Raw genomic sequence first — 116,186 nt, forward strand, 5'->3', positions numbered from 1 at the left:
TGATCCTGGAGTCCCTGGATCGAGTCCCACATCAGGCTCCCTGTGAGGAGTCTGCTTCTCTCTCTGTCTATATCTTGCCTCCCTCTATGTGTCTCTCATGAATAAATAAATAAAATCTTAAGTAAATAAATAGTAAAAAAATAAAAGATTATTTTAAAAAAAAGAATCTATAATAAGTGGGCAGATGGAAGCTTCCATGCTTCAACCGCCCTGGAGTCTACACAGGCTACTCGTAATATAGTCAGAGGTTACTCAGGGAAGCAGAAATGCTACAAGTTATGGGATAAAGAATTTATTACAGGAAAGAGAGCATGCACAATGGTGAGAGTAGCTCAGGAAGTACAGAACCCATAGGAAAGTCAGGGATCAGAGAAGAGGTCACTGTTTGGTCAATCTGAGAAGTTAAACACATCCAGAACTGAAACGAGATGGCAAAGGCAAGTTCACAGGAGGTCAGTGGGAAGCTGTGCCCCTATGTAGTTACTTACTTTGAGGATCACTGTCAAGCATCTGGCATTGAGTCTTGGGCCACTATCAGTCAATAGGGTCAGCAGTTGGTTAAAAAAATGCAGATCAGGAGCAGAGGAGAATAAGAACAAGCTGGAACCCACAGGCACCTCTGTGTCTATCTGTAACTGCTTCCAACCTTGGCAATCTTCATAAGGTAATGACTGCTGCTTCACCTTCACCTTCCAAATCTTATGAAAATTTCTCTAATGGTCAACTGCCACCTGGAACCATACAGAGAGAAGGACTCTGGGAAATGTAGATCCCAAGTCCACTGCTTGGGTACACAACACAAAGTTAAGTTTGCTCAGAGACCACCTCTGACTTCTTGCCCCTGTCCTAGGTTCTGTTGGCTGACTTCTGCCTTGCTCTCAGAGCTGAAAAATGCCCTTTTGATTATCTGCTGAGAATTCTCTTTAGGCCCCCTAGGACGAGTCCTTGCTGTACCCCATCAACCGCACCCAAGTCCTCTGACCTCTGTCTGGGAGCACTGGGCACTACTTGCAAGCATGCCTTCCTGATATCAGCTCCTTCAAGTTTGATTTCTGATTGTAGCAAACCCATGATATGCTTGAGCAATACTCCTCCAAGCCGTTTTGAACCTCTACATTGTTTGAACAGGTGGTTCTTACCCTCCAGAAGCAGAGTCACTTGCTTGTTGTACATAGTCTCATCACATTTTCATCTCCTTTCCAACTTTCACTAAAGTGTAACTTTCCCTTGATCACCAGCTTTTGTGCCATACTCAAATAGCTTCTTAATTTTTTTTTTGTATAGAGTCCAATTGGAATGTTCTTCCCTTTAACCCAGCACAGCTGATTTCAACATTCAGTTTTATTTCATTCTATGACTGAATTCCTCTTTACTTTAATACTAGCATCAGCAGCTGGCTTTCTTTTCCAAAGAGAAAAAAATTGTGGTTATTGTTATTTTTTTAATCACTTAAGGAAAGTTTCTGCATGACTAATCATGAGCTAAGAACTAGAGTCATGGTGAGATGGGATACGGGTCATTCATTCAACTGGATTCCAAGGATCAGATATTTAAGATGCTTGTCCTGGCAAAATTACAAATGACTACAGGTCACAGATCTTTAGGGTCACTCAAAAGTATCTTAAGTGGTGAATGTGGCATTCCAGAGTGCCAAGGGTGTTAATTTATCTCTTGCTCTATTGCTACCCTCTATCAACCTCTTGTCATATCAGATGACCCTGATATCTCCTGCTTTACTAAATAAATTCTTATCATCAATTGTCCTGGTCCCCAGATTCCATGCTTTGCCCACAAATTAGACAGCCTCCCAGAACCCACACCTGTGGACCACCTTCCTTGGGTATATCCTGAGTGGGTGGTTTTTTTTTTTTTTTTTAAGTAAACTCTACACCCATTCTGGGACTCAAACTCATGACCCTGAGATCAAGAATCATATGGTCTACTGACTGAGCCAGCCAGGAACCACTGAGCAGGTGTGTGAAGTACTGGTCCCCACCCCTTCCCATGTGTCTTTCCTCAATGCTCTGAGCAAAGTTGGCTAGGATGACCCATTACCAATAATGCATTGAACACTTGAGCACTGGATGTACTGACTCATGGAAATAGTTTAAAATACCTGTGCTGGTTCCAGGGAAATATAACAAGAGAAAATAAAGGTATCTGTGAGATATTTTGGATCATTAAATCATCTCATATGAGCCATCCTAAACTCTAACAAGTTGAGCAAGATTTTCACTGACCATATTACAGCCACCCATTTAGGCTCTAGATAAAATATATGGCCCAATGGCACTTTTATATACTCCACAGCTCATTGTATTCCTTGTGTAATCATTGCAGAGAGTACATGCAATTCCATTTTATAGAAATTGTGGAGTCGCACACTTCTACAGTTCTAGGTGATTACAGATTTTATAATCTTTTCTCTTAGGATGTATTTTTGGCCATATCTCTGATTTATTCAGCGCCAAGTCCTTGGTCAGGAGCCCACTGTCCTATTGTAATAGTATTCCTATGAGAACATGAGGTGCATATTTATTTTTTTCATTCAATGAATGTTTTAATTTTTTTTAAAGTAGGCTCCAGGGATGCCTGGGTAGCTGGCTCAGTCTATTGAATCTCCTCTGACTCCTGGTTTCAGCTCAGATCATGATCTCAGGGTGTGAGATTGAGCCCTAAGTTGGGCTCCATACTAAAGGTGGAGCCTACTTGAGATTCTCTCTCTCCCTCTCCCTCTTTCTCTTCCCCCCACCTTGTGTTTTCTCTTTCTCTAAAAAAAATTTTTTTTTAAAGATTGATTTTATTTATTCATGAGAGACATACACAGAGAGAGGCACAGACATAGGCAGAGGGACAAGCAGGCTCCATGCAGGGAGCCCGACGCAGGACTTGATCCCAGGTCTCCAGGATCACACCCTGGGCTGAAGGTGGTGCTAAACCACTGAGCTACCTGAGCTGCTCCTAAACAAATTTTAAAATTTAAAAATTTGGGGCACTTGAGTGGCTCAGCCAGTTAAGCATCTGACTTTGGCTCAGGTCATCTCAGGGTGCTGGGATGGAGCCCTATATGAAGTCGGGCTCCGTGCTCAGTGAGGAGTCTGTTTGTCCCTCTCTCTCTTTGCCCCCTCCCCCAACTCATGCTTGCTCTCTCTCCCTCAAATAATAAACAAAATCCTTTAAAAAAAATTTTAAGGGATCCCTGGGTGGTGCAGTGGTTTGGCGCCTGCCTTTGGCCCAGGGCGCGATCCTGGAGACCCGGGATCGAATCCCACGTCAGGCTCCCGGTGCATGGAGCCTGCTTCTCCCTCTGCCTATGTCTCTGCCTCTCTCTCTCTCTCTGTATGACTACATAAATAAATAATTAAAAAAATAATTAAAAAATTTTTTTAAATCTTAAAAAAATTTTTAAATTAAAAAAGTAGGTTCCATGCCCAACATGGGGCTTGACTTCATGTCCCTGAGATCAAGAGTTGCATCCCCTACTGACTGAGCCAGTCAGGTGCCCCGAACATTTTAATTTTTGCTTTTTGTTTTAAGCTTTTTTAATTTATTTGTTCATGAGAGACAGAAAGAGAGAAACAGAGATATAGGCAGAGGGAGAAGCAGGCTCCCTGAAGGGAGCCCGATGTGGGACTTGATCCCAGGGCCTGTGATCATGACCTGAGCCATAGGCAGATGCTCAACCTCTGAGCCACCCAGGTGTCCCTCATTTTAATTTTTGAATGATCCACTCTACCACTGAACACATCATGAAGGTTCTGCCTGATTTGTGCACTGAGGATGTGTGTGTATAGCAGACTGGGAGGAAGGGGGTGGTGTGGAATGGATATGATCCTTGGAGGAGAAGCTCCATTCTCACACTGATAACTGTGACAAGTTCTCTAAATAGTAAGAAAGAGAGCAGAGAGAGACAGAGAAGAAAGAAAGAAAGAAAGAAAGAAAGAAAGAAAGAAAGAAAGAAAGAAAGAAAGAAAGAGAAAGAAAGAAAGAAAAAGAAAGGAAGAAAAAAAGAAGGGAGGAAAGGAGAAGAGAACGGAAGGGAAGGGAATGCAAGACAAGAACCTGTGAATTCACTACCTTATATCGTATAGGAGACTTGATGGATGTCATTAAGTTACAGGTCTTGAGATGGGGAGATTATCGTGGATTACCTGAGTGGGCCCAGCAAAATCTCAAAGGGTCCTTATGAGAGGAATGTGAGAGGGTTAGAGTTAGAGAAGGAGATGTGACTATGGAAGCAGAGGTTGGAGTGATGGGGCCATGAGCCAGGGAATGCAGAGAGCCTTATAAAAACTCAAAAAGGCAAGCCTATGATTTCTCCAGAAAGAAGGCAACCTAATCAGTATCTTAGCCCAGTAAGACCCATTTTGGACTTCTGACATCCAGAACTGTAAGAGAGTACATTTGTGTCATCTTATTACATGAAATTTGGGATGATCTGTTACAGCAGCAATAGGAAACTACTACAGTGTCCCAGCCAGCATTGAGTGAAAGGTAGGGATGGCAGGGTTATCGAGAGCTGTGCTGCTCTGATGGCAGCCACTAGTGACATGCTGCTATTGAGTAACCACCATGTGTCTAGTCTGAATTGAGATGGACTGCAACTGTAAAATACATATCATATCTTAAGGACTTCATTAATATTTTAGGTACATCAGGTTAAATAAAATATACTATTAGAAATACTTTCATTTAAATATCAGGAAGGGAGACAGAACATAAAGACTCCTAACTCGGGGAAACGAACTAGGGGTGGTGGAAGGGGAGGAGGGTGGGTGTTGGAGGGGAATGGGTGACGGGCACTGAGGTGGACACTTGACGGGATGAGCACTGGGTGTTTTTCTGTATGTTGGTAAATTGAACACCAATAAAAATTAATTAAAAAAAAAGAAATACTTTCATTTATTTTTACTTATTTAAACGTAGCCACAAGAAAATTAAGAATTCCATGTGTGACCTGCATCCTATTTTTATTGATCAGAGATTTGGATGAATCTCGCTACTGCAGTTCCTGACATTACTGTGAAACCTGGGTTGGCCCAAGCCTTGCACTTCTAGCTCATATGTCTCTGGTTCCTATCAAGTACTCCAGGATGCTGCCAGAAGGGAACATGCCCTGAACTACCCTAAACCTGCCTGGCTTGAGTCTTGGCAACCTGCTTTAAGTTTTTCAAATTTATGTTTTATGAGCTGAGGCCATCTTTAAAGAAAAGATCACAGGAATGCCTAGGTGGCTCAGTCGGTTAACTGTCTGCCTTCGGCTCAGGTCCTGATCCCTTGGTCCTAAGGGGCTCGCTGCTCCGCAGGGAGTCTGCTTCTCCCTCTCCCTCTGCTGCTCCCCCTGCTTGTGCACTCTCTTTGTCTCTGTCTCTCTCTCTCAAATAAATAAATCTTTTTTAAAAATCACAAAATTAGGTATGAGTCTTGGAGTAATCTGTACCAAGTGAAGGACCTCAAAACTTCTTTAGCCTCACCATGAATCTGCCTCTGTCTTCACTCTCAAATCTCACCTGGAATGGCTCCTTTCTTCTAGTTTCTTTCTTTCTTTCTTTCTTTCTTTCTTTCTTTCTTTCTTTCTTCTTTCTCTCTTCTTTCTTTCTTTCTTTCTTTCTTTCTTTCTTTCTTTCTTTCTTTTTAAGTTTATTTATTTTTTTTTAGTCATCTCTATGTCCAACGTGGGGCTGGAACTCACTACCCCAAGGTCAAGAGTCGCACACTCGGGCAGCCCAGGTGGCTCAGTGGTTTAGCGCTGCCTTCAGCCCAGGGCCTGATCCTGGAGAAGACCTGGGATCGACTTCCATGTCGGGCTCCCTGCATGGAGCCTGCTTCTCCCTCTGCCTGTGTCTCTGCTTCTCTCTCTCTCTCTCTTTCTCTCTCTCTCTCTCTCTCTGTCTGTCTTTCATGAATAAATAAATAAAATCTTAAAAAAAAAAAAAAGTCACATACTCCTCTGACTGAGCCAGCCATATGCCCTTCTCCCAGTTTCTACTCTGCCAGAGATCTCACTTTCCATAAATCTCTCACTCGTTCCTAAGATAATATACAAAATGGTCACCACTGCCCTTAACTCAGGCAAAAGAGGCCGGGCTCTCAAGCTTTGGAGGACACCATATATCAGGAACACAACAGATTATTAAAGAACGTAAGAGTGCCTGCCAGCTGAGATTTGGCACTCAGTGCTGCTACAGCACAATCCATAAGCCCTAAACATTCATTCTGGTGACTAACCCTGTTCAGGTCCCAAGAAATTGCTTCATTACATTTCCAGCCTCATGCCCTTGAAACAAAAAGGGACTGAGACCAAATGCCATGATTTGTAAGTTGTACTGCTGATAAGAGCTAGACACTGCTCTGGAGTACAAGGAGGAGGAAGCACTTAAAAAAAAAAAGAAAAGAAAAATCAATTAACTTGTCAACCCTTCCTCCCAGCTAGCATGAATGCAATGGGCTCTTACATAACAAGGTATCATTTCCAAGGGGTACCTGGTTCTGGTATTTGCAACAGTTGCAAGTGACAGCTAAGGAATATTTTGTAACATTAAATAATTCATTCATATTATGCTTGAATTTGTATATATTCAGGTCTAGATGCAACATTCATGAAACATTATATGACTTGGCAACTGGATAGACAAATACATTGGCAACTTGATGCATACTGAATGCTAGAATTATGAGTTTTTATAAAAATTTTAATAAGAATGTAAATTTTTCAGAAACGTGGTTATAAATTTCCACTTTACTGAAATAATTTTGAAAGTGAGTACAACTCAAGATTATCACAGAGGCAGAAAATGCAGAAGTGGAGTTCAGAGAAGGAAAAGCCTGAAGGAAGAGGAAATAGAAAGTCATCTGTTTAAATTTCTAAAAACTGGAAATACTGAAAGTGAGCTGAGTATGACCCACATAAAAACTGCACACAGGACTTTACAAATCTTTAGTCAATAAAGATTCATTACCAAATGAACAACGAAAATAAAAAAATCTCCAATCTCAAAAAAACAAAACAAAAAACCTCCCAATACACAATTTGAAAAGATCAGATGAAATTTCTGCAACTTCTCATTTTTCATTAAATGAAGATTTAATTATTGGTTAAAACAATGAGAAAAAAGAATTATTCATAACAAAGTCATAACTCAGCTGAATGCAATTCTGGCCAGTCCAGTAGCACATGAAAAAAACTGTATTTAAAAAAATCTGTAATTGAATGTAAAAAATCAAAAACCTCTGGACCTTTAATATGCTTATTGGATAGTGATCCTGAAAAATGCCTGTCACATCTTTTGGACAGTGTAAATACATCCCTAGTAAAGCGCAACCTAACTCAAATTAATGGCTATAATTTTCTATTGCATGAATGTGGCAGAAAATTTAGTATTTAACTTTACAGCAGAATTATTTTAGACAGAGAAATAAATTGTAGAAATCACTTTTATATGTTTGTACATCAGAGGTCCCAAAACAAATATTTTGTTACTACTGCTGTGACAGAGTTTTATAACTGATCCTAAAGATCAGCTTAGGCCAATTAAGTTATTTCTGTCTGGAAACATGCAGGTTCTTGACTAAAGTGAAACTTACTGTACCACCCAAAAAATACATACACAATCACTAGAATTAATTTTTTGAGACTGAATAAACAGCAAAACAAAAATAGTATTCAATATAGATAAATGGTGTTCTTCTGTGATATATGATGTTATTATAAAATTATGTGTATCTGGTATTTAATCGAGGATAATGATGCTTTTTGTGGCAGCTCAACATGCATGGAAAACAATAGAAATTTCCTAGGTTTCATAGAAATTCTTTTGAAATGTGATGCAAAAAGTTTCAACATGCAAGGGTGCCTGGGTGCCTCAGTCGGTTAAGCGTCTGTCTTCGGCTCTGGTCCTGATCCTGGGCTCTTGGGATAGAGCCCCACATAGAGCTCCCTGCTCCTGAGGAGTCTGCTTCTTCCTCTCCCTCTACCTGCTACTCCCCCTGCCCTGTTTATGCTCTCTCTCTTCCTCCCTCTCTGTCAAATAAATAAATAAAATCTTTTTTAAAATGTTCAACACATAATATAAGTTTTAAAATGCACCAAATGAGGGGAACCTGGGTGGCTCAGTCAATTAAGCATCTGACTCTTGATATCAGCTCAGGTCTTAATCTCAGGATTGTGAATTTAAGTCCGGAATTGGGCTCCATGCTTGGCATGGAGCCTTCTAAATACATACATACATAATACATACATACATACATACATACATAAAATGCACCAAATGATCACTATATGGATTGGAGTACTCAAAATGAGATTATTAATTTCAATGTAAGAGAAGAAATCATACACAACATACCTAGAAGTAAATCTTTTTTTTTTTAAAGATTTTATTTATTTATTCATGAAAAACACACACACAGAGAGAGGCAGAGACACAGGCAGAGGGAGAAGCAGGCCCCATGCAGGGAGCCCGATATGGGACTCAATCCTAAGACTTCAGGATCTCACCCTGGACTGAAGACAGGCACTAAACTCCTGAGCTACCCAGAGATCCTAGAAGTAAATCTTTGTTACTCAATTTACCTAGATTATATTATGATATATAATAATATTATTTATTTTTCTTTTATCATTTTAAGAGTAATAGATTTCAAAAGCCACGAAAAACAATTTATGCATATTATATACATAGATGAATCACCAAAAGAAAAAAAGGAAATTGAAATTAATTTTCATTAGTTTTACATCTGCAGTAATAATTATATTCAGTTATCTTTGCTATTTTGCTGGTTTTCAGTCATATAAAAACTATAGTTTTATGGATTTTTTTAGAAGATTTTATTTTTAAGTAATCTCTACATCCAACATGGGGCTGGAACTTAAAACCTGGAGATCAAGAGTTGAATGCTCTACCAACTGAGCCAGTCAGGCACCCCTTATGGATGTTTTTTGATTCTCTTGCCATGAAAGTATGTTTTGTTGTGATGAAGCTATATTTGTTAGAGAGTTAGAATATATTTTATTTAAGCATTTATTTGTTTGATTTTAAGCTTTTAGTTATTTAAGACCTGGTACGTTAGTATTTGTATTCTTATCTTATTCTTTGTTGAGAGTAGACCCAGTGTCCACTACCAGTGTTGCTACCCACTGACCTCACTTTCTCAGATACAGAGCCCCAGAGCCTACAGGAGCCAACCTGGCAGCTGGATCTGTTGCCAGTTTGTGGTCACTCCAATTCCCAGCTTCTGCCTCCACCTACCCAGCCTGTTGCTGACATACCAACAGGTGTCAGGATCAAGAGCATCATCCAGTTCAAATCTAATTTCTGTCATTTGCAACTGAAAGAGATTTGTAGTATTCATTCATAGGGCTCTTTACAAATTTTCCATTTCCTTCTTTTCAGACACATGATAGGAGCATACTTCCACATCCTCTTTGAAGTTAGGTATGGTTATGGCACCTGTTTTGACCAATATCATGTGAGCAGAGATTTTAAGATCCAATACAAGATCGGCCACTCCTTTCTCTCTGTCATAGCAAACGGCAACACTCCAGATGCTTTCTTAAGTTGCGTATCATTTAAAAATCATCATCATGTACAGCATGTACTTAATGCCACTGAACTATATACCCTTAAAAATTATTTCTCCCTTCATCCTGGCTCCCAAAGTGAGGATAATGTGGGACAGAGCCCCCAGCAACCTGCAATGGTCATGTAAGCATGAGCAAGAAACAAACTTTTACTTTTTTTTTTTAAGTAAGCTATATGCCCAACATATGGCTTGAACTTATGATCAGGAGTTGCATGCTCTACCAACTGAGTCAGCCAGGCACCCCCTAAACCTTTGCTTTTTTTAAGCTACTGAGATTTTGGAGTTTTTGTTACCACAGCATAACCTATGACATCCTGACCAATACAAATGTTGACTAATTTAGGGACAAAAAGCATTATTGCTCTCTTAATTTGCATATCATTTAAAAATTATCAGCTTGCACAACATGTACTTAATGCCACTGAACTATACCTTTAAAAAGTATTAAAATAGTCAATTTCATGCTGTCTGTATTTTACCACAATAATAATAATAAAAGAGATTATCAGCAGGCAATTGTATATTGTATATTAACCACAGCCCTAGGGGTAATTTCATGTAAATGGCTACAATGGCTCAAAAAAGGGTCTTTCCTGCATTCATTTGGCAAACTTTTATTGAGCACCTACTATGTGCTCACCACCATGCTAGGCACTGGTGGTACCAAGACTATACTTCTGACCTTGAAAAGCTTTCTTCCTGTAACAGAGCCCTCATCATAGCTGTCTGCCATCCATCCTAGCCCACCTTCCACGCCCCTGCCCCAGCCCCTCTTAGATTCTTGCTTTATCAGTAGACCCATCAGTAGCCCATATCAAGCAGTGATAACTATAGCTGAAAGCCACTGTAGCCAATTAAGGAACACTTGCTCTTCCTAATCTTTTTGCCCCTTTCCTTACTAGTGTGGTGTGTAAGAGGACCAGGTCTCCGGTCCAGCAAGCCAGACTCAATTCCCTGCTCTACTACATCATAGTTTGGTGACCTGGGCAAGTGACATAATTTCTCTATCCCCCATTTCTTTGCTGGTCAAGTAGAGATACAAGAATGCCTGCCTCTTGTGATCATTGCAAAGATTACATGACATTTCATATAATCATTTAGCCCAATGCCTGGTACAGATTAAGTGCTGAATAAATATTAGTTATTGATGAGTTGTTCTATGCTCCTGGTTTATCCTGTGATGCTGGTGTATCCAGCTCACTAATGGAAGTTACAGTCAAGGATTCTGCACCCTGGACTTCTCCAGGTCTCTATCCACTGATACTTCTATTCTTAGAGTTGGGCTCTCACATCTTGCCTTTCTCTGCAGGGGACTGTTGCTGGTCCACAGCCACTTGGGAGCACCCTCGAGTTAAGCGCGATCCGTTCTCTCTCCTGACAAAGTGGCTCAATTCCCAGCCAGTGAGTTCAGTGAGAACCTTTCACTTTCAAATCTAGCCAGAGCTGGGGAACTGGGTGTTTCCTCTCAGATACTTGGCGGGGAAACTGGCTCTCAACAGTGAAGTAGCAATAAACCAGGAGGTGCCTGGCTGGCTCAGTTGTTGGAACCTTCAACTCTTGATCTCAGGATCATGAGTTCAAGCCCCACACTGGGCATGGAGGAAGAAGGAGAAAGAGAAGGAGAAGGGAAAGGAGAAAAGGAGAAGGAGAAAAGGAGAAGGAGAAGGAGAAGAAAAAAAAAGAAAGCCATAAAACTGAGACCACTTCCACAAGCGAAGACTTCTAACAGCACAGTATCCCAACCTCTGGAGGCAATCTGAATGTAAAGTCCTAGATGATGATAATTTTCTTTCCATCATTCATGGTTATCTCAACCAAACCTAAGTTCAGTAGTTCAGTGACTTCTTTTTTTTTTTTTTTTTTTTAGCAACTGTCCCTTATTCAGAAATTCCAAAATATATAATTTGGGGTTTTTCTTCTATTTTCCTTATTTTGTTAAAAAAGAGCAGATGGGATGCCTGGGTGGCTCAGCAGTTTAGCACCTGCCTTAAGCACAGGGCATGATCCTGGAGTCCCGGGATCGAGTCCCACGTCAGGCTCCCCGTATAGAGCTGACTTCTCCCTCTGCCTATGTCTCTGCCTCTCTCTCTCTCTCTCTCTCCTTGTCTCTCATGAATAAATGAATTAAAAATATTTTTAAAAAGTTTTAAAAAAATTAGACTTGATTTTTTAAGATCAGTTTTATTTTCATTAATTGTTTAAAAAGATTTCATTTATTTATTTATGAGAAACACAGAGAGAGGCAGTGACATACACAGAGGGAGAAACAGGCTCCTAGCAGAGAGCCCTATGCAGGACTTGATCCCAGATCCCGGGATCATGCCCTGACCTGAAGACAGATGCTCAACCGTTAAGCTACTCAGGCTTCCCTTTAGAGCAGTTTTAGATTTATAGAAAAACTAAGCAGAAAGTAGAGAGAGTTCCTATATACGCTCTCTCCCCAGGACACACTTTCCCATTATTAACATCTTGTATTGGTACATTTATTATAATTAATAAATTAATATTGGTACATTATTGTTAAGTTAAACCCATAATTTACATTAAGCCTCATTTTCTGTGTTATATAGTTCTATAGGTTTTTTAAAAAAATATTTTATTTATGTGTTTGAGAGAGAGGCAGAGAGAGAGAGCATGAGTGGGGCAGGGAGGGGCACTGGGAGAGGGAGAAGCAGGCTCTTCATTGAGCTGGGAGCCCAATGTGAGGCTTGAACCCAGGACACTTAACCAACTGAGTTACCTAGGTGTTCCTATAGTTCTATAGGTTTGGACAAATGCATAATGTCATGTACAGTATCAGAATAGTTTCACTGATCTAAAATCCCCTATATTTCATTTAATCGTTCCTTCCTTCCATCCCTCTTCTCTAACCCCTGGCAACCACTGTCTATGTCAGTTGCCTTTTCCAGAATGTCATATAGTTAAAATTATACAGTGTGGCTGTAGCCTTTTCATACTGGCTTCCTTCACTTAGTAATAGGCATTTAAGTTTCCTCCATGTCTTTTCCTGGCTGATGGCTCATTTCTCCCTCCCCTCTCCATCTCCCCACATCCAAGCTTTATTAAGAAATATTTGACACATAACATTGTGTAAGTTTAAGGTATAAACATATTGACTGCATACATTTATAAATTTCAAAATGATTACATTATAGTATTAACTACCACCTCCATCCCATCACGTAATTACCACTTCTATTTTGTGTGAGAATTTAAGATCCCATCTCTTTGCAACATTCAAGTATATGTGTTGCAGGATCATTAAGTGTGGTCAAGGAAAAATTCTTTTTTTTTTTAAGATTTTATTTATTTATTCATGAGAGACAGACAGAGAGAGAGAGAGAGAGGCAGAGACACAGGCAGAGGGAGAAGCAGGCTCCATGCAGGGAGCCCGATGTGGGACTCAATCCTGGGACTCCAGGATCACACCCTGGGTGGAAGGCAGGCACTAAACCACTGAGCCACCCAGGGATCCCAAGGAAAAATTCTTGAGATGTTTTATGGTGCAACTCAGTAAGTTTAAGTAGCACAGGGACAGGACCAGTGGGCAGAAAGAGCCACACTTTTTGCTCTACGAAGCTGGTGACCAGATGCTTAATGCCCAAGGGGAAGGGGATGTGCAGTGAGTATGAGATCATAAATGTCTTTGAATTTCTACACATAAAACTACTTTCGCAAGGTTTCTCTGCTGCTTATTATTTAGTTTGATATTAACTATGGGTGAGATGTACAGGCAGTCATGGGACCCTTTAAGAATGCAGCAACCAGCACGTATTTGATCCTTATCAAAACTATGCAGGCTTTAGGCCAGCCTTCTGGGATAAAGGTGAACATTTTTCTGCTTCTGTCTCTCATCATTTCTCCCCTAACTAATTTTCAGATCTTAAATCTTTAAGGTTGTTGAAGGGCAAAGGGCTCATCTTCTGTAACTTCTGCAAGCTGACAAGGGACATAGAGCTGTCCCTACTTATGGACCAAAATTGGTCTCTATCTGTCCTTACAAGTAACTATAACGGAAGGCCATTGCTATAGAGTCTAGAATGACATCAGAGTGAATTTGTTTAGAGTAGTAAGAATCATCTGCTGGCTGGCGAAGGAGTCAGGAACTGCTTGCATGTATCTCAACAATAGGAAAGAACAAAGCAAAAGACACAACACATTAGGATTATTATGATGATGAAAATAAGAAGAGCAATGAGAAGACCCTTTGGAATAGTCCATAGTCCTCTTCCTGACCAGGAGTGTATCCAATCATTAAGTGGCAATATAGGGCCTTTAAGAGCACCAATTTGATTATTCATGTCAGTAAGTACTCCTGTTATATTTTTGTTATAATTTGGAATGTTCAAGCCACACAGAATTCTGCTTTAAAAATGGCACGTATTCCTCCTTGCACTGCTGTTAAGACATCTAACACCATTCTATTTTGTAACTGCTTTACCCACTTAGATCATTCTAGTGTTTTATAATATAATGCTATTTTGAGAGTCATTTAAGGCCTTAATTATGTAGTTATCAAGGACCTCTATGTGCTATTTAACATCTTATAATCCTAGTGATGGAAGAAAAACAGATGTCAGATGATCATACCAATGGAATGCAGGTCTTGTCCATTATTATTTTAGATATGGAAGATTAGCTCAACTTGTGATAATCTTATTGCTATGGCCATGTGTCCAGGCATAATCCATAGTACATTTTCCAATCCAGCCTGATGGAAGCCATGGCCATAAACTTGACCCACATAACCATTGTGTTCTATTAGGTGCTAGCCATCTGACGTCTTGTCAGTTTGTCCAGTCAGTAGCAAATCAATTGGTTGCCTTAAAATAATGGTATCACCACACACTTCCAGAGGGAGCCATCTCATTTGGCAAGTACTATCGGACCATGAATTGAGGGTAAAATCTTTAAAATATATTCCAAGCATAAAAGGGCCTTTTGGCTTAGTTGTCCTATTGTGGGAGTAAGCCACATATATCTATCCTATATTTGATATAATCCTTCCTGAGTGTATCAATAGGAAGAATTACATAATCAAGAAATCTGTTGTCATGAGCCTACCTATGGGTTGGCATAATTGGTTAAAATTTTGATAGTTTGAGGATAAGAGAAAGGCCTCATATGGCCTGGAGAGTCCCATGTAACATTTACCACGTAACATAGGCCAGCAAGAAACATTCTTTTTAGTAATAGAGATATCCCTATATGTACTAGTATTAGGGTGATGTATCATATCGACTACATATTGATATAAATAATGCCAATCTGTACTTTGTCACAGAGAAATCCACCAAGGAAGTCCTGAGGGGCTTGATATGGGCAGTAAGCCACAAATCCAGCATGTAGATTGGTTTTGGAGCTCAGAGTAATATGCCCATTGTTGAAAAAGGTAACCATTTAGGTATGGTTTGCAGATGGCAGGTAGAAGAAAAACAACCTACACTCTTTTTTCTTATCTCATTGTTTAAAGAGGAGTTTGATATCTTTCACCAGTTCACAGAATATGAGGACACGTTGTCCAGTTTGTTGTCAGCCTGTGTTAAAGAAGGTATAAGTTTAATTTTGGAAATACGAGTCCATGTTGAGTGGCTTTCTGGTTTTACCACAGTGGGAGTGCTTAATATACCCTGTAAATTCCTTTGCATTTAGAAATTAGTTGTCCAGAGTTATCTGCCTTACAATCTTTTATATATATATTTTAAAGATTTTATTTATTTATTCATGAGAGACACACAGAGAGAGGCATAGACATAGCCAGAGGGAGAAGCAGACTCTCTGCAAGGAGCCTGATGTGAGACTGGATCCCAGGACTCCAAGATCATAACCTGAGCCAAAGGCAGATGCTCAACCACTGAGTCACCCAAGTGTCCCTCAATCCTTTAAATAGACTAGTTCTCCAGGGTTTACTTGCAAGGAATTTTGAGTTTCCTTAGGTCTGGTTTTGGCAGTTCCTTATTAGCATATTCATTGAGAGTTTTATGGATTAATCTAGCTTCTAATAAAAACTGTAAAAGATTATTATAATCTTGGGTCTAAGGATAAGTCAATGGTAAGGAAAGGTCTGCCATGTATTAATTCAAAAAGGCTTAACCCCAATCTTTCCCATGGGGTGTTTTTTAAAATTTTACTTATTTGAGAGAGAGAGAGAGAGAGCAAGTGGGAGGAGGGGCAGAGGGACAAGCAGACTCCCTGCTGAGTATGGAGCCCAAAGCAGGGCTCTATCTCAGAATCCTGAGATCCTGACCTGAGCCAAAGTCAGATACTTACTGAGTGAGCCATCCAGGTGCCCCTCCCATGGGGTAGTTCTTATTCTCAAGAGACCTAGTGGTAAAGAGTTATCCATTTTTCTTGTGTTTCTACATTCATCTTAGTGAGGTGTCTTTTTTTCTTTTTTTTTACTTAATTATTTATTTATTTTAGAGAGAGAAGGTGAGCAGAGGGAGGGGCAGAAGGAGATGGAGAGAAAATCTGGAGCAGACTCTGAGCTGAATGTGGAGCGCAATGTAGGGCTTGATCCCACAATTCTGAGATCACAACCTGAGCCAAAATCAAGAATCAGACGCCTAACCTACTGAGCCACCCAGGTGCCCTGTGAGGTGTCTTTTTAAATTATGGCTAATCTTGGGGCACCTGGGTGGCTCAGTTGTTGAACATCTGTCTTTGGCTCAGGTCGTGATCCCAGGGTCCTGGAATCGAATCCTGCATTGGGCTCCCAGTGAGCCTGACTCTCCCTTTGCCTATGTCTCTGCTGCTCTCTCTGTATCTCTCATGAATAAATAAAATCTTAAAAAAAAAAACCAGAATCCCATAAATTATGTTAATCTTTTTAATTTAGTGTGATGAGTGAGGATGCCAGGTTCTATGCAAAAAATATTTAATTTTAAGGGTCTGGCCTACCTGTTGGGTTAGTTGGGCTGTAAAGGATGAGCTGTTGTCACTTTGAAGAGATCAAAGGAGCTCAAACCAGGGTTAATTTCCCTTATAAAGTCTTTGCTACCTCAGTAGCCTTTTCTATCCTACATGGGAAGGCTTCCACCCATCCCATAAGGTATCTATATAAGCTAATAAGTATTTATATCCCTTACAATGTGGCATTTGTGTGAAATCAATTTGCCAGTCTTCTCCAGTATATGTTCCACATCTTTGTTCAAGTGTTAAAAGAGGGGGTAGCCAGGTTACCTGGCTGGCTCAGTCGATAGAGCATGTGACTCTTGATCTTGAGGTTGTAAATTTGAGCCCCATATTGAGTGTGGAGGTTACTTTAAAAAGTTTTTAAATCTTAAGGGATGCCTGGGCTGGCTCAGCGGTGGAGTGTCTGCCTTCAGCCCAGGGCATGATCTGGGTCCCTGCATGGAGCCTGCTTCTCTCTCTGCCTGTGTGTCTCTGCCTCTCTCTCTGTGTCTCTCATGAATAAATAAACAAAATCTTTAAGAAAAAAAAAAGTTTTGAATCTTTAAAAAAAAGGGGGGGGGGATGGTTGTAATGCACCTTCTCAGTTAACCTGGGCACATATTGCCCAAGATTTACATGTCTTTTGTAAAAGCACTCTTAATCCTATTCTATCAAACAAGGATTTGGTGAAATCCCATAAAGCTTCGCTTCCCATAAGAGAGTAGCCTGGTGCAGGCCTGTTGCTAATTTCCATTATTTTTCCTTAGGGGCAAAGATTTTTCCTTCATCATTCTTATACTATCCCTTGGCAGTTTTAGTAGTTCTTTCGAGTGCTCTGTCGTTCCCTTCTATAGTATAAATGGGAACAAAAATGCTTAAGGGATTAGAGACAAGTATAAAACTCATAACTAGTTTAGTTTGAATTGCCAATTTGACTGTCCAATTGGCTAAATTATTTCCTTTAGATTCTAACCATTTTCCTTTTGGATGTCCTAAGATATATTACAGCAACTTCTTTAGGGAGATGAACTGCCTTTAATAGAGTTACAATTTCAGGTCCATATCTAATAGGGGAATTATGACTAGTAAATAATCCCCTTTTCTTTTCCATGTGCATGAGGTACAAGGAAAGCATATTTTGAATCTGTATATATATTAACTCTTAGGCCATTAGAAGAACTGGAGGGAGAACTATCAGTTCTGCCTTTTGAGCTGAAATATTGATCAGAGGGTTCCTGGCTGGCTCAGTCGGTGGAGCTTGTGACTCTTGATCTTGGGGTTGTGTGTTTGAGCCCTATGTTGAGTGTAGAGATTACTTAAAAATAAAATCTTGGGGTGTCTGGATGGCACATTTGGTTAAGTGTCCAACTCTTGATTTTTGGCTCAGGGCATGATCTCAGGGTCAGGGATAGAGAACCAGGTCTGGCTCTGCTCAGCAGGGAGTCTGACTAAGGATTCTCTCTCCCTCTCCCTCTGCTCCTCCCCCCACTTGCACACACACACACTCTCTCTCTAAAATAAATAAGTAAACCTTGAAAAATAAAATCTTAAAAAAAAATACTGATCGGTAATGTATTGGCCTCAGTAGTCTTCATTAAACTAACGATTGCATAGCCAACCTTTCTTTGTCCTCCTGTAAAACTACTACCATCCATAAACCAACTATCATCAGCATTATCTATGGCTTAATCTTGTAGATCTGGATGGCTGGAATAGACTAGTTCTATTACCTCTTTACAATCATGTACAGACACAATAGTGGCATGGTCTGATCCAGGCATGAGGGATGCTGGGTTTAGAATTTGACAGGTTTTGGGGGAATCTAAAGGTATAGCTTGATATTTAGTCAGTCATTCCCCTTTTATCCATTGACGCTCTTTAGTTTCTAAAACTCCTTGAACCTGATGAGGAGTCATCACTGTCAATGGCTGTCCCATTGAAAGTTTAGATGCTTCTTCTAGCAGTGCAGTAGCTGCTACTGCCTGGAGGCACATTGGCCATCCTTGGGCTACCTTATCAATGGCTTTGGAACATATCCTACAGGTCTCCATGCATACCCTCATTTTTGTATTTGTACTCCTAGGGCTTGGCCCTGTTTCTCAGGAACAAATAAGGTAAACGGCTTTTCTAGCTTTGGTAGAGCTGGAGTCAGGGCCAAGGATAGCTTTTATTTAGTTACTGAAAAGGCCTCCTGTTGTTCTTTATCCTATTTTAAAGGCTCTTCATCTGGCCCTCTAGTGGACTCAGAGAGTTTTGGCTAAGACTCCAAACTCTGGGATCGATAGGCAGCAAAATCAGCCATTCCTATAAAGGTTCAGAGTTGGGTTTTGTTTTTTGTTTTTTTTGTCGCAGGTAATTTCAACTCTGTATAGCTCTTTTTCCCTCAGTTGACAAGGAATTATGTCCAGGAGTTAATTCATACTCTAAGGATTTTACCTTCTGTTTAGAAATTTGAGGCTTTTTTGATGATATTTGATATCCTCTCTCCCCAAGAAAGCTTAGTACAACAATAGAATTATAGTCCAAGGCCTCTTTCATGAGGCTACATATTAAAATATCATTGACATATTATACTATTGTTCCTCAAGTCAATGTAAGATGTCTCAGTTCTCTCCTGGGTGCATTGCCAAACAAATGGGGACTGTCTCTAACTCCCTTGTAAGCTGGCATGCTTCTTCTACTATAGAAGATGAGGTGCTTCTTCTTCTAATGGAGTCCATTCAAAGGTGGATAGAAGCTGGGCCCCTTCCCTTAAGGGATTACAAAAATGAGAGAACAGCAAGTAGAGGGGGAGGGAGAGGCAGGCTCCCCACTGAGGAAGGAGCCTGGTGTGGGGAAGACCCCAGGACACTGGGATCATGACCCAAGCTGAAGGCAGATGCCCAACTGAGCCACGCAGGTGCCCCTAGGTTCTCCTTCTATATTCCAGTAATTTTCTGTTTAGAAAGTTCAGGCTAGAATGCTGAACAAGGACAGAGTAAGTGGCTCTTGTATCAATAAGAAAATTGATGAATTTACCTCCCGCATCCAGGGTAACTCCAGGGCTCAGCCATCTTCTTTTATTTTATTTTATTTTATTTTATTTTATTTTATTTATTTATTTATTTATTTATTTAATTTATTTATTTATTTATTTATTTTTAGCCATCTTCATGTTCAGGGGAGCTGGACCAGCCTCAGGACCCTTTAACACCATATCTTCTTTCTCTCTCTCTGGTGAGAAGGGTAGTCCTTTTTCCATGTCCCTCTGCCCTGCGGGTAGGACACAATCTTGGTGGAGGGCATTTAACAGGACATTCTTTACTCCACTGTCCATAAAACAACTATCTATAGCATGAGGTCTTACCTGGACTTCTGTCTGATACTGGCTTCTTCTGTTGCTCCTGGCCATCCTGGCATTGTGGGAGATCCACAGTTGTGCAGCCAATATTTAAGGCTACATTCTGCCCCGTATTTTAGCCCTGAAGTCCTTTTCCTGTCTTAGAGCCATATCTTTGTTATTAAAGCCATATCTTTGTTTGGAATTTAAGGGCCTACGGGCATTTTTGCTAATGTATGGCCAATGTCTGGTTCTGATTGGCTCATAACATGCATATTTAAGACAGCCATCCCTTCTGGTGTGGTTGGGTCTAAATTTGTATATTTATGAATTGCTTCTATTAAACATCCCTGAAATAAGGCTGGATTTTCATCATCTGCCTGGGTTACTTCCCTAACTTTATCAAAATTGACAGGTTTAGAAAATCCTCTTTTCATTCCCTCCGATAAACAGGTGACCATATGGTCTCATCTTTCCCTGCCAGATCTGTCCTCTTGGTAGTTCCAAGGAGGCACTGCATTAGGAACAGTGTCTCCTCCTACTGGATAATGATTTCCCAATTTCCAGCTTATCTGCAAATTCTTGTGCCCCAGCCCAAATTTGAGCCTTTTCTTCTGGGGTACAACAGTGTATTAGGATAATATAGATAACCTGCTAGGTTAAATCAAATGTTAGAGACACCTGGTGAAATCTACCTATAAACTTGGAGAGATTCTCTGAGTGTCATCTTAGCTGTTTTTATTTGAGCCAGATCTGACATGGAAAATGGGACATGGACCTTAATTGTGCCCATTTCCCCATTTGCTACTTTCCTAAGTAGATATAATCCTGCCTTAATGTGAGTGCTTGGTAGGTATGATGTTCCACTTCCAGTATGTCTGCTGGACTAGAAGTGGAAGGCTCCAAAGGTTTGTATGGAGGGGGAATTTCTCAGGGGTCTGGGATCACTTGCAGGCTTATTTCAACTTTTTCTTCTGCTGATTGATTTTCTTGTTTGTCTGACTCAGTTGGCTTCTTTGATTGGGGTAGTCTACTTAAACAATCATCTTCTAAAATACCTATGGTGGATGGGCCTGTAATCTTACCAGGCACATCCTACAAGTCTTTCTTGGATTAGGACCCTGACTTAGTGGCATTAAGGCCTGGTTGTAGGGCACTTTGGTCCATTTTCTTTGATGCCTGTAAAAAAAAAATTGATAAATACAACTGAAGTATTAGGACCTTTTAATGGGCTATTTTTCATCATCCTCCAGAGAACATTAAGGCCAAGGAATTACTACAGAAGAAGATGAGGTGCTTTTTCTTTAAATCCTGTTGTCCAAATTGACTCCAGTGTGATAGGAGACAGGCCAAAGGGGAATCCTCTGGGATTGAGAAAATTGGTTCCATAATTAACTCCTAAAAATGAAGAGAGTTCATTAACTAACTAGGGATCCATTACCAAAATCCCCCTCAGCTTTCAAATGGTGTCCTGTTAGGAATACTGCTGAATGTTCCTGGGGTTCAGAGTGGTGGGAGGTGTCCCTCATTTTCAACTGCTCTGACACCTTTATGCCACTTAAGAAGGGATGTCAACTTCCCTTCTCCTTCCTACTGCATCCTAGGCTACAGTAGATGCTGGTGAATGGACTGAAGTGCCACAGAGATTGGGGCTGCCTCTTTCCATTTTGAGAGAGTTGATATATTTGGTGACCAATGATACCACCCTTTGTAAACCTCTAGAACTAGTATTAATGGATGGGGTAGAGGCCATGGCCTTTGTTAAGAAAGGGTAGCTATTTTATATCGTATTAAGAATCATATATCTAAGCTAGAAGTACTTTCAACATGAGAGCAGAATGGAGAATGCCAAATAGCCCATGGGGAAGGACAAATGAGAAACATGAAAAGACCCCAAAGTATGGAATGCCTGTCTAAATCAAGCAACTTTCTTGTGAGTTTTATCTGTGATCCAGTCCTAAGGGAAGGGTCCCCTGTTGGGTGAGTGCTTCAACTGGGTAATAGCTCCCTTCGGTCTCTTTCAGGTAAGAAACAAAGACTAGGGGCTCCCTGCTGGCTCAGTAGTTGAGCATTGCCTTTGGCTCAGGTGGTGATCCCCGGGTCCTGGGATCAAATCCCGCAGTGGGCTCTCCTCAGGGAGCCTGCCTCTCCCTCTGCCTATGTTTCTCCTCTCTCTCTGTGCTCATGAATAAATAAATAAAATCTGAAGAAGAAGAGGGAGAAGAAAGGAAGAAGAAGAAGAAGAAGAAGAAGAAGAAGAAGAAGAAGCAGCAGCAGCAAGATTTATCAAGTCACACTAAGGCTCTTGGACTCACTCTGTTATCCCCATATGGGGGACAGCATAGGTAAAAGAATTCTTGAGCTGTTTTACTGTGCAACTTAGTAAGGTTATTTAATTAGCATGGGGACAGTACCCGTGGGCAGAAAGAACTGCACTTTTGCTGTATGAAGTTTGTGGTCAGATGCTTAGTGCCCAAGGAGAAGAGGACGTGCAGGGAGTAGGAGATCATAAATGTCTTTGAATTTCTACATATAAAACTACTTTTGCAAGATTTCTCTGGTGCTTATTATTCAGTTTGATATTAACTATCAGTGGGTTAAGGAGCATGAGACCCTTTAAGAATGCAGAAACCAGCACATATTTGATTCTTATCAAAACTATACAGGCCATAGGTCAACCTTCTGAACTAAAGATGGACATTTTTCTTCTTCTATCCCTCATCATATAGTACAGTATTATTAGCCATAATCGCCATGCTGTACATTAGATCATCAAACTTGTTAATCTTATAAATAGAAGTTTGTGCCCTTGACCGATGTCTCCCTATTTCCTCCATCCCAACCCCCTAGTGGCTTTTTTTTTTTTTTTTTAATTATCAAACACTATTCTACTGTCTGCATGTACCACAGTTTGTTTATCCATTCACCTACTGAAGGACATCTTGGTTAGTTCCAAGTTTTGGCAATTATAAATAAAGCTGCTATAAACATTCATATGAAGGTTTGTGTATGGACATAAGTTTCCAACTCATTTGGGTTAATACCAAGAAGTGTAATTGCTGGATCGTATGGTAAGACTATGTTTAGCTTTGAAGAAACTGCCAAACTGTCTTCCAAAGTGGCTGTACCATTATACATTCTTGCTTTTTTGGATTCTCATTTTTTTTCCTTAATGTGTAATGAGAATTCAAAGTCACTTAGAGGAAATCTGAATATAGACTTCTAGATAATAAAAGCTTTATTTCAGTCCCTCACAGAGATCAACCCAATTCCAATGAATTAGATCCAGTCAACCAAATCAAATTCTAACGATATTTTTTTACATTATTGAGAGATTCCAAAACATCTAATTTAGAATTTTCTTCTTTTGTCCATATTATCTTTTGAAAACCTTTTTATTACAGAAAATTTTGTACATAGTTCAAAAAGCAGATAATCAGTGTAATGAAACCAATGTGTAAACACCCCCCCTGACCCACCAACTGGAAACCAACTTGTGGCCAACACTGTCTCACCCATAACCCTGTCCACTTCCCCTCCCATATCTTAGTTTTCCAACTAGTAATTTTATTGAGGTTATTTCTTTATTTCTTTTTTATTTTTTAAAGATTTATTTATTTATTTATTCACTCACTCACTCATTCACTCATTCATTCATTCATGAGAGACACAGAGAGGCAGAGACATAGGCAGAGGGAGAAGCAGGCTCCACGCAGGGAGCTTGATGTGGGACTCGATCCCGGATCTTCAGGATCATGCCCTGGGCTGAAGGCAGGTGCTAAACCGCTGAGCCACCCAGGCATCCCTGAGGTTATTTCTTTATTAAGGTAAAATTCGTTTACAATAAACTGCATCCATTTTAGTCTACAGTTTGATGAGATTTAACAGATATGTACACCCTTGAAACCACTGCCATAATCAAAATACTGAACATTTCTATCATCCCCCGAATTCTCTTGTGTCCCTTTACAGTCTCTTTCTCCTTCTGTTGCTAGTTCCAGATCACCATGATCTTCCCTTTTTTCCAATATACACCCCCCCCTCATATTATTTTGAAGCAAATGTTAGATATCACTTTGTTTGGAGATATTTTATGTTTAATAAATATTTTAGGATACATCTCTAAGACATAAGATCTCCTTAAAAAAAAAACAACAGCATAACCACAATACCATGATCACACAGCATAATTAACAATAGTTCCTTAACATTATTACACATCCAGTACAGAGCAGATGCATAACCTGCACACTAGGTTGAAGCCTCCAAAAGCTGGGAAAGGGGAGACAGGTAGGGATCATGAGCAGAGCAAGGAAGCAGTATCCACTGCTAGCTGCACAGTGCTCAGGAGCAGCCTGCCTACACCTGGCAGATGCTGAATGCCTTCTCCTCAGGTTGCCAGCTTTAGGAAATAAAAATACAGGATATTGGGATCCCTGGATGGCGCAACGGTTTAGTGCCTGCCTTTGGCCCAGGGCGCGATCCTGGAGACCCAGGATCGAATCCCACGTCAGGCCCCTGGTGCATGGAGCCTGCTTCTCCCTCTGCCTATGTCTCTGCCTCTCTCTCTCTCTCTCTCTGTGACTATAATAAATAAATTTTAAAAAATTTAAAAAAATAAAAATACAGGATATTGAGTTGGATAGTTGAATTTGAATTTCAGATGGGCAATGAATAATGCTTAAGAACACCTAGGTGTTACATGGGACATACTGATACTAAAAAGTTATTTATTGTTTATCTGAAATTTAAATATAGTAGGTGTTTATCTGGCAATCCTACACCTTCTCCCCAACACACACATACACATTGATACAGAACACACGCTCTTCTAGGCCCTCAGCTTCATGTGACCCTGCCTTCAGTGCAGGCAACCAACCCCACATCTATATATGGAACACTGTCATGAGCCCAGGAAACATCTAGAGGGCTGGTAATTCAGAAAGCTAAGTTCCATCTTGACCAAGATGGGATTGGATAGAAGAAGCTCAAAATCCCCAAAGGAGAAAGGATATCTCCTCCCAGTCCCCCTCTTCTTCCCCACCCTTTTCATGGACAGAGATTGACTTCCTCTTGTGTATATCCAACTGGTCTAGCTCCAGAGTTTCAAACTTAAACCCAACCCAAAAGTCCCCTCTGCTTTTTTTTTTTTAAGTTTGTTTGTTTGTTTAAGTAATCTCTATGTCCAATGTAGGGCTCAAACTCACAACTCCAAGATCAAGTGTTGCATGCTCTTCTGACTGAGCTAACCAGGTGCCCTGCCCCCACTCTGTTTTTTTGACAGGCTCAGAAAGAGAATAAATTAAAACGTCATTAATTGGAAGTACCCAGGGAGTAAGCTTTCCCTCACACTTTTGTACAGAGTTGCTCTTTGCTGTGGAAAGCTCCTAATGGCTACCGTTAAAACATGACTAGGGCCTCATTCTTTAGCAGTCCTTTTGGGAATGCTTGGACATGTTGGCTCAAATGGCAAGATGATCTCACTTGATGAAGATGAAGGACTGTCCTCCTCACAATTTATTTTGGGTATAATGCATGTTACTGTAGTGGTGAGCCAGGCTGCAGGTGCACCTGTGTGGGACATTTGCAGAAGGCAAAAAGACCTTTATGCCCTTGTGTGTCTGAAGAAGAGAGCTCTTTACCTGCCATCACAAGTGCCTGCACCAGGCCAATAACATCCCTCATGACACAATTGTTTTTTACTGGAGTTTTATTTATTGTAAACTATGTCATACATACAGAGGAGTAAACAGAGCATATGTACAGCTACATGTATCATGATAAATTGGACAGCCACCACCAGATCCAGAAGAGTACTCAGCTCTCCAGAGGCCCTTTGTACAACCACCCCTCTACGTTCCCTTCCTCCCTTCAGAGATGGCCACCACCCTAATTTGTGGAAATCATTTTTTACTTTTCCATTCAGTGTGTCTAAACAACCCCACCACTAAACAAGCCTCTGTTTCTGAAGTTCATATAAATGGAATGTCATCGTATGTATTCTTTATGATTTGTCTCGTACTTAAAATTGTTCTTGGACTAACGATGTTTTCAAGCTTGTGAATTCAGGAGTATGTCATCTTCACAAATATTAGCGGCCCCGATGTCACACGGACCAGCTTCGGCCTCCTAGCTCAGCCACTTACTTACTAACAGTGTGGCTCCTCTTTTTCTCCCTTGTAAAATTGAATAAATTATGCCTCTGGACATGAACACCTCAAGAACAGGAAGTGTACTTCATCTGTCTTTCTGTTTTCAGCAGTTCAGCACCTGCTAGCTGATGAATCCTAAGTGAATAACGGAGTAGGGGGCCCCTGGCTGCTTTAGCTGGTAGAGCATGTGACTCTTAATCTCAGAGTGGTGAGGTCAAGTCCCATGTTGTGCTTGGAGCCTACTTAAAAATAAATAAAATAGGGATGCCTGGGTGGCTCAGTGGTTGAGCATCTGCCTTTCGCTTAGGGCATGATCCCGGAGTCCTGGGATTAAGTCCTACATCGGGCTCCCCACAGAGAGCTAGCATCTCCCTCTGCCTATATCTCTGCCTCTCTCTGTGCCTCTCATGAATAAATAAATAAAATCTAAACAAACAAACAAATAAATAAAAAATAAAGGAGTAAGGATGAGGTGATATGGTGAGGACCTAGTACCACCTCTTATTCATAGCAAATGTTCAACACATGGTGGGTAAACTCATTACTATTGTCATTATTGTTTTTTGCTTTTTTTTTTTTCTTTTAAGTAAGCTCTACACCCAACATGGGGCTTGAACTCAGACCCTGAGATCAAGAGTCCCATGCTCTATCAACTGAGCCAGCCAGGCATCCCTCATTAGTGTTATTTATTTGAATAAGCTATGAGAGGCAGCCTCTGAAAGGGCTGCCAGTGATCCCCAACTCCTGGTATTCTTGTACTTGTATCTTCCTTGAGTATGGCCTGGACTTACTAACTCAATTCTAACAAACAGAATGTGGTAGAAATGATGGGATGTCACATCCAAGAGGAGTTTATAGAAAGCCATGACTTCTACTGTGGGTTCTTTCTCACTGCCTCTTGGGTTGTTTATCCTGGAGGAAGTCAGCTGCTATGTCATGAGGTAGTCCTGTGGAGAGGCCAAAGTGATGGGGGCCCATGGCCTGCCAAAAAACATGCATGTGAGCTCAGAAGCCTATTTCCCTTCCAGTTGAGCCTTCAGGTGAGATGGTGACCCCAACTACAGCTTGACAACAACCTCACAGAAGACCTTCAGCCAGAGGCTCCCAGCTAAGCCATGCCTGGACTCCTGATGCACAGAAACTGTAAGATAACAAATACCTGCTATTTTAAGCTTCTACATTTGGGGGCAATTTGTTATACAGCACTAGATAACTCATGCACACCCTTCTCTTGGATGAAAGGAGCACTGGCAATTTTTAGAGTATGTGACAGATGAGGAGATACACTGCTCAGATCTCCATTTAAGGAGATCTTAATTGCCCGATGCAAGGAGTGCAGTTCACTGACAGCCTTGAGGGGCCAGACCAGTTTTCAACCTGAGATCATGGCATGCTCTCCCCAGCTGATGGGTGAGCTGAAGTAGTGGTACAAGGGTCCACCCATCTCTGCCCAATGCAGACCCCCTTGAATGGGCAGTCTTTGCTTCAGAGCTCTATGCTGGGCTGGCAGAGATTTTGTCTGGTCTGTACTGCATCTTGCCCATCTGTGGGTGTCACTCCCCAATAAACCTCTCTCATTCTCAATCCCACTTTGGCCTCAATCCCTCTTTTACCCATTCTGTAACCAAGGGCAAAACCTGCTTCATAGAAATCTGAACTTTCTGGTCAGCTCAGACCTGGGTCTGATACAAACTCCACCCCCTCCTAGCTCTGTGACTCTGGGCAAGTTACTTAACCTTTCTGAGCTTTTACTTCTCACATGTAAAATGGATGATAGGCTGTGGACTGTGGGCTGCTGGGGTCAGTGAAGGATCTCAAGATGGCTGGGTGAAAACTTGCTCTAAAAACCATTGACTGGGTAGCTTTTGGGGAGATCATACCCTGAAACCAGAAGGCCATTGCCAACTCCCTGAGATCCTGGAATGAGATGCTTACCTCCAGGTTGGCTACTCTTCCTGAGAAACCACCTGCTATTGACTGGACTTACTGCAAGGCCAATGTGGCAAAGGCTGGCTTGGTAGATGACTTTGAGAAGAAGTTTAATGCCCTGATAACTCCTTCCTGTGCCAGAGGATAAATACACTGTCCAGGTGGATGCTGAGGAAAAAGAAGATGTGAAAAGCTGTGCTGAGTTTTTGTCTCTCTCAAAGGCCAGGATTGAAGAATATAAAAAAGAGCTGGAGAAGATGAAGAACATAATTCCATTTGATCAGATGACCATTGAGCACCTGAATAAAGTCTTCCCAAAAACCAAATTAGACAATAAAAAGTATCCCTATTGGCCTCACAAACCAATCGAAAATTTATAAACTTGAGTTGGGGAGAAAGCCCTGGCCCTTATATTATAAACTTTGGACATTAAAGATAATGATATGGAAATAAATAAATAAATAAATAAATAATAAATAAAAATAAATAAATAAATAAATAAAATGGATGATAAATAATGTGGGGCTCAGGTGAAATATTTATAGAGTATATAACAGAATGTGGAGCACATAGTAAGTGCTAAATAAAGGATAACTATTGCATATCCACAGAACACACACCAACCAGCCACTTAACATTTTCCATAAAGTTGTATTAGAAATTAGTTCAAGATACTGTGTAGTGTATCTATATAGTAGATCCTTTTTTTTTCTTTTTTTTAAGATTTTATTTATTTATTAAAGATACAGAGAGAGAACGGCAGAGACACAGGAAGAGGGAGAAGCAGACTCCATGCAGGGAGCCCAACGTGGGACTCGATTCCGGGTCTCCAGGATCACACCCTGGACCAAAGGCGGCACTAAACCGCTGAGCCACCTAGGCTGCCCTCTACAGTAGATCTTTGACATTCATGAGGATTATACCCATTACCCTTATGAAAACTACCAAATGCTCCCATAGCACATATAATCACCCATAAAATGAAATAAAGTACAACTGAACATTATCCATGACGTTTTAAGATCTTTAACAGTTCTGTAAATAGGGAACTAAACCTTTATAAAGCTGTTAAGTTGTGCCAAAGCAATTTAGTGAATTGTTTCTCTTGTTTGCATTGGACTTCATCACATCAGAGGACGGAGTCACCTCTAAATGCTACCCTTTTAATAAACCCAGACATCTGAAATTTAACATGCCCAAACCTATTCCTCCCACAATCTGCTTCACTTTGGTAGATAATTCCAAGCCAGAAAACAGGAAGCCATCTATGGCACCTCCCTCCCTCTCATTCCCACCTTTGATCCAATAGCATGGTTTGTCTTTTTGTTTTCCCTTCAAAATGCCCTAAACCCAAGCATCTCTATCTGGCTCCATTGATGCTGCTCTGGCCTCTTTCTTCTCTTTCAAGAACCTCCTAACTGGATTCCTCTTGCATTTGGAATAAAGACCAAAATCATTGCCAAGGCTTAGAGGCTTTGCATGAGCTGGCCTCTGCCCCTCTGCAATACTACCTCCACTCCCCAAACACGCTGGAGTGCCAACCTTGCTCCTCCTATAGGACCATCCCACAGGCACTTCCTGTGTCTGGAACTCCTCTCCACCTACTCTTTGCATTGCACACTCCTTCTCTGCCTTCGGTTCTGAATCTCCATGGCACCTACTAACCACCTTCTGAAGTAGGTTCCAGGGACGCGTGGGTGGCTCAGTGGTTGAGCATCTGCCTTTGGCTCAGGGCGTGATCCTGGAGTCTGGGATGGTGTCCTGCATCAGGGTCCTTGCATGGAGCCTGCTTCTCCCTCTGCCTATGTCTCTGCCTCTCTCTGTGTGCCTCTCATGAATAAATAAAATCTTAAAAAAAAAAAAAAAAAGTAGGTTCCATCACCCACAGCCTCCTCCCACTGTCAACTGCAGCAGCCAGGCCATTTCCTTTGTTGCATGCATCCCAATTTGCCATGACATACTTGTTTATTTATTGAAGGCTTTCCTCAGTTCATTGAAGCTTCTTTGAGTGCATGAGTCTTCCTTATCCTTTTTGCTCAATGCTAAGCCCAGGGCTGGCCATACCATAGGCTTCGTAAACACCTTTCGAATGAATTTCCCAGCTAAGTATGCCTATTTTGTCCTTCACAGTCATTTTCCCCCGATTGCAAAAGCCATATGTTTTCATTGTATAAAAGATTATATTTAAATACAGATTTAAGAAAAGGATAAAACTGTGTCATCTCTCATTTAGAGACAGCCACCATTAACCCCCAGATACATGCTTCTAGGGCAATTGTAATGCATCTTAACCACATATATAGGGACATATATGTTCCCAAGTCCTTCAGCTTTCTGTGGTCACTCTTACAACAGCCAAATAGAACATCTTGGTCCCCATGCACACCTTGAGGGAAATCAGGCCTTCCGGAGGGGCAGTAATGGGGGCTTGGCATCCTTGTTTACAAGGAGTAAAGAGTACAGATGGTAGCATTCAGTGACAGCCTCTGGGGAGGTCCCCAGAAGCAGAGGAGGAGCAGCTCACATGGACAGCAACCCAGAGCTGGTCAAGAAAGGGAAACATACGGTTCATAATAAATGTGTCTGACTTAGAGTTTCCCACCAGTTTAGATTTCCTCGTGCTTCTTGAGACAGCCTGTACCTCTGAACTAACCCAGTCCTCTTTCAGCCAACCTGCTTGGCAAAGCTGAGGCTAATGGCATGTCCAGACAACACAGAGAGGAACAATTACCAACAAGTGAGGTTAACCTCAGCCAGACTTAACCAAATGTGGGAAAAGTCTGAAAAGTCTAGGAGCCCCCAGAGCCATTTAGAATGCATGTGGAGGGATGCCTGGGTGGCTCAGTGGTTGGGCACCTGCCTTCGGCTCAGGGCGTGACCCTGGGATCTGGGATTGAGTCCTGCATCAGGCTCCCTGCATGGGGTCTGCTTCTCCCTCTGCCTGTGTCTCTGCCTCTCTCTCTGTGTGTGTGTCTCTCATGAATAAATAAATATTTTTTTAAAAATAGAATGCATGTATAGTCATGCGGAGTGGGACAAGGGAGCCACTGGGCCATTTCATGATCAGACCAGATGAACAGGACGTGGCCAGACACTTTCCATGGGAGTTTATTTTCCCAACAATCCTGCAGGGCAGGGGATGTGTTTTTCACCCCTTTCACAGGGAGGTTAAATCACGTGACCAGAGTGACCCGGCTAGAGGGGACAGAGCTGGGATTGGAACAAATCTGTTGGACTCTAGCATCTGAATTCTTTCTGTGGGTCAGAAAGATAGATAAAATGATAGCATCAAAACATGTTATTCATGGCATGGTCCTATGTTGTTAGAAAGTCATGAAAATAACAACTAATATTTATCACCTTGTGCTAAAATTCATATGTACATAACTTCATTTACTCCCCCCTGACAATCCTATAAAGAGGGCACGGCTATTTGTCTTGCTTTTGCAGATGAGGAGACTGAAGTACAGAGAATCAGAATGATTTGTCCAAGGTCTAGTAAATACCTGTGCTAGAAATCGAACCCAGAGAATCTTGCTCCCAAACACACCCATTTATGGCCTGTGCTATGCTCCTCCCAACAGAACCAGAGGCCAGCAGCTTTTAGGCGCTACTTGCAATAGTTCCAAAGCGCTGTCCAGGAGGAGGGACAGGACTACCCAGATCATGGAGATGGGGAGCTCTGGGGTTTGGCAGTGCTGAATCCACATTTAGCCCGGCCACCTCACCTTGGGGCTGCCCCTCAGCTCAGCTCCAGGCCTCCATTTTTCCACCCCTGAACACCTCTGGCTGCCATCTCCTTCCTGCCATTTTGCCAGGACTGTGATATGAACTCACAGAGGAACGAAAGTGCCACAGCCCTGCTGGGGCTTTCCTACCTCCTGCATCCAGCATCGTTCTCTCTCTCTTTCTCACCTTATGTCAACAGACTGTGGGACTCAGCACCTCCTTAGTTTCCAGAAAGATTGTGCTCACCCACACACATAACAGGGAACACCATCTACTTGAATGAAGATTGAAAGCACAGCTGGGGAAGGGGACCCGACAGCCCACCACTCACAGAAAACCATTATTCTAGTTTCATTCTTCAGCACTTCTCTCCAGCCTGCCACCCAATTGTTTGGCATCCCCATCTTGGCCTTTTTCCCACACATATCCCCTGCTGTCCGGGGTGGCAGATGGTAGCCCAGAAAGGACTTCTCTCTTCTCTGTGTCTTTGCTTTTCACTTTCCCCCTCACCCCCTGGGTGCACACAGATTCCTCTAAGAGCCTTGTCTGGTTTAGCCACTATCTTTTTTTTTTTTTTTAACCTATTAAGTAAGCTCAACACCCAATGTGGGGCTTGAACTCAGGACCCTGAGATCGAAAGTCCCACGCTCTAGCAACTGAGCCAGCCAAATACCCCAACCACTGCATTTTCTTATATAGTACATCCTCCATCCAGCCCAGGTGATTTGTTAAAGGATTTGCTCCAAATAAGTGCTGTTCTCACCCCTGCTTGGAATCCTGGTTAATGCATGAGCTCCCTCTACCTCCTACTGCCTTCACTGAAATGAAGATCTCTAGAAAGAGGACGTTGGAAAAGCCTAGCCAAAGCTCTGGTGCCCATGGTGTGTGTGTGTGTGGGGGGGGGGGTAGTTCAGCTGCCTTTGCCTGTACTGGCCTTTTCTCCACTTCCTCCCTTTTTATAGGTCATTGGCTTCAAAGGTCTTGGCAAGTGTGTCCCAAACTTTTATTTTTCCATCTGTGGGTTTCTAGCTCCTCCTAACAGCAAGAGGGATTTGTCTCTGGTGAAGGCTGCCAAAGGTAGTGGCAGGAATCTCTCAGAGAGCAATTACCTTGAAGAGCCTTCCCTGGAGAACAGGCTCTTTCTCTTCCAAATTGGAAAATTCTCACATTGTGCCAATTAGTCCAGAGGGCACTTGGAACTTTACCAGTTGAAATACGAAGGACTCTTAAAGGGAAAGTGAGCAAGGAATGAAGGCGCCCTTTCCTGTGCTGTGGCAGCAGGCAGGTGGCTTTCAGAAAGCACAGGTTAATAATGAGCTGTTATCCTGGCTGAACACACTGGAATAGAATGTTAAAACTCATCACCAATTAAAGTTAAATGCAAGGCTTACCTCTCCCTCCCCTGCTCCCCAAGAGAGTATAGATTTCATTGCCAGGTTCTCCTTTACCCTAGAGGTGAAATACCTATTCTGAAAAAGACATAATATCAGAAACCTTTTTAAAAAAAGATTTTATGTATTTATTCATGAGAGACACAGAGACAGAGGCAGAGGGAGAAGCAGGCTCCATGCAGGGAGCCCGACATGGGACTCAATTCCGGGACCCCGGGATCATGCCTTGAGCTGAAGGCAGATGCTCAACTGCTGAGCCACCCAGGCGTCGCTATCAGAAACCTTCTAAAGTCCACACATAAATAGATAATTTGACCTGTTGAAAGTTAATTATTTATCATAACAGGAGAACGGCTGAGGATGGTTGAATGTTTTCATTATATTGGCTTTGGGATGCACTGCACGATTTCTGTGTGTGTGTGTGTGTGTGTGTGTGTGTGTGATTTTATTTATTTATTAGAGAGAGCACATGCAAGAGACAGGGAGAGAGAGAGAGAGAACAGGAGCAGAGGGAGAGGGGACCTTGGGATCTTGGCCTGAGCCAAAGGCAGACACTTAACTGACTGAGCCACCCAGGTGCTCCTGCATGATTTCTTTTGAGACAGATTTGCTACCTCTGTCAGGCTTTGCCTAAAACAACACTTAACTTTGTTTGCTTTCCCCACATGGGCAGCAACTGCCTGGAGTAGTCCAGAGGTGTGCATACTGGCAGGAGGATGGCTGGGTCAGGTTAACACGTTGCCAGTGCAAAATCACACGCTGCATAGCCTCTCTTCCGGCTCACTTGAGAGTTGACTGTGCACAAACCTAGCTTCAGTCCATAGTGAGTTAGGTGGGAAGAGGGAATCTTGCAGAAACTGGCCAGAGCCATCATTCTTGGTTTGGTAGAGGGGACAACATGCAGGGAGTTTGGAAAAGAGAGTGAGCTCTGTACACCAGAGGACATCAAATTAAGCTAACTTGATGTTACTATTTAATTCTGGAGAGAATCACCTGAGTGAAGCTCTTTGCTTTTGAGTCTGACCCTGATTTTCACTGCTGTCCAATTCGAACTTTGGCAGGAAGGAGTAAGCACTAGGATTCCTCTAAACATCACAGCAATATATTGCACCTCCCTTCACCACACCCACAAATAACTTTTTAAAAAAGTAATCTCTACACCCAACACGAGGCTCAAACTCACAACACCGAGATATGAAGAGTTGGATGCTTTACTGATTGAGCCAGCTAGGTGCCCAATAACCATCCTTTTTTTATTCGAGGAACAACAACCAAAAAAACCCTGATTCCCCAATCCTAATGTATTTTATTTTATTTTTTATTTTATTTTAAAAATATTTTATTTATTTATTCATGAGAGACACAGAGAGAGGCAGAGACACAGGCAGACGGAGGAGAAGCAGGGTCCATGCAGAGCCCAATGCGGGACTCCATCTCAGAACTCCAGAATCATGTCCTGAGCTGAAGGCAGACGTTCAACCGCTGAGCCACCCAGGTGTCCCAGTCCTAATATTTTAGATCTGACTCCCAAAGTGTGTTTTCAGCAGACTTGATTTACTGTAACCGAAGTACATTCTAGCATAACCTTATTTGAACTTGGCATTTTGCTTTTTAGATTGGCATTGTTGTTTTAAAATATTTTGTCAGTGGTTTTCCTTTTCCCAGCCCAGATGAAAACATGATTTGACTTGAGCTTTTTAGCAAATTAAAACAGGTTATTCTTCTAGGAGCAGAGTTAAATGTGTTCCCAGAAAGATGCCAAATGCCACTTTATTTTTGGTTGCAGTTCTCTCAAGAGGGCCTTTTAATAGTTCTTGGAGTGGGGATGGTAATCTCTGGAAACAAGATAAACTGGGAGAAGATTACCCTGTCCCAAGTCCTTTCTTTTCCCTTACACTCAAGGCAACTATATTAGAAATTGGACATCGTGAATCTCACAGTTTAACTTGGAATTACCTGCTTGCTGACACTAGATTTTGTGTTGGGACCAGGAATACTTTAAGAAGCTAAACCTAATGATATGGTCTGAAAATACATTTGAAATGCTTCCCATGGCTGTAATTCCCAATGTCTCTGGGCTTATGAAATGGAGTGTAGCAATGCCACTCCTAGTTTCTAAAACCACACTGTATTAGAATTAGGTTTAGCCGATGGCTCAGCAGTTGAACATCTATCTGCCTTCAGCGCAGGGTGTGATCTTGGGTCCTGGGATCAAGTCCCACATCGTTCCCTGCAGGGAGCGTGCTTCTCCCTCTGCCTCTGTATCTGCCTCTCTCTGTGTGTCTCTCATGAATAAATAAATGAAATCTTAAAAAAAAAAAAAAAAGAATTACGTTTGGCCATATGTGGTAGGAAACCCAAACTACCAGGGGCTTAAAATAGAACTTTCTTTCTTTCCCATGAAGAGAGGGAAGTCGTGGAAAAGTGGAATGGTGGCTCTGTACTTCAGAGTCCTCAGAGACCCTGGTTTCTTCCAGCTTTTCTCCCATGCCTGTGCTTTGGTCCTTATGCTCATTACCCCAAAAGGTGTCATGCACTTTCTAGCCACTAAAATGAAAAAAGGGGGGGGAAAGAGGGCAAAAAAGACCTAATGGGAAAGGTTTTGAGCCACCAACAGGAGAATATTTCTGCTTCTATTTCATTGGCCAAAACTTAGTCACATGGTTGTGCTGCGCTACAAGGGAGGCTGGCAAATGTAGTTCTTTTTTCTAGACAGCAGCGTACCCAGTTAAAAATCCTATTTCTTTGTCATATACTCTAGGGCTTATATTCTTAAAATTCATCAGTATTTATCAATTTATCTTGAAAAAATTAGAATGGCTCTTGAGATTATTATAGAACAATACAAGATGGTGTAAAATCAGTATTAGAGGGATGCCTGGGTGGCTCAGTGGTTGAGTATCTGCCTTTGGCTCAGGTTGTGATCCCGGGATTGAGTCCCACATCGGGCTCCCTGCGTAGAGCCTGCTTCTCCCTCTGTCTATGTCTCTGCCTCTATCTCTGTCTCTCTCATGAATAAATAAAGAAAATCTTTTTAAAAATATATCAGTATTAGAAATGCCCCACTTTGGGACACCTGGGTGGTTCAGCGGTTGAGTTGTCTGCCTTTGGCTCAGGGAGTGATCCTGGAGTCCTGGGATGGAGTCCCACATCAGGCTCCCTGCATGGAGCCTGCTTCTCCCTCTGCCTATGTCTCTGCCTCTCTCTCTCTCTGTGTGTCTTTCATGAATGAATAAATAAAATCTTAAAAAAAAAAAAAAAAAAAAAAAAGAAATGCCCCACTTGGGCACCTGGGTGGCTTAGTCGGTTGAGTATCTGCCTTTGGCTTGGGTCATGATCCCAGGGTCCTGGGATCAAGCCCTGCACTGGGCTCCCTGCTTAGCGGGGGAGCCTGCTTTTCCTCCCTCTGCCACTCTCTCTCTGTTTGTGCTCTCTCACTCTCTCTGTCAAATAAATAAAATCTTTAAAAAAAGAGAAAGAAATGCCCCACTCTATAATATTCATATTATTTGACCAGTAATTTTGCTTTTGGTAGTTCATAGTAATTAAATACTTCTAAATACAGAAAAAGTTTTAAACAAAACCATTATTAATCACATGGTTATTTATAACTGCACACACACACACACACAAAATGGAATTAGAATACCAAAATGTGAGGGAATGGGCACATCAACTATGGAATATGTTCTTAATGAACTACTGTACCTCTGTTAAAAATTAGGTTTACAGGGCAACCCTGGTGGCTCAGTGGTTTAGCACCGCCTTCAGCCCAGGGCATGATCCTGGAGACCCAGGATTGAGTCCCACATCAGGTTCCCTGCAGGGAGCGGATGCAGGACTTGATCCCAGGACTCCAGGATCTCGCCCTGGGCTAAAGGCAGGGAGGCACTCAACCCCTGAGCCACCCAGGCATCCCAGCATCATTGTTAACACCACTTGTAATGGGAAGTCACCGTTCCGACTTGCCAGCATCAAGGGAAATCCTCTGCTGGAGAAGTCCTGGGGTCTCAAGGGGGTTAGACCTCCACTACATCTGCTCCTTGGCAATTAGAGTGATGTCCTGTGACAAGCACACTGATCAAATAAAATAAAGTATGGGATATACTTTAAAAATAACCCATTGGGGGGTGCCTAGGAGGGGGCACAGTCAGTTAAGCATCCAACTTTTGACTTCAGCTCAGGTCATGATCTCAGCATCATGTATTGAGCTCCATGCTCGGCATGGAGCCTGCTTAAGATTCTCTCTCCCTCTGCCCTTCTCACCCCAATCGTGTGCTCTCTCTAGCTCTCTCTCAAAAAATAAACAATAATAATCCATTTGGGAGAGGGTGGTGGAATGTAGAATAGGTAAAAAAAAGTTTGCCCATGAGTTGATCATTGTCCAAACAGAGTGATGGGAACATGGTGACTCATTATACTATCATCTCTACTATCGTATTTGCTTGAAATTTTCCATAATATAATTTTGTAAAAAATAGTACCTAGGATTTACTCCAGTTTCTGAAACTGGCTGGCTAGGCAATGCCAACAGTTCATTTAATTAAGCATTAACAGCTTTGAACAAAGCAGTGAAATTTAAGGCAGGAGGCAAATATGAATTAGGTACCACTTGTATCATTTAGGGCTGTTTCAGTTGCAAGTGAAGGAAAATCTAATTCAAAATGGTTTAAGCAATTCATCGGATTCCACAGGAAAAAGTTGGAGAATACTTCTCCCTTCAAATATTATTTGATACAGGGTTCAAATATATCATTACGTTGGGACTCTATTGCTCTCCATTTCTTGGCTCTGCCTTATGCCAAGTTAGCCTCTTCTTCAGGTTTCCTGAGGTGTCTCTTGAGGGTCACATCTGTCCTGGTTCAACCCCAGCAGAAAAAAGGTTGTGGCTGCTGTTGGTGTCCAGGGGGGTCCTCCCACCCATGCACACATGCACACACTGTATCGTACATTTCTGCATCCCACCATCATCTGACATGGTTCCTGCACATGGAAGGGGTTCAACAAATGCTTCTGAATACCTCTATGAATGGAAAATGTTGTGCCAGTGTACCATCACGGGATGAGCCAGCCAGACTCAGAGGAGGAACTCCGTACTACCCCAGAGGGAACGGCCTTTCATTAGGCCCATCTGATGACTAATGTTTATTAATTCTGTGGAGGATAACACCATTTGCAGGCCTCTCGAGGGATTAGCCTTTACCAAAACAAAAACAAAAACTAAAACACCTTCCTCTTCTGTGGAATGATTAACAATGATAGCAGCTGATGCTCACTGAGGGTTTACTGTATGCCCTTCACACTTAACAATAACCTTACAGTATACTTTTTGATTCTTTTTAAAAAATATATTTCTTTAAGTAATCTCTATATCCAACGTGGAGCTCAAATTTACAACCCCAAGGTCAAGAGTCTCATGCTCTATAGACTGAGCTAGCCTGGCATCCCGGTTATTATTATTATTATCCCTATTTTACAGAAGAGGAAGCTGAGACACAGATCACCTGGGTAGCAGTGACCTGAGCCAGGACTGAATCCAGGTAATTTGTCTATGAGATGATTCTTTTAACCTCTCTGCTTCCTGGTCTTGGAGACGCTTACTTCCAAGCACTCCTTGCTCAACACTGATTTCAGGTTTCTTCCTACTTCTCCAAGTTCTCTTGTAAGTCTGCCTCCTCTGTCGGGTTGTTACATGTTTCAAGTTCCCATAGGATTCTCATTAGGCCTCCCTCTCTCCTCACAGTCTAGACTCTCCCTGGGCAATTCCATAAAGGCCCCCTGGGTTCAGCAGTCATCAGTAGCAGGGTAGCATTTGCCTACATGCAACAGAAAAAGTCATTATACTATAACTTAACCAAAGAGGGGCTTATTTTTCTAGTAAGACTACATGATCTGGGACTGGCACAGTAGCTCTACAATGTCATCATTGTCCCAGGGCCCCTCTTCTGTTCTTCTCCACCATCCTCACACGTAGCTTGCACTTGCATGCTCTTTTTTGCCTTAAGAAAGATGGATGCTCTGCCTCTAGCAAGTTTATATTTGGGGCAGAGGGGGAAAAGACAAAACTGCACTCAAGTCTCATCTATCCCTTTGTATAAAGTATGCTGGTAAACTATCCACCTACTTCTCCTTCCCTCCCATTGGGCAAAGCTGGCCATTCCTAGCAGCCAGGGAGTCAGAGAAGGTATCTTTAATGAGGCACACTTCACTCTGAACAAATTTGAGACTGACAGAATGAAGAGAATTTACATATATGCAGTGGAATATTATTCAGCCATAAGAAAGAAGGAAATCCAGCCATTTACAACATGGATGGACCTTGAGAGTACCATGCTAAGTGAGCTAGTAAGTCAGACATGGAAAGGGAAATACCATATGAAATCAGTTACATGTGGAATTTTAAGAACTCATAAAACTCATAAAACCAGAGAGTAGAATGGTGGTTACTGGGGATTGGGAGATGGGAGAACTGGGGAGATGTTTAAGGTTACAAACTTGCAACTAGTAAATAAGTTCTGGAGATTTAATACACAGTATAGTGATAATAGTCAACCATACTATAAGCTTCAAAGTTGCTAAGAGATTAGATCTTAATCGTTTTCCCCATGAAAAAGAAATGATAATTATGTGACATGAAAGAGGTGTTAGCTAATGTACTCTAGTCATCATATTGCAATGTATTGCAATGTAGCAAGCCAATATGTTGCACACCTTAAACTTACACATTGTTATATCCACTACATCTCAATTAGAAAATGAGAATTAATATTGGACAGGCAACCAATGCACCATTTATACACCACTGATCCCAAATTTACAATTCTATTTCAGACCTCTGCAGAAACTCAAGATGAGTTGAGTTCCCTATTGCCAGAGTTTTACTAACCTCAATCTCTATCCTTAGATCTATCCTCATCACTTTAATTAGGCTCCACTTTTGTAGATCTTTGATACCATCTGTGTGTAAGACACACATTCTCCACCCTTTCCTTGCAGGGCCTTTTTTTCTCAAATACCTTTTCTTTTATATTGCAAATCAAAAGCTATGGTTCCTAATTTTTTTTAAGTAATCTCTACACCCCTACATGACCCCAAGATCAAGAGTTGCATGCTCTACCAAGAGCCAACCAGGTGCCTCTATTTGCATTGTTCTAAAAATGCCAGGCCTCCCTCCCTCCCTTCCTTCCTTCCTTCCTTCCTTCCTTCCTTCCTTCCTTCCTTCCCTCCCTCCTTCCTTCCTTCCTTCCTTCCTTCCTTCCTTCCTTCCTTCCTTTCTTCCTTCCTTCCTTCCAAGTAGACTCCATGCCCATTGTAGGGCTTGAACTCACGACCCAGAGATTGAGAGTTGCATACTCCTTGGACTGAGTCTGCCAGGTGCCCCTCTCCAGGCATTTTAGATGTCCCCGGATGATTTGGTGAAGGGCCATACACTCAGTAAGACCGAGAAGAAAATCACAAGTATTAGCATTTCAAAATATTATCTTGTTGTAGATAAAGAATGCTTGTGGCAGTAAATGTAAAGAGAGGCTAACATAAACATAAAGATGAATGACATCAACCATTACAAATCAATTTCATGGGGCAGCCCTGGTGGCCCAGTGGTTTAGCTCTGCCTTCAGCCCAGGGCGTGATCCTGGAGACCCGGGATCAATCCCATGTCAGGCTCCCAGTGCATGGAGCCTGCTTCTCCCTCTGCCTGTGTCTCTGGCTCTCTCTCTCTCTCTGTCATGAATAAATAAATAAATAAAATCTTTAAAAAAAATCAATTTCATGGAATTACTCTGAGTCCAGAAAATGGGAACTATAAAATTTACATAAGTACCTGGAAAGATATTGTGGTTGTTATTTATTTACTATTACTGGTTTATTAGAAAGGATGTAACTCAGGAACAGCCAAATGGAAGGAATACATAGGGTGGGGTATGGGGGCGGGGTGAGGTGCATGGAGCTTCCATATCCTCTCTGTGTATGTCACCTGTTCAGCACCTTGATTTGTTCACCAATCTGGAAGCTCCAATCACTGGAAAGTTTTCTATGCAATACTATTCAATTATGCCCACTAAACAGGCATAAAATAGAAATTCATGATGTTTAAAAACATACCAAAATTAAATTTCCTTAGGGATCAAAACTAGAAGAGCTTATACTTAATCTTTCTAAACTGATTTCCTCATAAATAGGATGTTTTTAAGGTGTCCATTTCATGAGGTCAGTGTAAAGAATAAATAAGACAAATGAGGCATGTATGAATGCCCAGCATTTCATACACTGCAGGTGCTCAGTAAATGATAGTTGTTCACATGGTATAGTAGTTAGAAATGCAAATTTTAAGATGATAAGGTAGGAAAGGCACTTTTTTTTTTCAAAAATTATTTCAAGGTCACACATTTTTAAGAAAAAAAGGATCTTACGAAAACTTGTTTCACTTAATGAAACCAAAGTGTCTGCTGATGACCTGATCAGAATCCTATGTATCTCCAAGACCAGACATATTAAGAAACTCCTCATCAAGACCCTGAGGTAATGAAACAGTGCAACCCAAGTTTGGTTCCCAGTTAGATTTGGAATATTGTTGGAGTCTGGAGCCAACAGCCAGGAAAGAATTCTTGAGATGTCTTTGGTGCAAAAAGGTGGTTTTATTAAAGCATGGGGATAGAACTCGTGGGCAGAAGGAACTGCTGCTTTAGGATTTTGAGGAGCAACTGATTATATACTTTGGGGCTGTGGGATGTAAAGACAAAGGGAAGTTCCAAAAGGATGTTCATATGGTAAAGAAGACTATTACAAGGTACTGGAGGCCTGGCTCTTGTCAAGCTAAGGTTGTTTTCCCCTCTAGCAAAGTATTAACATTAACAGTTGAGAGTTTCCTGGAGGAACTTTATACTCTGCCTGCCTCAAGTATTTGTCAACTGGCTACAGGTTATGAGGACATTTAATTTTATCTACATTTCCTTCTGCCTTTGTTTCCCACATCAGGTCATTCTACAGGTCAACCAGACAGAGTTCTCCAGATCATTCAAAGAAGGAGCACCTGGCAGGAGTCCACGAAAGGTCTCAGAGTGTGGTGAGAGATGGGTGAAAGGGGAGATAGACTTTCTTGTAAAGGCAGCCTTCTCCATTTCTTAGGTAGGCTCTGTGCTCCCAACATGATGCCCACAATTTCAGTTCAGCTAATATTTATCAAGTGCTCTTTACCTGTCAGGATGTGGGCCAGGTGCTTGGGATATAGAGATGAGTCAGACACTTTTCTGTTCCCTTGAAGAGCTCTATTGCCTGGTAGGGGAAAGGGATAATGGTGATTCCAGGGACAGTCCTACATCAGAAGCTGTACCAGATGACAGAGAGTCTTATTAATCTGGGGACAACCTGGAGGTGAAGTCAGAGAGGGCTCGTCCAGGTAGTTGAAGTCCTCTAAGATATAAGACAAATCCATTTTTCAGCAAAGAAGGCTTTGGCACACTCAACCTACAACCTGCTTGATAATCAACACCATGCATGGATATGGACTTCCATAAAGTCCAACCTCACAACAGGCAGCTCTAAGTCACAGCACAGTTCCTTGTGAGAAATGCCCTTCTTGCAGTCACTGAAGACACTACTCCCAAAGATCCGACTATGGCAAACCTCATCTGCCAAAACACTTGGAAAAAGGGCGGCACAAATAAGGAGGCCAAGTTTCTGAAAGGAGGAAATGTGGCAAATTTTCATAAACAGATGAGACAAAAAGTGGGTGTCATCATTAAGTGTTGAAATCCCACCAAAGTAAATGAGGTAGGTAGGAGCCTGCAACAGAGCAAACTCCAATGAGCCAAGAATGAAGCTCGAGGGCCACACTTCCCAATCTGGAAGAGGTCCATCGTGCCCTTCCTCCGTCCCCACCCCAGAATGCCAGCCAGCCAGCCATCTAATGAACACTGAACACCCTCCCTGCACCAGGGACATGAGGACATCATCACAAGGAGCCTGAGGGTTAGAGTATGGGTAGGGTGCTAGGAGGGGAGCTCTCACCCTCATGTGGGATATCAGAGAAGGCTTCTGGGAGGAGGTCTTGTTTATGCCAAGACCTGAAAGGTAAGTAAGGAAGTAGCCAGGTGGGGAGAAGCAGGACATATCTCATCGAGAAGGGCACGTGACCAGTCCAGGCTGGGTGTTGGAGTAGGGAGGAGAAATGCCTCTTCCTTATTTCTGGTTTTAAGTCTTCCCTAAAGACTCTTGGCCTCTGGCCCTTAATCCTCCACAGTGAGGAAGGGTGAGTTATTTGATGGGTATCTGTTTTGTGTTAGTCTCAGCCTATAGACAGTAATGTGATGGCACCGGCCAGGAATGCCTGGGAGCACTTACCTGGGCCCCTACTACTGCTGTGCGCCTCCCCTCCTCCCACTGGAGTCAACCCAGAGGCTGGACTGCAAGATGCACATCCCAATAAGCTTCAGGGAACTTGAACAAAACAGGGTTTATTACTCACAAGCCCCAGAGGGGGCATGACAGCCTGAAGGCCACACCCTGAGGTCAGGGATAGAGAGCAGCAGACCTGGGACTCTGCCTTTTCTGGGTTGAGTGTGGGGACCTAGGTTTCACGAGTTCAATCTTTATTGGTGAATTTAAAACATAAGAGCGGGTAAATAAGTTCTGGAGATCTAATGCACTGCATAGCAATTACAACCAATTGTACTATAAAGTTCAAAGTTGCTAAGAAACTAGATCATAACTGTTTTCACCACACACTCAAAAAATTCTGTGACATGACAGAGGTGCTGGGTCCCGTTGTGCTGTAAGCATGCTACAATACGTAAGTGTAGCAAGTCAACAGCATCCTATGCCTAAGACATACTCGATGTTGTGTATCCATTATATCTCCATGAGAAAAAGAAAAAGAATAACTTTAAAAATAAAACATAAGAGCAGAATTAGAGCCCAGGAAGGGAAAGGCAGGGACACTCACGTGGCCAGTTATATAGGTCACCCCGGGCTCTCTAAAAGGGGAACTTCATGGATGGGGCAGCCTGGCTCTCTATCTATGTGTGTAGCTGACAGTATGTTTATTGGACATGAACGTCTTTAAGATGGATGCCTTGGCAATCAAAGGCTTAGTTAATGGCAGGCACTTGTGTTATGATCTAAAAAGCTAATTGTCAGGCTCTGGCACTACAGTATCATTCAAAGTTTGGTGCAAGAAAGAAAAAGCTCTCTAGATGCTTTGGGTAGGAAAGGATTTACCAGGTTTCTGTGCTTACATCATTGGAAAGACTGAGAGGAGGGGAAGAATTGGCTCTAGGATAAGGCCTCAGGGTCACTCCAAGAAGCCAGGAGAAATGGCCCATGAGTGGGGCTACTACCTTTAAGCCCTCCACTGGACTACTGACTGAACACAGACCTCTATAGTTGCAAGTCAGAGGCCTGGAGACCTTAGTCAAGAAACTGCCACAAGAGCCTGTTGATATGCTCCAAGAATGAGTGCTGGATGGCTGCTGCAGAAAAATCTCATGTTTCTACACCCCAACCTGTTGGCAACAACAACAAAAATAAAAAAGGGGCCACCATCAAATTTGCACCTATTTCCAACTAGACCCCTAGCTACAAAGGAGTCTGTGACTACATTTTTAGCCTTCTGACCTCTGCAGTCAGGAAGGTGCCTTTGAGGGTGGGCTGGAGGTTGGAGAACTGAGCCACAGTACTCATCATCACAGTGGGGCACCGACATTGGTCAACATTTCTTGACTGGGTAGATCCAATCTAGCATAGGCGCTGGATCTCAGGATTTGGTTTTTCCTTTTTCTCTCTCTACTGGGATAAGTGAGAGGCAGTGTCTGCCCTCCACGGGCCACCTTTCCCTTAGGTGGGCTGGTCCAAGGTCAAGTTTGGGGACTGGGAGTTAGCAGGTGGATTTTGACTCAAACACTGAGCTATGTCCTCCAATCTATTTTGGTTTTCTTATCTGCTGACTTTTTTGTTTTGGGGTTTGTTTGTTAATTGTTTCTCGGGAACCCCGGGTGGCTCAGCGGTTTAGCACCGCCTCAGCCCAGGGCGTGATCCTGGAGACATGGGATCGAGTCCCACATTGGGCTCCCTGCATGGAGCCTGCTTCTCCCTCTGCCTCTCAATCTCTCTCTCTCTCTCTGTGTGTGTGTCCCTCCATGAATAAATAAATAAAATCTTAAAAAAAAAAAAGAATCATTTCTGAGTGTGGGTAGGGAAAAATACAATGTATGTAGGATCCTCCCAAAAACCCATCTTCTAATATGCTGCAGTGCAAAGAACTAGGGATAGAGAAACACCAGATGAGGCTGAAGAGAATGATTCTATTAGGTCTTCTGGGTCTACTAAGGATTGTGGATTTGAACATAAGGCCACAAGAGAGCCATTAGAGAAGCATATTTGAAGGGATAGGCCTAAAGTAAAAAGGCATTAAGTGGACAAAACAGCAAATCGAGAAGAAACCCATTGCAGGAAGGTACGATGAGCTGGTTCCCTTGTTCTGCCCCTTGTGGGCTGTGTGACCTCTGGGTCTCAGTTTCTTCATCTGTAAATTGGGCATAATTAAATCTTTATCTCAGGAGAACAAGAAGGGAAAATTGCCTAGGATGGTGCTTGCCAGAAAAGGGTTGAATCTGAATCCAACTTTGTAATCACTAATGAGGAAAGTTCACAAAATGAATTTGGACGAAAACAAAGTAACCTAAAGCACCCTCTCTCTGAAACCAAACCCCTTTGCCTGAGAGCATTTGAAACTTTGTATGGTGGTTACACACTTACATTCCCAATCTTCCACCCATAGCTGTGGGAACGCAGCCAAGTTATGTGATCTTTCCAAGCCTAGGTTTTCTTTAGTGCTTTAAAATGGCAACAAATAGGGGCAGCCTGGGTGGCTCAGCGGTTTAGCGCTGCCTTTGGCCCAGGTTGTGATCCTAGAGACCGGGGATTGAGTCCCACATCAGGCTCCCTGCATGGAGCCTGCTTCTCCCTCTGCCTGTGTCTCTGCCTCTCTCTCTCTCTCTCTCTCTCTCTCTCTGTGTGTCTTTCATGAATAAATAAATAAAATCTTATTTAAAAAAATGGCAACAAATGATTGTACTTCACTGCAGAAGCCTGGGGGAATCAGATGTGAAAATCCATGCAGAACGTCTAGCACAGAATAAATGTTCAAAGGTGGTCATCTGGACCAAACTGTCAGAGGATGAGCAGGTTTGAGACACAACTCCCCACTGCAAGGCAGGACTGCAGTGTGGTGCAAAGTGAGTGGACGCCAATTCTTAAGGGTCGCACCACTGCTCCTCCCACTTGTCAGGCAGGCATCAGGAGAGATCTAAAACATTTTGGTGAGCTCATTCTTCCACCATAGCAGTGTGAGGAGTGAGGAGAGCCCAAAAGACCACACGTCACCATGCTTTCTCCACTGACCCTATTCCTGACAGAAAGGGATCTGAGGTGAATAAAGATAGAAGCAAGTATGAGAAAACAGAGTGTCAACCCACCATGGTAGCTGGCTTCTAAAGGATTCCCGATGATGGTCCAGCTCCTGGTACTCGGGCCGTTCTGTAATCCTCTCCGCTCCTGTGTGGGCTGGACCTGTTGACTTGCTCCTAAAGAACAGAACAGGCCAAAGTGATGAAGTAGCATTTCCGAGATCACTTATTAAAGATGGTGACCTTGATCTTGCTGCATTCTGACTCCTCTCTTGCTTGCACTGATGAAGCAAGCTGTCACACTGTGAGCTGCCCTCGGGAGAGGCTTACAGGGCAAGTAACGGAAAGGCCCTCAGAACAACAGCCTGTGAGGAACAGAATCTTGCCGACAACCTCATGAGTGAGCTTGGAAGCAGGTCCCACTGGAGTCTTGAGGCAACTATAGCCCCGGCCAACCCTGTGATGGCAGCCTAGTGAGAGACTCTTAAGTACAGGACCCAGCTAAGGCACACCCAGGTTCTTTTTGTTCTTTTTTTTAAGATTTTATTTATTTTTTTTATTCATGAGAGACATACAGAGAGAAGCAGAGACACAGGCAGAGGAAGAAGCAGGCTCCCCACAGGGAGCCTGAGTGGGACTTGATCCCAGGACCCTGAGATCATGACCTGAGCCACCCAGGCACCCCATACCCAGGTTCTTGACCTACACAAGCTATTGGATAATAAATGTTTTAAGTCACAGTTTATAAGTAATTTATTATGCAGCAATAGATAATTAATCTGCCAAGCAAATAAGAAGTCCCTTGGTCTCTCTTGACTTTGCTTCTTACCAAAGTGGTTGGTTGTCCATCCTGAAGCAGAAAACACAATGAATACAGGGAATACGTTCCCAATAATTACTGCCCAATCTGCCAGCATTCCCTCCCTCAGGCAGCGGAAAGACTAAATGGACCATATAGAACCACAACATCCAATCTTCCTAAATAAGATCTAAGTAAGTGAATGATCTAAGAAATAGCCAGATGAACTGGATGGGGAATTAGAGGATTCCCATAACCACCCTCATTCAAACAGATACATGCACAAAAAAGCAAACACACGAACATGAAAAACACACAAAAAAACCAACACTCAACTAAAATGGAGGAAGTTAATGAGAGATACAAAAGATAAATGAGGAACATTCCTTCGAAGGTTTATACTAGGAAAATCTAAATACGTTGCTCCCTCTCAAGGAGATTAGAGCAAACATGGAGTCCAGGAATTAGAAAATGAAGAGGCAGACAAGAAGACATCAATATGAAGGTGAAACAGCAGCTGGTGTAACTTGGGGAGATTAGGAAAAAGATAATTATAGAAAATAAAAACGCTTTAGAAACATCAAAAATTGACCAAATTTGGGGCACCAGTTCAGTCAGAAGAGTGCATGACTCTTGATCACAAGGTCATGAGTTCAAGCTGCATGTTGGGTATAGGTAGGGGTGACTTAAATAAAACTTAAAAAAATATTGACCCAAAAAAATTTAACTCAGAGTTTACCAAAAATTATAGTAATATTGATGTAGTCTTGTTTTTCCCAATTTTTTTGAGATATAATTGACATATTGGGTGAGTTTCAGGTGTACAATGTATTGATTTGACAGGTTTATACATTGCAAAATGATTAGCACCCTAGTAGCACTAGCTACTACCTGGCAGCAGTCTTGCTTAAAAGTACCCAGGATGAAAACCGAACGACAAAAAGTGGGAACAAGAAGTTGAAACGATAGGGCAGCCCAGGTGGCTCAGTGGCTAAGTGCCGTCTTCAGCCCAGGGCGTGATCCTGGAGACCCGGGGATCGAGTCCCACGTTGGGCTCCCTGCATGGAGCCTTCTTCTCCCTCTGCCTGTGTCTCTGCCTCTCTCTCTCTCTCTCTCTCTCTCTCTCTCTGTGTGTGTCTCTCATGAATAAATAAAATCTTTAAAGAAAAAAAAGTTGAAACAATGTTCACATAAACAGTGGAAAGTATTGCTGAACTGAAGATCTGAATCCAGAAACCAAAATGCTCACTACAGAGCCACCTGGGTGGCTCAGTGGATTAAGTGTCTGACTCTTGATTTTGGCTCAGGTCATGATCTCAGGGTTGTGAGATCGTGCCCCCTGTCAGGCTCCAAACTCAGCACGAAGATTGCTTGAGATTCTCTCACTCCCTCTCCCTCTGCCCCTCACTCCTCCTCATTCTCTCTCTCTCTCTGAAAACAAAAAACAAAAAACAAACAAAAACAAAAAAACAAAACAAAACTCCAAAACTCACTAAATATCAGGCAAAATTACTTAAAAACTATAAAAACCAGAGACACCTGGGTGGCTCAGTGGTTGGGCATCTGCCTTTGGCTCGGGGCGTGATCCCAGGGTCCTGGGATTGAGTCCTACATTTGGGCTCCTTGAAGGGGGCCTGCTTCTGTCTCTGCCTCTCTCTGTGTGTCTCTCATGTATAAACAAAATCTTTAGAAAAACTATAACCATCAATGTACCATCTGTAGTTACCAACTAAAAGATTAAACGAAGAGGTGTATAGCATCCAGGTATCCAAATTAACTGTTTATAAAAGTAAAGAAAAAAACAAATAAACAAAGTCAAATTGTTTTCAAATTTCTCAGCAGCAGTTGAAACTAACAATGAAGGAGAGATGTGACCCAGGGCTCTGCATCTGATTAAGCTGGTGCTCACATGTTCAGAACAGAAAGGCATTATCACACATGCAGATTCCAGTTGTGGGGACCTCTGAATCCATTAAAGAATAATTGAATCTAATTTATGGTATCAGTCAGGATTCAATCAGGAAGCAGAACTGTGTGCATGCACATCCATGTTTGTGCATTTGTGTGTGGTGGGGGGATTTGACTCCTGCGGTGTGGGAGCTGGGTGGGCAGCCTTCTTAAAGCTGGTGCCTTTGAAATGTGTTGCTGGAGACTGAAGGACACAGGGCCAGCAGTCGGAAGGGATAGGAGACATACAGTAGAGAAAGAACAAGAACAATCTGAATCCCATGAGTTGGTGTCCAGGAGGACAGTCCATGGGACAGAGACTCATGCCAGCTGGGTCCTTATCACAGAGCTAAGCACACTCACCTGGCCCAAGAGGCAGAGAAGCTCCAGGAGGATCCAGGGGAAGGTGGAGCCATTGCAAGCGCGGCTGCTAATGAGCTGAGCTGACAGATAAATGACAGCATGATTGGGCTGAATTGGCCACTGTCTCATGTCCATCCTCCAAATCTCCATGAGCATCTCTAGTCTTGTGGGCCATTCTAATCAGAAACATGCAGGAAAGGTAATTCTAGAAAATATAATTTGGCATAGGCAAGTGGAAACACTACAAAGATCCCACAGTCCATCCCTTTTTGTCTTGGCATCTGTACACACTGCCTTAAACCACACTTATTCTCCAAATAGAGATAACAACAAAATCACGCTTCTGCATCACATGACACAATATTCCCTGTGCACCCAAAACCACACTGACCTTCTCCTCAGAACAGTCTCAGGGTCCCTTATGTCTTTGAATAATGTGCTTTCTTTTCTGAGCTGGTTCATACTCTCTTTTTGACATCTTATAATTTAAATATTTACATATAAAGCTATTTACTATGAGCATATCTTAAATTAGAAAATAAAGGGTTGGGAGAAGAGATTTTAAAAATTTGGCTAATATTTATTAAAATATATTCACACTCAAATAAGGAAGAAATAATTGTAACTATGACAGTCTTTATTCTATACCAGGTAATGAGGTCACAGCTAGTATTTATAACTATAATCATTCATTACTTATTTCATATTTCTTTTGTCCTCAGCACATACCTTAGTTGGTTGTAGTCCTTCGCTTGGTGTAATGACCCAAAGCTTTGTGGAGGGTGTGGGCCATTACCAGTATAGACTGAGTTATTACTGTTTTCCTTTGACTTTAATCAGAGGCAATGAGGGTACTATAAGGTACCGCAAAGGATCTCCTGCATTCTCCCTCCTTATCCTACTGTGTAGTAACAACCCAATTTCCTTTGATAGCTAGGATCAATCAACCCACCAGTCCTTTGCCTGTTTATTCAGTGCCCAAAGACACCAGATGGCAGCTTCAAGCTCCATTTCAAGGCAATCTTTGCTGTATCTCCTGGTGAAAGCATTTCTCCCTTTATAACTAAGACTTCTAGACCAGCAGAGGCTAAAGTTGTAGGAAGGGGAAGCAAAAATTTGACTAATGGGTCAATAGGGCTGATAGTGAGAGGAGTGACATTCATTTTTAATGCCTTGATTGCTGGACTCCTGGATCCAGGGTGTGGGAGAAGCATGATGCTGATTTAGAGCATATACCACATACTGAAGGACACTGCCTCAGCCCTGCAAGGTATCACCACCTAGCTGGTACTGTAACTAAATCTTCAAAAAGTCATTCAACCATGCATCAGGGCAGTTGCCTCAAGATGACGGGGAAACATGGTAAGACCAGTGAATGCCAAGAGCATGAACCCACTTCTGCATTTCATCTGCTATGAATACCATGATGGTGGATGACACATTCTGTAAGGCCACAGATGGCAGTTTTGGCAGAAGAACTGTGGGCAGGGAAGGCAAGTCTATGTCCGGGGCAAGTGTCAACTCCAATAAGAACAACTTGCTGCCTCTTTCATAGTGAAAGTGGTCCAATGTAATCATCCTAACACCAGGTAGCTGGCTGATCCTTCTGGGCAATGGTGCCATATCAGGGGCTCAGTGTTGTCTCTTCTGCTGCAGATTAGGCTCTCAGCAGCTGTAGCCAGGCCAGTCTTGGTGAGCACAAGTCCATGTCCAAGAGCTAATGCATGACCTCCATTGCTGTCATTGTGGCCACTTTGGTTGGCTTTGAGTTCACAGGAATTGCTGGGGAAGGAGGCTGTCTGATGTCTACAGAATGGGTCATCCTACCCATCTGATTATTAAAATCTTCCTCTACCCTTTGGCGAGGATTCACATGGAACACAAATTAGCTTCATATTTTGCCATAAAGGTCTATCCTCATACCTCTTCCTCAGGCCTTTTGATTTTTCCGTTGTGTTCCTTCTAAGTCCAACTACTCAGCCAAAAGAATGAGTTGGTACAGACCCTTTCTTCTGACCATCTCTCTTTCCAGGAATGAACAAACAGGTACATGTTCCAAGTTCTGTCCACTGGGGGGATTTCCCTTGCTCATCTTTCAGGGCTGTCTCAGAAAAGGGCTTTAGTGCTATAGCTGTCCACTCTCAGGTGATGCATGCCCACCATGTAGAGCCATCTGTAACTAAACCCCAGACTTCCTCCCCAAGGGAACTGATCATAGGGAATTTCCCACGAAGGCATGAGTGTGGGTTGAGAAAGAATGTAATGTGGCCGGAAGAGGGCTTTGGGCATCTTGTAATTGGTTATTGGATCTTAGGGGAAGAGAAGATTAACTTCCTTAGGCAGGGATGGAAGAGTTGATTCTAGTGGCAAAAAAGGTTTGAGGTCCCTAGCTTCACTCCAATCTACCCATGTGACTATCCTAATGTTAAACCTCAGATTCCTTCCCAACTATTACCCTAACTTCTTTTTCTTTTTTCTTTTTTTTAAGTAGGCTCCACACCTAACTTGGGGCTTAAACTCAGGACCCTGAGATCAAGAATCACATACTATACCAACTGAGCCAGCCAGGTGCCCCCTAATACCCTAACTTCTAACGAAAGAGACCCTGTGAGGCTGGGAATTCCAACTGTGTTGTAATTCAATGCTAGAAGGACTCACAGGACTCAGTAAGTAGTTACATTCATAGGTAAATCTTTCAGTAAAGGATACCCAGCAGAAGCAGCAGAATAATATGCACTGGTGGAGTCCAGGAGGATCCAGCATAATAAGCCTGTCATGTTTGTCCTTGTCCAAGGGCACACAGGAGTGCTTTCCTTCCAGTAGCGAACCCCGGTAAGTGCAGGCTGCCCCTGCCCAAGGAGGCCTGCTTTAGTCTCAGCTCCAAGGGGGCAGGCTATCTAGGTATAATCTGTTTGTTTGTTTGTTTTTAATTTAAATTCAATTAGGGGCACCTGAGTGGCTCAGTCGGTTGGTTAAGCATCTGCCTTTGGTTCAGGTCATGATCCCAGGGTCCCACAATCAGGTCCCACATCAGGCTCTCCACTAAGTGGGGAATCTGCTTCTCTCACTTCCTCTGTGCTCTAATAAATGAATGAATGAATGAATGAATAAATAAATAAATAAATAAATAAATTCAATTAACCAACATATAGGTTACATCATTAGTTTCAGATGCATAACCCTCTATTAACACTCTCCTCAGGTTCTATAGGAAGACTCTGGGTTTGCTTTTCTTTTTCTTTTTAAGATTTTTTTTTTTTTTTAATTCATGAGAGGCACACAGAGAGAGAGAGAGAGGCAGAGACACAGGCAGAAGGAGAAGCAGGCTCCATGCAGGGAGCCCGACGTGGGACTTGATCTCGGGACTCCAGAGTCACGCCATGGGCCGAAGGCAGGCGCCAAACCGCCGAGCCACCCAGGGATCCCCCTGGTTTTCTTTTTCTTTTTTTAAAGATTTTATTTATTTATTCATGAGAGACAGAGAGAGAAAGAAAGAGAGAGAGAGAGTGAGAGGTAGAGACACAGGCAGAGGGAGAAGCAGGCTCCATGCAAAGTGCCTGACATGGGACTCGATCCCAGGTCTCCAGGATCATGCCCTGGGCCGAAGGCGGCACCAAACCACTGAGCCACCCGGGCTGCCCTGGGTTTGGTTTTCAATGTCTCAGTGCCACAACCACATGACATAGTGTTTCTTTCAGGGCCATCATAGAGGCCATTACATCCCTTCTTCAGACTGCGAGCTGCAAATTAAAACTTAAAAGTCCTGATTTTAAAATTAAAGACATCATTTTAATTTTAAAGAAGTTACAATTCTTTGACTGAACAATTAAGCCTTTAGGAATTTACTGTAAGAAAATAATAAGGATGTGTATAAAAATATAATTGTCAGGATGAATCACCAGAGCACTGTTTATAGCAGTGACAAACTAGATGTTGCTTCTGTGAAACAATTGTGCATTTGGTACTAAGTGACAGTACATCCACAAAATGGAATGCTCAGCAGCTATTAACAACGTTATAGAAGAACGTTTATTGACATGAAGAGGTGTTTGGGGCAAATTGATATGTGAACCAGGTAGTAAAACAACATACAGTAATGATTTCATTTTTGTAAAAAATATATATGCATATAGAGCAGAAAAAGACTTGCAAGGGTAGATGCTAAATTGATAACAGAGCTTATCCCAGGGAAAGGAGTAAGAGGGTGTTTATTTTACCTGTATCTCTTTTTTGTCCTATAAATTACATAATTTACTTTTGTAATTCAAAAATGTTAACTATTTCAACCCTTCATTTTGATGAAAACAAATCCATTAAAAAAAGATTGAGGTTTCTTAGAAGCAGAAATGATTTCCAGGTGCACAGAGGCAGCGAGTGTTTTCTGGAGAAGTGGGTGGGAACCATCATGGGCCAGGAAAGCCTTGCAAGCCAGGTGCAAGCCACAAGCCAGTGGGGAGAATGGTGCCTCCTACAGCTTCAGGGTCCTTACTCCGGCCTCCTGGGCCCCAAGGCCAAGCACTTCACCTCCAGACAATCCTACTCTTGCTGAGTCACCATCCTCATCATCTTCAGAGCCATGTCCCCTTGGTCAGAAGGAACCTAGAACCAAACAGTATCTGAGTTTGCACTCCTGGTTCTGAGTTCAAAGGGGTTCAGGGATGACATACCAAGACCCTGCTCCTGGGAGGAGTGCCAGCTGCCTACGATGCCCCTGAAGGAGGGTCCCATCTGTGCAATGACCCCTGCATGGGACAAAAGCTCATCAGGTTGCAGGGGTCTAAAGAAGTTAGCATTTAGGAAAGAATGTGCCACTCCAATTGGAGCTGATCTGCTTGCTTGCTTTTTTTTTCTAAAGATTTTTTTTTTTTTTTTGAGAGGGAGGGAGGGAGAGGCAGAGGGAGATAGGAGAATCAACAAGTGGATGCCCTGCTGAGCAGAGTCCAACTCAATCTCATGACCGAGAGCCAAAATCAAGACTTGGATGCTTAACCTACTAAACCCCCCAAGCACCCGTTGATTTCTTTACAAGACCCTTGATTTCTTTATAAGATCCTCTCTCTGTCTCTCATGAATAAATAAATAAAATCTTAAAAAAAAAAAAAAAAAGACCAGTGCTTATGTTACCAGGACCTAGCCTGTTCAAGGAAGAGGGAAGATTCTAAACTTTTTTTTTAAGATTCTAAACATTTTAAAGGATTCTCTGAGTACAAGGGATACCAGACTGGGAACAGAGTACAAAATAGCCAAGAGGGAAGCCAACAGTAAATCTATCAACAGATATAACAAACAGATGCTTTGTTTGAGTGGCATCCCATTTTTTTTTTTGGGGGGGGGGGAGATCTCATTTTTTATTATTGTTATTATTCAATTTTCTTTTGTTTTTTCTTAGATTTTTCTTTTTTCTTTTTTTTTCTTAAGATTTTATTTATTTATTCATGAGAGACAGAGAGAGAGAGACAGAGAGGGAGACATAGGCAGGGGGAGAAGCAGGCTCCCCACAGGAAGCCTGATGTAGGACTTGATCCCAGGACCCCAGGATCACGACCTGAGCCAAAGGCAGACAGTCAATCACTGAGCCCTCCAGGTGCCCCTTCCTTAGATTTTTCAAGTAGGTTCCACACCCAATGTGGGGCTCAGACTCATGATCCTGAGATCAAGAGTCACAAGCTCTACTGACTGAGCTGGCTAGGCACCCTATCCCTTAGATTTTTCAAATAATTCCTTTATAAACCTCCTTCCCATACACCATCAAAAAGGGGAGGGACAGAGGCCTCAGTTTCTCCTCCTCAAAGATGGATGTCGAGGTCAGCCCAGGTGGCTCAGTGGTTTAGCGCCACCTTCAGCCCGGGGCCTGATCCTGGAGACCCGGGATCGAGTCCCACGTTGGGCTCCCTGCATGGAGCCTGCTTCTCCCTCTGCCTGTGTCTCTGCCTCTCTCTCTCTCCTCTCTGTGTATTCTCATGAATAAATAAATAAAATCTTAAAAAAAAAAAAGATGGATGTCAAGTTGATGGTCCAAGTTCTGAGAGTCCATAGCTCCTTGCTTCTCTATGGCACACTACTGTCCCCAACCCTCCTGTCCAACCCCAACCCTGAGACACAGGCACAGTGGGATATACCAGAACGACATTTCATCCACTAAAGGGGAAGTGGTTGGGGATAATTTAATAACAGTTTCCAGGAGCTATTTTAAGGCTGTGCCAACTGATGTCTTGGTTCTATTGGTGACAAGCCAGTGGAAATGGCCTGAACTCCAGCATGCCAGCGAGAGAGCATGCAATCTCCTTCCTCTCCCCTTTCCTCTTCCCCTCCCACCTACCCCTGCAGGGACCCTTTTCTGGTCACAGTACTGTGCCCTAAGACCTCCTACTAGCTTCTTCCCTAGCTGATACTGAGGGTACTCAGACTATCTAAAGCCCAACAAAATGCCTTCCTAACCCTGGGTCCTGCTGGGTCTGGCTTCCCTCTACTGGTCTTTTCAGATCAAGTTTCTTAAAGGGGCAGGCCACTACTTCCTTCCAGGTTTCCAAGAAGTTGTCTTCCCTCCCTCACTGCTCATTCATCTGCTTCACCCTTTCCAGGCTGGCTTCCAGGCCTGCCACTGCACTGAAAGCGCTTGCCACGAGCAACACGGATACCAGTGCGCCCGACTCACTGCTGACACTTTGCTCCTTTATCTGAAATGGTGGCAGCTTGTGTCACTATCGGGCCCCTTGAGACTTGGCAGATGCCTAAGCCCCTGGTCTCCCTCCTATTTTTCTGGCTGTCCTTTCTCAAGCCTCATTTGTAGATCCTTCTTTCACTTTCTGCCTCTTAAATACTGGTGTACCCAGGGCCCCATCCCTAACCTTTTTCATATTTGACTTCCAAATCTCTCTCTCCAAGAACAAAAATTTGACTCCCGATCATATATGCACAGTATATATATTCAGCTGCCTTATGAGCCGTCCCACTTGGCAGTTCTACAGGCAAACAGTTACCAAGTCCTGTCAGTTCCCCCTTCTGATACTTTATGAAATTTCCTCTACTTCTCTCTCCCTCCTGGATTACTATAAAAGTGCCTTAGATCAGCTCTTTGTACCCATCTTATCTCAGGCCCTTTGCTGCGAGAATGCCATTTCTTAAACAAATCTGGCAATTTCACTCCTTTGCTTTAAGATCCTCAATGGCACGCCATTGCTTTCAGGATATGTGTGAGCTCCCTGGCAAGGTATCCCCAGCCTCATCTCTCCCCAGTGCCCTGCCTGAGGCTCCTCTGGACCTGCCCGTGCTGTTCTGGCTTCTATACCTCCTCCTTGCCTAGCTCATACCCCCAAGGAGTTGGTTTGTGGAGAGGGCACTTTGGCCCCTGCCGACATCTCTATTAGCACCTCCTCTGCCATCCAAGTAAACATACTATGTGTGTTTGATGTGCAAACTATGTGCCTGATGCACAAACGGAGCTTAAAGGCCAGTTCTCTAGCCAGACCACTGCCCCTCAGCAGTGGAGATTCTCCATGGAGATTCTATCCTAAGCACCAGGCGGACAAGTGGGGAGAGCTGCCCGAGGGCACATAACCACCCCTCCCAACAAATCTCCTCCAGGAAACCACTGTCCTGGAAAGAAGACAGACCTGTATTTAAGTGGCCAGACCAGAGCATAACCATGAGGGAAGCACCTGGCCCCTCTGGCACCTTTGCAGATGTCTGTGTGTGTACACTATGCAAATACATGTGTTTACAGTGAATTTATCCCTCCATAATCTCCCTCAGCCCATGGACAGCACCCAGTCAACCTACAGCCTGGGGAAGATATTATGTTTGCTTAGCAAGTACAAGAATCAGACAGCCTCATATTTGTGCAAAAAGCTGCTTCCAAACTGGAATTCTGAAAGCTACTGCTGCTCAGAGACACTCCCCCCACCTTCTACCATACACTGCGACCTTCTACCATGCAACGCCAGAGCGTTGCACTTTGGTTTCCACTCCCTGAAAATGTTAGGGGTAGACAATTTCTCCCTTCTTCCCCTAAAACAAATTATTAAGAGGAAAGTAATGTTAAACTCAGTTAAACTTGGGATCCCTGGGTGGCGCAGTGGTTTAGCGCCTGCCTTTGGCCCAGGGCGCGATCCTGGAGACCCGGGATCGAATCCCGCGTCGGGCTCCCAGTGCATGGAGCCTGCTTCTCCCTCTGCCTATGTCTCTGCCTCTCTCTCCCTCTCTCTGTGACTATCATAAATAAAAAAAAAAAAAACAAAAAAAAAAAAAAAAAAACATTTTAAAATAAAAAAAAAAAAACTCAGTTAAACTAAAAAGTAGGGGCATCTGGGTGGCTCAGTCAGTTGAACATGTGGCTTCGGCTCAGATCATGATCCTAGGGCCCTGGGATTGAGTCCCATGTCAGACTCCCTGCTCAGTGGGGAGTCTGCTTCTCCCTCTCCCTCTGCCCCTCCACCCATTTATGCTCTCTCTCTCCCTTTCAATCTGTCTCAATTAAATAAAATCTTAAAAAAAAAAAAAGAGTAAAAGAGAGCCCAGCTTAATGCTCTCAAAAGGATTTAGCTTTTTAAATGAGAATTTCTCGATTCAAAGGAATGAAGCATTAACAGCAGGATTTCATTAGAGACCTGGAAATACTTCCACACTCAAAGCACTTTTTCTAAGACCAGTCCAGGCAGTGTACCCGTGCGTAATCAACTGCCCGTGGCTTCAATCTCAGATCTCAATCTAAGGGCCCATGACAAAGGCTGAGGATATGGCCTCACCATGTGCCCAGCTCTGAGGATCCAGTAGAAAGCCAGGTTCTTGTAGGACTTGACGAAAGCAGACGTTTCCGAAGATTTAGGGTCACTGTACAGGGCCTTCCACTTGAGCTGATTGAATTTGGGCAGTTCTGCCCACTTCAGTCTCCGTATCCAGGCCTCCTGACCTGGAGAGAAGAACAAAGCAGGGCCCTCCATTAATAGCTGGCTGGGGAGAAACAAAAATCTACATCCCATAACTTCACATTTACTAAACATTAATGGGCACATAACTCATCCCAAGATCTTGTTAAAAATGCAAATTCTGAGTTGGTGGGTCTGGGTAGGACCCAAGACTCTGCATTTCTAGCAAACTGCCAGTGATACCCAAGATACCTGGGAGAAATCTAAAAGCTGAGAGCCTGACTACTTGTGCCTCCGCGTCTCCTACCACTGTAAGCTCTGAAGGAAGGAAATTGGGGACCTCTGGAGGTGGCAGGACTCTCTGAGGACTAAGAAGTCTCAGCGTTGGGAAGTGCTAACGTGGATCACCTGGGCAGGTCATGGAAGAAACCCAGAACACTTTCAAAGTGTCCTCAGTGCCCTTGGCTTACAATTGGTGGAAACAGTCAATCCTGCTGACCTCAAGAAGTATACCTGTCAGATAGTGTGCCTCGATTTACCTGCTGGTTCGGAGAACCTGCCTCTAAGTCTTAACCTGGTCCTACTGAAACCAGAACCACAAAGGCTATTCCCCTGGATCCTCACATTTACAGAGTCAGTAGGATTTAGCTTTAATTCAGCTTGCAGTGCTTACCACTGTGACAGTGACAAAAACTCAGTTCAACAGTGCATTTATCCCATGGCCAGGAAAATGTCTCCTTTTCTATTTCTGCAGGAGTAACTGTTGTGTTTTTCTTAATCATACATAGGGGCCTCCAATCTGGCAGGCCCAGGCTTCTCTAAGGGGTCACAGTGATGAGGGAGCAAAAGGCTAGCTAAGGGCAAAGCACCAGCTGACACCCTGCAAATTGCCCCTCTCCTCCAAATGGGACATGTGTGACATTCATCAGGCACTCCTGGCTGCCCTAAAGCTAAGGGAAGGAAAAACAAATGGTTAACTAATAGAGATCACAGTCTAGCAAGACATGAGTCGCCCTAAGGTTACAAATATCTTCATGATTTACGAGCAAAAACCATTCTTATCAATAACCTCACTTCCAGAAGGAAACTCTCAACTATCTTAATATTAATGCCTTACTAGAGGGAGAAACACCCTTAACTTGACAACAACGAGGCCTCCAATATCTTGTAGGTCCTCATTAGCATGCAAGAGTTCTTTTGAAAACCTCTCTTTTTCCTTACCTCCCCCAACTCCCAAGTATATAATCAGTTACCCCTCACAACCCTGGGGCAGCAGCTCTTTTTGCCCATGGCTCCATGCTTTAATAAAACCACAATTTTCCACCAAAGATATCTCCAGAATTCTTTCTTGGCCATCAGCTCCAGACCTCACTCCACCAAACCTCACCTATGTTCTAAAACTACATCAACAGCTCTGTCCTCTTCAAAGAGGTCAAGGTCAGGGAGGATGGACCTAACAGGAAAGGGCCTTCCTCCTGGCATTTCAGTGTCACCAGGCCCAAATGACTGCCACATCGGAGGTCAGTTCCCTTCCAGCTCAACCCACAGAACTGCCTCCACATGCCCCTCAGAGTGTGTTCCTACCTATGGTGTCCACGATGAGATCGAGCTGTCCGTTATACACGGTCACATTGACCCCAGCTTCCAGCAGCTCATCCACAATGCTGATGGCCGGCTTCATGAAGTCCCCTTCCATGTTCTCAAAGACATTGGCAGACTGGCCTGCACAAGAGGATAGAGAAAGAGGTAACAGCCTGCAATCTGCCACAAGAGGCACCTTTCAGACCAGAGCCTCCTGGGCCCTGGTGCCCACTGTACTTCACCTAAAAAGGCTGAGAGCACAAGCGCTTCAGCCATGGGGACCAGCCAGCCCAGATCCATGCCTTGAGATAGTCACCTAAAAGGGAAGCATATTGGGATGCCTAGGTGGCTCAGTGGTTGAGCCTTTGGCTCAGGTCGTGATCCTGGGGTTCCAGCATCAAGTCCCGCATCGGGCTCCCTGCATGGAGCCTGCTTCTCCCTCTGCCTGTGTCTCTGCCTCTGTCTCTCATGAATAAATAAATAAAATCTTAAATAAATAAATAAATGGGAAGCCTATCAAACACATGTGCTCTATTCACTCAAGTGCTTGTGATGACAGCAGACTCATTTTTATTTTTTTTTAAGATTTTATTCATTTATTTATTTATTTACATATGAGAGAGAGCATGAGCAAGGGGAGGGGCACAGGGCAGGACAAGCAGACTCCCTGCTGACCAGGGAGCCCTTGTGGGGCTCAATCCCACAACCCCAAGATCATGACCTGAGCTGAAATCAAGAGTTGGATGCTTTACTGACTGAGCCCTCCAGGGTGCCCCTAGTTGTCATTTTTTTTTTTAAGATTTTATTTATTTATTCATGAGAGCCACAGAGAGAGGCAGAGACACAGGCAGAGGGAGAAGCAGGCTCCATGCAGGGAGCCCAATGCAGGACTCGATCCCGGGACCCCGGGATCACGCCCTGGGCCAAAGGCAGATGCTCAACCACTGAGCCACCCAGGCGTCCCCCTAGTTGTCATTTTTAAAGAGGAATTGAAACCTACAGAACGGTAATGCCCAAGCAAACAGGGAGCGTCACAAAACACTTGCTTGGCTGGTCCTCTCAGGGAACAATGGGGCAGGTGTGAGCTTTCCTTCTTCGTTAAGTAACACCAGGGCCAAGTTGTAAACTCTGAAAGAGTGGGCACATGGACCATGTAATAAACCAAATCAGACCTAAAGCAACGCTGAGCTGGCCCTCAGGAAAGCCACGAGGAGGAGGACCCCCCACAAGAGAGAAGCTGGTCAGTATAGTGCATTCCTGCTGCATTCCGGACCGTCCTCGCCACAACGCTGTATGGGACGCTAAGAGCAGCTAGTGTTCATTTCTGTTTGCCAGTCACTGCGTGAAGCAAGCACCTTACAAGCAACACCCCATTTCCTCTTCATCAACCCTGGGAGGTAAGGAGCCTTAACTCGTGCAGCAGTTAAAGCAGACGAGGCTCAGAGAGGCTGAGAACCATGTCTAGGGTGAAAGAGCTAGTCAGTGGCAGGTGGGGCTGTGAGCACAGGGTTGGGGGGGCTCCAGAGCATGTAGGCTTTTTTTAAAAATAATTTTTAAAAAAGATTTTATTTATCTATTCATGAGAGACACAGAGAGAGAGAGAGAGAGAGAGAGAGAGGCAGAGACACAGGCAGAGGGAGCAGCAGGCTCCATGCAGGGAGCCTGACGTGGGACTCGATCTTAGGTCTCCAGGGTCACGCCCTGGGCTGAGGGCGGCGCTAAACCGCTGAGCCACCCGGGCTGCTCCAGAGCACGTAGGCTTAACTACAAACCAGAGCGCAGGACACTGGGTATGGATGGCAAGTCTGGCACCCACAGCGCAGGACACTAGCGGGCCGACAAGTCTGTCCTTTCTGCACGGACACAACTGGGGCCACAGAGAGTTTCTCCATCAGTCATTGTCTGCAAAAATGGAGTCCCCTTGTGCGTTCAGCTGCATGGGGCGGGGATGGAGGGGCCTCATAGCCAGAGAGGCTGGCTCTGGATAACAAAGTCACAGGGATCAACTGAAGGGGCAGTGCAGAAATGGTGCTCTAGGAGGCTCGACCTTTAGCTGCCTTCCCCCAGTGGCTTACACCCCTATACTCTGCCACGACAGCTCCCCATGGTGGTACCCACCCTAAAGCTCTGACACTGTATCCTTTCACTTAATCTAATTAACTCCCTCCTCCTCATTTCTAGAAAACTCTGAGGGGTGAGGTGGAAATGAAGACAGCCCATGTGCCCCGAGGGAGCCAGGGCCAGAGCGGAGTCTTAGGCTCTCAGCAGCTATCAAGGGGCTGCCCTAGAAAGGCATAGCCTTGGGATAACTCAGACCTCAAGGAAGCCCTTCTCAGCCTGGAGTGTCTCCTCTCCAGGACTCTGGGAGTCCTGCTGGCTCACAGCCTCCCTATAGGACCGAGCAGGAACTTACCCAGATTTCTACCTGGTCTGGGCCTCTGAGGACCCCCAGTAGTTCCTAATATGGCCTCCAGAACAGAATGCAGTAGACCCCAGACCACATCTAGCATCAGGACCAGGGGGAGTGAGGGGGGCTGGCCAGGAAGCTGGTCAAAGCCTGCCCCAAAGGACCTTTGTCTGGAAGTCATGCCCACAACCAACAGTGGCTTTGGAAGTGGCTTTTTTATCTCAATTTGTTTTATTATGGAAAACTCCAAACTGATACAAATGTCAGACCAGTGAGAGGATTCCCAGGTGCCCACAATTTGGCTTCAACGATGATCAACACCCAACCCATCATTTCATTTCCCTCCCCACCCACTTCCCTGCCAGCCTCTTAGTCTGAACCAGTTTTGCCATGTTATTTACTGTCTATATTTGTTTGCTCATCTATAAAATGTGGCTAGTAATGCTGTCCTACCTGCAGCATATTGCCACCATTGACAAAACCCACTCTTCAAATTAAGGCATCTGAATTGGCACCTCTATTGCCCTATAACCCCACAAATGACACTTAATTAGGTCATAGAAGTACCTCCCCAGGAGCAATCCTCAGGAATAATTTTAAGCTTCTTTCTGATGGGTCCATTCATGAGCTGACTTAAGGCATCCCGTTGCAGGTGTCTCACGTGGCGTTGGTAAAGATGAACTGAAACAAACTGGTACACGGTGAGTCAAAGGACTGGAAATAAGGCCAAGAAAATGTCTTTCCCAATTGCTGGGATAGTGTGTCAAAGAGTGAGGCTTTAGCTGGAAAATGAAAAGCATAATCTTAATTCACCTCAGATGGAGGAAGAAAGCCAGAAAGGCACTGAAAGTGGAGATGCTTTATTAATTTTTTTTTAATTTTTTTTTTTGCTTTATTAATTTTGATTGCTGCATTTTATGTACTTTGGGGCCATGGAGATTATCCAGCATGGCCAAAGGAAATCAACTGAGAAGTGGAATCTAGAGGCTCCTGCAGCCTTTATAGCCCTCCTATGGGAGGCCAGGCATTCAACATCCAGAGTGAAACTGGGTCAGCTGAAAGACCACTCCATCCAGCCTTCAGGAGGACTGATGTTGTGATGTGATGTGCAGAAGTTGGAGTCTAAACTACAAAAACACTAAGCAAGCAAAAGAAGCCAGATGCAAAAGACCACCGAACTGCATGGTTCCGCTTATATGAGTTGTCCATCCTGGAAAGGCATCTGAAGAGACATCGACAGATTTGTGGTTGCCTGGGGCCAGGAGTGGGAACAGAAACCAAGTGCCAGGAGACACGGGATCTTTTTGGTGTAATGGAAATGTTCTAGAACTTGACTGTGGTAATGGCTGTGCAGCTCTGCAAATGCACTAAAACTGCTGAATCATAATGGGTAAATTCTGTGGTATGTAAATTATGTCAATAAAGTTAAAAGAATGGATTCCCTCTTGCACAGAGATGAAGACAGGGGTCTAGCCACATCAAGGTTGACTTACCTAGGTGGCTCTGGGTGAATTCTAAGCTCGATTTCATTGCAGATGTGGGAGTACTTTTAGTTAAGATGTTATAGAAGTTCACCCCATCCGTGTTCTGAAATACAGAATTATATTTGGCTGTTTGTTTTATTTATCCACTATCGAAGCTGCAAAACAGAAAGGCAACTGGCTCCCCGTCTTATCCAAGGACAGCTTTAACTTTGTAGATTTGCCCAGGCCAGAAAGAAACACAGCTCTGGGGGCATCCAGGTGGCTCAATGGTTGAGCTTCTGCCTTTGACTCAGGTCATGATCTCAGGATCAGGCTCCCCATAGGGAGCCTCCTTCTCCCTCTGCCTATGTCTCTGCCTCCTTCATGAATAAATAAAATCTTAAAAAAAAAAGAAGGAAGGAAGGAAGGAAGGAAGGAAAAAAAAGAAAGAAGAGAAAGAAAGAAAAAAGAGGGATCCCTGGGTGGCGCAGCGGTTTGGTGCCTGCCTTTGGCCCAGAGCGCGATCCTGGAGGCCCGGGATCGAATCCCACGTCAGGCTCCCGGTGCATGGAGCCTGCTTCTCCCTCTGCCTGTGTTTCTGCCTCTCTCTCTCTCTCTCTCTCTCTCTCTCTCCGTGTATGTGACTATCATAAATAAATAAAAATTAGAAAAAAAAAGAAAGAAAGAAAAAAGAATACAGCTCCGAGGGCTGAGACCAGCTGTCCGCCTGATCTTGGAGGGGTAGTGAGTAGCTCATCCGAGTGGAGCTCAGATGCTGGAGAAAACCAAGAGCCTGCGTGTTAATTTACAGGGCGAACAGGGCCACAGAGGGTCCTGAACACTCGTCCTTGGCTATGCATTCTTCCCTCCTGGCTCACTGGGGCACAATGTTGTCTGGCAAGAATTCAAACATTCACTTCTGCAAGACATATTGTTTTTTCTAGCATGCATACATCCAGTCAAGGGGCAAGCAGGTCTTGCAGGCCTGGATAGCTTTCTGACCTCATCACTACTCAGATTTGTTGGCTTTGTCATTCACCATGTGATAATTTTCAGATTTTCGGGGAGTCTCAGGATAGACCTAAGTCCTGACAGCACAAACCAGGGGCCCTTGCTCCAAGGGAACAAGCCAAGTGGGCTGCACCTGAGTGTGTCCTGTTACCTGTTCAATGACCATTTCTGCTTTCCCCCACAGCTGCGTGGCCTCTTTGTAGAGTCCCTTATTCACAGCATCCAGGACTTGCTCTGCCACCTGAGACACCTCTGCCAAGCCTTGGTCGTCGAGAAGAGACTGGAACACAAATGGAGAATGAAAAAGCTCACTTTGCGCAGAGACACAAGCCTAGCATCACTACAGCTGGGGACGGGTGACAGAAAAAGTGGGAGGAGGGATCCCTGGGTGGCGCAGTGGTTTGGCGCTTGCCTTTGGCCCAGGGCGCGATCCTGGAGACCCGGGATCGAATCCCACATCAGGCTCCCAGTGCATGGAGCCTGCTTCTCCCTCTGCCTATGTCTCTGCCTCTCTCTCTCTCTCTCTGTGACTATCATAAATAAATAAAAAAATTAAAAAAAAAAAGGGGGAGGAGAAAGGAGGACTACATATAGAAATCCATGGCGGTTAGTCACATATTCATTGATGAAAGAAACACAGCAAAACAGTTGCAGAGTCCAGATGGTGGCTACCTGGGTGTGCACAGGCATCTTCCAACTTTTTTGCACATGTGAAAATTTTTATAATAAAAAGTTGAAATTTTAAAACCTGTGTTTCTTATGGGTCATAGTCCCCATGGGTAACTGTGCTGATAGTTCCTTAGATTTTTCCCTCAAGGAGCAGCATCAACCTCCTAGGCAAACCTAGCTAGCCTATTCTTCCTGGGGACAGAGCCAGAAGAGGTCAGCTGGGCTGCTTACCATGGAGGGTGAGCAGGTGGGGACTCATCTACTCACCACACTGTACAGGTAAGGTCCCCAGGAGAGCACTGAATCTAGAGGAAACCACATAGGTACAAAATAAGTCTGTTGTGCCTCTTTTCCCAAAGAAAAACCCAACGAGCTTCCCTCCCAAAGCAGAGAAGGAAGCAAGAAACCAGGTGGCTTTGGGTCTAAAGGCTCCTTAACTCACTGGTGTCCCTGCAGGGCCAATGTCTCAGCAGTCAGGAGGTGGGATGATGTGGGAGCCTTTCTGTTGACTCAGGACTAATGACACGTTAATTTGGCCTGATACTGGTGTAGCAAGTGAGTCACAGCCAGTGATGGCATCCCCACAGAAATGCTGTGTGTGTGTGCGTGTGTGTGCAGTGTGTGTTTCTCTCTGCCAGACCTCTAGGCTCTTTGACAGCTTAGAATATTTCCCCTGCCCTCGCATTTCTGCTGTGTATTTGCTCCTCCAGTTTGGGGACATTAGCTTCTGCCAAGGAGCTATTTAAGGAAGAAGACTAAAGATTTTGTAACTCAAGTGTCTATGACTATACTGTCAATCAATTCTTTTCTATTTCACAAACGTATTGAGAATTTACTAAGGGTCTGAAGCCATCATGGAGTTTTAGATCTCTAAATGAGTAAAACAATGCCTGCCCTCAAAGAGAATAGGTGGCTTGATTGGACAGATTCAATCTGTAGGTAGGAGGACCTACCTCCCAACAGAAGGCTAGGACCACAGAGATGTGCCAAGAAAGTATCAAGGACCACAACCTGCACATTTGAATGTGTCACTCCTTTGCTTAAAAGTCTTCAATTATTCCCTAAGGCCAAGCATCCCAAAATATGTTTCAAGTAACCTCAGTACTGTAGGAGTTCAGTCAGGTATTAGAGTAGAAAATATGATTCTTCAGTTAAATATCTTTACGGCTATGCAAAATAAGGTATTCCACACTCCATCCCATGGGACTTCACAGAGCCTTTAACATCCGTGTGAAACCTTGGGGAGGTGGAGCCAGTACTTAGCATTGGCGACTTACATGACCACGGAGCCATTTGTATAGCACCTCATTGGTCTGGTATTCTTCAGAGTACACCCTGAGAAATGTAGGCATACCAGGTCCTCTGGGACCTAGCTATCATTCAGCTCTCCAGCTTAATTACCAAGCTTGTGCCTTAGTTTCTTGAAATACAGAACCATGTGCAATTTTCCAATGTGCCCCATTCCTTGCTTGATCTAGACCAGGGAGGGACAAAACTTTTCTGTAAAGGAACAGTCAACATTTTTTGCTTTGCAGGCCAGCCAGTCTCTGTTGCAACTACTCAACTCTATTGTGGGAGCCTCCAAGCAGAGACAGTATGTAAACAAACAGGTGTGACTATGTCCCAGTAAAAAGCTTCTGTACCAAAAGAGAGTAGCAGAACAAAAGGTTGTAGTCTCCAACCTCTGATGTCCAACAGAATTTCTGCCATGATGGAAATATTCTATATTTCTCTGGTCCAAAATGAGTCCATAGCCACATGTGGCTACTGGGTGCTCGAAATGTGGATAGTGCAATCGAAAGATGTATTTCAATTAATTTAAATTTAGTTGCGTATGGCTATGGCTACCATCTTGAGCTGTGTAGATCTTCTTGAGGACATGGAGCAGATTTGCGCATCTTTCGTAGCACCTAGCACATAATAGCACCCACTACCTAGCAAATAATAATGATTCATACAAATTTAACAGTATTTCTTTCTCAAAAAAGGAGTACTGGGAGGGAGGGGTGGAACATAAGTGGATCCCAAAGAAGGGATTCAGATCTGGGTAGGAAGATTTCTTTTTTCTCTTTCTTTCCTTTTTTTTTTTTTTTTTAATTTAGAGACAGAGAGGGAGCGGTGTGCATGAAGGGTTGGGGATTGGGATAGGGAGGGAGGGGCAGAGGGAGAGGGAGAAAGAATCTTAAGAGGCTTCATGCCCAGCGCAGAGCCTGATGCAGGGCTCGATCTCACAACCCTGAGATCATGACCTGAGTCAAAATCAAGAGTTGGATGCTTAACTGAATGAGTTACCTAGGTGTCCTTGGGCAGGGAGATTTCTATTTTATTTATTTATTTATTTATTTATTTATTTATTTATTTTATTTTTTAAAATTTTTATTTATTTATGATAGTCACAGAGAGAGAGAGAGAGAGAGAGAGAGAGAGAGGCAGAGACATAGGCAGAGGGAGAAGCAGGCTCCATGCACTGGGAGCCCAACATGGGATTCAATCCCGGGTCTCCAGGATCGCGCCCTGGGCCAAAGGCAGGCGCCAAACCACTGTGCCACCCAGGGATCCCGGGCAGGGAGATTTCTAAAGCAGAAGCTGGTCCCAGCAAGGTGAAAAAGGATAAACTCTGGACAGGATAAACTCAGAAAAAGGATAGCACTTACAAAGCCATGGGGCTAAACTTCCTGGTCTTGTGTAGGTAGTGTAGTGTAATGGGTGAATGCTTAGATTCTGCATAGCCTGCTGCCAGGTGAATGCTGACTTTAGCTGTGTGACTTTAGGAAAATTGCTTAACCTCTCTGAGTCTCAGTTTCATCATCTCCAAAACTGTGGTCATAACACCATCTATCCCATGGAACTGTTGTAATCATTCAATGAAGTTAACACATACAAAGTCTTGACTGCTGTTAGGAAACTGTGATGAGACCCCAGATGGCACTGTGAGGCCAATGGCTAGGATTGTGAGACAGGGGGCCTCACACCTCTGATCAAGGCTTCCAAAACTTCATGATGTCCCATGAGGTCCATCCAGGAAGGAAGGAAAAACCAAGAGCAGCCTTTCTCCTGATGCTAACTCAAGAGCTCTCAGTTATTCCATTTCAGGCCTGGATGATGCCAAGAATAAGGGCAAGAAATGCCATTTCCAGTAACGTCAGAATTATGTGGCCTAAAATGTCGATAGCCCTGAGATTTAGAAATCCTGTGTTAGAGTTAACCCCACCAAGATGACTATTTCAGACATCGGAAGCCACGCCCTAGATGTGTACATCATAAACAACTTTTAACTGTACTTCCAAAGAGGACACTCTGGTTATGAAACTAGGAACCTGAGCTGCAGGACCTAATAGTAACCTTGTCTCACCACCAGTGTGAGCAATAGATAGGAATTTCACCCCTAATGTTCATTCTAGTGGTGGTGACAAGTGACCAACAGACCTGGGTTTGAATCCTGACCAAGCCACTCATGCTGTGTGTCAGAGAGCAAATTTCATCACCTTTCTAGTCTTTAGAATGTTTTCAACTGTTGGGGCACCTGGGTGGCTCAGTCAGTTAGGCATTAAAATCTTGATTTTGGCTCAGGTCATGATCTCAGGGTCGTGAGATCAAGCCCTCTGTTGAGCTTGTGATGGGCATGGAGCCTGCTTAAGATTCTCTCTCTCTCCCCCTCTGCCCTGCTACCTTCTCAAAAAAAAAAAAAAAAAAATTCAACTGTAAAATGTGATTCTTCTGTTGTGAGAATCAAATAAGAGAATTCAGTCATTCAGTCCAGTCAGCAGCAGTCCATAGTAGGAGCTCTATAAATGAGTTCTCATCCCCAAACTTCTTGGATGCTCCTGAGGCAAACACTTCCTGTGTTGACATCTCTAAGGACCCAGAAAATTCTGTCACCCTGTTTTTGATCTGGACAGCAAAGCCCAAAGTTCCAGGGAAAGATGGAGGAAAGGAGTAAAGAAGTATCTGAGAATTCTGTACTTACGAACAGGAGAGATCCACGAGTCACCCAAAGCAACGCCAGCAAAGTTGCACTGGATGGTCCCTTGCTGAATGGCCTGAAAGAAGAGCCAAGAAACATCCTTGCCAAGGGAACCCAGAGACCTCCATCCCTTCCTCAGCAGGAGGGAGCCAAGCCTTTATGCACCACCCTTCCTGAGCACAGAAAACTTCTGCTCATCCTTTCTAAGATTCCCAAAGACCTAAGCGACCAGTAGAGAGCAAGAGTAATTCTTTTCCTCCTGCCATTTGCAAAATGACAAAGAACTGTTTGAATTTCTCTCTACTGTTTTCATGAGTGTTGGCATGAATTAGTTAACATAAGCATGGAATACCTCTGGAATGATACAGAAGTAACTAATAACAGGCTAACTTAGGAAAGGGGATTGGGGGATCCGATTGGGCAAGAGGGAGATTTTTTACAAAATACCTTTTTCATTTTTTGAATTTTAAATTATGTGTGTGCATAAACTATTCAGAGATCTAAAATAAAACAATGAACATCCTGAATCTGAACATTAGCAATTACACAGAAAGAATTATGCATTTATCTGGGTTTTCCAAAAGGAACTTACTTCTTTTAAAAAAAAATTTTTTTTTTTAATTTAAGTAATCTCTATTCCCAACATGGGGCTCGAACTCATGACCCAGAGATCAAGAGTCTTACACTCATCCCACTGAGTCAGCCAGGCACCCCAGGAACTTATTTCATAAGTTACCTAAGTAGTCCAGATGATAAGGGAAAGTTCCACTTTATAAAAGAATACCAGCTAATAGGTGTGGGGAAAAAAAAAAAAAAAAAAAAAAAAAAAAACAGGAGAAAACCACCATTTTGAAACTCCTAATGAAATTACTGACTTAAGTGAGAATTAAAATTGATAATAAAACCGTTAGGTGAAAGATAGATGAAGAACTGAACATCCACATAGTTTGAAGAAAACACCACTCAGATAACTTTCTGCCCAGGCAGAGGGTGAGAAAGTCCAGTAGAAAAATCAGACTAGATCTAGATGCTATGTGCTTTCTGATTTGAAGCCCAATGAAGTGCACAGCATCATAGATATCAGAGGCTGGCAACTTATTCTATAAAGGGACAGAATTTCAAATATTGTAGGCTTTGTAGACCAGTCAGTCTATGTTGCAATTACTCAGCTCTGCCAGTGTAACTCTAGAACAGCCATAGGCAATAGGTAAACAAATGAAGAGTTCTAATAAAATTTTATTTGTGGACGCTGAAATTTGAGTTTCATGTAATTTTCATACCATCATGAAATATACATACATATATATTTTTAAAAGATTTTATTTATTTATTAATGAGAGACATAGAGACAGAGAGAGAGGCAGAGGGAGAAGCAGGCTCCATGTAGGGAGCCCAACATGGGACTCGATCCCAGGACTCCAGGATCAGGCCCTGGGCTGAAGGCGGCGCTAAACTGCTGAGCCACCCAGGGATGCCCACCATCATGAAATATTATTCTGCTATTGAGGCACCTGGGTGCTCAGTGGTTGAGTGCCTGCCTTTGGCTCAGGTCATGATCTCAGGATTGGGCTCCCCATAGGGAGCCTGCTTCTCCCTCTGCCTATGTCTCTGCCTCTGTATGTGTGTCTCTTATGAATAAATAAAATCTTTAAAAAAATTATTCTGTTTTTATTCCCCTCCCTACATCACCACCACTTGAAAATCTAAAAGGCACTCTTAGTTCATATAAAAGCCCTTCTTAGCTCACAGATCATATAAAAACAGGCGGTAGGGGCGCTCAGATGGTTAAGCGTCTGCCTCCAGCTAAGGTCATGATTTCAGGGTCCTGGGATTGAGCCTCAGTCGGGGTCCCTGCTTAGTGGGGAGCCTGCTTTTCCCTCTCTCTGTGCCCCTCCTTCTGCAGCTCCCCCTGCTTGTGCTCTTTTGCGCTCTCTGTCAAATACATAAACACTTTAAAAAATAAATAAAAACAGGTGAGCTGGATTTTTCCTGAAACCTGACCTATTACAATATATGCTAGCCAAAACTTTTACCTTGAATCTATTAGCCTTTATCTATAACTTACAGTTTTGTAGGAAATACAGTAAAGAGAGGATTTAAATAAACACCATGAAGACATAACCAGACAAAAAAGGGAGACAGCCAAGTAGTCTGGTTTCTTCACGGAGTCTGAGTCATTTTAAAGGAACTGTGCTAGATGAAAACAGACTTTAGAGACATCACAGTCAGCTGTGATTCCTGCATCTGCTTTGATGCAGGACCAACCAGCTATCAAGGACACGTTGGGATCATTAAAGGAATCTGAATATTTGAGATGAAAATGTACTGAAATGGGAAGGTGAGGACTAGTGATGAAGAAAGTAGGCTGTAGACATGATGTCTAAGATGACCTCATATTGGTTTAAAAAGGATTTTATAAAAGTGCAGAAAAAGATGTAAAGGCACATCCACTAAGGTGTTAATGGGGCTCTCCACGTGGTGCAAAGGTGACATTCTAAGTTTAAATTTGTGCTTTGCTGTATTTTCTAATTTTCTGTTATCACACATATACTATTTCTTACAAAAGGTTAATTTTTTTTAAAAATTAATCTTAAAAAAGCAAAGGCCATATAAGAGCATTGTAAATAAATTTAAACAGTGCAGTGGACGGGAGAAAATGTGGAGAGACTTGCCCTCTGTCCCACATGGCCAACTGGCCACACTTAACATGTTACATACCCTTCTAACCCCTTTCTTTGCTTTCACAAGCTTATACACACAGATATAGAAATGTAGCCATTCTTTATACTGGCTGCAAAGTGTCCTCTCATGGAAGGATACATTTATTTTATCTAACTAATCTTATAGGGACAGCCCTGACCTTGTTTCCTGTTGAAGGGCATGGTAAACAATAGTGTATTAAACATCCTCAGACTTGGGGCACCTGGGTGGCTCAGTTGGTTAAGTGTCTGACTCTTGGTTTCAGCTCAGTTTGGGATATCAGGGTCATGAGATTGAGCCCCGTGTTAGGCTCTGTGCTCAGCTGGGGGTCTGCTTAAGTCTCTCTCTCCCTCTGTTCCTTCCCCCACAAGCTCTCACTTTCACTCTCTCTCTCTCTAATAAATGTTAAAAAAAAAAAATCTCTCTCTCTCTCTCTCTCACACACACACACACACACACACACACAAGAATTCCCACAGGACAGATTCCTGGAGCTGAAATTATTGGGTCTGAGGGCATATAGATTTACAAGTTGACAAAGACTGCCAAATTGCCCTTTTAAAAGGATTTCCCAGGCATCCCGGGTGGCTCAGCGGTCTAGCGCCATCTTCAGCCCAGGGCGGGATCGAGTCCCATGTCAGGCTCCCTGCATGGAGCCTATTTCTCCCTCTGCCTCTGTCTGTGCCTCTCTCTGTGTCTCTCATGAATAAATAAATAAAAATCTTTAAAAAAATAAAATAAAATGATTTCCCAATTTCCAGTCTCACCAAAAGTGGAGAAAAACATTTATTTCCCTGACTTCTTACCAAAACTGGGTGTCACTATCTTTTAAATATTTGTAAACCTTATAGATTTGGCTAACAAAAGTTGAGCATTTGTCATATGTTCACAGGCTGTTTGCATTTTTGCTATACACTGCTTTATATTTTTTGCCAATTTACTTCTAGGATCTTGTCTCTTTTTATGGTTATCAATATAAGTACTTTTTTGGGACTCCTGGGTGGCTCAGCGGTTGAGTGTCTGCCTTTGGCTCAGGGCATGATCCTAGAATCTGGGAGAGTCCCACACTGGGCTCCTTACAGAGGGCCTGCTTCTCCCTCTGCCTATGTCTCTACCTCTCTGTGTGTCTTCCATGAATAAATAAATAAATTCTCTAAAAAATATATATAAGTATTTTTTCTAGCATATATTTATGTCAGCATACATATGTCTTCTGAAATTATGGAACTCTTGAGTTTTAAATTTTAATGTGGTCTAAATATATCAACTTTATCCTTTTTAGCCTTTGGGTGTTTTGTCTTATGAAGGAAAGCTTCAGGGACACCTGGGTGGCTCAGTCAGTTGTGTCCAACTCTTGATTTAGGATCAGATCATGATCTTGGGTTAGAAGATGGAGCCTCATGTTGGGTTTTGCAGAGTCTGCTTGAGATTCTCTTTCTCCCTCTGCCTCTACCCTCCTCCCTGCTCACATGCCCATACTCTCTCAAAAAATAAAAAAGAAAAGAAAAGAAAAATTTTTAAATGAAGGTAAGCTTCAGGTTCTCTTATAGTTTTGATTTTTATGTTTGGACTTTTTCTTTATGTTTAGGTGTTTATCTAGAACTGATGTTTTATGAAAGGAATTCAACGTTATAGTTTTTTAAAGCGAGAACCATTTGTTTCCATGCCATTCACGGAATATTCTATCTGTTGCCCAATGATCTGAAATGCCATCTTATCATCGGATGTGATAATGCCATATGATCATATGCATTACATATATATGTTATTTACATACACATATTTATACACCAGTATATGTAAAATCTGTTTCTGGATCCTTTATCCTGCTGCATTTAATCTGCTAGTCTGCTGCTGTGCTAGCACAACATTGTTTCACTCGCTGTAGCTTTCTTTCCAGCTTGTTTCACAACTGGTAGGGCAATTTTCACTGTTCTCTCTGAAACTTCTTGTGGTGATTATTACAGATTTTATATAAGGTCCTACTCAAAGTATATTCAGTATAAGGTGATATAGAAAAGAACCGAATCAGTTTCTGTCTGAAACCAAAACAGAGTCATCTTTCCCGTTACCTTATAAAGTTCTAGACCAATGCCAGCAGCCATTTTGCCTCCGTAGGACTCTGAGAAAATGTAGAATGGAATCGTCTAGCAAGAAAAGGAATTTACAAAGAATTAAACACCCCGAATGCTTTTTTATTCACATGAATTTCAAATTTCTATTGCATGTCATGGCCAGACAAGACAAATCTGCTTTTATTGGTCTTTCCCCCCATATCTGATCAGAATACTGGGCTCCAAGGTCATTCTTTCAAGCTCAAAACCACTTTTAGAGATGACAGAAACAAAAGGCCACAATCTGACCTCAGGTGCAGAAAAGTTTTCTCTGACAATGGCTAGACACTGATCTCTTGGGGAAATTTAAGTTTATTCAGGTGGATGTAGTTGTGTGACTGCTAGCCCCTTTGCTTAGCTGTGCCCGAGTCACTGCTCACCTGGAATTCCTTGTGGCAATCGAAGAAAGTCTTCAGGACAACCATCATGTCTGACGCCACTGTGGCAAGGTCTTTGGCATATGCATCACTCTTGTTCACATAACTGAACCCAGTGCCCACAGGGTTATCCACAAATAGGAGACTGGCTGACTGGAGCTACATGTCACATAGGAAAGTCAAGTGGTACAATCACTCAGTCACTGACTGTCTTTCTACCATCTTCTATGAACTCAACAAAACCCAAGGATGTGAAGGTACCAGCATGCTTACAATCCTACTGCTAAAAGGGATTTCAAAAAATAGTAAGGGACAGGAGGGACGCCTGGCTGGCTTAGTCAGTAGAGCTTGCAACTCTTGATCTCAGTGTTGTGAGTTCAAGCTCCACATTGGGCCTGGAGCCTACTTTCAAAATAAATAAATAATAAGGGCCAGAAACAGAGACTAAGACAGAGAAAGGCAAAGTAGAAGTGATATTTCAGTCAGAAACAAGTTCAGGAATGTTCCAGGCTAAGGAAACGGCATGTGCAAAGACTCAGAGGCAAAAGTAAACTGCACTTAAGGGGGCAGCCCCAGTGGCACAGCAGTTTGGCGCCGCCTGCAGTCTGGGGTATGATCCTGGAGACCAGGGATCGAGTCCCACATCGGGCTCCCTGCGTGGAGCCTGCTTCTCCCTCTGTCTGTGTCTCTGCCCCTCTCTCTGTGTCTATGAATAAATAAATAAAATCTTTAAAAAAAAAAAAAAGAAAAAAAAGGAGGACCAGAAGGGAGACACAGAGAATCCAAGGACTCAGAGGGACGTGGAGGAAGAATGGCCCTGCACTGAGTGACTAATGGAGACGTGAGTATGGGAAGCTAGGTGTGAATGAGTGGTCAAAGGAATGAAGTCCAAGCCAAGGAACTGGCCAGGCAGAGGCCTGAAGGTAAAGTGTAGATGGACAGATGTTGGGAGATGTGGCAGGAGGTAGGGAGAGAGCAGGAATCTGGATCTGATCTTCTGGGAACTGAAAGAGTGATTAAACTAAGGAGAGATCTGCATTGGAGATGCACTCTGAAAGCAGCCACTAGAGAGGATGGAAAAGGGGTGGATGAAGAGTATTACCAATGCTCGGGTGTTAAAGAGAGTTATCATGTGACACAGCAATTCTATTTTGAGGTATATCCCCCTTCACCAAAACTGAAAATAGGAACTCAAACAAATGTTTGCCACCAGTGTCCCCTGCACTATTCATTGAGCCAAACCATGGAAACAACCTAAGTGTTCATCAGCAGATGAAGAGACAAAATGTGGTATAGCCATACAATGGAGTATTATTCGCCCTTACAAAAGGAGAAGTAGTGGCACACACAACATGGATGAACCTCGTAAATATTATGCTAAATGAAAGAAGCCACACACCAAAGGCCACATACCATATGACTCCATTGTTATAAAGTGGTTAACACAGGCAAGTCTACAGACACAGAAAATAGATTAGTGGTTGCCTAAGGAGAGACTGGTGGTTAATAGTTAAGGGGTAGGAGGCTTTCTGGGATGGGAGAGTAGTAAAATGTTTTGAAATTGATTGTGGTAATGGTTATAAAACTCTGAATATACTGAATGATGCTGAATTGTATACTTTAAATGGGTGAGTTGCAGGGTATGTGAATTATTTCAATAAAGCTATATTTTATGAATTCATTTTTTTTTAAAGATTTTATTTACTTATTCATGAGAAACACAGAGAGAGAGGCAGAGACACAGGCAGAGGGAGAAGCAGGCTCCATGCAGGGAGCCCGATGCGGGGCTCAATCCCAGGACACGCCCTGAGCCAAAGGCAGACGCTCAATCGCTGAGCCACCCAGGCGTCCCTATGAATTCATGTTTAGAGGCGCCTGGGTGGCTCAGTCAGTTATGCATGACCTTTGACTCAGGTCATGATCTCAGGGTCCTGGGATTCAGCCCTGTGTCAGGCTCCACACTCAGCAGAAAGTTTGCTTCTCCTTCTGCCCTTACTCATGCTCCCCCTCTCTTTCTCCCTCTCTCAAATAAATAAATAAGATCTTTAAAAAAGAAAAAAGAATTTATTTTTAGGTTAAAACTGACTGGATGAGTGGGTGAGGAGCACAGGAAGACAAGGATGGCTCTCTGGTTTCTGGCTCAGACACCTGATTGGATGGTGGTACCATCTGCCACAATGAGGGACACATGGAGTTGGCTGGTTTTGTGGGTGGGTAGAGGGTACGGTGTACTAATGAACATAGATTGGAATATCTTGAATAGGGGATGTATGAGGGACATCCACACGGAGACATCTCAGAGGCAAATGGAGAAATAGTTCTGGGGCAAAAAGTTCTGAGCTAGAGATACTGACTTGGGAATCATCATCATCTATGTATCATTAAAGCAGTCTGAGACGATAGGGCTGCCAAAAGAACATACATAGAAGAGAATATTACCAAGGACACAGTATGGGAAACAGCAACATCTAAGACATGGGAATGGCCAACAGGATAGCAAAAAAGTCCATGAAAAGAATCCCATGAAGGATCTGCTGGACTTGGAATTGGGAAACCAGCATGCCCCTGAGGACAACAGCTCCAGCAGAGTTAGGGGAAGAGCCAAATGGGTTAGGGCAGTGCTTCCCAACCTTGTCTGGGCCATGGAGGAGATATGTGTACTGTATCCTAGAGCTAATGTGCGTTGGGTTCCCTAGCACCCACTCTCTCCTGCCCCCAGCCCCTAGCCCAGAAAGCTCTAGGCTAAAGCATATATAGGAAGTAAAGACTAGACAGCAGTAAACAGCACACCTCATTTTACTGCTCTTTCTATAAATTGAAGGTCTGTGGGCCACCCCACATTGAGCAAGTCCATGAGTACCATTTTCCCAACAGCAATTGCTCACGTAATGTCTCTGTGGCCACATTTTGATAATTCTTGCAATACTTAAACTGTTTCATTATTATTGTACTTATTTTAGTGCTCTGTAACCAATGAACACCACTCATGGGAAGTTCAGATGATGGCTAGCATTTTTTAGCAATAGGGCACTTTTTCATTAAGGTATGTACAGTGTTTTGGGATCCCTGGGTGGCGCAGCGGTTTGGCGCCTGCCTTTGGCCCAGGGCGCAATCCTGGAGACCCGGGATCGAATCCCACGTTGGGCTCCCGGTACATGGAGCCTGCTGCCAAAAGATAGGCTCCCTCTGCCTATGTCTCTGCCTCTCTCTCTCTCTCTCTCTCTCTGTGACTATCATAAATAAATAAAAATTAAAAAAACTTTAAAAAAAAAAAGGTATGTACAGTGTTTTTTTACATAATGTTAGTGCCCATGTAACAGACCACAGTATAATGTAAGCATTAACTTTTATATGGCCTGGGAAATTAAAGAAATTCAAACCAAATCCAGGACCAAACCCACAGTGTCTCCATGGTATGCCTATATAAAGAACTCTCTTAGGAAAGGGTAGTAGCTAGGGACACCTGGGTGGCTCAGCGGTTGAACATCTGCCTTCAGCTCGGTGTGATCCTGGAGTCACCGGATCAAGTTCCACATCAGGCTCCTCACAGGGAGCCTGCTTCTCCCTCTGCCTATGTCTCTGCCTCTCTCTCTGTCTCTCATGAATAAATAAAATCATAAAAAAAAAAAAAAAAGGTAGTAGCTGGAGTGGCTTGTGTAGTAGGTTGGGAGAAACCTGTGTACCCTGCACCCCAGGGAGAAGAGAGCCTAGAGACAGCGTAAGGATGTGGAAAGGTACTAACTGTCCAAGTTAGGAATCTTGGAGGAGGGACCTCAGCAGGGAGGAGCCTCGTGTGTTGTTTTGAGACGGGAGGGTAATGAGGGGCAGGGTAGTGAAGCACTTATTAGCGAGGCCAGGGGCTAGCTGGTCACAGGTGATGGCTCTGCTCTCTCGGGGAGGCGGGGAGGACCGGTCAGACCGGGAGGGGAGCGGGGCCCCAGCACACCGATGAGGGCGGCCTCGGCCACTCCCTGCCAGCCAGACGGTTTTGCCCACCAGCATTTGGCACCCAAGAGGAGATCCGACCAGGGGGACAGTGGGACTGATACAAGCCTGGGGGTGGCATGGCTGGTCAGGGAGAAGGATGAAGGAGCCAGGGGTTGAGCAGAGAGGGGTTAGGGCAAGAAGTGAAACTAAGAATGAGGGAGGGAAGGAGGAAGGCAGAGCTAGAGAGACACCAACAGGGTAGAGGACAAAGGCTCTGAAGTCGTGATGAAGTCCAGAAGCAAGGTGGTAGCGAGGGGGTGAGAGGGGGTTGGCATGAAAGTGGTGGCCAGAGGCAGGGACCCTGCAGGTGGATGACAGAGATGGCCCATATGGGGGGAGTCACGAGGACTCTGGTGTCTGTGAGAACAAGCTTCTGCTGCGATGTGGGAAGGCCAGAGAGTCCCGGGAAGGGATAAGCTGTCCTGAGAAATGGACACACAGGGAAAGGGATGGGGCAGTGCTGCTAAACTTGTGACACCCCCCCCCCGCCCCCGCAGACTGCGGGAGGGCCGGGGTGGCGGTGTTCAGGCTTGGCGAGGCCACAGGGCATGTGCAGATAGGGGCTACGCTCACTGTACCCAGGTGGTTCTTCGTGGTTTGAGATCACTATCAAGGGGCCCGATTTCCTCAAAGTTTCCAAATCCAGTGCTGGAACCACCTGGACCACCCTGTGGAAGAGAAAATAAACCCAGAGAAAACATTAGTCAAAGCATCATAACACTGACCACATTCATGATAAACAAGTTATGATTTTTTTAAAAGATTTTATTTATTTATTCATGAGAGACAGAGGCAGAGACACAGGCAAACAGAGAAGCAGGCTGCATGCAGGGAGCCTAATGTGGGACTTGAACCTGGGAATCCGGGATCACACCTTGAGCCAAAGGCAGGCACTCAACTGCTGAGCCACCCAGGGTTCCCAACAACTATGATTTAGGGATGGCTGGGTCAACATTATAGGAAAGACACAGCTGACCTGGAGAACCAGGGTGTCTGTATCAACAGAACCCCCTGGTAATTGACTGCTCAAGCTTTCTACAGGGAAAAGACCCAGGGACGCCTGGCTGGCTCAGTACAGCATGTGGCTCTTGATCTCAGGGTTGTGAGTTTGAGCTCCATGTTGAGATTACTTGAGAATAAAATTAAAATCAAAATTAAGTAAGTAAACAAATAAATGGAAAAGATCTGATCTAAGAGCCCCAGAAGGGACTTTCCTACCCCTGATCCTCTGAGATTGAACCCTGGCCTGCCATGGGGTTCACTGATCTTCACGACACCTTGCCCAACCCCTCATATTTCCAAGATGAGCAGTATGTCCAGGGAAGGGGCATACCCTGTGACTCTCCACCACACCACTGTCTCCTCAGTGTCCCTGCGAAATGACTAGGGCCACAGTTTAAGGGGCGGTGTGATCACATGGATCCCTAGGATATAATTTAGCAAATGCAAAAGTCCTAGAGCAGGGAGGGCTGGACACTGTGCACTCAGGCCTGAGGGCTGGTGGGGCAGGGCTGTGAACAAAGCTCAGTGTCTGGGCCCAACCACGGGAGCTGGACGTCCATGGGTTGTGAAGGGCTAAGCCAGGGAAGGTGGCCCTTTGGGAGACAGTCAGGGGAAAGCGTGGTCAGTGCTCTTCTGAACAAAGCCTCAGGGACCAGCTGAGCCAAGGGCACAGGCCTTCAGAGAAAGGATCCTGCCTCCCTGTGCACGAGCAAGATGGACAAGAAAGGATCATACACAAACATGGAAGGAATAGCTCCGGCAAAACAGAAGCCAGGGCTACTTGTACAGGACAATCTAAAGGGGGAAAAAAAAAGACAACGTCGGGTCAGGGCTCAGGGGTAACTGGAAGATTCCAACAGGGAAAGACTGTGTGAAACTATGTAATGTTTTGAACCTACCCCAAACTATTATAAAACTGGGAGGCTATCCATCCCTCTAATTATATGCACTCAGTATCTTAAGCTTTCCCAATATCATGGTAAAAAGCTCACAAACCAGGGGCAGCTGTTCATCACAGTGACATTTATGACAGTGAAAGGATGCACCTCCAATGCCCCTCGCTGAGGGAACAGATCAGTACAGACTGTGAAACAGCCATTTAGAACCACAAACTATATGGAATTATGTGGCAACACTGCAAAATGCAACACACAGTAAATTAAGAGCAAGCGTGTATCTCCAGGTGGGTGCTGGGCCCCTTTCTCCTAGTGGACTGACTGGGAAACAGGACAGGACAGGACCAGAACAAAAGGAGGGAAGCTGGGAATCCTAGGAGGCTTGGCCTTGGTGGGACAACTCCCAATTTTCTGGCCTGCTTTTGATAAGCTGTGGTCGGAGGCAGGAGATGACACCCCTCCCTCACCTAACCCCAATGGCAACAAGAAGCTGGCTGAAAGATGTTTCTGTTCTATTTGAGAACATCCTACCGCAAAGTCTTTTTTCCCTTAGAACTTCGGGATGGGGTGCTTTCATGGCCCAGGACTATCCAGTGACTCTGAAATATGGGAAACATGTCAGCAGACCAACTGGACTGCTTAAATGACTTGAAAGTGTATCGAAAATAGCTCACTACTGCACTCAGAGTTACTTCACTCTGGTGACATGACCTCAATTACTCAAAGACCTGCCCACAGAAGTCAGTATGTGTGTCACCAGTAGGCTGCTAAAATAGATTTCCTTTTCATCGAAATTAATTATTTCTTCCCTAATCATAGTCTTTTTCCTTCTCCTGTGGGCCTCAGAGGAAATGAAGGGCAGGTTGGTTACTTAGCCTGTGGATAACCTCCAATGAGTATCTTAGCTCAGAGGGTTAACCTAACCAAAGTCATACACTGGGCAGCGTGACAAAGTGTACGCACAGAGCAGAGAAATCAGCTGTGTGATTTCACAATCAGAAGCTCCTGCCCTGTGTGAAAGGGGCCACGATCACTCAGCTTTGGGATAGCAAGTTCAGGACCCAAGGTGCCATGTCTCCTGATTGTTGGAAAAAAGAAAATGTTTTGAATTTAAGATGTTGGCAAGTGAGATGTTTGGTGGCGCATTTGGAGTGTCCAACTCTTGGTTTTGGCTCAGATCATGGTCTCACGGTCATGAGATTGAGCCCCAAGCTGGGCTCCACTCAGCCTGGAGTCTGCTTGGGATTCTCTCTCCCTTCTCTCTAATAAATAAATAAATAAATAAATAAATAAATAAATAAATAAATAAAAACAAAACAAAATGTTGGCAACTAATTCAGATAGAACAACCACCTCACTCTGCAATCAACCAAAGGAAAGATCTGCAACTTCTAAAGGTGAACAGTTTTTAAATTCCTAAGAGCCCAGAAAGTGCTTCAGGGGCAGCATGTGACAAAGAGGATGCTGACTGGGTAGCACCTGGCCTACACTCCAGTACTTCTGCTTTCTGCTTTGGCTCCGTTTGTAAGCTTTCACTTGAGGTTGGAAGAAGTCCTGCTGATTAATAAAATCCTCAGATGAAAAACCAAAGCTCAGAAAACAGAACTCTGCTGCATTTCCGCCTCCGGCAGCCCCGAGGTAAACAGAAGTTCACAGGGATACACACATGCGTTCTTCTTATCTGCACCCTCAAGCGGGCCTCACGTCCAGCCCTCAAAGGTAACAGTTGTGATAATGCTACAAGGGAAAGGGCCTTTCCCTACAAAGGGCTCCTCTGAGCCCTATCTCACCAGAAAGTCTGTGGGGGTTAGCCAAGGAGGCCAAGCCCAGGGCACTGGCAGGTTGCTGGTGAATGCTGACATTCTGGGAGGAAGTGACATTTGCATCCCTGGGAAGGGAGAAGCAGGACACTTATTTACCGATGAGCCACCTGGAGCCCAATCTGGGCCATACCTCCAGTCTCTAGAGGCTGAAGCAAGAGTGTGTTCCTCATCCCCTCCCTACAGACTGGTCTTCCAAGTGGGTGTGGGCCACCTCTGGGCAGGTATTTTAGGAATGCAAGGAAGGCTCCTCTGACTACCCCCAAATACCCTTCAACCAGTCCCCTGCCTTCCAGCCTACAATCAGAGCTCAAGATGAACATGCAAACACACTTAGGGAGAAGGATAGGCCCAATATTTAATACTAAGATACAAAAGGCTGAATGAATCCTTTACAAAGATCAGCTTTTCTGGCGGTGAGGATTTAGGGTCTAGGAGGGACTAGTAGAAGAGGGAGAGGGAGGGGTGCTCAGAGTGCCCTAGCTTTTGCTTTGGAACCTTTCAAAACATTTCTGTGAGCATAAAGTCAAATGTGTCTTTAAGAGCTTCCACGAAGGCGTCCTGCTGCTGGCTGAGCTCAATATAAAAAGACCCCCCCACAAAGGCTAGAACCCCTCACTCTTTGATTTGGCCCCCTCGGTAGACCATTGTCTTTGCCTGCCCTAGGAGGACACCAAACCTCCAACTCTAGGAGACCCTCCATCAGCTGCTGGATCTGATTAGTCCTTCACAGCTGAGCTGTGAGACCTTAAGAGCAAGCAAAGCAGTATGTGGGGGAAGCTGGCTGGGCAGCCAAGTCACTTTTACCTGAAGCCACATGACCAGGGGCAGTTCTGAAAAGTTCTTGCAGGGGTTCGTGGCATAATAGAGCCACCAGAACATGTGGGCATCCTTGCGGATGGTCACGTAATCCCATACTTCCTTTCCCTCTTCTGCGGGCCAGTCAGTGACCGCTCCTAAAACAGAAGTACAACGTGATCTTCCTGAAGAATGTGTAACATCCAGGTAAAGTCCAAACCTGCAGAGACAGCCATGCTAAACTGGAGAAAATTTGGTTCCTATCTGAGGCAATTTACTCACTTTAATATATTGTGGAGATAAGGAAAAGCACTTCAGTTAATGAAAAAGCAAACCAGGAGTGCCTGGGTGGCTCAGTCAGTTAAGCACCTGACGCTTGATCTCAGCTCAGGTGTTGATCTCAGGGTCATGAGATCATGCCCTGCATCGGCTCTGTGCGGAGCAGTCAGCTTGAGACTCTCCTTCTGCCTCTCCCACCCACTCTCTCCTTCTTAAAAAAAAAAAAAAAAAGAAAGAAAGAAAGAAAAAGGGCAGCCCTGGTGGCTCAGCGGTTTAGCGCCCTCTTTGGTCCAGATCCGGATCCTGGAGATTTGGGATCGAATCCCACATCAGGCTCCCTGCATGGAGCCTGCTTCTCCCTCTGCCTGTGTCTCTGCCTCTCTCTCTGTATCTCTAATAAATAAATAAAATCTTTTAAAAAAAACTATTTAAAAAAAAGGCAAACCAAACTTTTTTTTCTTTTCTTTTCTTTTTTTTTATAATCACACAGAGAGAGAGAGAGAGAGGCAGAGACACAGGCAGAGGGAGAAGCAGGCTCCATGCACCGGGAGCCTGATGTGGGATTCAATCCCGGGTCTCCAGGATCGTGCCCTGGGCCAAAGGCAGGCGCCAAACTGCTGCGCCACCCAGGGATCCCCAAATCAAACTTAATAGTGGCAAAAGAGGTTAAGGGCTTTCACTTTTTCCTCTGCACCCTCTGCAATATTCAGATTTTTTTTATTTATTCATGAGAGACAGAGAGAGAGAGAGGCAGAGACAGGCTCCGCATGGGGAGCCTGATGCAGGACTCGATCCCAGGACATGAGGATCGCGACGTGAGCCAGAGGCAGAAGCTCAACCACTGAGCCACCCAGGTGCCCCAATACTTAGATTTTTAACAATAAGCCTGAAACACATTTACAATTCTATTTCAGAAAGACAGATTCACATTTCTGGAAAAAAAAAAAGAAAAACTGCAAGATGCTGGCTTTTAATATCTCATTTAATATATGATTAAAGAAGTATCCCAAATGAGAGGGACCAATATTCACTTTATTATGCTGGGGCAACTGTTAGCTTTTGTGAGGGAGAAAAAAACAACAACACAGGTCCTTACTTGACACTGTAAACCAAAATAAATTTCAAGTGGATCAAGCATTTCAATTTTAAATTTTAGACATTAAAAAAATACAAAAATATAATTGAATGCTTTTCTGATCTCTGGCTGGGGAAGTGATGTGGCCATACCCCCAGAGACTACAAAGAAAAAGATAAACAGAGTTGAGGACAGAGGCTTGTTATATATTCTGTACAACAAAATTTATGTACATCAGAAATAAAATTAAAAAGCATACAAGAAAGAAAGATCTGTAACATATATGAAAAAGGGTGATTTTCCTTTCTCATGTAGATCAATTTCAAAAAGTAAGATCAGGACAGCCCGAGTGGCTCAGCGGTTTAGCGCCGCCTTCAGCCAGGGTGTGACTCTGGAGATCCAGACCCAGGATCGATCAATTCCTTCCTGCGAGGAGCCAGTTTCTCCCTCTGCCTCTCTCTTTCTCTCTGTGTCTCTCATGAATAAATAAATAAAATCTTTAAAAAAACAAACAAAAAAAATCAAAAAAGGAAGATCCTAATTAAATGTGTGAAGGCTCTGAGAAAATAATTTACGAAAAGGAAATTTGGTTTTTTTTTTTTATTTAATTTTTTTTTTTAAAGATTTTATTTATTTATTCTTGAGAGATAGAAGGAGAGACAGAGCCAGAGACACAGGCAGAGGGAGAAGCAGGCTCCATGCACCGGGAGCCCGACGTGGGATTCGATCTCGGGTCTCCAGGATCGCGCCCTGGGCCAAAGGCAGGCGCCAAACCGCTGCGCCACCCAGGGATCCCCGAAAAGGAAATTTGAATGACTAATTAATATGTGAAAAAAGAGTTAACATCACTAATACTCGGCTATGAAAGTCAAATCAATATGAGGTCACTAAAAAAACGTTGGCTTATTTGATGGATAAAAAAAACAAAAACAATGGCTCAATGTCCACAAGGAGACAGGAGATCAGTCCTCAGCACTGTCAGCAAGAGTGCACGCTGGCATCACCTTTGGGGAAGGCAGCTTGGCTTTCCAAATATCAAAAGAAAGATATTCCATAGATCAAAAGCTATATATATATATATATATATATACGCACACACACACATGCTTATCCTTTAATTCCACAGCCTCAATTTTCCCTAGTTAACTTTGTAGCATCTGAAAAGATGTATCAGAAAAGAGTAGGTTCGATACATTTTCTGTCACCTTTGCTAAAGTAACAACTCAACAGTTGTTTTCCTCAAATACCCCTCTGTGGGTAAGAAAAGGCTTAAAGATGGTGAGAGCTGACCCTCCATGATGGGAGTTTCCTGCCTTCTACTTCCTCTTTTCTGAAATTTCAAGCCCCCGTGACAAGGCAAGGCACAAAGACTGGTCTGAAACAGAAGAGAAGGGAGTAGACCAGGACACTACTCCCTTGGGGGTGGGATTTTGGGGTTTTGTAAGAAGGATGTAGATTAAGAAAACCAGAAAGTGGCTTGAGGAGCAAAACAGAATGGCTAGATCATAGATGTGGCTTAAAGATTCTCTGTTCAAGGGACCTAAGATTACAGTCTCCTGGAGAAATGACAAATAGGGTTTGCGTCCCTTTTGACTTGGCGGCTGGCACTCCTCCCTTCCCTGGCAGTGACCACTGTTAAAAATTTGGGCAGGGCGATATATTTGACAACATTTCCCAGACCCAAGCTGAAGGGCCAGAGGATCCCCAGTTTACAAAAGGGAAGAGAACTCCTAAGCACTCCGCCTAAGATCACAAGGCGAGTTTGTGACCAGTTGGAATTCTCGGACCTTGACTCAGACCACGAGACATTCTGGTGAAAGAGTGAAAACCAATGTGCAAGTCATCCTATTAAACACGAATTTGTTTTTGTCAAAAAGAACTGCAGTGAGGGGAGATGTTATCCCGTCCTGATAAGGAGAGAGAGAAAGACCTTATCTCAATGAAACGTCCCATTCGTGATAGGGTTTGTTTTTTCAGGGTCCTTCGCACCGCATGTTTCAGCTCAAAATAAAAAGTCCTCATGAACCCATTTAGCAGCCAATCACCGCAGGAAAAGGGCGGTGGACTTAGGATCGTGGAAACCTCACTGATCAGCAGTTTTCCCAAGTCATGTATTTTGCACAACTGCTTCTACCTAGGGGGTAGGGAAGAGAGGAGTACCAGACCACTCAGCCAGAAAGGGGTGTAGAAAAAATACTTAGCATTAAAAAAAAAAAAAAAAAAAAAAGAAGGAAGGAAAGAGAGCGAGGTTCCAAAGCAGTATAATTATGCAAGGTAGAAACTGGGGGAAAGAGATTTGCTTTCAAAAGCGCAAACCCACTAACACACGCTCAGCCCTGGAGAGAGAAGGAGGCACCGGCCGCTGATGCACCTTTTGCCCGAACCTACCGGTGCTCAGGCCCAGAAGTAGCAGCAGCAGCGGCACGGAAGAGGCTCGGGGCGCCAGCTCCATGGCGAACACCGGGCGGCAGCATCAGCAGCTGCAGGCTGCACCCCGCGCCCCGCCACGTGACGGCGGCGGGTGGGGCCTGGCGGGGGCGGGGCCTGTCTAAGGGGGCGGGGCCTTGTCGGGGCTGGGCGGGGCCGGGGCGGCGGGGGCGGGGCCGGGGCGGCAGGGGGCGGGGCCAGGGCGGCGGGGAGTGAGCCGCGGGGGCTACCAGTGTCCCGGGCGCGCTCTGCTGGGCTGGTCCCCCCGGAGCAAGACGGCCGCGCTCGGGGTGTCCCGTCTGCCCCACCGCATCCTCCTCGGCCGTTTTGGGGACAGATCAGAGAGGAAGAGGCGGTGAATGCATTTGATGGCCTGGGTCATGGGACGGGACTGAAACGCTGCAGAGCAGTAACCACGAGAACCGCCCTTCAAGCCGGCTCCTCTCTTCCTTCCCCCCAAACAGGCCTGGCATTTCAGATGCTACCGCGCGTGTACCTCCGAGAGATGAAGCCAGAACCAGCTGGTTCGTAGAAGCCTGCGATTCCGTTTTCACAGATTTATCTTTAAAATTACTTTAACTATAAAATTACATATGTCACGGACATTTTGGAAATTACAAAAATGTGTTGGATCCTACAAAACCCTTGTTGGCATTTGGGGTATATATATTTTTTTCCCTGTGGTCTTCATCTTTTGAAGTACAATGATAAAAAGTTTTATTGTTTTTTTTTTTTTCTGTGTTGATGATAATTTGTCATTGTCAGAATTTGGTATTAGCATCGTCTTCACAACAGTCATTTTAAAGAGGAAACTGTAGGTTTGGGGAGGGAGAGGGAGGAAATGAATGGTAGAGATGTGTGTGTGTGTGTGTGTGTGTGTGTGTGTGTGTGTTAAAAGGTCATTTTTCCCCCTAAGGATGTACTGAACAACACCTCGTGGAACTAGGAAACAAGATAATACAAGGACAGTGTGAGGGTCAGGTTATTGCTAACTACTCTATTTCAAAAAGCGCACGTGACAGAAAACGAAACAGAAAAACAAAGTCCAGGTGACAAGGACTCCTTCTCCTGTTCCCCTCGGCATCCCTCTCCTCCTCACTCTCATCAATGGTCAGGTGTTTTTATCTGCCACCTTGTGAAGTGACAGTCCTGCTGGTGATGGGCAAAGGCCCCGAGACTGAGGCCAGAGAAGAGAAACAGGTAACCAGTTTCCCTTAAGCTTTAGTTTGGGGGTGGCCCCGGGGGTGGTGTAAAATGCCATATTGAGGGCACCAGCCGGGTGGGGGGGAGGGTAATAAACCTCTAGGGGAACATTTGAAAAATATACAGATTACACCCTTAGTGAAACAGAAGTAACTATCTTACAAACATTGTAACAAAGCTTCCAAGTTGGTCTGTGTCACCAGAGCTTCAAATCCTCTTAATCAGTTCCAGTATAGCTAGACTTTCAGGGTTTTGTGTTTTTATTGCAAAAATAACACTATAGTAAATATATTTTCCATATGGTATTTTCAGGGAATTATTTCTCGAGGATAAAATAGAAGTGATACTCTTGTATGAAAGTCTACAAATGTTATATAACTTTATTTTTTTTTAAGATTTATTTATTTTAGAGTGAGAGGGTTGTGGAAGGGGCAGAGGGAGAGGGAGAGAGGATCTCAAGCAGAGTCCCTGCTGAGCAGGGAACCCCACTTGGGGCTTGATCTCACGACCCTGAGATAAAGAACTGAGCCAAAATCAAGAGCCAGACTCAACCGACTGAGGCAACCAGGCTCCCCACTTTGAGCCCTGGGGTGGGCTAATTCTGTAGGGGTGATGGAGATACAGGTAAGGGCCAGGGAACTGCCTGATAAAACAATGATGGATGTATGGGGTACCCAGGTGACTCAATCCAACTCTATCTCTGTTCAGGTCTTGATCTTAAAAGTCTGAATTCAAGCCCCATGGTGGGCTCCCCACTGGGTGTGAAGCCTACTTAAAAACAAACAAAATAATGGTGTAAAAATCAATTAGAAACTGTGGTTACCCCTCAAGGATAAAGGGCAGACATTGACAGGGGTACGGGACATAAAGTAATTTCCTGAAATAACAGTAATGTTGTATATTTTGATAGGTGTGTTGAACAAATAAAATACAACTGAGTAAAATTTTTTAAAGTTTTATTTAAGTCATTTCCACACCCCACAAAGAGCTTGAACTCATGACCCTGAGACCAAGAATTGCACACTCCTCCAACTGAGCCAGCCAGGTGCCTCTCAACTGAGTACATTTTAAAGATCTTATTCACTGTATTCAATGATTCATGAATTTGGCAGCACACCATCCAGCAGATAGAAAGGGGATCCAAGGAGCTCTACAAAATTGAAGGCTTTTTATAGGCAGAAACCTCTCCACAAGGAAGTCATTAACAAAAGAAAAGAAATAAGAAATAAAATAAAATAAAACAAAAAAGAAAAGAAAAGAATTGTTTCAGGAAAGATCCTCTTTCTTGCAGGGGAGGGTGGGAGGTGGGCTTTATCAGGCAGATTACCTAACTAGTGCTGATTAGCAGGCTGTAGATTCACTGGGGCACCTGGCTGGATCAGTCAGTAGAGCATGTGACTCTAGATCTCAGGGTTGTGGGTTTGAGACCCATGTATGTAGAGATTAAAATAAAAATCTTGGGCAGCCCCAGTGGCGCAGGGGTTTAGCGCCGCCTGCAGCCCAGGGCATGATCCTGGAGACCCTGGATCGAGTCCCACGTCAGGCTCTCTGCATGGAGCCTGCTTCTCCCTCTGCCTGTGTCTCTGCCTCTCTGTGTCTCTATGAATAAATAAATAAAATCTTAAAATAAAATAAAATAAAATAAAAATCTTAGGGGTGCCTAGGTCTGCCTTTGGCTCAGACTTCTGGGATCAAGACTCACATCAGGCCTCCCTGCTCAGAGGGGAGTCTGCTTCTCCCTCTCCCTCTGCTGCTCCCCCTGCTTGTGCTCTCTCCCTGTCAAATAAACAAATAAAATATTAAAAAATAAAATATTAAAAAATAATAGTCTCTTAAAAATAAATAAAGATCACATTTCTGCAATTGGTTTGCTGGGATGCCTGGGTGGCTCAGTGGTTGAGCATCTGGCTCAGGTACTGGGATCGAGTTCTGCATTGGGCTTCCTGCAGGGAGCCTGCTTATCCCTCTGCCTATGTCTCTGCCTCTGTGTGTGTGTGTCTCTCATGAATAAATAAAATCTAAAAACAAAAACAAAAACAGAATGAGGGGGTGCCTGGGTGGCTCAGTTGGTTAAGTGTCTGCCTTCAGCTCAGGTCCTGATCCCAGGGTCCACATTGGAGGGGTTTGATCCCAGGCTAAGCTGGGAGCCTGCTTCTCCCTCTCCTTCTGCTGCTCCCTCTGCTTGTGCCTTTTTGCTCTCTCTGTCAAATAAATAAATAAAATCTTAAAAATAAATATAAATAAATAAAACCACCATGTGATACCACTACACATCTTTCAGAATAGCTGAAATGAAAACCAGCAACAAAGGATATGAAGACATTGAATCACTTCATACATTGCAAGTGGGAAGGCAAAATGGCATAGCTACTCTGGAAAACAGTTGGGCAATTTCTTAAAAAACTAAACATGCCGGATGGCTGGGTAGCTCAGTGGTTGAGCATCTGCTTTTGACCCAGAGCGTGATTCTGGGGTCCCAGGATTGAGTCCTATATCAGGCTCCCTGCAGGGAGCCTGCTTCTCCCTCTGCTTCTGTGCCTCTCTCCCTCTGCTTCTCCCTCTGCTTGTGTGCCCCTTTCTCTCTGTGTCTCTCATGAATAAATAAATAAATACTTAAAAAAAAAAAAAACTAAACTAAACATGCAAGGGTCCCCAGGTGGCTCAGTTGGTTAAGCATCTGCCTTTGACTCAGGTCGTGCGTGATCCTGGAGTCCTGCGATGAGCACTGTGTAGGGCTCCCTGCTCAGTGGGGAATCCACTTCTCCCTCTCCCTTTGCCCTTCTTCCCCCCTTGTGCTCTCTCTCTCTCTCTCAAATAAATAAATAAAATCTTTTTTTTAAAAAAAGCAAAAACTAAACATGCAGCTATCATATGACCCAGCAATTGCACTCCTGGACATTTATCCCAGAGAAATTATTTATATAAAAACCCATCAAGGAATGTTAATGGCAGCTTTATTTGTAATAGCCCCAAACTGGAAATAACCCAAATGGCCTTAAACAGGGTCAACAGGCCTTCACCCCAAATGATTAAACAAACTGTGGTTTACTCAAGCCACAGAATACTGTTCAGCATAAGGAACAAATTATACATACACATAGCAGCATAGATGAATCTCCAGAGAGTTATGCTGAGAAGGAAGAAAGTCAACACCAAAAGGTTACATACTTTACAATTTCACTCATATAGCATTCTTGAAATGACAAAAAATCATAGAAATAGAAAGCACTGTGGCAGCTATAATAGAGCAACAGGGAAGATCATTGTGATAATGGAATTGTTCTGTGTTTTGGCTGTATCAGTCAATACCCTGGTTATCACTGGGGGAAATTAGCTAAAGGGTACATGGGATCTCTCTGTATTACTTTCTACAACTGCATGAGAATCTATAATTATATTTAAAAACTTAATTTAAACATACTGGATTGATTGATTTAAAGTAGGCTCCCCTTCAGTGCAGGACTTGAGCTCATGACCCTGAGATCAACACCTGAACTGAGATCAAGAGTCTGATGCTTAATCAACTGAGCTACCCACTTAAAAAAAAAAAAAAAAAGGTTAATTTAAATAGGAAAGCAAATCGAAGCATAAAACATATAGTGTTCTGCTCCTTGCTCTTTTTTTCTCATTATATCCTAGGCACATTTCCATGGCAGTATATTTGGAACTACCTCAATATGGATTTCATTACATAAATTTTGATACAGGGACACCTGGGTGGCTCAGCAGTTGAGCAGACATCTGCCTTTGGCTCAGGGTGTGGTCCTGGAGTCCCAGAATTGAGTCCCCTGCATAGGGCTCTCTGCAGGGAGCCTGCCTCTCCCTCTGCCTGTGTCTTTGCCCCGCTCTCTCTCTGTGTCTCTCATAAATAAATAAATAAAATCTTTATGAAAAAAATAATAAAAAAATAAATTTTGATACAGTGAAATTCTATACAACCTTGGATGTACACCAATTTTATTCAATTAAATCTCTGTTGATGGATATTTACTTTGTTTCTTATTATTTGCTTTTACAATGTTTCAGGAAACATTATATAGGATTCTTTGCTCATAGTATTAGTCTATACATGCCTAGATATGGAATATGCCTAGATATGACCTATCCTATATGGATAGGTCAAAGTACATGAAAAAAAAGGGATACATGAATTTATAATTTAGACAAATGTTGTCAAATGACCCTTTAGAAGTTTTTAAAGGGTCATTTGACAAATGATAGGTCCTTTCAATAAATTTTTAGTCATGAACGTTGCAAAATACAGATAAACACATATAATTGGGTACCTAACACTCAGTCTTATTAAATTAATGTTAATACTTTGGTTCTGAGTCTTAGATTAGATCTGATCAGATTTAATCAGATCATATCTAAGACTAAGTCTGACTCTTAGGTTTATCGCTTTGAATCAATCCTTTGTCATCACTCCAGGTTCATAGTAAAGAGAATGGTGGCATTTTGCCTATCTCTAGGAAGGAAACAAGAATAGGCAGGCAAGTACTTAAAAGCCACCTGCTGCTTAGGTAACTTTCCATTTTTGGAGTAGCAGTCTTGTAGGGGGCGGCATAAGTCAGTCCTAAGGAATACCCAAACACTTTCTAAGGAGAAACAAGCATGTATGGTTTTAAGAGAATTAAGTTATACTTCTTGTTTCACTTGAACTTCTTCCTAAAGTTGCTTGCCTGAGAATGTGACTGCACTGTTTTCTGTTCTTCAAAAAGAAATGTATCTCTTGGGGATCCCTGGGTGGTCCAGTGGTTTAGCGCCTGCCTTTGGCCCAGGGCGCGATCCTGGACACCCGGGATCGAATCTCACATCGGGCTCCCGGTGCATGGAGCCTGCTTCTCCCTCTGCCTATGTCTCTGCCTCTCAGTCTCTCTCTCTCTCTCTCTCTCTCTGTGACTATCATAAATAAATAAAAATTAAAAAAAAAAATGTATCTCTTGGGCAGCCCGGGTGGCTCAGCTGTTTAGCGCCACCTTCGGGCCAGGGCCTGATCCTGGAGACCCGGGATGGGAGTCCCGCGTAGGGTTCCCTGCATGGAGCCTGCTCTGCCATTCTCTCTCTGTCTCTCATGAGTAAATAAATACAATCTTAAAAAAGAGAGAGAAATAAATGTATCTCTTTCTCTCTCCTGCCCCATATAAATAAGCCTCACTGGCACCTACTAGGTCATTTGTTTCTACCATGTATTATTAAATTTACATTAACTTTAAGTAAGGAGGGACACCTGCACCCCGATGTTTATAGCAGCAAGGTCCACAATAGCCAAACTGTGGAAGGAGCCTCGATGTCCATCGAAAGATGAATGGATAAAGAAGATGTGGTCTATGTATACAATGGGATATTACTGGGATCCCTGGGTGGCACAGCGGTTTGGCGCCTGCCTTTGGCCCAGGGCACGATCCTGGAGACTCGGGATCGAATCTCACATCGGGCTCCCGGTGCATGGAGCCTGCTTCTCCCTCTGCCTGTGTCTCTGCCTCTCTCTCTCTCTCTCTCTCTCTCTCTGTGACTATCATAAATAAATAAATAATTAAAAAAAAACAACAATGGGATATTACTCAGCCATTACAAACGACAAATACCCACCATTTGCTTCGATGTGGATGGAACTGGAGGGTATTATGGTGAGTGGAATAAGTCAATCGGAGGACAAACATTGTATGGTCTCTCATTTGGGGAATATAAAAATTAGTGAAAGCGAATAAAGGGGAAAGGAGAGAAAATGAGTGGGAAATATCAGAGAAGGAGACAGAACATGAGAGACTCCTAACTCTGGGAAACAAACAAGGGGTGGTGGAAGGGAAGGTGTGGGGGGGGGGTTGGGGTGACTGGGTGACGGGCACTGAGGGGGGCACTGGACGGGATGAGCACTGGGTGTTATGCTGTATGTTGTTGTTTATTGAACTTCAATAAAAAAATTTAAAAAAAAAACTTTAAGGAAAAATGAGGGCCCCTGGCTGGCTCAGTCAGTTAGAGAATGTGACTTGTGATCTCAGAGTTGTAAGTTCAAGCCCCACATGAGTTTAGAGGTTACTTAAAAGTAAAAAACTTTAGGGACACCTGGGTGGCTCAGCAGCAAAGTGCCTGCCTTCAGCCTAGGGCATGATCCTGGAGACCCAGAAACGAGTCCCATGGCAGGCTCCCTGCATGGAGCCTGCTTCCATGTCAGGCTCCCTGCATGGAGCCTGCTTCTCCCTCTGCCTGTGTCTCTGCAGAGAGACACAGAGAGAGAGAGAGAGGCAGAGAGACAGGCAGAGGGAGAAGCAGGTTCCCCACAAGGAGCCCAATGTGGGACTTGATCCCAGAACCCGGGATCACGACCTGAGCCAAAGGCAGATGCTCAACCGCTGAGCCATCCAGAGGTCCCTCATCACTTAGTCTTAGTAGACCCTTCCCAGATATTGAGAATGTAAATGACTCTAGCAACTTGGTAAACACTCCTTTGGGAAGTCAAGTGTTTGTTTTTACATTTACTTTGTTACATTTTAACAATTTTTTGTTTTTAAAATATTATTTTTTAAAGATTTTATTTATTTATTCATGAAAGACACAGACAGAGAGGCAGAGACATAGGCAGAGGGAGAAGCAGGCTCCATGCAGGGAGCCCGACGTGGGGCTTGATCCTGGAACCAAGGGACGACGCCCGGAGCGGCCGACACTCCCCCACTGAGCCACCTCGGCGTCCATACGGCTTTATTTTAAAACGGCAACATTTACAATACACTGGGAATTGCATCTTTTCCAACTCTTTACAATGAAAAATTTTGTCAATTAAATGTATTGGGGGGGGATTACTGTTTTTTGAGATTCTTTTCCGTACAAAAGCAAATATCTTAGAAGGCAACTACTAAGCAGTGCTTTTTTTTTTTTTTAAGATTTTATTTATTTATTCATGAGAGACACAGACAGAGAGAGGAAGAGACACAGGCAGAGGGAGCAGCAGGCTCCGTGCAGGGAGCCGGACGCGGGACTCGATCCCAGGACTCCAGGATCACGCCCCCGGGCCGAAGGCGGCGCTAAGCCGCTGAGCCACCCAGGGATCCCTGAGCAGTGCTTGTTTATCCAGAGAGTTGCCTAAATTCGGACCCCGCACAGAGCTCAGCGGGACAGGAATTCACTTATCCTCTTTCTTAGCCCAGGGACGACCCGAATTGAAGCCCGCAAGCCCCACGGCGCGGTCGCCGGTTGCGGAGCCTGTAGTAGCCACTCGGCGCCCATAGGGGGCACACGTTAACAGGCCGTCGGGGGCGGGCCGCCGAGCACGCCTCTCCGTAGCCCTGTGGAGCCTCTCGGCTTCCGTTGAGCACCGGGCAAGATGGCGGCCTCCGAGACGGTTAGGCTACGGCTTCAATTTGATTATCCGCCGCCAGCGACCCCGCACTGCACGGCCTTCTGGCTTCTTGTCGACTTGAACAGATGCCGAGTGGTCACGGATCTCATTAGTCTCATCCGCCAGCGCTTCGGCTTCAGTTCTGGGGCGCTCCTGGGCCTCTACTTGGAGGGGGGGCTCTTGCCCCCGGCCGAGAGCGCGCGCCTGGTACGAGACAACGACTGCCTCAGGTGCGCGCGGCGCGCGGGGCGCGGGCGGGGGGTCGGGGACGCGCCTGCGCAGGCCCGCGGTGCGGTGCGGTGCGGGGGGAGGGGGGAGGGCCGGGGCCGCGCCTGCGCAGCCCCGCGGCGCGGGGGGTCCCGGGAGGCCGCGCGGGGGTGGGGGGCGGGGCTGTCTGGCGGCGCGGCCGGAGCGGCGGGCCCGGAGCGCCCCGAGCTGGCCCCGGGACCCGCGGGCGGCCGCCTAGCGCGGCGCGGGGCCGGGTGCGCGGCGCCCAGGCGGACCGGAGCGTGCGGTTCGCCCTGCCTTCGCGCTCCTGCGAGACCTGCGGAGACCGCCGCCGCCGCCGCCGCTCGTGGGGGCTCTGTGGTTCTTCTACACGGGCGTTTGGGACCTTGTGGCTTGCGACTCGGAAAAGAACATGGTTTTATTTTTTTTTAATTATTTATGATAGTCACAGAGAGAGAGAGAGAGGCAGAGACACAGGCGGAGGGAGAAGCAGGCTCCATGCACCGGGAGCCCGATGTGGGATTCGATCCCGGGTCTCCAGGATCGCGCCCTGGGCCAAAGGCAGGCGCCAAACCGCTGCGCCACCCAGGGATCCCAAGAACATGGTTTTAAATGTGCTTTTAGAAGTAAAAAAAAAAAAAAAAAAGAAAAATGATGCTGAGTATCCAGGCGCCGTTGTGGTATGAAACGTATACGTGTGGTTGATTTGTGTTGATAAAATGCTAAGACGTGATCGTATCAGTTTGGATTTTTGGACTAATTTATTCAGGGTCTCTCTCTCTCTCTTTTTTTTTTTTTAAGGTTTTATTTATTTGTTCACGAGACACACACAGGCACAGGGAGAAGCGGGCTCCATGCAGGGAGCCCGACGTGGGACTCGATCCCGGGTCTCCAGGATCACGCCCTGGGCTGAAGGCGGCGCTAAACCTCTGAGCCACCGGGCGTCCCTAAACATTTACAATTCAATTGCAAGGACCGCCTCCCCTCCTATTCAGAACTATCTTGCCTTTTTACATTTTTTTTTTTTTAAGATTTTATTTATTTATTTGACAGCGCGAGCACAAGTAGGGGGAGCGGGAGCGGGAGAGGGAGAAGCAGGCTCTCTGCCGAGCAGGGCGCCCGGAAGTGGGGCTCTATCCCAGGACCCTGGGATCGTAACTTAGCTGAAGGTCGCTTTACGGACCGAGCCACCCCCGCGCCCCTGAACTATACCATGTCTAATGAATTAATAATTTGCTGCTCACTAACTGCAGTTATACCTCAATTAATGAATCATCTGGGAATTATACTCTTTATTTTTAAAGATTTTATTTTTCATGAGAGAGAGGCAGAGACACAGGCGGAGGGAGAAGCAGGTTCCATGCAGGGAGCCCGACGCGGGACTCGATCTTGGAACTCCAGGATCACGCCCTGAGCTGAAGGCGGGCGCTTAACCTCTGATCCACCCAGGGATCCCTGGGAATTATACTCTTTCTGATGAAATTAATGTCAAAAGCAATCCATGACAGCTGTTAGAAGAAATAAATACAGCACAATGGCAGGCAGAATTTCTCCTAAACACTTCAGATGCATAATTGTGTGTGATAAGAAATACCTCTGCAGCTGGACTTTAGGAAAAAACTGAATTTGGAAAAATTTTGTATATTTTTGTGGTTTCCTATTTTCAATCTTTCTGTCTTCCAACAGATTTCACCTTTTTTCAGAGCTACAGAAGAAAGCATAGTGTCTTTTCTTAAAGGTTCCTAATATTGTGGGAGTAGACCAAAATAACTAGTTTCATGCCTCTGCATATTACCTTCTGGTGTGATTCAGGCAGTCAGCCTGGATAATTACACTAGGTTGTGCTGCTAAGTGCAGAAGATGATTGAGAAGGGAGAGAGGTCATCGTGGAACACAAATGGTCAGGGAATTTCACAGTTCCTTGATGGACATGTTAGATGGCACAGGAGAGTTGTAGAGGCAAAAGCTAACCTGACTCAGTGAAGAGAGAAGTCTGACCGCAGAAGGATTCTGTACGATTGCTGGGAGTACTGAGAAAAATCTAATCAAGAACGGTGGAGCAGGAGGCTTGCAAGGATTCTCCCCAGTGCCACAGCCATTTCCTCATAGCCCATTCTCTGAAGCCCCCAGAACCTGACTTTTTCTACTCTGACAGATGAAAAAAAAAATATTTCAAAATAGTTCAGGGTAAAAAAGTTCCTTATTTGTCTTCTCTCATATTCTTCCCACATCCCCCGTCTCTAGAAGTATCCTCAGTTAAGTTTGGGGTAATCATTCTTTTTAAATGCCATGCAGTATTCTTTTACATGACCATGTCAATTTATTTAACCAACCTCTTACTAATGGATGTATTAGGTTATCTTAATTCATTTGGGCTGCTATAATAACAGGCATTTATTTCTCACAGTTCTAGAGGCTGGGGAGTACAAGACCAAGATGCCAGCAGATTCAGTGTCTGGTGAGGCTTGCTTTCTGGTTCATAGATGGCACCTTCTCACTGTGCCTTCACTGCAGAAGGGACTAGGGAGGGCTGTAGCGTCTGTCTTATAGGAGCACTAATCTGGTTCGTGAGGATTCCACCCTCATTACATAAACACCTTCTAAAGTCCCCACCTCCTAAGTCCATCACATTTGGCCGTTAGGATTTCAGCATATAAGTTTTGCAGCGACACAAATATTTAGACCATGGCTTTTTTTTTTTAAGATTTTTATTTTTAAGTAATCTCTACATACAATATGGGGCTCAAACTTATAACCCCAAGATCAAGAGTCACATGCTGCATTGACTGAGCCAGCCAGCTTGCCCCCATGACAGTTGTTTTCTGTTTTTCACTGGTACGTACTGCTGTAGTGAATGGTCTTGTACATCTTTGTGTACTTGGGCAGTGGTTCAGCAGCATACATTCCTAGAAGAGGTACTTTTTGGTCAGATTTTAAAATTTGATAAGTACTGTCAAATTGGCCTCCAGAAAAAGTTGTATAGGTCTGTATTTATGCCAACAATATGAGTTACTTTTGTTCAGTATTGTGTGAAAGGCAAGAGAGCAGAATGATTAAAAGTTCACGGTCTGGAGTCAGAACCCTAGTTTGAATCATGACTCATTAGCCGTGTTCCCTTGGTCAAGTAACTTGACCTCTATGAAGGTGATAATGCAGCAGCCAGGCAGGAGGGAGCCTTCAGGGACTGAGGGGACCCAAAGAGAGTGCAGCTCTACCTTTTTACTTTTCTTATTGAATTTCACCCCCATTTCTTTTTTTTTTTTTTTTTAAGTAGAATGCTTTTTTTTTTTTTTTAAAGATTTTATTTATTCATAGACGCACACACACACACACACACACACAAGAGACAGAGGCAGAGACAGGCAGACAGGCAGAGGGAGAAGCGGGCTCCATGCAGGGAGTCCGACGCAGGACTTGATCCCGGGTCTCCAGGATCATGCCCTGGCTGCAGGCGGCGCTAAACCGCTGTGCCACTGGGGCTGCCTTCACCCCCATTTCTTGAGACAAATTGATTAAAAACCCACCAACTCCTGCTGTCAGAGGACTTATAATTATTGTTTTAATAAAAATTAGAGTTAACATTTGGATACTACTTGTTCAGTCTGGCACTGCTCTAAACATATATGATAGTTCATCTGAATATTATAATTATCACTATTCCCATTTTTACAAATGAGGTAATATTTTAAAAATTTACTTAAAGTGGCAGAAGAAGGATTTGAATCCAATCACTTTGGCCTTGGTAGGCGGTGGGTTTGGGGTATCTGGCTGTGCAGTTGGGCGTGGCTGTATTTCTATGTGATAGAATCCTAGAAGTGAAATTTCACACTTAAAGGGAGTACCTTGCATTTTCGGGTGGCTGGGTGGCTCAGTTGGTCGAGCATCTGTCTCTTGGTTTCTGCTCAGGTCATGATTTCATGGGTCCTGAGACTGAAGCCCATAAGTTGGGCTCTGTGCTCAGTGGGGGAGTCTGCTTAAAGATTCTCTCCCTCTGCCCTTCCCCCCACTTGCTTGGGTGCGTGCTCTCTCAAATAAATAAATCTTAAATACATAAATAAATAAAGGAAGTGCCTCTCATTTTGATAATACTACCCAGTTTGTCCAAAGAGTGCATGAACAGTGGAGAGTCTGTTTTAAAAATTTCTTGGAATTAAATCTCTTTCATTGCTAATTACCTAGGTAATTCACTTCTCTTTGTACAAGGACGGCTACATTTGTTGTCTGTGATCCAAGTAGAGAAATAAAGGAATTGCCAGGGAGAGTGTATTCCCTAAAAGGAATGGTAACTCAGCAGACCCAGGTGAACTGTTTCTCATCCTCTGGATGACATTTTGTCTCTCAATCTTACAGTGTTCCAAATAGAAATGCTTCTTCTCGGGAATAGGAGATAGTGAGGCTGTAGTAGTCACAGGTCATACCTTCATATCAATATCTACAGATTGATGCCTTCAGAATGGTTGAGGTAGTGCCAAGGGCTGCTTTTGAAAGCATGATGGTGTTACAAGCTCCTCTGAAAGGCAGCAGGTGCTGTATTCCAGTGATTTAATGAGCCACAGTGACTGAACCAAGAGTATTGCAACCATTTTCAAAGTTTTTTTTTAAATTTTTAAAAAAGATTTATTTATTTATTCATGAGAGAGAAAGAGAGGCAGAGACATAGGCAGAGGGAGAAGCAGGCTCCCCATCAGGAGCCCTATGCGGAACTTGATCCCAGATCCCTAGATTACACCCTGAGCCAAAGGCAGACACTCAACTCCTGAGCCACCCAGATGTCCCACCATTTTCAAAGTTTGATGAAAAATTTGGTCCTAATTGGTTACCTCAGAATTGAAGGTTGAATATTTAGCAATAACATTGCTACAGGTAAAACAAATTAAGAATGTCAAGGGACAATCCAATATTCTGTAAGTTCCTCAGTGGTTCTTGGGTTCACAGGATGCCCACCTAGTTTTTGCCCATTTGAGAACTACTTCCTTGCTGCTGGATGCTGAGGTCCATCCTGGGAATAGAGGGACTTTTATTTCTTTCTTTATCCTGATATCAGTAGCTTTGATTTTAATTTGATTTGTATATATCTGTGTATTTGTGTACTCTGAAGAATAATAGTGGATGTTTTTTCCAACTACCACATTGCAATAAATCACAGCATTACTATCCCATAAACATTTAAAAAAATGCTTGTATCTGCTTATCCACCACTTATACCTTATTTTCAAATATGATTAATCTTTCTGTGGTCACTAAGAAAACTTGATGAAATGTATAGCTAGATATAAATGTATTAAAAGTATAATGTCTTTTTTTTTTTTTAATTTTTATTTATTTATGATAGTCACAGAGAGACAGAGAGAGAGGCAGAGACATAGGCAGAGGGAGAAGCAGGCTCCATGCACCGGGAGCCTGACGTGGGATTCCATCCCGGGTCTCCAGGATCGCGCCCTGGGCCAAAGGCAAGCGCCAAACCACTGCGCCACCCAGGGATCCCTGTCTTTTTTTTTTTTTAAAGATTTTATTTATTTATTCATGAGACACACACAGAGAGAGAGAGGCAGAGACAGAGGTAGAGGGAGAAGCAGGCTCCATGCAGGGAGCCCAATGCGGGACTTGATCCCAGGACTGCGGGATCACGCCCTGAGCCAAAGGCAGACACCCAACATCTGAGCCACCCAGGCGTCCCTAGAATGTTTGTTTTTAGCAGGCAATTTTGAGCCCCCACTATATACTTGACATTGGGGACACTCTCAGCTTTCCATCATTGGACTGCACATATTAGAATTAGCTGTTGCCAGTTCACCGGACAACAGAATTCCTTCACTATAATAATCATTTTGGTTGGAGTGTATGTTAGGGTTCTCCAGAGAAATAGATAAAATAGGAGATAATAAATACATATAGAATTGAATGTGTTATAAGGAATTGGCTCATGAGATTATAGAGGCTCAGAGGTCCCAAGATCTACATTTGGCAGGCTGGAAACCTAGGGGAACTGATGATATATGTCTAGTCCAAGTCCGAAGGCCTGAGGTCCAGGGAAGTCAATGGTATAAGTTCCAGTCCTAGTCTGATTCTGAAGGCAGGAGAAGGCTGACAGCTCAGACAGTTGGGCAGAGAGAGGGGATCCTCTTCAGGCATTCAGTGGATTGGATGAGGCTCACTCACATTAGGGTGGACAATCTTTTTGATTTAGTCTCCCAATTCAGATGTTAATCTCATCTAGAAGCACCCTCACAGACAAACCCAGCAGCGTGTCACCAAATCTCTGGGCACCCGAGGCCCAGGCAAGTTGACACATAAAATTAATCATCATAGGTTATCATGGAATTTTTTTTTATCATGGAATTTTATAATGGCTGTTGTGAATTGTTAGAATTCTTTCCTAAAATTCAACAAAATAAAAGTAAAATCTGATTTTAAGAAAAAGCAGCCCATATATAAAAACAAAAGTGGATACTCTGCATTATCACCATTTGGAATAGGTAACATACTAGCATGGAAAGATTGAACTTTGAAGTTAGACAAACTACGGTTTGAATGCCATTTCTGCTGCCTCTTAACTGTGGATCTTGAGTTGCTTACTTGTCTGATCTGCTTTAAAATGGAAACCTACTTCATGTGGCATTTAGATGAGAGAAAAGGTCTAGAAAATATTTGGGATGGAGTAGATATTCAATAAATAAAACTAGTCATGGGTAGCCTGGGTGGCTCAGCGGTTTAGCGCCACCTTTGGCCTAGAGTGTGATCCTAGAGACCCAGGATCGAGTCCCATGTCAGGCTCCTTGCATGGAGCCTTCTTCCTCTTCCTGTGTCTGTGCCTCTCTGTCTCTGTCTCTCACGAATAAATAAATAAATAAAATCTTAAAAAAAAAAAAAAAAGAACAACAGAGAAAGATTAAAAAAAAAAAATAAAATAAAACTAGTCGTTTGACAGTTGACCATGATACCACATAGGCCAGTTTGTCAAAAAGAGTCTTTTATCCTTCAGTGATTTGACATTTTTTCATTAACTGATGGCAGGAATGTCTACAGTCATCTCAGTATGTAATTGTGTCCTGGAGAAATGCTTATGAATTACTCACTGCAGCCTTCTCTCTTGTTTTGATAGAGTTAAATTAGAAGAGAGAGCAGCTTCTGAGAATACCGTGACGGTCAAGAATGGTGATGATAGTCATTTATTACCTAGAAAAGCAAAGAAGAGGGCATTTAAGTTGGAGGAGGGTGAAGAAACTGAACTAGATTATAAAAATTCAAAGAAGCATTGGAAGAGGCAAGAGAACAATAACGATGAGAAGACTTTGGACCTAGAACCAAAAACTGTCACAGATCTGAGTGTGAGGAAAAAAAGCAAGAGGAAAAACAAAGCCACGTGTAGTGTAGTGGATGGTGATGACGAAGAAACCAAAAGAAAATCACCAAAGAGAAAGGAGAAATGTGAATATAAAAAACAGTCAAAGAACTCCAGGTCTTCCAAAGCACAGTCAGCGAAGGACTGGGCCATCCCCAACGGTGGTCCTCCAAAGGGCTCACCTGCTAGAAGCAGCCTGGTCAAAACCAAAAGGAAAAGTGGTGCAGGCATTAGTACAAAAGATAGTCCCATTTCCTCCTCAGAGTCTGAGTCCTATCATGAATCAACCAGTGATGGTCTCAGCCATGTCATCTTGGAGGTCAGAAATTCCTCAGAGAAAATATCAACTGAGATATCAAAGGAAGGACTCTCTACCAAAACCACAGCTGCTAACAAAGTGGCCACCAAAATTGGCTTTAACTCTCCTTCTGTCAAGGGCAAGACAACCAGAACATCATCTTCTAGTTCCGACTCTAGCTCAGAGTCAGATGACCAGTGCACAGTGTCGAAGAGTACCCCAGAGTGCGCTGCAGGTTTCCTAAAGCCAGTAGGCCTCTTTGCCGGACGAGGCTGTCCTGGCCCGGGGCCCTGTGCACAGACTCCCAGTGCTGCTGGGTGGAAGCACTCTGATGCAAACGGGGTCAGGCAGGCCCCTCTTGGGCCTCCTCCCAACGTGACTCTCCCCACCACTTTGGGCAGAGGTTGGGGGAGAGGCGAGGACCTTCTTTCTTGGAAGGGGGCTAGAGGTCGGGGGATGCGGGGGAGAGGCCGAGGCCGAGGGCAGGCTGTTTCCTTTGTGTTAAATAGAAATGCTGAATATCAGAAGAACCAACAATTGAATGAAATGGTAACAAACACATCCACTATTATCCAGGCAAGTATTATTTCTCCTGAGCGTACCTCTTTCCCTTCTCCCATGGGGTGTGTCTGGAGTAGATGTCACAGGTTTGCTTTTTTTCACCAGTAACAAAGTCACATGACTAATGCTGTTTTTCAGAATCCAATAGAGACACACAAGAAGGACTACAGTTTGTTACCACTGTTAGCAGCTGCTCCTCAAGTTGGAGAAAAGATTGCTTTTAAGGTATATTTTGAAACCATAACTATAACAAAGAAGATTACCCTGCCTCTGAATAAATTTACTCATTAGCAGATCACAATTATATATGCATATGTATACAGAGCCTTTCCAGATCATATCTGTCCTGTTCTTGTGCCTAGCATGTAATAGGTGCCTACTTACTGTTTTCTGAATGAATAAAAATGGCTTAGCCTGGTGCTGGAACGTAGCAAGTGCTCAATAAAAAAAGCCTTATATAATCACAAACCCTGCCCTCCCAGCCTCCTGCCCCAAACCAAAGAAACCTTTTCCACTAGAACCCCTGTTTTGCCACAAGTTCATGGTAGGGCACCCAGAGCGGTGGGGTAGGTACCCCAACCCAGCACATTTTCTCAGGGGCAGAGGAGAGGAACTGCAGAGCTTGTGTATTTGTGGGCTCTTTCTTCTTTTTTAGCTTTTGGAACTAACATCCGATTATTCTCCTGATGTCTCTGACTACAAGGTAAGGCTGTTTATTTAAAAAATAACTGTCTTTATATTAAAGAACCTGAAGTCCTATTTACTGCTGCTAATATGGATAATTTTGATTTTTTGGAGTAATAATGTCAAGTAGAAGATGCGCACATTTTCAAAATGTAAACTTTTTAATAGTCTCACCGTGGAGCTCCCAGGGTTTTCCTTGCACTTGGGGATGGATGTAGGGCAGTGATGAGTTTTAAGCTTTTTTAAAAAAGATTTTATTTATTTATTCATGAGAGGGGGGGCGGCAGAGAGGCAGAGACACAGGCAGAGGGAGAAACAGGCTCCATGCAGGGAGCCCGACGTGGGACTTGATCCCAGGTCCCCAGGATCAGGCCCTGGGCCGAATGCAGCGCTAAACCGCTGAGCCACCCGAGCTGCTCAAGTCCTTTTTTTCTAATCAGCTTCAGTACTTGCAAGCTTATCTGAATGCCACTCCCCCCAGATCCTAAACTTTGAAAGGAAATAATAAATAGTTCTCAGCCAGAAAATTTGATTAATTTCATCATAACAATTGGTATAACTGTGGGTTATTGCAGGTTCTTATGGTCAAACATGGCCCCTTTTGCATTATCTGTTAACCACAGGTAACCCACAAATATTATCCTTGGAATTTATTCACTACGCATGTGGGACTTCACATTGGCATGAGCTTTATCATACTTCAGGAAAAGTTTTACTCCAGTGGGATTACAGAATTATATGTTTCCTTCCCTTTTTCACTCTTTCAAAATTTTGTTAGAATGCATAATTTCTTATTTTGATGTAATATGCAAAATATAAGACCATTTAAAAAACAATGATTAGTAATGTTAACATAGTAATATAAAAAAAAAGTACAAGGAGATTTGATTTGAGTTGATACCTTGGAAGACCTTTTTTTTTTTTTAAAACATTGTAAAACTTTTAAAATCCTGATAAGAACCTTTCCTCAAAAGCAAACTAGAAGAAGAATCAGTTCATGAAGGGGTTTGGTAGGTCAGTTCTGGGTAATTGGTATTTTATCATATTTTTCATCTTAGTCCCTTAATGTAGGTGACATAGAAGTTATCTAAAGCAGGTTCCTTGTGAGTGAAAAGGGTTAATATTATATTAATAACTATCCTGGAAGGAAAATGTAAATGGACCTGTCTAGGGCAAACCAGGATGTTTTGTCACCTTACCATAGTGATATATGAGGAAATAGAGATAAATATAGAATTGATATGTTCTACAGCCTCTACATATTATGAGTCTAGATAATACCGATTTTTAAAAATGCATAGTAAATCGATGTTGGTCATCACAGTTATTACCCTAGAAAGCTATCTGCTTACTTTCCCAGTATTTTTAGAACTTTCTGGAAATTATTTTGAAAACCATTTGCAGGGTGAAAATCAGTCCCACTTTTTTTTTTTTTTTTTTGACCTCAAGTGCTGTTATCTAGCTCAATTACTGGCTGTTTTCCTGAAGCTTGCTTCAGAAGTCAAATCTTTCTTCAAAGAATGTAGTCTCCTCTGCCCTTGACCCTGTCTCATGTGTACATACTTGTATGTGGGATTTTAATCAATAGAGGTGACTGAGTGATACCACAGGAATCAGTGCAATGAAAGAAGAATTTATTACTTATATTTCCTGAGGGGGCAGAGAATGCCATGCTGTGCAGGCCCCTGGGGGAAAGCATCTGGGTGCCATTCAGAGGCAGAGAGGCAGGCAGAGGCCCAGAACTTGGGCCAGGGACTTTATTGGGATTTCCTTGGGACAGGCAAGGCAAGATGGGGGAACAGTTTAGAATTGGCTAGTTTGAATAATTAGCAGGCTTTGGGCTACAGGAGCTATGCCTATATGTGTGGTACTTGCCCCTGGGATGATTTAGACCAGGGAAAATATTGGCTTGGGGTGTGGGAGTTTTATTTCTCCTACAAGTTGATTTATTAATAGAAAGTTTGAATACTGAGATAAAATTTATATAATGTAAAATTGACAATTTTAACCATTTTGAATTGTATAATTCGGTGGTTTTAGTATATTTGAAGTGTTTCACATGTTGGTTTTTGACTTGGACTTTTATTTTTGAAAGGAAGGAAAAATACTAAGCCACAATCCAGAGACCCAGCAAGTAGATATAGAAATTCTTTCATCCTTACCTGGTGAGTTTTCTAGAAAAGAATTTGAAAATTTAGGCTCTTCATATCTACTTTGCTTTCTACATAGCTTTTATACTCAGGGGCTGCTCCCTGCCTTGGCCTCTGTGGCTAAACCTCCACTAATCCTCTCCACCTACCCCCAGCACAGAGTAAGCCCTTGGGACCTATGCTCCTCCTAGTGGAGGTGTGTGGCTGCTAAGGGTTGTTGGATTTGTTTTCAAAGCTGTTGGGCAAGTTGTTCTTATTCCTGTAATTATGTAATTTCATAAAAATTACATAAACTCATATACACTGATTATAAAAAGAATTATTTCTGTGAAACCCAAATTGAATGCAGACCCAAGAGTGTAACTAAGAAATTTACTATTGAATTATGCATGGGTGGATCTGCTATAAGAGATTGGGAGGAATTTGGTAAAAATCTAGAAGATTCTGAACTTAGACTGCCTTGCTAGTGTTTGCATTCTTGCATTCCTTTAAAAAAAACAACAACTCAGAACTGGAAATTGTAGAAATTGCAGACATACTTTAAGTATATGGTTTATAAAAGAGAGATGACTAGTCAGTGGGCTCCAAAGGCCTACTCAGCTCTATTTCAAAAGATTAGCAAATGAACATACTTTTGTATGTTAAGTTAAAATAAAATGTCTAAAGTGTATGTGCGCACACACTCTCATACATTATTTCAAATGCTTCCCTGCCTTTTTTTTTTTTTTTTTAAGATTTTAAAAATTTATTCATGAGAGACACAGAAAGAGAGAGAGAGAGAGAGAGAGAGAGAGAGAGGCAGAGACATAGGCAGAGGGAGAAGCAGGCTCCATGCAAGGAGCCCCATGCAGGACTCAATCCTGGGACTCCAGGATAACACCCTGAAGCCAAAGGCATCCCTGCTTCCCTGCTTTATCTCCGATTCACCTCACCTGTTATTGGTTCTAAAATCCAGGAATAAGAGAGCTTTTACTGTATATGGCTTCAGTTGTGTTGTGTTGTAGGGGTTCCTGGCCAGGGAGCAGGAGAGATCCCTCTTTCTTTAGCAGACCCTAAGGCAATTAGTTGTATTCTGTTTGTATTTAAGTATTGTAGTGGGTAGAAGATTCAAAGCTCCAGTACACAGAGGTTAAAGTTTTCCAGCAAAATCCCTTTATAAAGTAAGTAAATGATTAGATATAACTTAAATTAGATATAACTTAAATTAGATATAACTTAAATTAATTGAGTTAGATATAACTTAAATTAAATTAGATATAACTTAAATTGGTTTTCTAGCTTTCTTTTGATTAGGTTTTATTTGAAGAAATCTCCCTTCCTAGGAATGGTGGACAGAGAAGTTTGTTCATGGTCAGATTCCATGGACACAGCCTGAGTACTGCTTGTCTCAGGTGATTGACAGTGAGAACATCCAATTAGACTTTTCTTCTTTGGAGCATCTAGAAATGGCTTTATCTGTTCACTAATAGAAATACAGATAGTCCTCACTTTGCATGGTTCTGATATATATATGTATATATATATACATATATATATGTATATATATATACACATATATATATATAGGAAGTTTAGTTACCTTGGCTTGGTTAAATAACAACAGTTTCAATGATATTAGGTATGCTGTGAACTGTGAACAACTGCATAAAGTACTGCTAGCTTTTTGGTCCACAAATCACTGTAAATTACAGATGCCCATCATGATTAGTGACCAATCACATCACTTCCAAGTCTCCTGGTGATTGGTCACTGTGCATCTGTTACTCTGTTTCCATACACACAGCAATGCATGTAGTTGTGCTGCCTCCTACATGGCATTTTACAAAAATAGTTAATTGAGATAGGGAATTGGTCAAGAAAGATGAAAGTACAACAAAGAAGCAAAAAGTGATGGTTCTGGAGGTTACATCCAAGAGGAGTTCAAATGAAGTTGGGTTAGAAGAAACAGCTAACCAAAGGGATGTTGGCACTGCAGTTTATGTGAATTCCTTGACATAAATGAGGAAGGGTGGTGGTAACAAAAGGGATGAAGAGGTCCCCAAAGTAACATCAGCAAAAATGTCACACAATTGCAAAAAAGAAACAGAGGAGCTCTGAGAGCTATTTCATGTTCATGCTAAGAGCTCAAAGGATAAAATACTCAAAGCTCATCCACACTTAGGAGTCTGTTGATTCTGCAAGGTGTAGAAAGATTCTTACTCTGTGTTGTTACGTGACAGGAAGGCAAGCACTATTCAAACCACTCTTGATACATTTCCTTTCTTTTTTTTTTTTTTTTTTTTTATGTTTATTTTTAAGTAATCTTTACACCAGTGTGGGTTCAGATTCACAAACCCAAGATCAAGAGTTACACAACTCTACCGACTAAGCAAGCCAAGTACCCACATAAGTTTCTTAACAAAGAAATAGGACATTAATTCTCAGTCTTTCTGGTGTCTTAGATTACAGTGTACTATATTTACTCTTTTTTCATCTCCCAGTACAATAGGTTTTAATGTTTTGACAATTTTTAAAATGTCCTGATAATTTTCCCCATTTGATTTTTCAGATTGTTTTGCATGATTTCAGCCTGCATGGTCATTTTTGTAGCCTCACACTACCATACAAAGTGAGGACTGCTGTATTACCAAGTTGTAAGCATGTTTAATTTCTGAGGACACAGAGCAAGATAGACATATTTTGCAGAATTCATATTGCCTTTCCCTGCTGGAACATATCAATGATCTTTTGGATTATCTAATGGTTACACATATTTTTTTTTTCTGAGAGTACTAATAACAGTGTGTCAAGCTTGTTTATTTTTTGATGAAGGAAAGATTGTCTCTGATAAATGACCAAGAAACTCCCTCTGCTGTTACAGGTTTTGTTTTGTTTTTTTTTGTTACAGGGTTTTTTAAGGGTCGCCTGTCACTGAGCACTCCATGCTTTCATGTGCATACCCAGCCTATACATCAGTGGGCAGTTTGTTTGTGGTTGTTTTTCTAATGATAAAAGTTCCCTGTAGAGGAACATTTTCACTACCGGGAAATGACTTATTGTCTCTCCTTCCTACCGTCTGGTTTCAGCCATGAAAGAACCTGGGAAATTTGATTTGGTTTATCACAACGAAAACGGAACTGAGATAGTGGAGTACGCTGTGACGCAGGAGAAGAGGGTAGGCACGCTTCTCTTCTTGGGCTTGCTTGGTTGTTCATTCTCTCTCCACTGGCTACTGGTGGTCTGGAAGGTGACATTGCAGCTTCCTGAACTGCCTATCTTAAAGCCATAAAAGATGTAGGCCCTGGGATCCCTGGTCTACCTACAGGGTGGCAGTTTCAGTGTCCAGTGCCAAGTTAGGGTGCCATCTTGGATCTCAAAGAGCCTATGTGACAAGGCGCACAAATAGCGAAGTCTTATTGAAGACTATAGAGTTGCATAAAATTGTAGTTATGTCACGGTTTTGGTAGAAAAGAATAGTATATTTAAAAAACTTTATTGATATATACATTGGGAAAAGTATACTTAAATATATAGCTTGAACAATTGTCACAAATGAACATACCCATATCACCAGCACCTAGGTCAAGAAGTGGAACATTAATAACAGCCCCCCTGGAAGTCTCCATCATGCCTCCCTGTAGTTACTACTACCTCCCGGTTGTTACTGTGATTGTGACTTACAACAGCATAGATGTTTTCAAAGAATGACATAAAATGAACGATTCTGTCTTTTGACTTCTGCTTAAATCCTTAAAGTGCCATTTTAGGAAATATCTGGTTTAGAGCTTTTAGGCAGCCAGACTTCCAGAGTTGCTGGCAATGACTGATTCATGAGGCTGTGCTAGCATTAAGCTAAATAGAATTTATATTTAAGAAAATGCTTCCTCTTAAGGTGTTTATATTTGAAATGTTATGGATATTATTCTGTAACTTTCAGTATTGAAAAGTCACATTTTAGAAATGTAAACTTGTAGAAACCCTAACCAGACTATGTTTTGCTTTGTCTTTAGGATAGATGACACTTTTAGGGATTTATTCCAAAAATACATTTTTAGGGTCTGTGGGATCAGCACATTTGGCCAAGTCTCCTGTACTTCTTTATTTGCAATGTATGCCTCTTCACTTTTTTGTTGAAATGTATTCTTGGAAACTACATTGGAAAATTAAACCTTGGAAGCTTTCCTCTCTATGCCTTATTAAATGGGGCCTGAAGCAGAGCCTGTCATTCATTAACCTTTCTCTGACACTAGATGGCCCTCCTGATTCATCCACATGGCCAAGTGTTAGTATTTGTTTGCTCTTGGTAAAACCTGAACCGCCTAGATTTAGGTAGCAAAGGATAGGAACTGTAGAGCTGTGCAAAGGAACATCAGGAGTCCAGTAATAACCCTAATGGGCCACATCTGCCTATGAAGAGTATTTGTGCCACTGAGCCACAGGGTCTGGTTGGGCAAATCCTCTTGACCCTGGGTAACCAGCTGCCCCACACCCTAGCCCATCCCACCCCCTGCTTGAAATGAGAGAAGGGTGAAATGTGTTTAATGTGTAGTTGCATTCTAGGTAAACAGGTGCTTCTGTCCTAATTGAACTCAGCTTACTGGGACTCAGATCATTCCAGGTCTTCTTCAGCCAATTCTGCACAAATGGAAATTTACTTGACTGAAGTTTTTAACCAACTAAAACTTCTGTGACCTCAAAATGAAACCTCTAAACCAAATATTTTGTGTTTTTCCTCAGATCACTGTTTTTTGGAGGGAGTTGATTGACCCAAGATTGATTGTTGAATCTCTGAGTACCACACCAAGTACAGAGCCTGCTTGAGGATGACCTCTCCACCTCATAGTTTATAAATGTTTTGTTGGTGAAAGCGACTATAACCTGAACTTTAAGAAAAAAAAAAGATTCGAAAGTTGTATGCATTTTTTGTTCACTTTACTGCATAGGAAAAAAAAATCTACCTCATCATTTAAAATAACATGGATGTGCTTTTTGTAGATCTTTTTTTTCTTCTTCCAGGCTTAATTTCAGTAACAAAATTTAAAACATGACATTCCCTGCAGGCATTGTTATATATCAGTATATATGGTTTCTTCTCTTTTTTTATTTATTTTTTGACCATCAAGTAGCCAACGTCAGTAGGAGTTTATAACACCAAGTACAAGAAAATGCTGCATATCTTGTCTCAGTAAGTTCTATTAAGTAACATTTTAAAACATGAAAGCATGTTACTTGACCTAATTTTTTAACATTCGAGTTGTTCCATTAAATGTGGAACATCTTATAAATTGCAAGTATTTTATACTTGTAACTGTCAAGAATTTAAAAGTAACTGGGTTTGTTGCAGGCGATGAGTTAAGGAATCCTTTCACATTTTTCTCAACTTTAAAATTGAGGATTTCCAGAGCCCTGGGTAGAGCAATGAAAATAAGACTTTGTATGTTTGCTTGGAGACGAACTGGTATTCCACCTGGGTGAGGGGATTTCCTATGAGTTCAGGCCAGGGAACCTGTTATCTTACTACAAGATCCCAAGCACCTGGCTGAGTGTGCTGGAGTGAGGACTGAACAGAAACTCTGGTTTCTGTTATTATTCAACACAAAGCTAAAATGGCTAAATATATACTGTGAAAATTGCTTCCTTTTAACAAAGATTAGGTTCCTCCTTCAGCTTTGCAAATTTTTAAATAAAATCATATTGAACTAAACTTCCATGCTGAGTCATCATGTTTAGTTGAGTGTTGCAAACTGCCGTCTTATTTCACAATAACACGAGAGATACAAATGTTCTGGAACAGGAAAGTTTGCTTTGACTGAAGAGTCTATCGTTGCAAAGCTTAGTCCAGTGAGATGCATTAGATCTAGGAGCTATTGGGCCGGTGGTGCTGTCCAGTTTTAACCTGCATGACATTGATGTGTATCAAATGTGTATTTATTGATCTGTAATGGGAAGTATTACTCCAGAAAAAGTGAGATCAACGTGAATGATCGGATCTTGGCACTAGGGTTCTTGCGTAGCACACTTTCTTTCCAGGATCTGAAAAACAAAGTAACTAGTAAGTGGCAGCAGGCATATGAATAAATGTTCAATATCATTCATTATCAGTTATCAGGGAAATGCAAATCAAAACCTCAGTATCACCTCAGAACTGTTAGAATGGGTATTATCAAAAAGACAAGAAATAACACGTGTTGGTGAGAATGTGGAGGAAAGGGAATCCACTGTTGGTGGGAATATAAATTTGGTGCAGCCAGTATGCATCCCTATGTTTGTTGCAGCATTATTTACAATAGGCAAAATACAGAAACAAGTGTCCATCGACAGATGAACGGATAAAGAAAATGTGGTATATGTATATGTACTTTTTATTCAACCATGAAAAGGAATGAAATCTTGCCATTTGTGACAACATGAATGGACCTTGAAGGCACTATGCTAAGTGAAGTAAGTCAGAGAAAGATATTGTATAATCTCACTTCTATATGCAATTTAAACATCACCACCATCACCACCACCATTGCCCTGCTCCCCCGCCAAAACGAATTCAAATACTGAGAACAGATTCATGGTTGTCAGTGGTAGGGGGTGAGGGGTGGGCAAATTGGGCAAAAGGGGTAAAAGGTACAAGTTTCCAGTTATAAAATCAGTCATGGGCATGTAATGTACAGCATGGTGACTATAGTTAATAATACCATATTCTATACTTACACAGTTTCTAGGAGAATAGATCTTAAAAGTTCTCATAGCAAAATGTTTTCCATACATAGTGGTAGATGTTAACTAGGTTTATTGTAGTTATTGTTTTGCAAAGGGTATATGCGAATATCGAGTCATGTTGTGCACCTGAAACTGTTACATGTTAATTACATTTCAGTTAAAAAAAAGATAGCATTGACCAAATGGAAGTGTTGACCTCAGGGTGTCTTTTCTTCAAGATTATAATCAGTTTATGAGTCCCCTTTCTCCTCTCTAGTGGTGTTTTTCAAGTTACTAGAAGGGTCATGATGTCAAATTAGAGGGCACAACCTTTTTGACAGATGCAGTATGATAGAAAAATACTGTATCCAATAAATTTCCATTTTCTTTATAAAACAATTTACAGGGGCACCTAGATGGCTCGGTTGGTTAAGCGTCTGCCTTTGGCTTGGGTCATGATCCTAGGATCCTGGGATTGATTCCTGTGTCGGGCTCCCTGTTCTGCAAGGAGCCTGCTTCTCCCTTTCCCGCTGCCTCTCCATTCCCTGCTTGTGTATGCGTGCGTTCACTCTCTCTCTCTCTCAAATAAATAAAATCTTTAAGAAAGCAGAATTTACACATATCCATGTGTGTTTACTGGATCACCATGTAAAAAGTAGCTGTATTTCTTCTTGCTTGAAATCAGATCGTTGTCTGATGTGGCAAGTCTATACAGTTTATCCCAGGAGTGAAAGAGAAGAAGGGAGATGAAAGATGCTGGGCAAAAAGTACCTGCCAGAGACGAAGTCTTTGCCTCACTTGTTTTGGGTTGGTGGTCCTGTTATAGATGAGGAAGTAGCAAATACTCAGAGACCAGTTCTAGCCTGTTGGTTTCAAGTAGTTACACATCTAACTCCTCTCAATGTAATATTGAGTAACTTGCCAAAGACAATACAGCTAGAGGAGAAAGTCTAGTGTAGTTTCAGAGCAGTATTTTTCCCCAAGGTGTTTTAGTGGCTGTCCCTAAAGCTCCTGTGTCTCAGCCTGAGTGTAAGCAGTAGTATGCTCTCTACACCCTTCCCCCCTGCTGCCTGTGTCGTTTGGAACATGAAACTTCCGGCTAATGAGCCTTCTGCCCCCACAGCTCAGTTTGGTCCATCCTCGGGTTGTCTGCTCACCATTACGTTCTTTTTTTTTTTTTTTTTTTAAGATTTTAATTATTAGAGTGCACATGCACAAGCACAGAGGAGAGGCAGAGACAGAGGTAACAGGGAACCCAATGCAGGACCCGATCCCAGAATCCTGAGATCATGACCCAAGCCAAAGGAAGACACACAATGGACTGAACCACCCAAGTGCCCCATTTTTTTGTTTTTTAACTGAGCGTCTGTTTTTACTTTGTTTAGATTTTAAAAATTATTTTTAAAGAGCTTTATTGAGGTAATTGATATCCTAAAAACTACACGTATTAGACATGTTCAGTTTGATGAGTTTGAACATCTGCATACACTCATGAAACCATCACTACGGTCAAGCTAATGAATATCACCTCCAAAAGTTTCCTCTTGCCAGGTTTTGCTTTTGTGTTTGTTTTTTGTGTTTATGGTAACAACACTTCACACGAGACCTACCCTCTTAACTGTTTATAGAAATGGAATCAGGAAATATTTGTATCTTTACAATTGGCTTATTTCACTTAGCATAGTGCCCTTTGGTCCATCCATGTTGTTACAAATGGCAGGATTTCCTTTTTTTTTAGGCTGATGATACTCTGTGGTTTGTGTGTACCATGCTTTTTATCCATTCATTCGTGGATGGGCATTTAGGTTTCTACATCTTGGCTATCGTAAGTAGTGCTGCAATGGCCATGGTCAGCGTTAAATTCTAAACTGCTTTTGCTCCTAGACATTCACCTCTCTCTAAAAAGGCTGCATGCGATCCACACTTTATTAGTCCAAAATCCTGCTGGATCTTTTTTTCCCTTCTGAAAACTGCAGGTTCTCCAGCTCCAGTCACATGCCTCATATAATTAACCTCTGCTTTGCCATCCTCATCTGGGGCACTGTGGTGTTAACTTCTTACCTGCTAACTTTTTTTTTTTTTTTTTTTAGCTACTTCCAAATCTGGATTAGTTGGGTCATTCACTCGCAACCTTTTTAACTGTTCTAAAGGGATGACTTCAGAAAAACTTCCCAGATGAGAGAACTATCCTATTCAGAATGTAGGTACTATTTGGTTCTTTTAACTTCCTTATTTATGTCTAAAAGAGCTGTTCCAAACTTCCTCCTTCAACCCATGCCCTCTTTCCCCCATGTCAAGTAGACAGCTCTTCCCACTCAAAGATGAGGAGGACCAGCAGGATTACCCTTCCCTCTGCAGTAATGACTACTGGTTGGTTTTTCTTCCTTGGGCTCTGTTCTCAGCATTGGCCTTGCAAGGCCTAGATCCAATTAGAGAGAAACCACACAATAATTCAAACAGGAAAAGTTTAGTATCAAGAATTACTAATTCTTAACTCCTCAAGACCTCCGCCCACCCCCCACCCCCCCGGGGCTCTGATGAGGGCCTGTTGGGAGGTCGTGGCCATACCTCACTGGAGGGCAGAGAAATTTCTGTGATGCTGTACTGGCAGACCTTGCTGGAAATCTGCCATCTCCCAAACATTTAATTACGTGATTTTTTAAAATTACATTTATTAATATTGCCAAATATCTGATCTCATCAAGCCAGCCTCTAAGTATTGGAAACTGTCAGTTCACTATAGCAGATAGATTTCCAAAATTCTAGCCAA

At 43.2% G+C, this 116,186-nt stretch overlaps 2 protein-coding genes, 1 long non-coding RNA gene and 1 pseudogene across 4 annotated transcripts; 2 read left to right on the forward strand and 2 right to left on the reverse strand.

The window, feature by feature from the left end:
* Positions 1-21,006: 21,006 nt before the first annotated feature.
* Positions 21,007-52,505, reverse strand: LOC121473890. Its single transcript, XR_005983255.1, has 3 exons — positions 49,509-52,505; positions 46,469-46,576; positions 21,007-21,193 (listed from the first exon to the last, which is right to left on the reverse strand). It is a non-coding gene; the product is annotated as an uncharacterized LOC121473890 (long non-coding RNA).
* On the forward strand, positions 27,767-28,544 carry LOC121473887 (annotated as a pseudogene).
* Positions 52,506-53,514: 1,009 nt separating the features above from the next.
* On the reverse strand, positions 53,515-87,041 carry SCPEP1 (serine carboxypeptidase 1). The gene is made up of 13 exons (XM_041726568.1): positions 86,904-87,041; positions 83,171-83,319; positions 79,224-79,313; positions 74,662-74,817; positions 74,240-74,314; positions 69,471-69,543; positions 65,771-65,808; positions 64,986-65,114; positions 63,854-63,947; positions 62,928-63,041; positions 59,957-60,094; positions 58,253-58,416; positions 53,515-54,107 (listed from the first exon to the last, which is right to left on the reverse strand). The coding sequence occupies exons 1-13, from the start codon at positions 86,965-86,967 to the stop codon at positions 54,045-54,047; spliced, it is 1,347 nt and encodes a 448-aa protein (XP_041582502.1). The 5' UTR covers positions 86,968-87,041; the 3' UTR covers positions 53,515-54,044.
* An 8,390-nt stretch (positions 87,042-95,431) lies between these two features.
* On the forward strand, positions 95,432-112,425 carry COIL (coilin). Of its 2 annotated transcripts, XM_041724412.1 has the most exons (7): positions 95,433-95,711; positions 102,812-103,925; positions 104,049-104,135; positions 104,566-104,613; positions 106,690-106,759; positions 109,810-109,898; positions 111,461-112,425. In XM_041724412.1, the coding sequence occupies exons 1-7, from the start codon at positions 95,467-95,469 to the stop codon at positions 111,542-111,544; spliced, it is 1,737 nt and encodes a 578-aa protein (XP_041580346.1). In that variant the 5' UTR covers positions 95,433-95,466; the 3' UTR covers positions 111,545-112,425. The 2 variants fall into 2 exon arrangements, with proteins under 2 accessions (XP_041580347.1, XP_041580346.1); XM_041724413.1 differs by lacking the exon at positions 104,566-104,613 and having other exon boundaries at positions 95,432-95,711.
* The last annotated feature ends 3,761 nt before the right edge of the window (positions 112,426-116,186 follow it).

This window comes from Vulpes lagopus, chromosome 12 (assembly GCF_018345385.1).
Source record: "Vulpes lagopus strain Blue_001 chromosome 12, ASM1834538v1, whole genome shotgun sequence".
NCBI lineage: Eukaryota > Metazoa > Chordata > Mammalia > Carnivora > Canidae > Vulpes > Vulpes lagopus.

Coding starts and splice junctions, on each gene's coding strand:
- COIL (XM_041724412.1), top strand. CDS start 95,467: ATGGCGGCCTCCGAGACGGTTAGGCTACGGCTTCAATTTGATTATCCG. Junction 95,712..102,811: donor CGAGACAACGACTGCCTCAG/GTGCGCGCGGCG, acceptor TTGTTTTGATAG/AGTTAAATTAGAAGAGAGAG. Junction 109,899..111,460: donor CTGTGACGCAGGAGAAGAGG/GTAGGCACGCTT, acceptor GTTTTTCCTCAG/ATCACTGTTTTTTGGAGGGA.
- SCPEP1 (XM_041726568.1), bottom strand. CDS start 86,967: ATGGAGCTGGCGCCCCGAGCCTCTTCCGTGCCGCTGCTGCTGCTACTT. Junction 65,809..69,470: donor CTCGTGGATCTCTCCTGTTC/GTAAGTACAGAA, acceptor GGTTTCCTCTAG/ATTCAGTGCTCTCCTGGGGA. Junction 63,948..64,985: donor CAGAAATGGTCATTGAACAG/GTAACAGGACAC, acceptor TCTGTATTTCAG/AACACGGATGGGGTGAACTT.